General features: G+C 43.7%; 7 protein-coding genes and 2 long non-coding RNA genes across 10 annotated transcripts; 6 read left to right on the top strand and 3 right to left on the bottom strand.

Annotated features, from left to right (window-relative positions):
* Nucleotides 1-1,037: 1,037 nt before the first annotated feature.
* LOC306919915 (cysteine desulfurase-like) lies at nt 1,038-4,076 on the bottom strand (the record flags this gene model as incomplete). Its single annotated transcript, XM_079496473.1, has 2 exons — nt 1,038-2,307; nt 3,787-4,076. The coding sequence occupies 2 exons, from the start codon at nt 4,074-4,076 to the stop codon at nt 1,038-1,040; spliced, it is 1,560 nt and encodes a 519-aa protein (XP_079352599.1).
* Nucleotides 4,077-5,738: 1,662 nt separating this feature from the next.
* LOC306923454 (phosphofurin acidic cluster sorting protein 2-like) lies at nt 5,739-8,417 on the top strand (the record flags this gene model as incomplete). The annotated part of the gene is made up of 1 exon (XM_079501555.1): nt 5,739-8,417. The coding sequence occupies one exon, from the start codon at nt 5,739-5,741 to the stop codon at nt 8,415-8,417; it is 2,679 nt and encodes an 892-aa protein (XP_079357681.1).
* Nucleotides 8,418-11,305: 2,888 nt separating this feature from the next.
* LOC306919922 (LYR motif-containing protein 4B-like) lies at nt 11,306-11,575 on the bottom strand (the record flags this gene model as incomplete). The annotated part of the gene is made up of 1 exon (XM_079496486.1): nt 11,306-11,575. One exon carries the CDS (start codon nt 11,573-11,575, stop codon nt 11,306-11,308), a length of 270 nt encoding a protein of 89 aa, XP_079352612.1.
* A 1,535-nt stretch (nt 11,576-13,110) lies between these two features.
* Nucleotides 13,111-16,590, top strand: LOC306919929 (protein strawberry notch homolog 2-like; the record flags this gene model as incomplete). The annotated part of the gene is made up of 1 exon (XM_079496497.1): nt 13,111-16,590. One exon carries the CDS (start codon nt 13,111-13,113, stop codon nt 16,588-16,590), a length of 3,480 nt encoding a protein of 1,159 aa, XP_079352623.1.
* Nucleotides 16,591-25,402: 8,812 nt separating this feature from the next.
* LOC306925389 lies at nt 25,403-28,039 on the top strand. The gene is made up of 2 exons (XR_013790243.1): nt 25,403-25,512; nt 26,268-28,039. It is a non-coding gene; the product is annotated as an uncharacterized lncRNA (long non-coding RNA).
* Nucleotides 28,040-35,267: 7,228 nt separating this feature from the next.
* LOC306925359 (ETS-related transcription factor Elf-2-like) lies at nt 35,268-49,034 on the top strand. The gene is made up of 9 exons (XM_079504143.1): nt 35,268-35,617; nt 37,830-37,913; nt 38,542-38,782; nt 40,586-40,693; nt 42,558-42,674; nt 42,951-43,034; nt 44,598-44,790; nt 46,565-46,792; nt 47,356-49,034. The coding sequence occupies exons 2-9, from the start codon at nt 37,839-37,841 to the stop codon at nt 48,083-48,085; spliced, it is 1,776 nt and encodes a 591-aa protein (XP_079360269.1). The 5' UTR covers nt 35,268-35,617; nt 37,830-37,838; the 3' UTR covers nt 48,086-49,034.
* Nucleotides 49,035-62,718: 13,684 nt separating this feature from the next.
* LOC306925377 (nocturnin-like) lies at nt 62,719-89,626 on the top strand. 2 transcript variants are annotated; one of them, XM_079504165.1, is made up of 4 exons: nt 62,719-63,258; nt 85,308-85,643; nt 86,025-86,356; nt 87,017-89,626. In XM_079504165.1, the coding sequence occupies exons 1-4, from the start codon at nt 63,015-63,017 to the stop codon at nt 87,575-87,577; spliced, it is 1,473 nt and encodes a 490-aa protein (XP_079360291.1). In that variant the 5' UTR covers nt 62,719-63,014; the 3' UTR covers nt 87,578-89,626. The 2 variants fall into 2 exon arrangements, with proteins under 2 accessions (XP_079360291.1, XP_079360292.1); XM_079504166.1 differs by lacking the exon at nt 62,719-63,258 and adding an exon at nt 82,499-82,624.
* On the bottom strand, nt 68,030-68,863 carry LOC306925394. The gene is made up of 3 exons (XR_013790244.1): nt 68,745-68,863; nt 68,592-68,657; nt 68,030-68,499 (listed from the first exon to the last, which is right to left on the bottom strand). It is a non-coding gene; the product is annotated as an uncharacterized lncRNA (long non-coding RNA).
* Nucleotides 89,627-133,500: 43,874 nt separating the features above from the next.
* Nucleotides 133,501-135,342, top strand: LOC306919939 (kelch domain-containing protein 3-like; the record flags this gene model as incomplete). Its single annotated transcript, XM_079496509.1, has 2 exons — nt 133,501-134,468; nt 135,336-135,342. The coding sequence occupies 2 exons, from the start codon at nt 133,501-133,503 to the stop codon at nt 135,340-135,342; spliced, it is 975 nt and encodes a 324-aa protein (XP_079352635.1).
* Nucleotides 135,343-144,179: the final 8,837 nt, after the last annotated feature.

Genomic DNA, 144,179 nt, shown 5'->3' on the forward strand with positions numbered 1-144,179 from the left:
GTAATATGCAATATTCACGAACCTAGTGATATGTTACATATTTGATTAATTCAACACTAAGAACCTTTACAAATTGGTGGTAGAAATGTGCATGTTCTCATGTTATAATGCACTTTGTGAACTCAACGATATTAAATCTAGTAAACAAATTAACATGTACATGCAAAGTAACAGTCATGTAAGGATTAGTCTAATCAGTGTGATTGATAGGCGAGAGGAGAGTTTTTACCACTATCGTTTTTACTTTAAAGAGATCTCCATGATTTACTTGTTTTCCAGCACCAGACAGCATGAGCTTGGGATATGCCGTATCAGGGTCCAGAGTTACATCCATTGCATAGCCTATTGCTGGATTCTCCTCAGCTCAGCATCATACAGCTTCTCCATCTTTTTACTAAGCGGCTTCTCCAGCTGAGCCACAACTGTCCTCGCAGTCCCCACATGTAGAGACAGATGGACATTGACCTTTGTCCTTGGTGGGTGGCGGTTTGGATGTGACGTCCTGGAGGAGGTGGTGGTGGTCTTTGGTGTGGAAGAGCTGCTTCAGCTCAGAGCTTCACCAAAAGCTGGATATAGGAGGGGCTAGCACCCCTCAAAAATGTAATCGAGGATCTTGGGATCCAGATGGGACCGGCGTGGCTCCAGTTTCGATCTTGACCTTCATGTGGCCAACATGTGACATCATCATCTACAATGTCAGTTGTCTATGACGCATGACTCCAAATCTGAGCAAGGTTTCAGCCCGATCAGAGCCCTGTTAACTTCCTTCATCAAATTGAAGTTAACTAGACAGGTGTGCTCCTCGGAGCATAGATCTAGTTTGTGCAACTGTTTTTATTTGTGGTGCTCCCTATGGGCAGAAGTGAACACGGTTTGACGTGCACTCTATAGAGGCCCCTCAACATGCGATCACAATTTGGGATATGATTGGATGTTTGCGTTCAGCAGTATTGTAATGAAAAACAAGGCCGGAAGTATAGTACGCAATGCCATCATGTCTCTCCAAGCTGATTAGCTGAGCTGGAAGAGGGCGGAGTCTAGTGCTGCGTCCAGTTGATGCTTTTGATGTCGATTCCTTCTTGGACCATCTCCCACAGAGGACTCATGTCTCTCAGTCTTTGAACCTTTTCAATGCATTTGGCCGCGGTGTAATCCACCTCCTCCTTAGTGGTGAACCTGCCAATACCGAACCTGATAGAGGAGTGCGCCAAGTCCTCATCCGCTCCGATCGCTCTGAGAACGTAAGATGGTTCTAAAGATGCAGACGTGCACGCGCTTCCCGATGACAGGGCCACATCGTTCAGAGCCATCAATAGACTCTCCCCCTCTATGTAGGCAAAGGACAGGTTTATACAGCCAGGGAATCTGTGTTCCGGATCTCCGTTCATGATGACATCGGTGAGTCCAGATGTGATCTTCCTCATCAGACGTTCAGCGAGTGTAGATATTCTGTGATGATCGTACTCCATCTCCTGTATGGCAATCTCACATGCAGCTCCCAGGCCTACAGCCAGAGGGGTGGGGACAGTGCCAGAGCGCAGGCCTCTCTCCTGGCCACCACCACTGTGTAGCGGCTCCAGGCGTACTCTGGGCCTGCGACGCACAAACAGAGCCCCTATGCCTTTAGGACCGTATATCTTGTGTCCGCTGATGGACATGAGGTCGACCTTGCAGTCGTTGACGTCAAGGGGAATTTTCCCTACAGCCTGAGCTGCGTCAGTATGAAAATGCACTCCTTTGCTGCGACATAACTGACCTATGGCCTTGATAGGTTGTTTGACACCTATCTCGTTGTTGACTGTCATCACTGACACCAGAGAGGTGTCTGGACCAATAGAGTCCTCTAGGAGCTGCAGGTCCACTAAGCCACTGGACTGGACTGGCAGATAAGTGACCCTGAATCCTTCTGCCTCCAGAACACGGCAGGAGTCTAGAACACACTTGTGTTCAGTTTGTGTCGTGATCAGGTGGCGCCTCGAAGCCTTGTAGAATCTCGCCACGCCTTTGATCGACAGATTGTTGGCCTCCGTGGCACCGCTGGTGAAGATGATTTCTTTGGGATCCGCCCCTATGAGATCGGCTACCTGCTTCCTCGCTTTCTCCACAGCTCTCTCGCTCTCCCAGCCGTAGGCGTGCGTTCTGGAGTGAGGGTTGCCGTAGTGATTGACCTGGTAGGGCATCATGGCGTCCAGCACCCTGGGGTCCACGGGGGTGGTGGCCTGGAAGTCCATGTAGATAGGTCGAAGGTTGTCTCTCTCCAGTTCACCACTCTTTATGGAGTCTTTGGGCTGCTGGTTTGGTCCATATCTGAGTGGGAGGACAGAGAACCTCCTGATAGACGACAGAAGCATCCTCCCCGGCCGGGACATCAAAACAATAGCAAACGACAACAATAATTCAAGTTCAACACAACACGAGTTCTGCAGAACAAGACAGGTTGTTGATTGTCTAAGTGTTCAGGAGAAAATGTCAGTTCAGCATCAAGCCATGTACTTCCAAACTCTGCTGTCATGTTGATGACATCATATTGATGATGTCATGTTGATGTCAGTCTTGTAAGTGGGATGTCGGAAACTGGGATCATGAATGAATTCACAAAATGTGAAAAACATTCACAATTATTTGAGAAAACAAACTTACTGAGTAATTTGGTAGCTGTCTGTCAACATCTATGTTTCTCCTCAGTGCCAAATCACCAAATTATTCAGTAAGTAAACATGTTTGTTTTCTCACATAATTGTGAAGTTTTTTCACACTTTGTGAGTTTTCATTGTGATACCGCTAAATAGGAACTTGAATTTGTTCTGTCGATCCAAGCTGGAACACAATCAATTGATTGATCATAACATGCCTTGAAAATGATAAATGCACATGGCCACGACAAGAAAATCACTTACTGCATATACAGTTCAGATATACCACAGATATCTAAAGAGTATTTATTGTACTAAATACTCTTTACATATCTGTGGTATATTTGAACTTTAAATGATAAAAACCGACAGCAGTAAATCAATTAAGTGGTAATAATGCACCTACATTATTGGGTGCACGATGCAAGGATTGAGCCGTGCTAGAGCAGTTCTCAAAGTGGTCCTTGAGAGTGTACACCTGTACATGCCCGGAGTCAAACTAACACTGAGGATTTTAGTGTAGACTGCGTCGAGATTGATATAGAGTAGGTCCACCTCCTCTGTCAACTCCTTTCCTAGAATGGACCTGGGGCTGATGACCTTCTCCACTATGTCAGGGGTCTTCAACAGGGGGTCTGGCACCCCTAGGGGGTCATCAGAGTTACTACAGGGGGTCACTAATGAACCACTTGATCCCCAGCATTGCATCCCTATTCTAATGAGAATTTAGCCAAGAATAGCAGAACTACTACTTTTTGGCGAAGAGAGGGACAAAAAGCTGTGTACGGAGTGAATGGTCAAGTTTACTAAGTATTGATGGTTTGAGTGGTTAAATGTCTGAAGATACACGTTGATATGAATCTAACAACACTGATGGCAGTGCTGTCAAACAAGTCTATGAAGCCATCTATGACATCTATGCCATGTTTAATCTGTAACACAGTTGTATACAATGTAGTGGGGGTCCCTACTTCATCTATCTCTTAGATACAGGTTTCTTGGTCTGAAAAACGTTGAAGACCCCTGCTCCAGGTCATGATGCTCCCAGAAAGACTCATCATCATCCTCCTCCTCCTCCCAGCAGTATGACTCCTCCTCCTCAGGATAGGGGTCAAAGGTCAAAAGGTCCTGGTACACAGATGGAGGCTGGTACAAAAGCTCGCCACTGGCCACGGGCCGCTGGGACAAGTCCATTTCCTCGGGAAACAGCACCCGGCAGTTTCCATCCTGGTCCATTTCCTCTTGGAGGTTCTGCACCAGGTTACTGATGAGAACGGAACGACGCAGGTCGGGTTCTGCCCGCTTGTTGTATTGATGCAGCTTGACCAGCGACGTGTGCAGCAGTGACTGTCGCTGGATGTTGTAATAAGATGAAGGGTCATCATCCATCCCCGACAAGTCACGCGTGTCACGGAACATCCATTCAGTGCCTGTGTCATCCATATCGCTCTTTATTAGAACTTGGCTATTAAAGGGAAAGATCAACAATCCTAGTATTTCCGTCTCACTAGTGCAGTACCCATTATCAAGGTTCTTATTGGAGGCCAGTTTATGACAGTCATCTATGACATCGGCACAATGACATCAGACATGTCCATATTTGGGCATGAAGAGACAGACAAAGATTTCTGGAATTCATCACTATACTATACTCGGGAATGATGCAAGTCTGGAAGACTGGAACGATGGCCAAACCATGCATTAATGCATGGTTTGGCTACCAGAGAGGCGGCTGTTCATAGCTACTGTGGAGTAAGTACTGCTGTATGGGGGCAAGACATGGACCCTCTTAGTACAACAGGAAAAAGCCCTGGATGGAGTCTACACAAGAATGCTACGAATGGCACTAGGTGTCACATGGATGGACCACATCAGAAATGTGGACCTCTATGGAGACCTACCTTAACGGGTCACGGACAAAGTCAGAGAGAGAAGGATGAGGCTGCAGGGCACTGCATCAGGCACCCAGAACTTGAGGCAAGTAAATTGACCCTATGGGAGCCAACCCAGGGCGAAGCCAGGAGGGGAAAGGAGCGTACCACCTATGTAGACGTGCTGCGGCGCGACACTTGGCTAACAACACTGCAGAGCTCAAGAACCTGATGTTGGATAGGATATTGTGGATGGCAGCGATCCAGGAATCCCGAGTTGGTGTTGGCTAGAACTCACTCTCGCAGCAACTCAACGCTACCATGCATGGTACCATGGTATGGCTACCAGTTGTCAAAGTACCCGTTCTTTTATATCCATATATGGAGTTACATGTCAGGCATGCCCAAATATGGAGCCTAGACCGATCAAGACGTTATCGGAGTATAGGAGATCAGTCTATGACATCAGTACTATGATGTCATATCGATGACACACCAACTTGGGAGATTTCATGGATCATATAGGGCATAAAAGGGACAAAAGGGACACATACACACACACTCACAAAGTACTATGAAAGGATGAGAGGATTTCACGTTAGATCGCCATGATTACTCAAGATGTTTGAGTGAGCAATCTCATGTACTTCTTCTGACATAATGGTCAACCTGGAGCTCCATATATGATCATGGTTGAAGTGGAGCTCCATATATGATCATGGTTGAAGTGGAGCTCCATATATGATCATGGTTGAAGTGGAGCTCCATAATATGATCATGGTTGAAGTGGAGCTCCATATATGATCATGGTTGAAGTGGAGCTCCATAATATGATCATGGTTGAAGTGGAGCTCCATATATGATCATGGTTGAAGTGGAGCTCCATATATGATCATGGTTGAAGTGGAGCTCCATATATGATCATGGTTGAAGTGGAGCTCCATATATGATCATGGTTGAAGTGGAGCTCCATATATGATCATGGTTGAAGTGGAGCTCCATATATGGAGCCACCTGAATCGTTTGAATCTTACATCATATTGACACAGTTAGATTAGATGACATAAACCATATTTGGGCGCAGCTGTAGTGAGAACTCCATATATGGTTATGTCTTTGTGACATCAGTAGGTTAACACAGGTATCCCGCTAGGCACAGTAAAAAAGGACAAGTGTCATAAAGAGAGGGCTAGCTCCCACACTGACAGTTAGCTCAACTCTTCACAGGCAGTTGATGGCGGCAGCTGCTTTAGATAGACCAGGCATTCGATCCGGGTTCCCGAACCCAAGCAGTGGCGGCAGTGGACCAGCACTGACCACCTTCCCGACAGGAGCGGTCACCGGGGCTGGTGTCCTGGGTTCGAACTCTGGCACGGCGCCCGTGCCTATGAACATCATCGCAACCTGGGAGTTAGACCGATCATCCCCAAGCTGTGTTCCAAGGCTTTGCAGTCTCACGTTGAAGAAACTCATTGTCCTGAAAGAAATGGATAAAGAACTCAACTCCCTGTCTATAGCTGTGAAAATACAGGGTTACAAAAGGCTCCTGAGATCACACGAGTATGTTCTCCCACCTAGTGGCCCAATGGAGACTGATCTGGAGCTTCACCTCTCCTTACAGTATCCCCATTTTCTGAAGAGGGCCAACCGACTCCAGATTATGCTGCAGCGAAGAAAGCGTTACAAGCACCACACCATCCTGGGCTACAAGACTTTGGCTGAAGGAGTCATTGATATGACAGATGTGATGCAACACCCGACAGACAGAGAACACATACTTCATCTATATAGCAAGGTGAAGGAGCCGCCAGTGCGTGTGGCGGAGATAACTGTGTACTCTCTGTCCAGCCAACCCATCGACCATGAGGACAGTAGTGGCCGGGCCAGACGCAAGACCAAAACCTCAGACCGCTCCCCTTACATGACCTGTTCAGAGGAAGATGATGACAGTTATTTGTCAGAGCAGGAAGCCAGTGATCTCTATGACGATTTGGTCAGGAAGCTGAAGAAAAAGGTGAGGAGGAAAATGAGCCGTACCTCTCCTATGACCAGGCACCCAAACTTCAAGCAGAAGTTTGTGGCTTTGCTGAAGAAGTTCAAGGTAACTGACGGGGTCCTGGACTTGGACCCAGTAAACCAGACTCAGGAAGTGGAGGAGGACCTGGATTTGCTGTATCACAGCTTGGAGGCATACAACCAGAGTGATAGTGGATCAGAGATGGAGGACAATGAGAGTATCATCAGCATGCCCAGGCCACAACTCAAGCCGTTTTTTGAAGGGATGTCCCACTCCAGCTCCCATACAGAGATTGGACGCGTACACAGCCAAAAGATCCAAGAAAGACAACTGTCCTTCCCTGGTGGAGGATTTCTGGCTGTTGACAAATTTAAAGTGCAAGGGGACAATTATCAATGTGACAGAGTTGAAGACACGCCTGCCATGGAGACAGAGATGGATGATGTTGGTACAGAGCCCGAGGAGGTGAGAAGCAGCTGGGATGTCATTACCGAACTGGCCGACACCACAGTGGGCACACTCAAGACAGAGTCCCAAATGTTACCCAGCAAAGTGGAGAACAAGTGTCAGCGATGGCCCAACAGCACATCCAGCATCTGCGTGGACAGCGGGTGCTCTTCAGACTCCAGAGCACTGGCTCCCAGGATGTCTGTATACGACCAGCTGAATCAGATACTCATCTCTGATGAGTGCTTGCCAGAGAGCATCATCCTCGTCAACACCATGGAATGGCAAGGACGGTATGTAGCGGAGGTGCTCCATGAACAGGAACAGCCCATCGTATCCACCTGCTCTGCTGCCGATGTGCAGGCTGCTTTCAATACTATTTTCACCCGCATCCAGAGATTCTGTAACTGCCATGTGGAGGCCCTGCCCACCATCAAGGTGGCGGTGGTGGGGGACCAGAGCTACCTGAGCACCATCCTGAGGTTTTTCGTGGAGCAGCTGGCCAACAAAACGCCCGACTGGCTCAACTACATCGTCTTCCTGGTCATCCCCATAGGTTCAAACCCCTTGGCTAAGTATATAGCCTCATTTGACAGCAGATTCAACAGCATCTTCATGGACACAGCATGGAGGGAGCTGTTCCGTAGGATGGAACGGCCCACCTCAGTTTGCATCGATGTAGCAGGACGAGTTGTTGAGTATCTGGCTGGTGCTAACGTGTCCCACCAGTTCCCCATCTCAGAAGCCATGCTCACCTACAAACAGAAGAATGTTGACTCCTGTCAGGAATTTGTGCCATTTGTGGATGTTGTAAAGGTTGGTATTGTGGAGCACAGCCTCTCGACCTCAGTGGACCCGGACGATGCCATGGGGGGTAGTAACACTGGCATTCTGTCGTCACAGACTCCCCCGTTGGCTGGCCTGTATGGTAAAGAGATAGGGAGTCCACTTTCTCAGTCCCCTTCTATCTCCACAGGCCTCTCTGGAGCAGGTTGTCCATGCACCGGTGGTGAGGTGATGGGGCTCCAGGTGGACTACTGGACATGGCAGGGCCCAGAGAAGAAGAAGGATGGAGAGAAGAGAGATGTGCGGAAAAACACCCTGAAAGGAAACTTCTGCTCTCTCCAAGTCAGCAGACTGCCCTACGGCGGCACCGGCTGTGGCGAACTCCCCCCTCCTCCCAGTATGGCTATGACTGTGGTCACCAAGAACAAGAAAGTGATTTTCCTCAGCAAGAAGCTCAAGGAGAAAGAGATGGACACTAAGAGCCAAGTGATCGATGGTATTAGCAGGTTAGTCTGCACAGCCAAGCATCAGCACACCATGCTGAAAGTGATTATCGACGGAGTCGAGTGGAACAATGTCAAGTTTTTCCAGATAGCCGCCCAGTGGCCAACGCACGTCAAGCATTTCCCTGTGGGAGTCTTCGGTTACACTAAACCCATGTGACCATATCCACTGACCACCCCTGCACTCATAACGGGCATACAGAGAAAGAGCGGTAACCCAACTCCCTGGGCCTACTAGAGAAACCTTACTCCCTCCAGCGGGTCCTTGATGGAGTTCCAGGGGGTCCCCAACTGGATTCCCTATTTTGAAAGTTACTGCACTGCTGCCTCAAATGTGTGTTTTTTTTACCCTGACCATTTTGCCACATTTTGGTCAAGGTGTTTTATAATTTTGTATAGTTTTCTTGTTATGGACAATGGATAAGCATGATGCTGATGTGTATTGTGTAGTGGTGCCTGTGTGTGAGACCATTTGCCACTGTTTTTTTCAACCCCATATTTCCCTACAATCATACTGTGTACTGTGTACTAACCTAGTCGTAACAATAACAATCTTGAATCGTGGTTGTTTTGACTACCACGACCATCACATTTTTGCAACAATTACATGTGCCTACAAAGACAAATGGTGTTGTTATAGGACACGCTCAAAACAGAAAAGTTGCAACTGGCCTTCTGCATTTGGGGAAAGTGTTAATTGTTTCACAACTAGGCCACAAAAACAGTGATGTATAGGCCTATGCAGTAGCCTAGTTACTATAGTAAGATATTACTTACAAATGATATTTTGCTGTATTTCTGAATATCGTTAACCATTCATTTTCAATTTGGCATTATATTAGAATTAAATTATAGGCCTGTGAAAGTGTTCAAAGGAATTATTACTTCAAACTTGTTTATCCTGCTGTAGCCTGTATGTATGCCTCTCCTGGTTGGATGAACTTAAGTTGGTACCCAACCTGAACATGAACTTTCTGCTTACTAAATAGCTGTATATAGAAACCGGGGGACCCCTGTTACTGAACACTCAATGATTACTACCAGAATAGCCTATAGAGCTATTTAACACTTATTTAAATAAATAAGTAGCCAGAATTAATACACAAATAAATGAACCACTTGCCTGCGCATGCATGTTCAACTGTATTTCTATTGGCAGCCCATTGAAAACAGATTATCTGCCACCATTGTTTGGTGGCACTGAGAACAACAAGTGAATGTTCATTTTATCAGGTGAGTATTTGGACATAATATGCCCATTTAACACAATTACTGCATTATAAATCATAATAATAAGTTATGTTCCCTGCCGGTGTTTACACTAACCATTGAAGAATCACGGCGTCTTAATTGTACCTCCATTTCATGAAAATCCAGCTGAAAATAGTCCCATCGTTTGTTACAGAGTCAAAGAATAATTCACCTGAGCGATGCGGAGAAACAACACAGAGCAGAGCAAGATGGATGTGGCTATATGAAACCTATTTCTGCCTATTTTCCTCCATTTTCCATAATTTGACCACCTGCAGTGGGTTCAGCCAAAACATGAGAGCTACAGTGTGAGGAGAACATAGGCCCAATCTACTGCAGTGCCACCACTTTAGCCAGCTGAGCATGAGGTAATATAACCAGAGTCCACTACTGTAATGGAATGAGGAGTTTAACACACTTCCAAATGGTGTACATTGATTAAGTCACATGAGCATATGATTTTCATTTCTGAACTTTAGCCAACAACAAGTATTTCTTCTTAAAGCAGATTTCAAAGAGCCTCTTGTTATATGATTAGAAAACTGGTTTTATTGATGGCCTCCTATAAACAGCTTTTGTCCCCACACGTCTCATGATTTGCGTTGCCATTGACAACGAAAGGGGAATTCAAGTCAAATGTCCGCTAAATCTTGTCCCCACAGGTCTCAAGATTTACCATTGACAATGAACTGATAAATTAGGTGAAATGTCCGCTAAATATGACGTAAATTAAACATCAAAACATTAAACGCCATTGACATTGAAGGGAAAATGTACGTCACATGTAAACGAGCAAATCGGCTAACCAATCACAGGCAACAGGCATTCTGATTGGCCAGTACAATGATAAGGGCGCCCCTCACTTCACACGGGTGTGATTTTTTCTAAGTCTATTTACAGGAAGTAGATGGACTAAATTAGAAGTACATGACACACCAGAGCATTCTGTGAGCGGTGCTAGCCCCTCCTATGCACAGCTTTGTGTGTGTCTGTAGCACGGAATGTGATGATTTGATTGGCCGATGTATGATGATAAGAAGAGCACCCCTCACTTAACACACGTGTGATTCTTGAGGGGCGCTAGCCTAGCCCCTCCTATAAACAGCTTTTGTCCCCACACGTCTCAAGATTTGCCATTGACAATGAAAGGGGAATTCAGGTCAAATGTCCGCTAAATCATGGCCTCACACGTTCAAGATTTGCCATTGACAATGAACGGACAAATTAGGTCAAATGTCTGCTAAATATGACGTAAATTAAACATACAAACATTTAATGCCATTGACATTGAAGGTAAATTTTAAACTGCAACAGGCATTGTGATTGGCCAGTATGAGATGATGCATGATGATAAGAGCGCCCCTCACTTCACACAAGTGATTTTTAAGGGGCACTAGCCCTTTCTATAAACAGTTTTTGTCCCCACACGTCTCAAGATTTGCCATTGACCACGGTAAGATAATTCCAGTCAAATGTCCGCTAAATTTTGTCCCCGCCCGTCTCACGTTTTGCCATTGACGATGAACGGAGAAATTACGTCAGAAAAAAAAAAGTAAACGAGAAAATCAGCTAACCAATCACAGGCAACAGGCATTCTGATTGGCCAGTATGAGATGATACATGATGATGTATGATGATAAGAGCACCCCTCACTTCACAAGAGTGTGATTTTTATTTTCCTTTTGGGAAGAGGGCACTTCATGCTGTCCAGAGAGCAAAAGGGCCGGTGATCTAGCACCACCCCGTGGCTATCTGTGCACGTGCCCACCGTCCTGCCTCTCTCCTCCTTGTCATCTCTCAACAACTTTCCTTCCTCTCCATGATGGTCCTCTGAGTGGAGAACATCTTACCTATGGACACCTGTCTCTGTATGAGGGCCAGTGTCTTGTATCCGTCCTCCATCAGTTTCTGGACAGTTTGATAATCCTCGACTGTCCGTTTGGCTTGAAACGCATCACGCACCCTCCTCAAAGCATAGGTCCTGTAGTTGTATGAGGGGAATCTCCTGCTCTCTCTGAGCAACATCCTGTACAGAGACAGAACCTGTGTTCTTGTGGATGATGGCATTTTGATTAACTTGTCTGTCGTGAACAACAAGCGTCTTGTGCACGCTGCCACAGGCCAGGGAACTCAATATCCAAATACTGTTACGGTATCCTCCAGAATATAACCTCAGAGCATCACCCCTCCAGGCTGTGGGATCAGAGTAGGTCCAGTGTTGTTCTTCATGACTCTAGACTGGCCTCTAAGTACTGATGTCACATTGATAATGTCATATCGATGACATCAGTCTTTCCCAAATATAGAGTTCAAACCCACAAGCAGAGATATGCTCTCCACTGAGGCTATAGCCGTCTGTCCGTCTGTCTGAGTGTCGGCCGGTGTGTCCAGAGCTAATCTCTCAAACTGCTGGATTGATCAGTGCCACGTAACATGCCCATATATGAAGTTGTTTGGGCCATTACGTTTGTATAATTGGAAGTAGCTAATTTCTATTCAGAACCAGCTTTGAAAGTTCAACAAAAAAATCAGTAGGGGGTTATTTACCTCTCTTTGATTCAAGTAATATGATAGAGCACTAAGGCTGTCTTTTGTGTGTGTGTTTGTGTGTGTGTGTGTGTGTGTGTGTGTGTGTGTGTGTGTGTGTGTGTGTGTGTGTGTGTGTGTGTGTGTGTGTGTGTGTGTGTGTGTGTGTGTGTGTGTGTGTGTGTGTGTGTGTGTGTGTATATAGGCTACTGTGAAATGGGTTCTGATAGCGATTGTATCCCGGCAACAATAGGTCGGCCGGGTACCGGTTCTACACAGGATTTATTAATTTTCACTGTTGGATCTCCATTTAAAGGAGTATAAAAGTCAGTATTACGTTACTAAGCTGTCTGAATATTTCTTTCCTATAGCCTCTGTTTGTATTTCCATACTTGGAGAATGTGCTGTATTTGAGACATGAGAAACTGGAGGCAAGGAGTCTCAGTCGCACAAGTGACTTCACAGCCATATTTGGAGACGTTGACAGAGTGGTGACGTTGACAATGCATCTCTACCAATCACAATGTGAGTTCGGAACTGACATCCCCACCTCAATATAAATGCTCGCACAATAGGTTGAACCTATAGTAGTTAGCAATCAGGAGATAATTTCAACCCTGATTGTTTTCTCAACATGCAGTCAAAGCTTCCTTTCAAACAATAGAGAGGAGATTAATATGAATATTTGTCTAACATTGTGTGGGTTTGAGAGTATAATCCTGGATTAAGAATATCAGTAAAATATCATGGAGAGAATGTGCAATAATTGCATGTACGCTTTGTCTAATGTTTGTGTAGCCTTCCCTCAGCATGCTACATGCAGCGGTGTACCAATGTACTGGCAATACATCCCTAGCAGCAGTGTTCCCGCCCAGACCTTCTGCAGTATAGATAGCATGGCCACTGCGCCAACCTTCTGGGACGTAAACAGAACACCAGCACAGAGCCTACTACAGCTGAATGATAGCAGGAGGTTTCAGGATTTAGCAAGGCTTAAAGATGTATCTTCCATTAACAGCACCCCGCTTCTAGCAGGATTCCATGCTCAGAGAACAAAGTTGCCACCCACATATACTATGCAATCTGGAAACCAGCATCAATACCACTGGAACAGCAGCAGCACTCAGTACTCGCGATTCCCCTTCAACAACCCACCCCAGGAGGTTGACAGCCTGGCCATGATGCCCAACCACTGGGACATAAGCAGTACCACTAACAGCCCAGCACAGAGCCAGCTAGAGCTTTGTGGCAGAAGCTTTCAGAGCAACAAAGATGAAAAGATAGAAAGCAGCCCAACCCCGGCACCCACAGAGAAGGAGGAGGAAGAGGATGCAGAGATGGAGGAGACGGAGCAGCTGGGACATGTAGAAATCTATACTGACTACAAACCTTCCAAATCCACCATAGGAATCGCCCATCCGGACATAGTGGTAGAGACCAACACACTATCCAGTGTCCCTCCACCGGACATCACCTACAACCTCTCCATACCAGAATCCATCATCAACAGTGGCCAGTTGTCAGCACTGCAGCTCGAGTCCATCATCTATGCCTGCCAACAGCACAAGATGATCCTCCTCAACAACCAGAGAGCAGGCTTCCTAATCGGAGATGGTGCAGGGGTGGGGAAGGGACGCACCATTGCCGGAATAATACTGAATAACTACCTGAAGGGAAGGAAGAAGACATTATGGTTCAGTGTATCCAATGATCTGAAATTCGATGCGGAAAGAGATCTCAAAGACATAGATGCATCCAATATTCCTGTTTATGCCTTAAGCAAGATTAAGTATGGAGACATAGTTGCCTCAGAAGGAGTCCTGTTTGTGACCTATGCTGCTTTGATTGGAGAGAGCCATGCAGGAGGGCAGTACCGGACCAGGATCAAACAAATCCTGGATTGGTGCACGGCAGATTTTGATGGAGTCATTGTTTTTGATGAATGCCACAAAGCAAAAAATGCCTGGATGAAGAGTATTTGTAAGGCCAAGATGGCCAAGGCTGTGCTAGACCTACAGAACAAGCTGCCACAGGCTAGAGTGGTCTATGCCAGTGCCACAGGTGCCTCTGAGCCAAAGAACATGATCTATATGAGCCGACTAGGGATCTGGGGAGATGGCACACCCTTTAAAACTTTTGATGACTTCCTGCACGCCATTGAGAAGAGGGGTGTCGGTGCAATGGAGATTGTTGCCATGGATATGAAAGTGAGTGGCATGTACATCGCCAGGCAGTTGAGCTTCTCAGGTGTGTCATTTCATGTCAAGGAGATCAGCCTGGACGATGACTTTAAACTTGTCTACAACAAATCTTGTCAACTGTGGGTGGAGGCTCTGCAGGTGTTCACGTGCGCAGCAGACGAGCTGCATCTGACTAACAAGAGGCATATGTGGGCACATTTCTGGGGGTCCCACCAGCGATTCTTCAAATACCTTTGCATCGCAGCCAAGGTCGACTATCTGGTGGAACTGGCCCAGAAAGAGCTGGAGGCTGGGAAGTGCATAGTCATTGGACTGCAGTCCACAGGGGAGGCCCGCACCAGACAAGTCCTGAATGAGAATGGCCACGTCGACAGATTTGTTTCACTTGCAGAGGGTGTTTTCCGAGCCCTGGTCATGAATCATTTTCCCTCTGAGAAAATGAGGGCAGGACATAAGAGAAAACATAAGTCACAGGGCGGCCAGCCCAAGCAAGCTAAGTACACAGAGGACAGAGGTGGTGTCATCTTCAGAAACTACGACAGCAGTGACTGGGACAGTATGGACATGGACTCCGGCTCCTCACCAGACTCCCTGCTAAGCCACGACGATGTCATGTTCAATATCCACTCTAACTGCAAAACAGCCAGGATAGAGGAAATGAAGCAGGGCCTTCTCAACAAGATATTCGAACTGGGAAAATACCTCCCTCTCAACACGCTGGACGAGCTCATTGATAAGTTTGGAGGACCAGATAAAGTCTCAGAGATGACGAGCCGTAAGGGTCGTGTGGTGCGGCAGCCAGATGGCAGCATACACTATGAGTCGCGGGCCGAGCAGGGCCAAAACATCGAATACATCAACATCAAGGAAAAAGACCGCTTTATGAGCGGAGAGAAGTTGGTGGCCATCATCTCTGAGGCAGCCAGCTCTGGTATCTCCCTGCAGGCAGATAAGAGGGTGAAGAACCAGAGGCGCAGGGTCCACATGACCTTGGAGCTGCCCTGGAGTGCAGACCGAGCCATACAGCAGTTTGGTCGCACACATCGGTCCAATCAGGTAATGGCCCCGGAGTACGTCTTCCTTATCTCTGAACTGGCTGGGGAGAGACGCTTTGCCTCCATCGTGGCCAAGAGATTAGAAAGCCTGGGTGCATTGACCCATGGGGATAGAAGAGCCACTGAGTCCAGCAACCTAGTTAACTACAACTTTGTAAACAAGTATGGTACCAAGGCTCTGGATACAACAATCAAAGCAATCCTGGGTCACATAGAGAACAAGGTACACATGCCGAAAGGCTACCCCGAGGATGAGGCCAAGTTCTTCAGTGCCATGAAGAGTGGTCTGGTGGATGTAGGCATCTTTTGTATCAAACGCTGCAACATCAATAAGTTCTTGAACCGGATACTGGGCCTGGAAGTAAACAAGCAGAACTATCTCTTCCAGTACTTTTATGATAACTTTGACTACCTAATTGAGAAGGAAAAGAAGGAGGGCAATTTTGACATGGGAATCCTAGACCTTGCCCCTGGTAATAATGAGATCTATGAGGAGAAACAGGAGACTTTCCTGACAACAGGATATGCTCAGGACGGACAGGTTGTTTTGTACAAGATTAGCGTGGATAGAGGTATGCCATGGGAACAGGCCTGTGAAAAGGCAAAGAATGTCAGCTGCACTGATGAGGGATTCTACTTATCTCACAAGCTACGAGGTACACAACCATGTGTACTGCTAGCAAAGCAGAGCCCAGGTCAAGGTAAGTATTGTGTGGTGTACAAGCCCAACATTGGCAAGCAGGTCCTCCCTGAGAGCCTAGACAGCCTGCTGCAACGTTATCACAAGGTGACTCCAGACCAGGCAAAGGCAAGCTGGGAGAACCAGTTCACCTTCTCCTTCAAGAAGTGCAGCCATGCCAACTGGAATGGGAGATGCAAGAAGATTGAACAGGGACAACACTGTATGCACGGCATGCGCATCCGTCAGTACCACGTGCTGTGCGGCACTCTGCTGCATGTGTGGAATCGTGTGGCTGACGTGGTCTCCGGCATCAACAGCTCCAGCATCCTGCAGATAGTTCGCCTCAAAACCAGACAGCATAACAAGCAGGTTGGCATTACAATTCCGGGGAACTGCATAGCCCAGGTGCGTGAGAAGCTTGTGGCAATGGACAAAGAGGTGCGTAAGAGACGCAAGTTGAAGGAGCGCCAGGCTCTGTGGGGTGACTTTGTGAGGAGGGGAACAAACATACTCATAAACCAACTAAATGGAAATAGTGGCACTCAAATAAAAGGTGAAAGACTGGCTCAGACTGCTCTGAAGAAGGCTCTGCCGGAACGCTTCAGCGTTCGCAAATAAACATGAGAAATTGCATCTGAGCCAGTCTTGCATCTCTCATTTTGGAGTGCCACTTTTTCCATTTAGTTGGTTTACGAGTTAAGATTATATGTATATTATATATATATATTATGTATATTGGGATGCGAGAGATTAAAATAAAACACTGGTTTCAAGTGTCTGTGGCCTAATGCATATCAAACCGGGGTGTCTTTGAAATGAAAGAGGTTGAGAATCACGAGGGACATGAATATGTACAATAATAATATGATTGTACATCTAAAGGCCTATTCATAGTCTGGATTTTCGGTGGTGAGGTGACCACCGCTCCGGTGGTGAGCTGACCACCGGAGCTGAAATAACGTTGACCGGTGGTGAGTAAAAACAGAGAGAAGGGCTGGAGCGGTGGTGGTGGTTTGCTCTTCACCGCGGCTCGTGAAGTCATGTTGTAGTTCGGTGGTCACCTAACCACCGACAATCCAGACTATGAATAGGCCTTAAATGTTCTTGTTGATCTTCAGTGACCTCTGACACTCGGTTCTGATGTCTAACATAGATCCAAGATGAAATTGACCAGGATGGGAAATGTTTATTTATTTTAAACATTGGTGCCAACTCATACTTCAAGATAATTTTGAGCGTTCCTAGCCACCCAACACTTTTCTATTTGTGTAGCACATAGTCTATTAGTCTATTTCAGCACGGTTACTGTGGTTGCTGTGTCTATAGTTACTGTGTCATTACCTCATCTCCTTGTCTATATTAACCCCTGCATCAAACGCACCGCTCACTTCACACTGGGTGTGATCTTTTTATTGTGGCATGACTCTGTTGGGAGGGTCTAGCCTACTATAAGAGAGTCTGTCTCTGTCTGTGTGTATGTATTTGTTTTTCGTGAGCTAATCTCAGAAACTTTTTTTTTTCAAAAGCGATTTTCTTTCCCCGACTCAAAACGATTATCAATTCAAAATCATTCTCGATTCAATACATAGGATTTCAGCACAATCTACTCCAGTCTTCTGGCATGAAAGCAGAGTACATTTAGTAAAAAGCTTTTATATTGTAAAGGTTATATAAACGGAATGATGTAAACACACAAAGGTGAATCCAAGACAACATTCAAAACGTTTTAACTTCTGACTGAGTCTGACACTCGTTTACGTTTTCTCACTCAGTTACCAGAATACATTCAAGTAAAAACTTGAAATAAATACATTAAATGTATTTATTTTACAGCAGTTTTTACCAAATTTTGGTAGGCTTAGGCTAGCTGGTAGTAAAAATGCACACATGTACGGTATGCAGAAACCCATAATGTATTACATAGACCTGTATAACTCAATCACTTGTTTTAGTGCACAGAGACTAGAGACACACACTAAGGCCCAGGCTACACGTATATGGATCTTTTGCAAAACGCACATTTCTTTGTGCGTTTGGGCCTTTCAGCCACACGCAAACGGCGTTTTCGGCCACTCAAACGGAGGTTTTTGGAAACGGATAAATAAGTGAAGATTTTCGAAAATATCCGGATCAGTGGAGCTGTGTAGTCATGCGAAACGGAGCTTTTGAGAAACGATGATGTCACCGCTTATTAGCGCATATCATTTTTACTATAATTAGGTGTGAAATGCAGCTTGTGCCTGCATGGAAACTACACAGATATCTATTCAATTGTTCATGTTTATATATCACTGTTAACAACTTATATATGTTGCATGATTGCATCAACTGCAGCGAGCAAAGGCTCTGCTCTGCTGCGTCCAATAATAAATATATCAGCCTACTAGTCCAGTTCAGACTGGTGATTTCATTTGTATTGGTGCCGAGTGGGAAGCACAACCGATTGTTTTAATTCAAAGTGGTATATATTCTGTTAAATGTTTATCGTCATTCCGTATCTACAAGCTCCAAGTGTTGCGTCCACATGCAGCGCGTTGTGAGCTTGCAGATCGTCGGTGCCCCACTCACCATGAATCCAAGCAGAGGTCCTCACAAGTATAGGTAAAACACTGCCAGTCCTCAGCGCAATGGCCCGTTGCGCAAAGAAGTTGAGATTTTACTCGTGCTATATTCAGATAATCTTCAACCGATTGTTATAATTCGAAGTGGTATATATTCCGTGAAGTTTATATTTTCATTGGGTGTACAAGTCATGTTTTTAATATGCCTTTATCAAATGATATAGAGAGATGGTAGGGTAGTGCCCAAGCCCTTATAGCCATGCAGCCTATATGATCTGTGGTGAGCTTGCTATAGGCCTACACTAATTTCTAGCGATGAAAAACGCGCATCGTCGCGTTTTGGCATTTCTAGCGATGAAAAACGCGCATCGCCGCGTTTTGGCATTTCTAGCGATGAAAAACGCGCATCGTCGCGTTTTGGCATTTCTAGCGATGAAAAACGCGCATCGTCGCGTTTTGGCATTTCTAGCGATGAAAAACGCGCATCGTCGCGTTTTGGCATTTCTAGCGATGAAAAACGCGCATCGTCGCGTTTTGGCATTTCTAGCGTTGAAAAACGCGCATCGTCGCGTTTTGGCATTTCTAGCGATGAAAAACGCGCATCGACGCGTTTTGGCATTTCTAGCGATGAAAAACGCGCATCGTCGCGTTTTGGCATTTCTAGCGATGAAAACGCGCATCGTCGCGTTTTGGCATTTCTAGCGATGAAAAACGCGCATCGTCGCGTTTTGGCATTTCTAGCGATGAAAAACGCGCATCGTCGCGTTTTGGCATTTCTAGCGATGAAAAACGCGCATCGTCGCGTTTTGGCATTTCTAGCGATGAAAAACACGCATCGTCGCGTTTTGGCATTTCTAGCGATGAAAAACGCGCATCGTCGCGTTTTGGCCTTTCTAGCGATGAAAAACGCACATCGTCGCGTTTTGGCATTTCTAGCGATGAAAAACGCGCATCGTCGCGTTTTGGCATTTCTAGCGATGAAAAACGCGCATCGTCGCGTTTTGGCATTTCTAGCGATGAAAAACGCGCATCGTCGCGTTTTGGCATTTCTAGCGATGAAAAACGCGCATCGACGCGTTTTGGCATTTCTAGCGATGAAAAACGTGCATCGACGCGTTTTGGCATTTCTAGCAATGAAAAACGGCATCGTCGCGTTTTGGCATTTCTAGCGATGAAAAACGCGCATCGTCGCGTTTTGGCATTTCTAGCGATGAAAAACGCGCATCGACGCGTTTTGGCATTTCTAGCGATGAAAAACGCGCATTGTCGCGTTTTGGCATTTCTAGCGATGAAAAACGCGCATCGTCGCGTTTTGGCAATTCTAGCGATGAAAAACGCGCATCGTCGCGTTTTGGCAATTCTAGCGATGAAAAACGCGCATCGTCGCGTTTTGGCATTTCTAGCGATGAAAAACGCGCATCGTCGCGTTTTGGCATTTCTAGCGATGAAAAACGCACATCGTCGCGTTTTGGCATTTCTAGCGATGAAAAACGCACATCGACGCGTTTTGGCATTTCTAGCGATGAAAAACGCATATCGACGCGGTTTGGCATTTCTAGCGATGAAAAACGCGCATCGTCGCGTTTTGGCATTTCTAGCGATGAAAAACGCGCATCGTCGCGTTTTGGCATTTCTAGCCATGAAAAACGCGCATCGACGCGTTTTGGCATTTCTAGCGATGAAAAACGCGCATCGTCGCGTTTTGGCATTTCTAGCGATGAAAAACGCGCATCGTCGCGTTTTGGCAATTCTAGCGATGAAAAACGCACATCGACGCGTTTTGGCATTTCTAGCGATGAAAAACGTGCATCGTCGCGTTTTGGCATTTCTAGCGATGAAAAACGCGCATCGTCGCGTTTTGGCATTTCTAGCGATGAAAAACGCGCATCGTCGCGTTTTGGCATTTCTAGCGATGAAAAACGCGCATCGTCGCGTTTTGGCATTTCTAGCGATGAAAAACGCGCATCGTCGCGTTTTGGCATTTATAGCGATGAAAAACCCAGGCCAAATGCCATTGCGCAGTAGCCTACACCACAAGTCTATGCGTGGTGTGTGCATAGCCGCATGTGAAACTTTATCGTGCTGTATTTTGCTCTCCATTTCATGGTCATGGTCATGCGAGGAGAGAGAGAGAGAGGGTGCAGAGAGAGAGAGAGAGAGAGAGAGAGAGAGGTGTGAATGGAATCGCATCGTGCGTGTGGCGTGCATATATGGCACATCTCTCTCATGTTTAGGTAATTAAGGGCGCACCATTGACTGCATGTGACATGCCTACATGCTGACAATGTGCGCGTGAACTTGTATTAGCCTACATTATAACGTGACATTTATTATACAGCTCGAAAATATAGCCACTCTACAAGCTCACAACTGGTTGTGGACACTTCTATAGGTCTGACTCTGCTATTATTTTCTGTGCAGGCCTTGCCAAGTCGCCAGAGCAATGGTAAAGTGTCTATCATTTTTAAATTATATGGAGAGAAAAGTCGAGAGTCGGGATCTGGAGTTTCACGCACATAGTGTGACATGCTGACAGACAATGAAAGAAACATGTTCCACTTCCACTCACAATTTAGGTGGCTTTTAAAATGCGGTACTTATTCCTTCATTAAAAAATATGATTGGCAGTTGACCAGGATCTCCTCACTGGTCAACAAAAACACCTTGAAGACCTTAACAGGAGCCCTTGTACAAGGTTTCTTTGACTATGCATGCACCTCCTGGTACCACAGCACCTCAAAGGCCCTTAAAACTAGGCTCCAGACTTCCCAAAACAAACTGGTCAGGCTCCTACTTGGCCTCGCCCCCCGAACCCACCTCACCCCTGCCCACTTCGACAGGCTGGAATGGCTTAGGGTCGACGACAGAGTACAGCATCTTGCAATGGGTCTGGTCCACAAGATTCGATACACCACCAAGATACCCATGTACCTGTCTAGAAACTTCCTTAATGTTAACGAAGTCCACACCCACAACACCAGAGGGAGTGCAACGAACCATGTACAACCCAGATTCGGCACAAACAAGGGACTAAATTATTTTCGCTCCTATGCCACCAAAATGTGGAACGCCCTACCAACAGTTATTAAGACATGTGAATCCATTGACTCCTTCAAAACCGCTCTCAAAGGGCACCTACGGATGGCTGCAATTCTAAACTGGCCCCCGTAAAATCTGAATCCCACCCCACCGCCCCCCCCCCCCTTTTCCCCTCAACGTATATGTTTATTTTCCCTTTTTACCTCCATTATGATGAATTCCTGTTTTGTTCTTTGTCTATATAGAAGTGTCTATTTGTACGTCTCTAAATGTTTTGATGAATTGAACATGGTGGACCCTGTTGGAAACAAGTGTAATGCTTAATTGGGTCGTCCACTCACAGTTAACAGCCTTTGTATTGAGTTTGTGCTCGAAATGTACTGTAATTCTGCAAACTGTTAATAAATATTTCAATCAATCAATCAATACAACTATATGGATCTTTTGCAAAACGCAATTTTTGTTGTGCATTTGGGCCTTTCAGCCACACGCAAACAGCGTTTTTCGGCCACTCAAACGGAGGTTTTTGGAAACGGATAAATAAGTGAAGATTTCCCAAAATATCCGGATCAGTAGATCTGTGTATAGTCATGCAAAACTGCCATCACCGCTCATTAGCGCATATCATTTTTACTATAATTAGGTGAGAAGTGCAGCTTGCGCCTGCATGGAAACACAGATATCTATCCGATTGTTCATGTTTTTAAGTGGTGCAACCACTTCCTTAAGTGACTATGTGTGTGGATGGGTGGCTGGCTGGGTGGGTGGGTGCGTCTGAGCACGAAAACAGCATGGTTGTTTTTCACCACCTGTGCGCAACCTAACACACACACAAACACACGCAGTATATATGGTGATTTTGGGTGTGCCAGTACAGTACAGTACAGTACTGTACAGCAGTACAGTACAGTACAGTACAGTACAGTACAGTACAGTACAGTATTTGCCTGTCTACTTCCTGATTGGTTAGTCATTGCGACCAATTTTTTCGACCAATGACAAAGCTTCTAGGAATATCTTTGAATGCAGATTGCGGCCCCTAGATGTGTCACAGAGACACCATTTTTTTGGGAGCGTTCTACCCATTGATAGCTGTCTGAATACCAAAAAAAAAACATTATTGCTTATAGCAGTGTGAATGACTCAATGTAATGCACAATCTATGTAAAGCTATATAAAGAACGAAAACACATCGCATGGATGCAACTGGGACGTATCCTCAGTGATGTATCCCAAGGTCATCAGGGTTTCGGGTCTCGCGAACATCATACCCCTCACTCGGGTGACCTAGCCGGGGTCCCAGTAGCTACCGTCGATCAGACCCACTAGGGAAAGACAGGGCCGCACTATCCGTTGGAACCACTACTTTGCCGGGACTGAGAGGTACAATTCTGGCCTGGAGGGACTAGGCTCTGTGGGTTGCCTCCTGTCCGGGACCCTCCTACGTCTCACCAGGTCCACTCCTGCTCTCACCAGGAGTACCGCGAGGACCTGTGCGTTGCACCAGACTCCCAGCACCAGACACTTCATTCAGGAGTGGTGGATTCTTGAGCCGCAATGGTTCTGCAGGCTCCACCGCTGGGAAACGGTAGTACTGCAGGCTCCACTTGCGGCTCGAATGGCCCTCCTATATATAAATCTTTATAAATGCACCATTTCCCATAGTCCTGATGAGGGGAGGAGGAGTCTTGCTTCCTGAAAGAACAGATTGGCCCAATTCCAATTGCTGCAGCCCTCAGCTGTAAGTGCTTGAGGGTGAGAGCGAGGCTGCAAGGGCTCCAATGAAAGGAATGGGACAGTACTTTCAAGATGAATCTGTCATTCATGACACTTAAATCACTTTTAAAACTCTTACTGTCCTATACTAGGCAACACCGAAAAGGTGTAGGCTGCCGCTGAAGCAGAAATCATATTTCCAGAGCTTAGTTCGACAAAAATAATAATATACATCAGCAGATTTTAGCATGAGACAAACCAAGAATATAGAAATATGCCCATGATATGCATATTTTCGGTATAAGTAGGCAAAAAAAAAACAATGTTTATGTAGGCTACCTATGTTTTCATGTCCATCTCTGCTTGGCCTATTAATACATTCATTGTTGATCAATAATAAATGTCTATTTAGTCTAGTCTATTTTAGTATTTAAGCAGAATTTGTATTATTAATTGTATAAATACATACTTCAATATAAGTAGCCTATATATTATTCATTATTAATTGTATTTCCATATAATTTGACTTACTGTAGCTCATTTCTCATCATGTTTCTGACAGTTTCTCTTATTTTTGAGTGGTGCAAACCACTCCAACAACTGGCTTTGTACCCGTGTACCCGTGTACCCGTGTACCCGTGTTTGTTCGTACCAAAAAAATGATCATGGTTGCTATGGTTAGCAACCAAAAAAACGAGCATGGTTGCTATGGTTAGTATGTGACGTCACTGACATCACAGATATCACGTCAGAGTGAATCAATCTCTATATAATCAATCTTTATAGTTATTCCTCAACAGATGTTAGGCATAGTGGCAAAAGATCAGATTGGAGATATTTCACTTTAGAAGACGATATGGAAAAATCAAAAGACCCTGAATTATATAGATACCTTGGGACCAGTCGAAATTTAGAAAAGGGGGCCCTGGAGGAAAATAGGGGAGGGCCATGTCTTTTTAATTTTAGTCAGAGGGAGGGTGAGCTAATTTTTTTTCGAGTCCAAGGGAGGGTGATCCAATTTTGATAATAAAATAGTCCGGGTTTTATATATATATATCTAATACTACAGCTTTTCTGAATTAAAGTACAACTTTGGTCAACGATACCCCTCTGTTGCTTTCACTTGGTTCTTCCCAACAGGACCGGTTTTCATTGTTCCCCCCGTGTCAATCATTGTGCTTGGCCTATCCAAGTGTGTAAGTACACACTACAACCCCTACTTTTCAATAGTTTCCATAGCTTGCTGTGTTAGGCGTTAGACTGTCCGCGTTGGCCGTGAGTTCAAACCTCACAGTGGACAGTTTTTTTTCGCGATTTTTGCGGTCACTTTATTTTCTCACATATTAAAAACGCTAGCAGATTAAAGTTAGGAATAAATAATACTCAGGTAAATGTGATATTAATTAATAGGGGAGGGTGATTCCTTTTTGTTTAATCACCTGGGGAGGGGACTGGATTTTTATTTTCATTCACAGGGAGGGTGATGGTATTTTATATCAGGACACATACATTTCCTCCAGGGGTACCCCTATTTAAATTTCGACCGGTCCCAGGGACATGTAGAGGAATAGATACAAATACCTTATATCATTTGTTTGGGTTGAGAGTTAAAGCCGAATTGAAAAAGTACTCAGCAACTACACAATAAATGTGTAGTTGCACCACTCAGTTCACACAGGTGTGATTTTTTATTAAATATATAGCCTATCTTCCATTCCGTCTTCCTTTGAGAACAGTGAGAAAGGAAGCACTATTGTTTGTTGACAACAGCTCACAATGCGTCGCAATGCAACACATTGTGAGCTTGTGGATCAGCTATTTTCAAATGGCCAAAATGTAGGCCTATAGCCTATAGTAAGTAGCCTATTGAAGTGGTTTACTATATGTTTTGTAATAATTGAAATCTACAATGTAGCCTAACTAGTAAAACGTTTTCAAATAATTGTAGTGGATCGAGTAAAAGTACAATATTTGACTTGAATTGTATACAAGTACAGTAGCCTACTTGAGTATATGTACTCAAGTAGTATATGTACTTTCCACCACTGATGATGATGAAACCTAAATGAAACACACCCGCAATTAACGTGATTCCTTTCAGCTGTGTTCACTAGTCAAAAACGCTAGCTTTGCACAGGTTTGGCACATGTCAACAGCCACCCTGCGAACCCACACAGAGTGATTTATTTATTTTATTTTGAAACTTAATTGCACCACAGTCGAGGTAAGAAGAAAATGTATTAATTCAATCAAATGTCAGATTCTTGTTAAAATATCAATACTGCAATGTAGAAATAGTTCAAGAATAAACTGGTTAAAAATGTACTTGAGTAAAACTACATTATAGTAGGCCTATTGGTATCAAAATACACGTACTTATGCAGAAACCCCCATTTCACAAGTTTTCAAATGTATACATCTTTTGAAAATGGCAAATCTACAAGCTCACAGTGAGCTATCTTCCATTTTCAAATGGCCAAAATGTATAGGGCATGGTTATGTCAGAGAAAAAGGGGGGATCCGGGCACTCTGGAGTTAAAAAAAAGGGAAATGCTATTAAACCAACATGATTTGCTCTATAACGGTCCATCGATTTATATCAGTTTCATCCCCTTTGATCAAGGAGCACTTTTTTTTTAACCATTAACTTTATTGACTTGTACATCTCTGAGCACCTGGTTGTTTAATGTTTTCAATTTGTAGTGGAGTAAAACTACAATATTTGTATCTGAGGTGGCGTAGAAGTAAACTGTTGGTACTGAAAATTGGAAATGCCCAGTAAAGTTAAAAAAAGAGAAAAATAACTTTGTACTTAAGTACAGTATTGAGTTGGCTGCCTGCTTTTGCTATACACTAAATGTCTATGCGAGTTTGTAGATTTTCACTGACTGACCCTGGAATGGTGATGCTGAATGTATCTTGAACTGAAATGGCTTTAAGATTCATATCGTTTGTCTTTTCTTTTTTTTCCCTATCCAGATATGGCAGCTGCCAGTTTTCTTCTTACCGGTGAGCACTTGGTCTGTGCGATCTGTCTGGATGTGGTCACCGAACCAGTCACCACACCATGTGGCCACAACTTCTGCAAGGCGTGTATTCAACACTACTGGGACACCAGGGTCATTTACCAGTGTCCTCTGTGTAATGCAAGGTTTCCAACCAGACCTCAAATGCAAGTCAATACTGTCTTGTCAGAGTTGGCTATAGGACATCACAAGTGGGCTCAAATTCTAGAAAACCAATCTGCTCATGACATTCTTTGTGGCATCTGTTCTGCGAGGAAGGACATGGCTGTTGTGTCTTGTCTAGTATGCCTAACTTCTTTCTGTGAGACGCACCTGGAGCCTCACCTGAGAGTTGCAGGCCTCAGGGGCCACACTTTATCTGTGCCTCTATCAGGTCTTGAAGACAGGTTGTGCAAGAACCATCACAGGCACATTGACCTCTATTGTAAGACTGACCAGGCATTTATTTGTTGTGGTTGCATGACAACGGACCACAAAAATCACCACATTGTACGACTTGAGACGGAATACGAATCCAAACGTGCAGAAGTCCAGAGTGCGATAACTGCACGATCACACAGGCTCCGTGAGCTCAAACTCTTCACTAAGAGGGCACGAGTCTTCAATGAGCAGCTGATCCGCTCCCGGCCAGATCTAGTTGCGGTGATTTGGGACCGGCGTAGAACGGCAGAGCAGCAAGCGGAAGGTTTCATTACAGAACTGACCATGGAAATCTCTGAGCTCGACAAGAAACGTGATGACCTGGAGCATCACCATTGCCTTGATGAACACCATCGCCTTGTCGATCACCATCGCCTTGTCCTGTTGCTGTCAAGCCTGCCCGCTCTGCTGAACAAGGACCTGAAGAACACTGTAGTTGACTTTCAAACTGCCTGATACCAACTGCGTTAGGAGATGTGCAACTCTTCTGGATCAGGAAGTCACGCTGCAGCGGCTGAAGGCTTGTGCTGTGGATGTGACCCTTGACCCAGACACTGCACACTGTGACCTCATCGTGTCCCCCGATGGGAAAGCAGTGATGCTTGGCGCAACACCTCAAGATGTCCCTGATGCTAGAAAGCGATTTAAACATCATGCAGTGTTGTCAAAGGAAGGGTTCAGATCAGGGAAGTTTTACTTTGAGGTCCAGGTAAAGGGGAAGACTAGTTGGGCTGTAGGAGTGGCGAGTGCATCTCTTAACAGAAAGTATCCTGTCAGCATGTCTGTTAAGAATGAATGCTGGGTCATTGTGCTGGATGCTGGCCAGTATCGTGCATATGGTTCAGTGTCTTCTGCGTTCAATCTGTTGGTGAAGGAGAAACCACAGGCAGTGGGGGTCTTTGTAGACCATGACGCGGGACAGGTCTCTTTCCATAACGTGGCTGCAAAAGATCTGATCTACGTGTTCTCTGGCCTGAGATTTAATGGTAGAGTACTGCATCCATACCTGTGCACTCGATCTGACCGCTCTCCATCTGATCTCAAGCCGCTCACCATCACTTCTCAAAGTCTCCCAAATTGACTCCAGTCAATACCACCTAAGGCATTTCCCCTTTACACCAAAATGCGGACTGTCAAGTCTGACCTTGTGTACTGTGAGTTTCAATGTGATTGTAGCTATCAAAGATCTGTGGTATGTTTTATATATAATATATGGGTGTTTATACTTTTAAAAAGGTTTCTATTGAGTTTTAAAGTTTTCTTAATTTTGAATTTGTTTTAATAAAAGCTTTTATTTGAAGAAAACATTGATTTGTCCTTATTGAAACCACTACAGCTTACTGGGGGTTGTCTTATTTACCTACAGAGTGTGGTCATTGTGACACATTCCAGCAGAGGGCATCTATTGTATGTTTCATTTGTTAATGTGTACAAGTAGCTACATAAGATTTAAGCCTCATACACTACGAACATGCACTATGGCAGTCAGGGATGCTGCAAATGGGGACTAGAAATGTTTTGTCTACACTTGTTTCCAGGGGGACACAGTGACAAGTAGTAGGCTATCACATTCATCTTAACCACTTAATCCATTTTTACCATCTTCTATATTTATACAGCTGCTATATATATATTGTTTTTTAGATCAACTTCCTGATTCCACCCAAGAAATATTGCAATATATTTAATCAGTGAAATCAACTTGACTACAAAGTAGTTAATGGCTTGCACTGCGTATACTAGGCTACTGTGGGACAGTGGCACGATTTCAAAAACACAACTCTATACAACATGCAGTACATATACACTGAAATTAACAATGCTCTTCTTTCATAGCATAATATCAATCACAGTCAACAAGGTTTAACATGGTGATGACAGGTAGTTTTAGGCACTTAAAGGGGCATTCCACTCATTTTCAACATTTTACTATGTCATTAATGTACCTTAGAGCTGTTGTGTGGAAATAATAAAGTTCCCCCATTCTGTGTTTCCTAGAACTAGAGGTCTGAAATCATTAACATGGTGAAACACATCTTGATGTCATCAAATACATACAAATAATCAAGAATCATACGTAAGCTAAGAACCTAGGAGTGGAATATCTATATAATGAAACGAATGGGTATACACTACCATAGAGTGCTATTTCTACATCAAATGCTATCTAAGTTACATAAGTTGAGCCCTTAATTTGCATGTGCATGTAAGGTCAGACATAGACTATAGGACAAGTGCTATTAGTCCGTGAGCCAGGGGGGTTGGTCTGTACCATCTGGCTGAATAAGGCTCATAGTGATTTTTGTGAAGGTATACATGTCTAGAGTTAGAAAATATGTGATAGCATTGCACCCGTGGTAGCTTTATGAGTGCTATCATGAATTTTATTTTATAACACTAGGCGAAAATTGCATGGATCAATATGGGAAAAATAGTAATACACCCCCCAAAAATGATAGAAAAGGTTTTTCCAATTGGTTCTGGTACCTCTAGGCATGCTTAAGAATATACTGAAAATATAGGAAAATATATGTTCTGGAAAGGCGTCATTTTCAAGATGGCGTCCAAATGGAGCCAGGAGCTTAAAATGGCTATAACATCATTATTTGGGGGTTTAGGACTAAAGGAATGTGGCTGAATCAGTGAAAGTGATCAGTTAATTATAGGGATGTGCCGATGAGACATTTTGGCCGATATCGATATCCGATATAATTAATTGCTGTTATGGCCGATAACCAATATTACCAATGTCGATCTCATTCTGTATTGAAAGATTATAATTTTGTCTATTCTGAAAAATACATGTAACAGGGTGTCTGCACTGCAGGCTTAGGCAAGTCACATCTAACTTAAATACCTTTATAATATTGTGAGCTTGTAGATCTGTTCAAACTGTTACTTTGGGCTTGTTTATCTGTAAAGACAGACCGATTCATTAATTTCATTATTTTCATTTTTTTATTTATTCCAAACATGTTAAAATATAAATGAGAAAAGACAAAGGAAATAAACGTCCAAAAATAATAATAATAATGATCTTTCATAATCCTTAACTTATGTTTATGTTCGAAAGTCAGGCAGATACTGGCACTGAGGAGGATATTGGAAGGGGTATGGGAGCGCAACCTGTCAGTGGTGATCACATTCATTGACTTCCAAAAGGCTTTCAACACCATCCACCGGGGGAAACTCATGAGTATTCTATGTGCCTACGGAGTTCCAGAAAAGTTGGTCCAGATGATAGAGTCAAGCTACAGCCAGACTCGAGCCAAGGTCCAAAGTTCGGCCTCAAGCTCAATACCAAGAAAACAAAGGTAATGACAGTCAACACAGAGGACAAAGCCACTGCAGACAGGACGGTGCTCGAGCGAGTCGAGGACTTCAAGTACCTCGGGGCCTGGACTGCCTCAACTGAAAAGGATCTGAAGGTTCGGAGAGCACTTGCCTGGAAAGCCTTGCACGGGATGAGGAGAGTGTGGAAATCAGACATAGGAGAAGACCTTAAGAGGCGGCTGTTCATAGATACTGTCGAGACATGGACCCTCACAGTACAACAGGAAAAATCCCTGGATGGAGTCTACACAAGAATGCTACGAATGGCACTAGGTGTCACATCAGAAATGTGGACCTCTTCTATGGGGACCTACCACGGGTCACGGACAAAGTCAGAGAGAGAAGGATGAGGCTGGCAGGGCACTGCGTCAGGTACCCAGAACTTGAGGCAAGTAAATTGACTATGGGAGCCAAACCCAGGGCAAAGCCAAGGGGGGGAAAGAAGCGTACCACCTATGTAGACGTGCTGCGGTGCGACAGCTTGGCTAACAACACTGCAGAGCTCAATAACCTGATGTTGGATAGGACATTGTGGAGGGCAGCGATCCAGGAATCCCGAGTTGGTGTTGGCTAGACCTCACTCTCGCAGTTACTATGTTCGAAAAAGGAGTAGGGAAAAGTTTATTGAAAAACGTAATCGGTCTGATTAATCAAACCGATGCCGATTAATCTAAAAACAACTTAAATCGTCCGATACCGATGTGTTTGCCGATTAATCTCCCATCACTAGTTAATTATGTATTGCCAAATCCAAAATGGTGTCCATACCACACCCAAAGTGATGTTCTATTGTACTGCATTATGTAAAAACATTACAATTACAAAATGAACAGAATAACTGTCACATAAAATCAATTTCTTATAAGTAGGTCAATCTTATGTGCTAAAGGTCAGGTCAATGTCTGTCTCATAAGCAGGTGTGTCCAAGCATGCAGCAGATACAGTATGGTCACTGGTTGACATGCACAGTATTCACCTTACCATTGATATGCAGCTGTTTGTTGTTGTAACCTACAGCAGGGGTATTCAACTAGATTGAACTGTAGAATGATGGTGTGTGGGGGGCCGCACAGCGTGCACGCTTTACTGAAAATGTGGGGGTTCTCAAAATGCATTTGTGCTCAAACACAAAGATGTATACATTTTTGCACAGTAATGAGCAGGATAATATGACTATACAGCTATATGTTACCATAGAATAGATGTAGACCTATTTGACAGTGCATAAACATAATTGCCTTGACATTAACGACCTTCAATGGGACAGTCCTGTGCAACCTCATATCCATGTGCAAAGGCAAGATCAGAGCACAAAATACTTTGCTGGCAGGGAACTTCCCAGACTACCCTGATGTGCTGGGTGAGTTGGGTGTCACAATGTAACAATCTGTTGCTGCTGTTGTACCACGACAGTTGTACTCATATACAAGTGGAATGTGGCAGACCACCAAGCTCAATTTGAAAGTTCAGGTGATGTCACACAATTTGGATGGGAGATCCACATTTTGCTAAGGGTGACCTGACACCTGATGAGATGTTGAAGCTACAAATGAGAAGTGATGTTGATAATAAAGAGACGATGAGGTAGATCAGGATTATTATTAGATATTGCTGCCAATCAGGAGGGCTAGGGGGATGTGGTGGGTTGATTTTATGTTCCTGATTATGAGTTGAAGCTTACAGATATTGAATGTAGTTGCAAAAGATAAATATTATCATATTTTCTTATGCTATTATTACAAATGTATAAGTATAAGTTGTTATAGAAATAGAAATAGTTGTTTCTGTTTCATTGACCAGACCTTTAACATGTGAGATTGACCTGATATAAAGGCCTTTTTTGATTATGCCAATTACCAAAGTTTGGGCAACCAAGCTAAAATTGTCCCCAAATACAAATCAACAACAAAAACGTAATATGAAACAGCATTATTAGGTTTGGTATTGAACAGATAGAAGTGTCAAATGGACTAAAAGGTGATGTAATGGTGAACGGAAAGTTATCTTATGCATTACTTACACTGTACACTTACACTATATTTAGTTTATTGAATTTCATAAAACATTTCATTAGAATTTATGTTCTAAGATGGTTTTAAATATTTACAGTTATTTACAGAGGGAACCTTTGTGCTGCATCTTTCATGAAAACAGAAGTACGTCTCATGTAATATATAGTCCCTATATGTTGTCTCTCCTGTAATAGATAACATTTCTAGATGTGCTAATTTTAACAACTTTTCAGAGAAATATATAGTCTGAGCTGTATCCCAACCATTCTTCAAAGATATATGATCAATAATAGGAGAGAACCATCAGTTTGAAGTAGAATGCTCCATTCGGATTTTGAAAATTGAGTTTTGGCATGTGGTTATAAATGGAGTGATAACACACAGAAAGCTACCACAGATGCAATGCTATCACATTTTTCCTAGCACTAGGGATGTATACCTTCCCAAAAATCACTATGAGACTTATTCACCCCATCGGTACAGATGACCCCAGATTTGGGGTCCTGGCTCACGGCCTATATGGCAAGTGCTACGGGTTAAGATGGATTCTGAAGAGGTGGGTTTTCAGACTGTCTTCCATTTGGTTAGATTTGTACACTATATCTAACTGTCAAACACAATGGAATCTGCAATCTAACCTCACCGATTTCTAACAAACCTGTCATTGGAGACATGGTTACAAAGAGAAGTATATTGTAATAATTATTGTTTTAGTAAGTAAGTACATTTTATTTATAAAGCACCTTTCAAAACAAAGTTACAAAGTGCTGTACAGTGAACAATATAAAACAAGTTAAAACAAGGCACACAGGAGCAATAACGCAACAAGAAATACAAGCAAACACATTGACAACATTGAAAAAGGTCAGATAAAACAAATTACAATACAAAATGTATCCTAATCTTGATTTTATATTGAGTTTTTTGAGTGCTCGGATCTCCCCTCTTTCTTGTGGTACATTATTTAACCTGGAACCTTAATTGCTCTGTGTGTGTGTGTGTGTGTGTGTGTGTGTGTGTGTGTGTGTGTGTGTGTGTGTGTGTGTGTGTGTGTGTGTGTGTGTGTGTGTGTGTGTGTGTGTGTGTGCGCGTGTGGTACAATTTACAATTACAATTTAGGCATTTAGCAGACACTCTTAAGCGATTTACAGTAGAAAGAACAAATAACATGTAATAGGCCTACATCAAATACATAGCAAATATTCATCATGAATCATACGTAAGCTTAAGAACCTAACAGTGGGATATCTATCTAATGAAACTATAACTAATACTATAACTCTATACACTATAGAGTGCTATGTCTACATAAAGTGCTATTTAAGTTACATAAGTTGAGCCTATGCATATATGAGAAGCTCAGTCAGTACTGTATGTGTACTGTATGTGAGACCTGTGCAAGGCAGAGAGTGTGTGCAGTGCTGTATGTGAGACCTATGCAGAGAAGAGACTGCTGGGGCTGAGCAGCTCTGGCCCGATGGGCAGCATGGTTCTTCTCTCGCTGACCCAGTGCAGGTATCCTTGTGCCATGTCAGCCATGCCGATGGCTCTCGCAGAGCAGTACATGAACCTATAGCCATTCCTGACAGAGAAGGGTAGCTATGATTACTGTGGTTTGTTTCATTCGACATTTAGCTACAATTACCAGACATTTTTGAGCTGTGGCACATCAACGTCTCCAAAGAACAGATTTGTGTGTCCCCCATGTCTGCTTGAGTAGGCATACGGCAATACCCTGGGTGACCTGAAGTGTCACTGTTGCGCAGCCTAACACACACACACACACACACACACACGCACGCATGCACACACACACACACACACACACACACACACACACACACACACACACACACACACACACACACACACACACACACACACACACACACACACACACACACACACCCCCCAAAAGCTGGACATAGGAGGGTATTGCCCCTCAAAAACCCAACACAAATCAAAATCACACCTGTGTGAAGTGATGTGACGACTTTAATATTAGTTGTTGTAAGATGACAAGAGCGCCCCTCTTTTCACACGGGTGTGATTTCTAATGTAATGGGTCCCGGGACCCAGGGGTGGTCTTTTAGATGGGTCCCAGAGACATTGTATGAGTCCTACTTCAACGATGTTAGAGTACAGTATTGCATCCCAGGACCGCCGGAGGGTGACATGATTGCCTTATCATACATCATCTCATTCCGGCCAATCACAATTTGCGTCCTCACTGTTTGTCTCAATGTTTGTATTTACACAAACACTCAAAACTGACCATTCATTGTGAATGGCATTCAATGTTTGTGTTAGGACAAATGTTTGTGTTCCAAATCAAACTGGTCAGGCTCCTACTTGGCCTCACCCCCCAAACCCACCTCACCCCTGCCCACTTTGACAGGCTGGAATGGCTTAGGGTCTGGTCCACAAGATTCGATACACCACCAAAGATACCCATGTACCTGTCTAGATACTTCCTTAATGTTAACGAAGTCCACACCCACAACACCAGAGGGAGTGCAACGAACCATGTACAACCCAGATTCGGCACAAACAAGGGTCTAAATTATTTTCGCTCCCATGCCACCAAAATGTGGAACGCCCTACCAACAGTCATTAAGACATGCGAATCCCTTGACTCCTTCAAAACCGCTCTCAAAGGGCACCTACGGATGGCTGCAATTCGAAACTGGCCCCCATAAAATCTGATCCCCCCCACCGCCCCCCCTTTTTTCCCTCGCTGTATATGTTTCTTTTCCCTTTTTACCTCCATTATGATGAATTCCTGTTCTGTTTTGTCTATATAGAAGTGTCTATTTGTAAGTCTCTAAATGTTTTGATGAATTGAACATGTAAACAAGTGTAATGCTTAATTGGGTCGTCCACTCACAGTTAACAGCCTTTGTATTGAGTTTGTGCTTGAAATGTACTGTAATTCTGCAAACTGTTAATAAATATTTCAATCAATCAATCAATCAAACCCTCAAAGCTCTCTGAGTGAGTGGTGCAACAGCGCCCCCTGTTGGTACCCTAAACATACGGACATTGCTGGTTATAGGAGTGTTTGCACCACTCAAAAATAACAAAATACAAAGCAAAAACTATCAATAAGACATTGATATTTCATCATATTTGTTTGTCAATGCCAAATTCCCAAATGTTGCCGCTCGTTTGTGTCGGGCGGGGGGAGGGCTGACATGACGTCACGTCATGACGTCATGCTGTAGCGTAGCGGGCTGTGTCTGTGGCGCCGCCGGAAAGCAACGGGACAGCCTGGAAAACAACAAACACTTCAACTACTAGACCTATACCGAAAACACTCACCGTCGGCGCGTGAAAACTTCTTTCGTGTTTACGGTTTTTCCTGGCCTGCAAACAAACACCCTGTGTTTACATTCAGACTTGTTTGCAGGCGCGCCGCCGCTGGCCTCGGCTGTGGGCTAACGTTAGTTAGCATCGTTAGCTCTGTGGTGCTAGGCCCCTGCGGCTAACGGGTTAGCCTCACATAGACAGACACCCTACAACAGAAAAACAAAGCAAGGTAAGCGGGGGAGCTACGGCTCATAATAAGGAGAATAAGTGCGATAAGGAGTAGTTAACGTAGCACAAGTTGAAACGAACAAAACGCAGATGGTTTCATGTTCATTCTGCTGTCGTCAGATAGGTCTTAATGCTGTCTGTCAGTTAGCGTGATGCTAGCTGCTGTTCGCTTTCTGCGACGGGATGTGTAAATAAAGTGTCTTGAGGTTACTGGGTATAACGGGCGTCCATTAACATTAATAAAATGACATTAACGGCAGTCGTGAACAGCTTTAATCAGGCGGGGGCAGCTTATTGGTGCAGGCTGTGAGTTAGCGAGTTGCTAACATGCTAAGTGCCATCTATCCTAAACTATAACTGTAGGCTCCGTGCGGATCAGCAAGATTGACAGTATGTGATGTGGTTGATTACAATTTATTGTACAAGCATCAGTGTACTGCCACAATAACTACTATACATAAACGCGTATAAGAGGCTGGTGTGATGAAGTCGTGATTATGCGCAGCGTGATTGTCGTGTTTGTGTTTTCATATTTGTCATTGTTATGAGCAGAGAAGTGTCATCATCGTCATATCATACACGGGCGGAGAGTGCCTAAGTACATTTCATTTACTCAATAGTGTGATCTTCAGTTCAGTTTCTACTTTCTAGGTGCTTTTACTTTAATTGAGCATTTTTCATGTTCAATACTTATACTCCACTACATCTCAGAGGCTGTCCTTTTTGCTCCGCTACAGTTATCTAGCAGCTTTAGTTAACTCATTACTTTGCAAAATGCAGATTTAGATGATTGATTAATACAAACCATATTAAATGCTCAAGCAGTATTTTATACTTGTGGCTATTTGTAAATTGCTGATCTACAAGACCACCAAGGCACCCAATGTGTGCTTGTTCTGTAGATCAGCTATTTTCGAAAACGTTTTGCAAATATTGGAAACTACATTTACTGTGGCACTTTTATGTGTGTTTCGATGTGTTTCGATGCCACTACTTTTGTACTTGTCTGCAATCTAGGGACACCACTCACAGTGCAGGGGACCTCATAGCCACAAGTTACAACACCAGATTTTATTTGATTGAATCTAGAGTTGCAACACCATTGACAACCCATACACCCAAAGCAAACAAGTCGTATCTGATTATATTAAACAATGTTCGATTCACCAACATTGCAGCTGTACGGAAAGTTAGAATTATCCTCTTTCTTTTCTTTTATCCTATTTCTATCGGCAAAGTGTTTGTTTCATAATAATCTATTGTAGACATGTTATGAACTACTTTCTGTCAAAAAAATGTGCAGGTGATTGTTTTTCTTTCTTTTTCTCAAAAGTGTTTGAGTTTGGAAGCGCTATTTTTCATTAACGCAACCTCCTGCTGCCTCTGGCCGCAATTTGCAACACTAGATTTTTTATAATGGGATGAATCTAGAGTTGGAAATGCAATACCCTCCATTGACAGCCCATTGATCCAAATCAAATTTCCCATCTGCTTGTATTAAACAACGTTAAACTCACCAAAATTTCAGCTGTAGGGCAAGCTTGACTTATCCTACGTTGAATAGAAAGAAGAGAAGTGCTGCCATGGTCCTTGCGGTTGTGAACTGTAAACAGGTGCTCGTTGGCGAGGGTTCGATAATGAGAATGCAAAAAGGGGTCCAAGGCATTGTGCTACAGTCTACAAAAGCTAAAGGTCTGTCTTTTTAATGCTCTAGCCTCTTTGCCATGCCACTTTAAATAAAGGCTTTTGTACTAGACTTTAGCAGAGTGCCTTGGACCCCTTTTTTGCATTCTCTTGAATTATCCTCTTTCAAAAGCGTTTGTTTCATAAAGATCCACCATGTTATGAGCTACTTTCTGTCAAGAAATTCTGTGCAGGTGATTATTTTTGTGTTGGAGTTTGGAAGCGCTCGTCGAAGTCACTGAACGCTGAACGGCCCTCCATACTACCCGTTTCAAATTTGCACATAGTGCAGGAGGCAGCAGCACAACCTGTTAATACAAATGAGTGCTTCCAAACGCCAATACCTAATGGGGTGTGCACGCTTATCCGACACACCAATGGTCTGACATGCAGAAATCACTGTGACCCGTTGCTTCGACATGCGTTGCTCCATGCTTGCGGTTAGGGTTAGGTTAGGTATCATGAACCCCAAATATATATATTTAACTTTTCACATTCTAATCTGAATGTTGTGTTTTTGTTGTTGACAGGAATGAGTGATGACCTCTGTGGTTGTGTCAGACAGTGGAGGGAACATTGTGGAGTATGTTACAGTGATGGAGGAGCACCAACAGGTAGATGCAACGCTTCTACATCCCTCTCTGTGTTCTGGTGTTTTCCACAATCTAACATATACATGTACTATTTACTGTTTAGGCATTTAGCAGATGCTCATAGCCAAGAGCGACTTACAAAGTTCAAGATCAACAGACATAGATGGTCATACGTAAATACAGTGCAAAGAAAATCCTTTAGTGCTTAAAGTATCTAGCTAAATGAACTAGGATACCAGGTAAACATGAAACCTAGCATGTCTAAACTGCCCCAGTCAACCTTTTTATATAACTCTTAACCGGCACTGGAAGAAGAGGGAAAGAAAGCTTCAGACATTATAACGTATGACGTTTTGTGTGCCGGTGCTCACCCACCCCTGTGCCAATGTTGGCACCCGTGCCTAGGTTTGCCTACCTTTGGTCTATACAACATCAGCCAGTACCGAATCCTGCATTCACTTTGTCCCTCTCTCTTCTTATATTATTAACAGTTAACACTGTTAATTATACCACACACAAGTGCTATTTGCTATTTGTAGTAATCAATTTAAATGCGCTTTTGCTAAAATGCACATAATCCCTCTTTGTAAATTAAGGCTCTGACATTGTGATATGTAATGTGTGTTTGTGTGTTGTCAATTGTCATCAGTGTGAGAGTGATGAGATTGAGACGGTGATCGTGGAGGCGGGCGACGATGAAGTGGTGCTTCAGGAGGAGGAGGAGGAGGAAGAGGAGGAGGAGGAGTGTCCAGCTGTCATTGTAGAGGAGGTGCCCAGCGCCCATGTGGAGCAGTGCTACGCCGCCCAGGTCCTGGTGTATGATGACGAAACCTACCTGATGCAGGACGTAGGAGACGAACAGGAGGTGGTCACCGAGGTGGTGGAGACCGGTGAGTGTGTTGGATCTGGTTAACCGTATGCCCGCCAGGATTAATTAATCTATATCGCGCATTGCCAAGGGTTTATCACGCGCAACTCTTATTTTGAAGAGCCAAATATCCGTAACCGGATGTTACGATGACAAAATGCTGTGTGTGGTGTCTTGAGCGGTTGTTGTTCTCCCAGTCGTTGGTGAAAAAACCTGACCGCGAGTATCACCGCGTCTGCTGCCGGGCCGTTGAAAAACCTTGTTTTCACCAGAAACGACATTCATTGTGCCGATTTGGAGATACAGGCCATTGAAAGCAGCACATAGAGTGCATGTGGATGCAAAATGGCCGCGGCCACTGTCCCACTTTGACTGTTATGCTAACGAGCGGCAGCTAACGATTCTAGTTTGGGGTTCCGACCTGATGACTACAAACCAGTGACTACAACAACATGACGTAACATATCATCCGCTCCCGACCGGATCACACAGCGATTTCGTAACAGAGACCAGGCTTTCCTCCGAGGTTGAAAGCCTGGTGGACGCGAGGTTACCGGCCCACAGGTTGAGAATCACTGCTATAGAGGAAGCTAATGAGGAGGAGGAGCCACAGGGAACAGGCTGCCACTGTAAACGAGTGGTGTAACTGACAGTACAGCATTGTTGTGCATGTTAACAAAGCTTATCTTTGCGCAAAGACCCGCCCGGCAGCATTGTTTAATGAAATTTATTTGTGCGTGTATACGTATTTTTGTTGACAAAGTTGTAAATGTCAACAGTACGTATATCCATAACATAAGCAAGCGGCACGCTAGCGGACAATACACTAGTTCTGTCTTTCAATCATTTTATTATTATTAGTTTACCTGATCATCTTCTTACACTATAGTTTAAGCTTGTCACATGAAACTATACCGTCATATGCATACATCTGCGCTAATTATCGAAACATTAGAAAGTAGCCGGCGTATCTGTGTATCAGATTGTGAAAATATAATAATAATAAAATGATTGAAAGACAGAACTAGTGTATTGTCTGCTAGCGTGCTGCTATACTGTTGACTTTTACAACTTTGTCATGAGTAATTCAGCAAAAAAAAACGTAACACACACAAATACTACATTGCATTAAACAGTGCTGTCTTTGCGCAACCGCTCCGGAATTTAGATATAGGCGTTTACAAAGGACGTTTTATTTTTTGTCCACTGTCCACTTTTTGTAACTGTAGTGCAGAGGGAAGCTGTCAGAACCTTCCCTAAAACATCCGGGACAACCCTCCACACGTCCCAGTCCCAGCCTCTTCTCTCTCCTGACTCAAACTGTGGAGCAAACTCACCAATGCAGTTTAAACTGTAGATTCACTCACAATTGCTTTGCTGTAATCTGAAGACTTCTCTCCACCTTCGCCTGTAGCACTTGACCTAGCCTTGACGACCATGCTGGTTTATGCAATGGTTAAATTGTAATTTAGATATGTTAGGTTCACCTGCCTGGTATCCTATACTATAGATATTTAAAAAATAATCAATGTAGACTGTACAGATTATTGTCTAGGTTTATATTGGTTTTTACAAGTCGCTAATAGACCACCTTCAGGCAGTACCACTTGTCAACCAGTAGTTGTCCTTCCAGACCTCAGGATTGAGACCAATTACAACCACCGCTTAAACAACTTACATATAGTGTAGCTTTAATTGAACAAATCAGTGTACACTTACACTACAGTTAACCAAGGATGAATTAAGCCTGAGGATTTCTCTGGTGTATGTATGTGCTGCAGCTCTTTTCATCTTCCTGGCTCTTGTGTTTTTGTTTTGATGACAGTGGAGATGTCGGGTCATGACTTGGTGTGTTTTAACAAAACCTTTGAGGCAGCAGAGGCTCTCCTGCACATGGAGTCCCCCGGAAGCCTGCATAATGAACGCAACACCGGTACGTCCAATGTTTGTTGTGCTTTTACGTTACTTTAGGCTGACCTTTAGTCTGACCTGTTAACCCTTGAACTACTGTCGACGGATTTGACGGATTTAATTGATAAATCCAAACCTTCCGTTGACGGAATTGATGTATGTAGCAAAATGTAGCAACTTTTGGCTAACGGCCGATGTAATCTTCCTAAAACCGGCCGAAATCCGTGCGTGCACGGTCGATCACGCACGCGCGTGATCGCGCATGCATCGCTGCGTAAAATGCGATATTTTGGGCTTGATTAGAGCTTAATTTGACGTAGTTATGAAAAATACGATGATAGCTGATAGTGCTGCACAGTAGCAAAGATACTACCGGCTATTTTGATCGCAAACCGGAAGTGGTTTTAGAATCGGCCTCAGGCCTAAATGGGATATATATATACTGTATATTATATATATAATATACCGGTATAGCAACATATAGGTTTATCTGAAAACTGATTTCGAAGGCATTTGTAGATTCGGCCTCAGGTCTTACAGGAGAAAACCACCCATTTTCAACATTTTACTATGTCATTAATATACCTTAGAGCTGTTGTGTGGAAATAACAAAAAGGTCCCCCCGATTCTGTGTTTCCTAGAACTGTAAGTATGAAAAAATCATTAACATGGTGAAACGCATCTTGATGACATCATCAAGATGTGTTTCACCATGTTAATGATTTTTTTCAGATCTCTAGTTCTAGGAAACACAGAATCGGGGGGACTTTTTATTATTTCCACACAACAGCTCTAAGGTATATTAATGACATAGTAAAATGTTGAAAATGAGTGGAATGCCCCTTTAATGGGTCAATTGGATTCCCCATCAAAAAAGTGAAAACAGGTCGGGAGGGACTGAGCAAGGCGCTGCCTAGCAACGGCCGTTTCCAAAAATGGATTTTAGCGCTCCCGTTTTATATAAATAAACAAGAATTGATGACAGTCATAATTATCAGCAGCGTTATTATATCTGCATTGTGCTATGGAATGTAAATCTATCTGTATTTGTGTGTGTGTGTGGAAACAACAGGATCTGTCCAGGTCACTAACTCTGAGAGTGTAGCCTACTACAAAAACTCTGAAACCATTTGGTTGTATTTGTACACTCTCAGGTAGCCCATTCTCCAAACCATCAAGGTCCATCATATATCGCACCTCACGCACAGCTGTCGGTTGTAGTGTTGACATTGGCTTGGCAGGTGTAAAGAAGTCCTGCGCTGCTCCGTGCTTGGTTCCGGTTTGGTTAGGGTTTGAGGTAGGTAGTAGCCGGCGCTGTAAAACAAGCGTCCCATCAGCGCCCATCGAAACCGAGGCTCTGCGTAAAAGGTAGTCCCGGTTGCCTAACTTGCTGGCTGCAATGGTATCCCATTGGCTGAGAGGTCGGCTAGAGGCAAAAAGTGTGGTTGCCTAGAGACGAGGCATCCAATCAGGACGATACGGTCAGTACGGCAGCCAATGAGAAACACAGGTCGCTACTACAGCAAGTGGGCGTGAAAGCCCCGGCGAGAGAGAATTGACCAGCTCTGCTTGCACAGCAGCTGGTAAAAAGACCTTAAGACGTCCCCACGCGTACCAGGCAGTTTTATTTGATAAGACGTGTGGACACGTCCTGGGCATCACGTGTGTATTGTAAAACATTTTATGTTATGTCAAACAGAAAAACTGTCCATATCACACAAACATTTCTCTCTATGAGGACCCCCTGTTGAAGACTTCTGGTATAGGTTTTCAGTCGTTAAAATGCATTATATAAAATGCTCCTTGTTTTCTTTTTTAGAAAAAGCTGATTAAATGTTGTGCCTGTTAGTCCAGTGTAAGATCTGATGATGATGTTGTGTGTCCAGTGGAAGACGTGATGATGGAGACGGTGGTGGAGGTGTCTACAGAGTGTGGACCTATCGAAGAAGACTCCTTTCCCATTCCCCCTGAATGTGAACCTGCTGCCAAGAAGAAGAGAGCAGGTCAGTGGCCATGTCACCTAGGACTCAAAATATATCCAAACTTTAGAACCAAATTAGACATTTAGAACCAAATGACCCACTTAATCTGTTACTACCGAGACGGGTAGTTTTTCTTTTTAATTTCTTCTACATCAACAAAATTACACAAAACAAATTCTTTCTATAATCAACTACATCAAATATTTTTGTTGTACACTGATGGTCTACAAATGTAGTGAAAATAGCAGGACTGGAACTCTGCATCTTAGAAAGGTGTGTGTGTGTGTGTGTGTACAGGTGGACGTAAACCCAAGACACATCAGCCTGCAGCCAATGGATCATTTGAATTGGGGATAAAGAAGAGACCAAGAGAGGGGAAAGGTACATTCGTTGCTCACAATATCATTTATTTTTTATTTTTCCCACAAATGTTTATTTTCATTTATTTATTTATTTCATTCTCCCCCTCACAGTAGCTGCATTGACACATAGTTGTGTGATGGTACTTCCATGTTCCATTCATGTCAAACTGGGTGCTGCTGTTGTGCATGTCGGCTCACTGGAAAGACCCTGCTACACCAAATAAATCATAGCCTTACCATCCCTGTTGTGGACATAAAGCAGGATTTCTCTTACACAAGTGTGGAACATGTAGAATTGTACAGTATGGAAGATTAGGTAAGGGATAATATCTGGCTAGGTGGTCATTGTCGGGCGATAATTCACCGACAGGGAGTTTAACCACCGAGGCGAAGCCGAGGTGGTTACACTCCCTGAAGGCTTATTACATGGCTAACTAACATAAATTAATACATTGACCCAAAACACAACAAAACAAGTATTCCATGAGTTCGCGCTGGCTGCGTCTGCAGCACTGTCGGAAAACAAGGAAGTGAGTTGATCAAATATAATCCATTTTCGGGTCCTGCTTCGTCTATTTCTCGCTCAAATGTTTTCAAAAACATTTTTAAGAGCAATGTTTAGCTGTAAATGACATTGTGTGTCACTAGTGTGTGTGTTTACATGGCTGTCATGTTGGAAACAGCAGTAAATCAAGCGGGGCGCAGCCGCGCAGCTGGTGCTCAGAGGGTTTGATTAGGCAGCGGTCTGTTATACAGCGGAGCGGTCATTATCGACACATAATTCACCGCTGAATTAAGCGATTGACCAATCAGAATCAAGCATTCAACCAAGCCATGTAATAAACTTTAATAATATCCAGGTCTGGATAAGTATGAAAATATCAAAAGAAAAGGGTGCATGGAAAAGTATTTGTTTCCAGATTATTGCTCCTTTTAGTTTTTCTAAATGAGAGAGAAGAAGAGAAGAGAAAAAAAAAATCAGAATTTCTAAGAATAAATTAAATATACAACCAGTGTTTTCATGGTGTTTGGAGCAGGCAGCCAGTGTCTGCAGACAGCCCAACATTCAACTCTACTAATTTGCAGAAGAGGGGCTCAAGTATAGACCCTGGGGGACCCCCGGTCAATGAAGTATATGGGGTTTAAATGGTTAATTGGCAACCTATTTGTATCATTACCCGGTATGTCTGCTGTGGGAAAAGGTTGTGCCTATTCCCTTATCCATGCACTCAGACACACATGTGTTGTCACTGCTGACCCCTACTGGTTGGTCTAATGATACCTGCCAATGAGGAGCTTCACTGTCAAACACCCTGTTTTCACCACAAACTTTAGCTGTTGAAAAATACAAGCTTGTAGACGTACTGTATGTAATTGGCCACCGACCCCATCTGAAAATATGTTCGGCGGCCAATTACATATCATTTTCGGGGTACTTGACATGAAATAGTTTGAGAATCACTGATGATATAGAAACATACTAGGTTTTTCAGAAAACTGGGAACTTCGTGAAGACATTTGTAGAATCTGGTCTCGGGTGTCAATGGGTTAAGTTGTTGTGAATGTGTCGTCCTTCCTTCAGGAAACACCACCTACCTTTGGGAGTTCTTGTTGGAGCTGCTCCAGGACAAGAACACGTGTCCACGCTACATCAAGTGGATGCAGAGGGAGAAGGGTATCTTCAAGCTGGTGGACTCCAAGGCTGTGTCCAAACTGTGGGGCAAACACAAGAACAAGCCCGACATGAACTATGAGACCATGGGCCGAGCACTCAGGTGAGAGCCGCAAGGGTTGCTTGCAACTAGGATTGGGAACCTGATACAACATTGAGGAACCAGAGTTTGTGGGGGTCCGTGGGTAAAGCGGGGGTTCGCTGCGTGAGGGTCCGTGGGTACATCGGGGGTCTCCGCGGAGGTCGGCGCGGGGGTCCACAGACCAGAATCCCTTGGTTCCATCACATTAGGAACTGTTTCCGGGACGAGTTTCATCACACTGTCAGAGCTGGTATGTGGACTTCAAGTCTCGTCTGCTATACAATTACAATACTGGTGGTTCTCAAACTTTTTTTATTTCAAGGACCATAACTCTGATGGTGACCCATTTGGTTCCTCTCATAGTTACAGACCTGCAAAGGCCAGTTTGGAACCGCCTATAGGCATCATTAAAGGGAGTAATCGAACCATTACCATAATCGTCTCGCTAATATTTACCGGAAAGCATGGCTCCCGATCGCTAGGCAACGCTCCGCTCTGTGTGTTTTGCCTCCACAATACTGGGGCCGCTGATCTTCATAGCCATTTTTCTTCTGAAGAAATAGACGATGATCACATTAGCTATAGCCGATTCTCGCTAACTGTTTTTGGGGCGACCGGAAACGGCCGAGTATTACAAGAGAAATGGAGTGCTGTCTATGGTGGTGGTAGTCGACAACATGTCAGTAAAAAGGAACATCACAGGTGCAGCATGGTGACTGGGCATATCATGTCTGTTTTTAGTTTTTTCCAAGAATTATGTTATAGCAAATTCAACATAAACAAGGCGGAACCAGGGCGGAACAAGGCGGAAAGAGTCTGCTGGTTAGTCAGTCAGGGACCAATCAGAAGTCTGACAAAGGGTGAATTTTTCTATTAAGATTGCAGTCGCTCAGGGGTAGAGTGGCTGGATTTGAACCGTGAGGTTCCCAGTTCGATCTCAGGCTCCCCCAGAGTTAGTGTCGAAGTGTCCTTGAGAAAGACTGACTCTGAACCCCTAATTGCTCCCGATGTGCAGGTTTATGCCTTGCATGGTTTCCTCCGCCATCGGTGTATGAAGCGATATGTAAAGCGCTTTGGCTAAAATCGCTATATAAATGCACCATTTACCATCGCCCCATTCATATTTGAATCGATTATTCACCACAGATCCTAGAATAAATGAGGGCAGAGATAGAGGTACCTTAAAGCTCCTATAGGGACATTTTCGGGGGGAGAAATGCTTGACATTGACAGACATAATAGTTAAGTTGATCAGAGATGATTTTTCAAGAATTGAAACCACATTCAGGGACATGATATGAAGGGACTTTAAGGTGTGTGTGTGTGTGTGTGTGTGTGTGTGTGTGTGTGTGTGTGTGTGTGTGTGTGTGTGTGTGTGTGTGTGTGTGTGTGTGTGTGTGTGTGTGTGTGTGTGTGTGTGTGTGTGTGTGTGTGTGTGTGTGTGTGTGTGTGTGTGTGTGTGTGTGTGTGTGTGTGTGTGTGTGTGTGTGTGTGTGTGTGTGTGTGTGTGTACTTGGTCAAATGTTCCCACAAGTATAGTACATTTTGAGAATTAGATGGTTTTAAAAGATGTTTTCGGGTTGTAGCTTTCAATTATGGTGACGTTTGAATCTTTTTGTAACCAGCCCTTGGAAAGGAATCTTCTACACCGAAGTTTCAGACTAATATCTACGCAGTGGTATTTTTGGCTTTAGGCTTTAAAAAAAAAAGAAGAAAAATGCCATTCATAACAGCACCATCCTAAAATGTTTGTCCTCGGAAGTATGGTAATACAAACGTGTGTGTGTGTGTGCAGGTATTACTATCAGCGGGGCATCCTGGCCAAAGTGGAAGGGCAACGACTGGCCTACCAGTTCAAAGAAATGCCCAAGAACATCCGCATCATTGACGAGGACGACGAGGTGGAGGTGGACATGGAGGAGGGTGACGGGCCGTCAGACCATCAGCAGCATGCTGTCATGGTCTCCCAGCCTCAGCAGACCAGCTACGTCACTGTCATCCCATCCAACACCGGTGGCACCAGGTGCATCTCCAACACCCTCACTTCATTCAGCTGTAGAGCAGTGGTTCTCCACCTTTTCTGGACCGCGGCCCACATCTTGATTAATTTGATTAGCTGCAGCTGTGTTGCTTACATCACATGTACCATATGAGCGGCTTTATGCAGCCTGCTGTGTTTTTACCCTGCTGTAATATTTTTAAACCTGAACTGGAAAAAAAGTATGAAATTAGCCTATGGTTTTATCCCACTTTCAGGGGTTAAAGCAATATTGGTGTGTAACATTGATGTTAAGCCCAAACTATACCAATGGGTCGAGACGCAACAAAACGGTTTTAGCATTCATCCCATCTGACATGTTGTACGTCGACGCAAGTTGACCCAAGTGATTACATTGGCTCAATGCAATGGTTGCTTGCAACTACATGCGTCTACATACTTGCAACCGCTTGGTTGCAGGGAGCAACCCATTGGTGTGGTTTGGGCTTTAGACGTATCTAAATGTTTTGTTACTGAGAGAGCCTGAATGAAATGGTTGAATTGGACGCCAGCGAGCTCAATGTGATGATGTGTGATTTGTGTTGCAGGACCATCCGTGCCATGCCCATGGTCATGACCAACTCTCTGGGTCAGGTGACTTTAAACTCTGCTCCCATTTTCACCACCACCTCGATGTCCAGCGGCACCTCCAGTGCCACCCCGCCCAAGCTGGTGATCCAGGCGATGCCCACCATGCTACCGCATGGCTCCAAGATGGGCGACAAGATCACCATCATCACCATCCCGGCCAACCAGCTGGCCTCGCTAATGGCGGCCAACCCCGCCCAGCTAACCCAACTCATCCAGGCCAAAGCCCTCTCCACGCAGCTTGCGCAGGCCAGCGCCAAACCTACCATGGCCACGTTCCAGGTTCCAGTGGGCAGAATGGCCCACCAGCTAATCCTGGCCAAACCGGCGGCTGTGGCTCAGCCGCTGCCGCAGCTCTCTGTCCAGGTAGCTGGGGGCCAGCTCCAGCCCGCTCCGTCCCCAGCCAAAGCGGCCGCAACAGCCTCTGTAGCCCCCGCTGCAGACCCTGATCCGACCCCCCAGGCTCCCTCCACCTCCAGCAGTAGCGCCACGCTGACACAATCAGAGCCAGGGACGATAGCCCCCAGCCCAGCAGTGCCCAGCTCCCCAAAACCACAGCCCCAGGTCACAGCAGAGGACTCCAAGGACCCCCAGTCCACCACAGCAGAGGACTCCAAGGACCCCTCCCAGTCCACCATAGCAGAGGACTCCAAGGACTCCAAGTCCAGCACAGATGCCCCGGCGTGTTGAGAGGCCAGCCCTGCGGCTAGGGGACTGTGGGCATTTAGAAACTGCCCCCCCCATCCCAGCCTATAGGACGACTTGTGTGGGACCTTTTCTTTCTTTAAAAACAAAAGAGGAGCAGAGCTTCTCTGTGATTGGATTGGACGAGCCCTGACGCCGCCCTCTACCTTTGACCGGACGTTTCTCTCTCCAGTGAGAGGCTGTCATTGTGAAACTGTACTGACGCATTTCGGTAAAGCCCAATTTATACTTAGGCCAGGTCTGAACGAGCTCACAACGAGTCGCATCCATGGTGAGTTGTGAGCTTGTAGGTCGCCTATTTTCGGAGCGCGACCATCGTGCGCGAACAATAAACGAGGCTTTAGTTGCACGTGCGACACAACGGGCAACCAAGTATAAACCAAGGCTTAACACCTCAAACTGGATAAAAGGGACTGTCTTGTACTTATGTATAAATACACTTTCACAGCTCATGTTACGCAAAAGAGATAGGCGGCCTTAGATTGTAAATTAAGAAATTCCTTCTTTTTGTAATCATGAATGAAATAAAAGCTTGGTAACATTTTGTTGTAACAAAAATTCAAGAAAAAAAACAAAACAAAAAACTAACATTTTTATACTCAGCAGGTATCTATCAGTGCAACAGCAGTCTTTAACCATTGCTTTGTTTCCTCCCCTCTGTCTCCAGTATCTCACTCTATGGTTTGTCTAAACGTAAACCTTTCTCTCAAACACTTCACATCGTTGAATTATTTTGTATTTCTTTTTTGCCGTTCATAAAAGGGAGCAAAAGGATGTCTCCATGGAGAAAAGAAAATGAAAAAACTAAAAGAAAAAATAACTAGATAGTGTACTCGACATTTGAAGTATAATATGCTATTTTTCTTGTACTATCAATTCAAAGTGTATTGAAGTAGATTTTACTGAAATATGTATTATAAAAAAGACATGTCAATTGAAAATGTCTGACGTGCTTTTTGTGGTGTAAAGCATAATTATTCTACAGAACAAATTTCATGTAGAGATGGATTCACCCAAACGCATTGTTTGCTTACAGATGACGGGATAAACGAATATTGGCAAGTTTCCAACTTTAGCCTTTACAACCTACGTTAACTAGTGATGGGAGATTTATCTGCAAACACATCGGTATCGGCCAATTCTAGTTTTTTGATTAATCGGCATAGGTCCGATTTAATCAATCTAACCGATTGTCTTTACAGATAAACAAGCCCAAAGTAACAGCTTGAACAGATCTACAATCTCAATTAAATATAAGGTATTAAAGTTAAATCTGACTTGCCTAAGCCTTCAGTGCAGATACCCTATTTTTTTTTCTTCAGAATGGACAAGTATATTTTTTTAATACAGAATGAGATCATAACATCTGTAATATCGGTTAGCGGCCATAACAGCAATGTATTATATCGATATCGGCCAAAATCTCATCGGTACATCCCTAACGTACAACATACAACCGGGAAAGCATCTGCATATTTTTATTTTATTTTAACAGCTTTTTATTTTATTTTATACTGTTCAAAAATAGCAGATATACAAGCTCATGATGTGTCACTTCGAGCTGTGCCATGAGCTGCCATTTTAGAGGAAATTGATCATGTAATATTCTGAGAAATGGTCATTCATTTCCAGTACAGAGGTGACGGAGGACCGAACAGATCAAGGCCACTAATTGGGTCACATGATCTATTCTGATGGCTCTAGCCAAAACGACGTTGAGCAGAGGAATAGTTTTATATATCCACTTTCAGCCTGGCATCCCTATTTTGGGCATGACATTATATTGGCAAACATTTGTCAAAAATAGCAGATCGATAACCTCACAAAGTGACACGTGAGTTTGTAGATGGGGTATTTTTTTGCAAGGGCATAAGTATGAAATAGGGCTTATGTGGTTAACGTAAGCTCCTTATAGATTCAGCATACAAGATGTCCCAGCATAACAGCATCTCTGTACTAATGAAAGAGCAGATATTCAAAGAAGATCCACATTGCGTCTGTCATTTATAGATGGCATACAGTATGTCTACTGTAGTGGTAATTCAAGACAAAGGCCTATTCTGTCATTAAGTTATCTAGTCAACACAATTTCTGTCAATGAAAATATTACTTAAAATTACTATTATAAATATTTACTTTCCTTATGGAAATGAATGTGATTATTATGCCATATGACGCCACGGCTACAAGGCCCTTTACTTTAGTCAACACAAAGCACTAATGTCTGTCGGGTCTTGTATGTCCAAAACTGTTACTTTTAAGGATTCAAATTGGATAAATAGGACCCAAATGGACCCTTATTGGTGTATAAAATGGACATTTATGCACTTGCGTTACATTAACACTTAAAACACCCCCAAAATAATCATATTGAACAATTAACCCCCACTCTGACGAGCACTTGGAATTGTAGGAGTTAAGGCATAACATTTATTTTGACTAATTTCCACAGATAAATGTTGTGAAAATAGGAGATCTACAAGATCTGCATTGTGACCTTGTAGATCAGCTATGTTCACAATTTGTGCCTATTTCCTATATTTGAGAATTTGTTGATTACTTTATATACAATACTGGTCCTTTTCACTATTGTATACTTCGGCCAATCAAAAATTGCAACTATACAAGCTCGATCATAGCGATATCGTGTCACTTTGTGCTGCTTGATCTTTTTGAAAAATCTTCAGCATTTTGTTCAGAACGGACGTATTCCCTGGCCATCATCTCATGAGTATAGGAAAGTATTTGATTTATTGAGGGGAAGTCAAGGCTCTATGACTATGTATAATCTAAAAATGTTATGTTATTGTAAGGTAAGGATATTATTTGTAGGCATACTATCATTGAAAATCTTCAGCATTTTGTTCAGAACGGACGTATTCCCTGGCCATCATCTCATGAGTATAGGAAAGTATTTGATTTATTGAGGGGAAGTCAAGGCTCTATGACTATGTATAATCTAAAAATGTTATGTTATTGTAAGGTAATGATATTATTTGTAGGCATACTATCATTGAATTATTGTTCTAATGCTTTTGAAACTGCTGTTCATGTACAACAGTAGGCTGCTTATTTATCCACATCTTTAAATCGGCATCATTTTTCCTTCTGTTAGAATTCAGGACTACCTCTTTCCCAGAGCTATTGCTCTGCTCTTTCCCCTTTTTCGCAGTTAAGTGAGCCTGGGACCGAGGCTACTCTTTCCCAGACCTTTCTACCCGATGGGTGTGGTTATATGCCTAAATCTAACCCTAAGTTATTACTATAGTCTAGAATGACACAGTGGCGTTCTGTTGGTCTTCCATGACCATGATGCACGTAACGACAGGTTATCCTGAATCTAGTTGATTCTCCGAGGAAGAGACTACCGGTACAGCACCTTTTCAAAAAATTTGAATATTGTGTAAAAGTTCATTTTCTTCCCAAATATAATTCAAAAAGTGAAACTTTCATTCATTCTCAATTAATTGTGCATAGTGAAGTATTTAAAACCTTTTTTTCGAACTGGCAACCTTGCGGTTACCATCCGGCCACTCTACCCCTGAGCTACCGCCGCACGAGGTAAAGTGCTGAATAACATATGCATCTGCCTCGAATGCTGAAGCTGTGATTGTCATACTTTTCAGAGGTCCCCTCCCTGAGTGGTCTGGCCCTCCAACGTTCTCAGGCCAACCAGAGGTCCCCTCCCTGCGTGGTCTTGCCCTCCAACGTTCTCAGGCCAACCAGAGGTCCCCTCCCTGCGTGGTCTGGCCCTCCAACGTTCTCAGGCCAACCAGAGGTCCCCTCCCTGCGTGGTCTGGCCCTCCAACGTTCTCAGGCCAACCAGAGGTCCCCTCCCTGCGTGGTCTGGCCCTCCAACGTTCTCAGGCCAACCAGAGGTCCCCTCCCTGCGTGGTCTGGCCCTCCAACGTTCTCAGGCCAACCAGAGGTCCCCTCCCTGCGTGGTCTGGCCCTCCAACGTTCTCAGGCCAACCAGAGGTCCCCTCCCTGCGTGGTCTGGCCCTCCAACGTTCTCAGCTAGGCATCACATTTTTTCCAGGTGGATTTGTTCCAGGCACAAGCTTGATTAGTGCATGCTGTGCCTGTGAATGAATCTTTCAGTGGCTGGCAGGCAGCAGCTAGCATTTTTCTTTCACCTTGTATTTAAAGTATCTCTGAATGACTACAGCTCTTTGGCCATGCAGTAACACCTCACATCTAGAATACAACTTTGCCTGTGCGGCACGGTGGCACAGTTGGTAGTACTGTCGCCTCACAGCTAGAAGGTCCTGGGTTCGATTCCCACTGGGGACGCTGTGGGTGCTGGGGGCGTGTTCTCTCCTCCACATCATCAGTGCCCATACCCGAGGCGGGCTTGGCAAAAGGGCCTTTCTGTGTGGAGTTTGCATGTTCTCCCCGTGTCCCCTAGGGTAGGTACCCTCACATGTTCTCCCCGTGTCCCCTAGGGTAGGTACCCTCACATGTTCTCCCCGTGTCCCCTAGGGTAGGTACCCTCACATGACCTCCCCCGGGTCCCCTAGGGTAGGTACCCTCACATGTTCTCCCCGTGTCCTCTAGGGTAGGTACCCTCACATGTTCTCCCCGTGTCCTCTAGGGTAGGTACCCTCACATGTTCTCCCCGTGTCCCCCTAGGGTGGATACTTACCCTCACATGTTCTCCCCGTGTGTACTTGTACCATGTATAGAAGGAATGTTGTTAGTCTTATGCAACCCTGTCGTCAATGTTGGCTGGAAACCTGGTTTGTATTTTTTTTTTTAAACCCTTCAAAATCTTTCAAACAACACAACTGTGAAACTTCCTGGGGACGGAGAACTTTAAGCCCTGTGATATGAAACGAGTCAAATGAAGTTGACCTCACATCTAGCAATTTAACATATTATACTTGACAAAAGCATGGTTTTCGTTCTCTCCTGACCATACACATAAACCAGTGTTGTTTTTGGCAGCAAATTTCTATTTAGAGTCATAGTCTCTTGAATAGTTTTCACTTAGTTTTAGTCACCTGGGATGTTTTAGTGTTAGTCTAGTTTTAGTTGACTAAATGTCATAAGATTTTAGTCGACTAAATCGACAAAAAAAAAGAAGAAAACAGTCGTAATGACTGTTTTCTTTTTCACTTGCTGAAAATAGCCGATCTACAAGCCCACAACGCGTCGTGGGCTTGTAGATCGGCTATTTTCAGCATGCAACTAATTGTAAAATGACTTATAGTGGTTCTCTTGTCCACTATAGTCCCTTACTAACATTTTAGTCTATTTTTTATTTGTTGACGAAATTGTCAGTATATTTAGTCTTAGTTTTAGTCATCAAGCATGGCTTATAGTTTTCATTTAGTTTCCATTTAGTTTTCGTCAGTGAAAAAAGGTAGTCGACGAACATTTTTCGTCTTGGTTTTAGTCGACAAAAACAACACTGACTAGGGATCTTGATAACTTGATAACCAATACCTGAACAAATCAGATAACAAGCTTATTGAGTACCCGTTATCAATAAGCTTTGGGCTTATCAAGCCTGATATCGAGCATATAGCGGTCCATGACGTCATGTTTAAACAATCAAGATAAGAGGCGATCAATAAATAAATGTAATCATCCCCACAGGCCCACACATGTCGGTCTAAAAGTGTATTGATACCTGCCAACCAGCGCTGCCCAGGGAAAATAAACAAAATTACGCTTTTAAAGTGACGGTACACATATTAACCAGTTAACAGTTTGTTTAATATTATTTTATTGGTAAAAAGGTCAGTTGCCTTCCGTCTGTTAGAAAAGTACTGTATTTGAAGGCCCTAGTAAAAGATATATAATGCTCGATAGTGGGCTCGATAAGAACACGGCTCGATAAGCCTGATCGATAAGGTGCTCGTTATCAATAAAAATTAACGAGCTCCATCTCTAACACTGACATAAACAAAGCAGTTCAAAATTGTTATCACACCTTGTTCTGACCTTAGAGTATAATATTAATAGACGGCACCCGGAGGAAACCCTGAATGGACATTGTGGCCGAATTTGGTATTGCAGCGCTGGGCCAAACACATGAACGCACTGGTCCGTTGACTATCATTAATGCGCACGTTCATGATGACACGTGAACGCTGAACGCGTGCAATGATAGTCAACGGCACAGTGCGTTCATGAGTTTGGCCCAATCCATCCCAGAATGCACTCTGTTCCTACCCGGAAGGAGGAGTGAAATCGCCTCATGCGCTTTTGAGCAACTTAATGCAAGTGGATGGGAGGAGAAATCCGGTGCCGTCTGATGGAAATAAAATCCATACTTATATGAATATTGTAATAGTTTTAAAAGACTAAATAAATACATTCAATAACCCAGTAGGGAGACCCAAAAGCCGTGCTGTCTTTACCTTAAAAATGAGTGAGTAGCCCTTTAAATCTTGAATGAGCCACGGTACCATAAAAAATAATTTGGACGCAGATGAATAAAGTTCTGAGAGGAGTTTAAGGTTTTAACTGTAATTTGTAGTAGGTAATAAAGTCAATTTACAGAGGAAAATGTACTACATGGTTCAGATAATAGTATTTACATCATATAATTTAAACTATTCAATTGTTCCAATGGATCCGAACTGAACGTCACACTCCCAAAGAACCTCAGACACGGCTGAAGGAGCTGTATGACAAATGGATGAACCCCAGACAGATATCCAAGGAGGAGATTGGGGACGCCATTGTCAAGGAGCAGTTCTTACGCATCCTCAACCCAGAGCTGAGGATGTGGATCAAAGAGCGTGACCCAGATACGTCACGAGCAGCAGCTGAGCTGGCAGAGACCTTTATTGCAGCCCGGAGGTCCTCCTGTTGACCTCAGGGTACTGCAACATTCCAGAAGGGCTGGTTCTCCTTAGGTTCCTGATATCCAGAGGGCGGAGTCTTCATCGGACCACGCATCTACAACACCACTGTGCTGGAAAGAATATGGTGGCCGATTTCCTGTCCCATAAAGGGAGGTGAGGGACAGGTCTTAAAGGGGGGGATGTGTGGTAAAGACAGACTGACTTTCCCACTTATGTCTTTGTACCCCCAGTATTGTATGTTTCAGTACAATCACCTTATGCATTACAAATGATGGACAAACTCAGTTGAAATATATATTTATTGATTTAAAGAAAAAGCTCATGGCTCACAAACTTACTCCCTGTTTTTGGGTTGATGATCCAAAACAGTCACAGCTGATTCCGGGGATCCTTTTATAGGCTGGTGGAGGGACCTAATTGGGACTTACCACTTATGGGGGTGTGTGGGTGTGTATTTGTATCTTTATATTATGAATTATGAATGAAGAGTTGTTTGCTAAAAACATGATTATAGTTACCTTGTGGATCATGATGTCTGTAAGGTTTGGGAAATGTTTTCTATGTTTATTTTGGCTAGAGAGGTTGGTGAAACTATAGTCTTCAACCAGAGCTCAAGACTGTTGGTTTGACCCAACAATTGAAAGGCCCAGATTGTGGGTGGGGAAGGGATTCCAGTTTCAGGTAGTAGAGGGAATAGAAGGGCACAATGCTGGATAGCTCTGCCCTTATAGTGAACAGTCAGTAGCACTGACTAGCTAGACGGGTTCGGCTTTAAACTTAGGCTTGATTAGAGGTCTGTAAGTTTTTTGTTTCCTTTTTCGTGAACTACCTTTCTTGTGAAACCCTATTCGGAAGAATGATTTTTGAACATTATTTTTGAACAGCTTGCAAAAGAAGAATAAAACTACATTTTCTAAATCTCTGGAGTGTCATTTCTGTTCACCTAGCCCTCATCCAAACGGACTCATTTACATATGGGTAAATGCGTCAGATTTGTTGATATAAAGTTCATTGGATGGAGATGATTCATATCCGTAATATCCCACGGTGGCGCTGGTTGTCGATCGCTCATTGGACCAGCACATGGATGATGAGACGTAGAATTCATCTCCTCTGTCCTGCACATTGATGTTGCCTCAAGCCGGGAGAGCGTGGACACTGGTGTTGCCAGGCAACCTGTTGATAACTTTCCCTGCACTGTGAACTTCCGACAGAGAGAAACGCTCCTTCTCACTAGGCCCCAAGGCCACACTAATATCGAAGCAGCTGCATGTAAACTAAAATCAAAACAGCACACTACAGTATGGTGAATTTTGTGGCTACAGGCAGACAGTATGGAGACTTCCATAAGAGGGACAGATGAAAACATATTTTGGCCATAAACATGGATGACATGACATTTATGATGATAATAAGAACAACCCGGAGTAAACAGGCAGTAGGCTAAGAGTAAAATGATGATATGGGAGATGACAAAATATGACCTATATGGAACACGGTCTGGGCCCAAAGTTCTATCTGTGTTGACCAACAGAATATGATGGAGTGGCCAACTTGACATGACGTGTAAACAACATATCAGAATGTATCTAACACCGTCTCTATTCATATATACTCTAAGGTTCTGACCATAGACTGTAGGTTCTGACCCATGGGAGACGAGATGCTTCAAAGCAAGGCCTGTTGTAAATGATGCAAAAAAAAATATATATATATATATATATATATATATATAAATATATATATATAGAGCCGCTTTTTAGGTTGTGCGAACGGTGCCGCGCCTGCGAGGCCTCGCGCTAGACGGCATTTTTTATTCTTTGAAATGGAACACGGTATTTAATTACATATTTCCATTTTGCACCAATATTATACTGCCATGTCTTAATAAGTTAATACAGTGTTGCTTTTTACAAATAAAATAAGCAAATTAAGAAGGTTGATCTGATCAACTAACTGATACTGATCTAACTTTGTGATCAACTTGATCACAAGTTGATCCAAACTATCATTTAGCTGGGGGGGCCCCTGGAACTGCCTCAAGGACCCCTGGGGGTCACCGGACCCCACTTTGGGAACCACTGCTCTAGCTCACGTGAAAGCATTGTGTTTTTAGGACTTCACCAGGTCAACGGGTCCTCTCAACCTGTGTTGTGTTTTTGAGTGGTGTAAACCACTCCTACAACTGGCTTTGTTAGTGCAGAAAAAATGAGCATGGTTGCTATGCTCACCCTGTTCACCCGGGTGTGATTTAATTACGTCAGACATGGTTTTTGAGTGGTGTAAACCACTCCTACAACTGGCTTTGTTAGTCTGTGCAGAAAAAATGAGCATGGTTGCTATGTTCACCCTGTTCACCCGGGTGTGATTTCATTACGTCAGACATGATTTCATTACGTCAGACAGGCTATATAAGACCTTACACCACTCAGTTCACACGGGTGTGATTTTTAGGACTACACCAGGTCAACGGGTCCTCTCAACCTGTGCTGGCCAGACTGGGAGGCGAGGCGATCCTTCCGTGTCACGTTGACCCTCCGGTCGACATGGAGAGTTGTTCAATGTTTTGGACCAGAGCTGACCTGGAGCCACCATACGTTTGCCTTCTCCAAGACGGACGTACCTTGAGTCTACCTGTACACCCGTCGTACAAACAGAGGACGTCCCTGTTCCATGACAAGCTGTCTCGTGGTGACTTCTCAATGAGGCTGACCGGGGTGAGCTTCTCGGACGAAGGGACCTACCGCTGTCTCGTTCCACGCGTGGGCAACAGTACGATCCAGCTCCTTGTTGGTAAGATTGAATGTTCATAATCATGACCAGTGTTGGGCTTGTCATTAACCCATTTTGGGGCGGGAACCCCTTTTGGTGGTTTAGGCATTATGTTATACTTTAGCTATTGAAAAATAGCAGATCTACAAGCGCGTAGCGCGGCACCGAGTGCCGAGCTACGAGCTTGTATGTCTGCTATTTTTGAAAAATCGTGAAAATGTGACCCAAATGTTTGAATATATATATTCTTTCAGAGCAAACGTTTTTAACTCAAATCTTTGCTTCAACTCATGTTGATTAGGTGATGTAATGGTGATGTAAAACAAACACAAACATTAACAATAAAGAGACAATATGACGTAATGAGTTACATTATGACGTACATTTTCCCTTCATTGTCAATGACGTTCACAAAACAAACATGGAACTAAAGACAAACATTAAACCTAAAAAAATATTTGAATTAAGTGGAACCACTGAATATAACTTTAACTGTTCAACTTGACTGACCTACGTGTCTCTCCACAGACCAAGAGGTGACGTACCTTCCACCACGAGGCAGAGGCATCCGTGTGGAACTGCAACCAGACATCCGCTCTGTTCCTGACGCCGTCACCTTCATCCTGTGGACGCACACACCCGATGTAACCTACTAAACCGTACATCTCCTGATCATGTCAGAGGCCCTCTATGACGCTGAACCCCCCACCCTGACAAGCACTTTGAATTGTAGGAGTTATGGCATAACATTTAGTTTGACTCTGTTCCACAGTACTGTGTAATTATTATTTAATTTTAATGATTTAATCACTGTCATCTGGGGCCCCCCACAATCATGTGGGGACCCCCTGGGGTTCCCGATCCACAGGTTGAGAACCAATGTGACTGACCTAATGCATATCAAACTTCTTCCCTTTAATTTCTTTGAAATTAAAACGATTGGGAACTAGAAAAAGTGCGGCACAGGTCTCCACCAGGCCAGGTCAGGTTGTGGCCTCCTGGTGGCACTATTACAAAAAACATCGCATGGATGCACCCGGGACTTATCCTCAGTGATGTATCCCAAGGTCATCGGGGTTTCGGGTCTCTCGAACATCATACTCCTCACTCAGGTGACCCAGTCGGGGTGATCAAGTCCCGACTTACGTCCCAGTAGCTACCCTCAATCAGTCCCACTAGGGAAAAACCAGGGCCACACAATCCGTTGGAACTACTCAAGAACTACTCTGCCAGGGCTGGGAGGTACGCTTCTGGCGCATGTAAGGACTAGGCTCTGTGGGTTGACTCATGTCCGGGCCCCTCCTACGTCTCACCAGGTCCACTCCTGCTCACCAGGCCCAGGACCTGTGCGTTGCACCAGAGTCCCAGCACCAGACACTTCCGCAGACTGTTAGAACAGGCCAATGTGAAAAGGGTGCCATTTCTTCTTATGCCTTGGATGGCAATTGGATGATTTGAGCCATTTTGTTCCAAAAATGTGTTTTGCAAAAATCCACCTGTTGGTGGCGCTATAACAGGCCAATGTGAAAAGGGTGGGATATATTCCTCAGCCTAGTAGGAAAGTCTGTGAAAGATTTCACGTAAATTGCACGCTGCGTTCATGAGTTGAGGCTTTTTGTTTAAAACGGGCCAATCCTGCAAACTTTGAAAGCCAATGTTAGCCAATTAGGATGGAATATGAAATATCGGACAGATCCGTCTTGAACACATGACTGTTATAATGTGTATATAATGTGTTTTCAAACGTCGGCCTCCTGGTGGCAGGCCGTTCTGGAAAATTTGGGGCATAGGTTCATCCAGGGAGTGTGTGTGTGCAAAATTTGGCATCGATCGGGTTAATGGTGCCGGAGATTAGCTGTACACAGACGGATGAACACGCACGCGCACACACGCACACACACGGATGGAGTGCAAAACATACTCTCCCCATGCATTCAGCCTGGTGGAAACAATCACTGTTAGAATAGTTGAACTGCAGCACCCTCTGGTGGAACATCTGAGTAGCCAGAGAATTCTAACGAAAGGAAAAGTGTATGATGCTGATTTAAAGATGTGGATAAAGTTTTAAACAGCCTACTGTTGTACACGAACAGCAGTTTCAAAAGCAATAATTCAATGATAGTAGGCCTAAAAATATCCTTACAATAACCATGTATAACATTTACATTATACATAGAGACTCGACTTCCCCTCAATAAATCAGTTACTTTCAAACAATAGTGGCTGAATATTATGTATTGTATTTTGTCTCCCTGCTCTTATTCTTTTGAGACATTTAGATCGTGTCAAAGGTCACGTCTGTCTCACCTATATAGACACAGGAGGGATGTCACACGAATTTTGACCTGATGGTCAAATGTGTTTTTTCAGTATAAAAGTCCAACTCGTCCAATGTCGTTCATGGCGGTATACGACCATAAATGATGGTCGTCCGAAGTAGTCCTTGGCAGAGAAGTAACATGGCTAGTGCATGCTGTAATTAAATCAATTTATTCAACCACACCAATGTCACGCCTACACGTATAACCACTCCTGATGAGAAGTGCGTTGCCGTAATCAAGACTATATGGATATTTGGGGGATCTTGGTCTGAACGGTTTGGGAACCAAATAGGTCGTTCATATTTTGACCCTGTCTCTCAGAATGGATGACTTTAACATTGTGTTGTTTTTTTATCATCACTGTCGGGCAGAAACCTCAAATCTCCATATTTTTACTTTTTCATTTTTTGGGGGACAAATGAATGCACTACTTGATCATACCTACAGTGTCACACAAAAACAGCAAAAGTAGTAGATCCACAAGCTATGCGCGAAGCGACACGTTTCGAGCTTGAAGATCTGCTACTTTTGCTGTTTTTGAATTGGAATCGTGAGAAGTGACAGTTTTGGACATACAAGGTTTCCACCTGACAGAGACGATTATGATTGGTGTCAGGAACTGTCAGCCTTTCTGCTCAAGCAGGACTTCTTGGAATGTGTTCCTCCAAAGAGCACCTGTTGAGTGAACCACACTGGATCCATCCACGCAGCGCTTCATTCTCTTCTTGAAATTGGTGTACGTACGCCTCACTGATTACCATGCCTTTTTATCTCTAAAAACAGAAATTGTTTTCATATTGAGTAAATCCTGAATTCCTTTTTGAAGTTACGAGTGACTTGTGGTCTTTTGGCCTCTCTGGTGGCTCCAAATTTCTCTGTGTTTATTATTATCTTTGTGTTGTGTTTTTCTTCGCATGTGACGTGTGTCGTGACTCTCTGTGTGCCAATGTTGTTTTAAAACAAAAACAACATGAAACTTGTTTGAAGTCACACAGCCTTGATAACCAGTGGTGGAAAGTAACTAAGTACATTTACTCAAGTACTGTTCTTTTAATTTTTAGGTGCTTTTACTTCACTTAAATATGTCCATTTCACTTTAAACATATAGGATCTGAGGCAAATAATACTTTCCACAATGCATCCACAATGCATCACAACGCAGCTGTGAGCTTGTAAACCCAGTATTTCTGAAAAATCTTGAAACATTTACTTTGGTATTTAAATTATATTTTGATGCCAATACTTTTGTACTTTTACTCAAATAAAAGTTTGAATGCAAGCCTTTTAATTACTACGAGTTCTTAAACATTGTGGTATGCTATTTTTACTTAAGTGAAAATATCAGAGTACTTCTTCCACCCCTGCCTTGCCATGGAAGGTCAATGGATGATTAACAGTTGAACTAAGTTGTGGCGAAGCTTCATCAGGTTATGTAAGGGGATTAGACTACTGGAGGGATAACATGCTGCTGCTACTTTGGATTTATCTGCAGTCCGGAGTCAAAGCCTAATTTAGCTCCCGGAGAGTGCCAATTAAACGAAATATAACCATATAAGGGTCAATTTGGTTTAATTTGCAGATGTTGCACTCTCCCTACACATTAACAAGTTAACTATCCGTATTGTGCCGAATAAGACGAGTCTGATTATAAGGTCTTCCTACCGCATTCTTCTATTCAAAGGTGATTTTGGCTTTGAACGCCTATATGATATTTGGTCTGAGTATATACTCTAATTACTTTCAAGGGGTATTCACATTTTGGCTTTAATGCTTGGTCTTTTATGAGCTATCGAAATTACAGTCATTTGGTTAATAATAATATACAAAGTTATGTATCACAGGGCTTGACATTAAAGCTTGTCCGCTTGTCCGGGACAAGTATTAAATCTTCCTGGACAAGTGCATTCAATTTGTACTTGTCCGTTGGACAAGTGACTCTTGGTTTAGCTTTTTCTGTGACGCTCCTACCAGCCAACAATATTGTCTGGCATTATACATGTGTGGCTTTCCTAATCGTCACCTTTCCAATAGTGTTAATAGCCCTAGAATGTCTGTAATCTTACATAGGGCCTACATTTCATGTATTCCAAATACCAAATACATATATATCATATATATATATCAGTCCTATCAGAGCAGTTAGCAGACTGACCACGTCAGCATTTAAACTTTTACGCCAAAACAAGCTTTGTTTTCACACACAAACCTATTTGTTTCTCTAGCTGTGACATAACTTCAAAGAAAAAAACATGATGCGTGTGTGTGCGTGCATGCGGGTGCGTGTGTGTGCGTGTTCTTGTTTTCTTTGCGCGCGTGTGCGTGTGTACTGTACGTCTGCGCCATGTACCCATAGGGCCCAGCAGACGCTCATTAGCAGATTTTCTGAGTAAAACACGCCCCTTCTAGGTGTCGTCTGAGGAATGAACCATCTAGGCATAATGGTAGGGGAGGCGGGCAGCATGATATACAGTAGTAGAAGCTGCCGTTTAAAAATAAATAAATAAATACAATAAAGTACAACAATTAAATATACAAAGCAATTCGCCTGTGATGACATGGCCATTTTCCTTGTATTATTAGTATTGTTGTTGTTGTTGTTGTTGTCCTATCAGTGGTTGACTTGTCAGAAAAAATCCCAAGGCACACTGACTGCAGTGGAGTGGACCAGTCGATTTTCAGAACACCCCTCCGTTGATGAAAGCTTTTCCATGAGTCACTAGACATGAAACCCTCACTGACGGTGATGTAACATCATGCCGGCCGGTCACTTTTGTTACCAGCTTATTCGAAACTTGTATCAAACACATGAGAATGTTCCTCATGATGAACAAACACATGACACACATCTGTCGCCTGTCGTGAGGAAAGAAGGAAGTGAACGTGTCGCGGTTGTCACACAAAGACAGAAAAGCTACAAGACAAGTTCCTACTAGCAGGAGGTTGTCATTCACCGCCACCGGTACTTTCCTCAATTCCTCTCTCAGTGCGGCGGGGCGGGACGGTATGCATCCGGCCCGACGCTGCTCGGCTCTAGCGGCACTGTGTGTCTCCTCCTCGTCCCGCCGAGGACCGAACGCCGCCAGGCGGGTGTGTTGTTCCTCCTCGTCCCTGTCCGGACCGCGGCACGGCCATCAGCAGCACCACGGTGAGACCGCCGGAGAGGAGGGTACCCACACCGAGACCATTAAGACGCAGGTGGTGAAGACCCCCATCACGACCAGACCAGGACCAGGACCTGCTGGAGCTGGTGAGTCAACGGTTCTGAACTTCTGGCAAGCGTGGCATACGATCTAAAGTAAACGCTGTAAGGGAATATGAGCTTATTTGGATGTTAGGGAAATAAGTACATGATTGATGTCACTCACATCATGGTTCTCTCAACGTTGGGTTCGCGGACCACACCAGCGGTCCAAATCCCAAATAGGCCATTACGGCCGGGTTAGCTCTGGTCCATAGCTCCAATGCGAAATGCAACGCATTGGAGCTATGGGCCGTCCCCAAATTATTTAAATGGATGGTCACAGAGTCAGACCCCCATTTGATTGGATTGTTGGGCACAGTGGATTGTATTGTTATCTCAGTCTTCTCTGGGGACTGGAACTGAGAAGGCTGAGATGATAGTTATTGATATGATTCATTGATTGATATATGGTTGTCTAAATAATCGTATGGAGATGGCAGTGGACATAATGATCATTATAGATAGTCATTCTGATAGGCTACAGTAAATTCTATTTGTTGTATTAAAATGTCAGTGAGAATCCCCACTATGAGAAACACTGCTCTAGACCTGTGATTCATTCACAAAACGTGTGACACACATCACACATACTGCATACAATACAACAACTAATATATCTTTAGACAGATATATGAGCTGAGCAGCTGACACCCATGCCATGTCTGTGGTTATGTGTGCACCTCTTTTCATCCTTGCCTTGTCACTGTTGGCTGGAAGCCTTGTCACTGTTGGCTGGAAACCTTGTATGTCCAAAACTGTTATCATGGAAACCAGACAAATCTGCCACAGGAAAAAAAAATCCCTGGGGAGATTGTTCTGGCACAGTGGCGCTCAGTTTCAATTACATTTCCCAGAGTTGTGGGTGACAAATCGGAGCCCACTATTCAAAGTGAGAATTTTTTTTGCTGTGATGTTGGAATCTGTAACCTCCCCTTGGAAATAAAACCTCCACACAAGTTCCAGACTAATATCTACGCAGCAAGGATATTAGTCTGGCCATGCCAGGCTGACTTACTGTATTAGGAGGAAATGGAAACAAGTTGGTTTGCAATCATGGACCCACCTTTCATTATTTAGTCACAAGCTCTTGTTAATACTTTTCATTGGTTAATTATTTACAATACCCACAGACATGCTTAACCACTTTCAACCTGGCATCCCTATTCTGGGCACATCATTAGGAGAGCATACCCTGTACCTTTGACTGTACTACTGATGGTACGTTGGTACTAAAGTATTCAATCAATGAATCAATAAAAAAAGAAATATAGTGAAAATGCAAGTAGCCAGTTTACAAGCTCACAATGCTATTGCCCTATGATACTGTCATACATCAAAGTATGAAATAACCAGGGCATTTATTAATTAACCCATTTAGACCTGGTGTAACCTATACGTTGTTTTACCTTAAATGCAGGCTGCGCCCTCTGTGTATTTCTGTATTTTAATTTTAAGATTTTCAGAATACCTTAGGTTAGGAGGCGTTTTTAGAATCGGCCTCAAGAAGAAGAAGAAAGAAAACATACAATGTGTGAATCTGTATTTTTGTATGTGCCTTTGCCTGGGTGTCTCTCTGAGTGTGTGTAACCATGTGTTTGTGTACACAATGTGCTGAACATACCCCCTCCCGTTCTACCATCTTCCCTGGGAGGCCCCCTCTAGATTCCTCCCCTACACAGAGGGGGACATTTCCCCATATCCCACATATACTGTATGCTGCCATTCCAGGACGCAACCTTACTTTGCCTCCCCGATATCACACACAATTAGCCCTTCGCTAAGTCCCTCCCCAACCCGTCCTTGTCCAATAGGCACGTTAGCAAAGTTACTAAGAGAGGAGACATGTCAAGCTTTCCTTCTCACCCATTCAGATGCATGTTAAAATGACGGGATTTATCCATATAAATAATCGATCATTTCAGTAGCAAGAGCTTCAAAATGTCTTCTAAATCTAGTCAACTAGGCATGCAGTAGGTTATGCACTGGTGCATGAAATTATTTCAATCAACTAGAAATACGAGGAAGTTTTAGAGGGAAAACAGTATCCAACTCAATCAACTTACGTGCACGGTAAGACTACGGTTATTGTTATTTTTGCCATAACCTGGGTGGCTCAGTCGTGTAACTTTCCCAACGTTAAGCTGTGTATGTGTTCAACAACACAGCCATTCAAAATAATACTGACAGCTATGAGGTGACGAAAGCTTGCCATCCTTAGCAATGGTTGCTAAACTATTTGGATTGGCATTGGACAATCGCTTTTGGGGTGGTGTTTAGTGAAGGGCTAGTTGCCGACTATTTTTACAACCTACCCCATTCTGGCATCCATTATCATTAGACTCCCAATCCACACCGTCGTGGGATCGTACCCCACTGCCGCCACTGCCGCCACTAGGAAGCAAATACACGGGTTCATGTACTTTTTATTTGCATTGTAATCCCCATATGGGGATTTTAAATTGCCTCATATAAGAACTGTGAAAAATAAACAAATCATCCAAGCCCATATGGATATGAAGAATCAACTGACTGAGAGAAAACGCTAATGTTACTGCTGCTGAATTGGTTAAACTTTCGCTAGAAACAGACTGTATCATATATGAAAACGAAACGATACAGAGACACCTCCCTGACAATAACGCCAAGACAGCTTGTTAATCTTTGGACCTTTTTTTTTTTTTACGATAAAGTATAGTTTTAGACCAGACCGCGACGGAGGGGTGCCGTCTGAAGCTAACTTGAGCCACGAGAGACACCACCGAGCATGCGAGTTGCCGTGGCGAACGTTGCAACCCCCCCCCCCCTGTATACATGGCCTACTTTTTATGAACACACCATGCTATTGGTGCAACAGTTATTCATTGATTATTAAAAAAATCACACTCATCTCTGATCATACATCACATTCCGTGCTGCTCAGCCAATCAAATCATCACATTCCGTGCTACCATTTATCAATTATATATATGTAAAATGGATATTTTACATTGCAAATCTGTTCTAAAACATTTAAGTTAAATGTTGAGTCTGTCGACCATAGAGTGTTACCTTCACAGCAGGGGTCTTTTCAGAGCTCCTGTTGCTGTCATTTCAACAACTGTTTCTGTTGTTATTATAGATACTAGTCTATTTCTGATGCACTGTTCTCTTTTTGGCTGATCCAGCAATACCATTGATGTCCATAATGTAACAAGCCTGCATGACTTAGTATGGACTCGTTTTAACCTAACACGAAGCCCGCCAGAACCGTAGAAACCGTAGATAAGCTCTAGTCTGGCCGCACGCCAAGACCGTAGGCTACGTGAAAAATGTCTTTATATTCTTTAATCCATGTTTTGATACGATCGAGTCGATAGCCGTCTCCCGTTAGCATCCCAGTGTAAAGTGTGACACTGGCCGGCGCCATTTTAAGATGCGCACGCATCCACTTGCACTCTATGTGCTGCTTCGAATGGCCTGTATCCCCAAATCGGCGCAATGAATGTCGTTTCTGGTCAAAACAAGGTTTTTCAACTGCCCACAGCTGGCGCTGTGATACTCGCGGTCAGGTTCTTTCTGCACCCAGCGAGAGAACAACAACCGGTCAAGACACCACACACCCCATTTCGTCTTCAAAATAAGGGTTGAAAGGGGGAAAACCTTGGCAATGCGCGATAAATAAATACATTAATCCTGGCGGGGGATGGGTTTTAACTAGTCAGCATTTTCCTACTGTGACTTAGTACAGCCTGTAACTGCCTCTTTATATTTATCTCCTTTTAGGGAGAGCGTGTGTATTAAAGGGGTCCCAGGTGACACTTGGAGGGGCTTGAGCCCAGGGGGGCCATTTGGCTCCTGTGAGGACCAGCACACCAGTCTGTTCTGTTTTGATCATGATCTTTAAATACAACTTTGTCAATCCATCATCTTTGGAAGATTATCTTTTCCATTACAGATACACATTTTGTTGATTATAAAGAAAATGCAGTTTTTGCATTTATTTGATGTATTGTACAGTGTATAAAAAATGCAAACATGTAACACATGCATAGTAAGTGTACACTGTACAGAGGACAGTAAAAGCATGTGAGGGGATACAGTAAGTAGAGGTGATAAGAAAGATGCTGAGCTCACAACAATCATCCCAATAGCTTGAACATTGTGTTCAGGAATAGGATCATATGCGTCCTGTTCTATGTATGACAGTGGTTCTCTAAAAGTCACTTCAATGTCATCTGGGGACCCCTACAAAATCATGTGGAACACCCCCTGGGGGTCCAGACTCACAGGCTGAGAACCACTGTTCTACAGCATAACCTGACAACACAACTAGGCCAAAACAACAACTTAGGTACAGTGTAGAGAGCTCAGCTACAGCCAGTGTGTACTTGGCCTTCTGTATTACTCTCAACCGCCTTGTAAATTAAGGCATGGACCACAGATTATCAATGATTATTCTCTGAAACCCTAGCCTGGATCCAGCCCATAGACCCCGGTGCCTGCCCACTACCTGAGTGCACTTCACGCAGCTTCAGGATGATAATCAGGCTACTGAAACCCAGAAAATAATCACTTGCCATCCCTATTTTGGGCTGGCCATTAAAGTGCTATAAGCAAAATTATTGTAGTAACTGGAACAAATAGCCTGACTACGCCACCTCCCGCTTTGATGAGGGGGACAGGAGGAACCCCTAAAAGATGTACACCTTATCTAGTATAACTGACCAACTTCCCCTTTAACAGGAACAATTTAAGTACAAGAGGCATTTGTGGAAAACATATAAACACTTTATTCACAGTATCACAGTATATATTAAAACGTTAGGGCAATCTGTAAGTAAGGCAAGATAATAATAAAATGACAAGTGTTTAGCTCTCATAAAGAAGGGCGGGTCGGCCCGTGCACACAGTAAACTAACTCAATAAAATGGGGAAAGAAAGGGGACAGGCCTAGCACCAAACTAATTCAAATCAATCAAACAATAAAATCAATACAAAACATGCAGTGCAGGGGGTTAACAAATACACACCAATAAAAACCCAAAGGTCCCACAGTGCAGTCCCAAAGGAGGAGAAAGTGTCGTGTGCAGCAGGGCGGACCCGGCCTTTAACAGGTTTACACTGTAACAGAAAATAGAGAAAACAATTAACACATGCCAAAGGAAAGCAAACCAAACCTACAGTGCCCTAACTATAAACTAAATACAAAATTCAAATAAACAAACAAAAGGGTAAAATAACAGTGGAAAACAGTGGCTGGACTGGTCCCTTTAAGGAAACATAAAAACACATTAGTGCCAGCCCTAGTAGTACACAAACACTGTATTCAAATCATTAAAAGAACAAACAATAAAACCTACTTTGATTTGCAGTGAATTAACAGTGCAATCAATGTGAGGGCAAGGGGGACATCAACATCATCACAGCTACAAGAGAAGACAGTGAAGTGATTAGAAAGCTACATTTAAATACACAAATACATGCAGTGCATAGAAATATATGTACTGTTTTACCAGTCTCTCAGTCTGAGCACAGCAGCAGGTCACTTCACTTGTGTACGATGAATGTCAGTTGAAGACTGAAATACAAATAAATACATTTAAATAAGGTCAAATAAAACAATATCGATACAGACTAAAATGTTAAAACAATGGCCAAACGCGGCATGTGCCGCAACAAACAGCTTTGGCCTACCATGCTTCCTCCATGAGAAGGAACACCAGTTTCTGCAGCAGAGTCAAAATGGCTCTCTACTAGGAGGAACAAGGCTTTTGTACTTCCTGCTGGTCATGTGACTAGGTCACATGAATGGTGCAGTAGGTGCACCATTTACCTTGATTCCCACATTATGTTTTGCTGTTACGCTCCCAAAAATGTTTTGTCTCTGTGACACATCTAGGGGCCACAATCTGCATTCAAAGATGTTCTTAGAAGCTTTGTAATTGGTCGGGGGGAAAACCCGGTCGAAATGACAGGAAGTAGCCAGGAAAATGACAAAGCTACTAGGAAGATCTTTGAATGCAGATTGTGGCCCCTAGATGTGTCACAGAGGGAGAAAAATGGGAGCGTTTTACCCATTGCTGGCTGTCTGAATACCAAAAAAAAGGTCACTAACATGTTGACATAATATTGCTTATAGCAGCTTTAAAGGCAACAATTAGAAAATAGCTGAATTGTCGATTAATTGTTAACTGTTACATTTAATTGAATAATTTCTTAACAGTGATTAATTAATAACTATTAACATCCCTAGTGTGCATGTGTGCGTGTGCATGTCTGTGGTTAAGAGACTTTCTGCACACCAGTTGTCTTTAATCATCCCTAGTTTTCCCTAGTAACTAACTCTTGGTGCCAGGATTGTCCCATTGAAATGTGTCACTTTGTGCTGCAACATTTAAAGTGATCTGGAGCACGCCTTCAACAGCTGCGGGATTAAATAATCGTGAGCTCCATCTCTCTGCCTAGTTTTCACTAACCTTTGAAGTACCACTGTGCCGACATCATCGTTCCGTTTCATGATAATCCGCCTTAAAATGGTGTAATCGCTTGTTGTAGTGTTGAAAAATAATCCAAAGTCATCAACAACACACAGCGGAGTAGGGACGCGCCCGCACCAAACCACACATTGGAATGTATTGGGCCTCAATTTCCCAGAACCCTTTGCATGCCAGTGCGACAGATGTTTTTCCCATGATGTCATCCAAACGCGTCACCTATCCCATTCTGTCTGATGGAAACCCCGTAAGTCTTAAAACATATTAAAAACCGTGAATTAAACAATGAAAACGTAACTTGTGTAACTCGTTATAGGCCTATCTCACAGCCCCCTTTCAACGCCCACTTCCGGTAGATAGTGGTGTCATTTAACATTAGGCATTTACACTTTTTTTCTCTGGAGAATCGAAGTACATTTCCTAATATTAAAATGTCAAAGACCGATAATAATATGAAGAAAACACAATGGTATAACAACTCAAATAAGTAGAATAAACCTTACCTTTACAAAACGGTAGTTTGTGGCTTGTGAAAATACCTCTTTTAACATGGAAGCCTATGGACCGCAAAAAAAATAACACCACTAGCTCCAAAAGGGGGCGTGGAAAAGGGGCGAGGAAATGCTGTGAGATAAGCCTATTGGGAGGAAAGCTGTTCTACATCAAGTAACTCGTGTTGAATGGGGGGAAAATGTTAAAAGTACAATGAGGTTAGATTATGTCCTTTCTTATCAACCGGGGAAACTCATTTTACTCAAGTCAGTACAGTACAGAGTAACTCATTGGTGAGGACAACTTTAGTTTTTTTCAACCAAGGTTCATGTTTTAGGTTATTAGAGAATGTAAAAGGTGAGTGAGTTTTTTTTTTCATTTGCTGCTTTCTTTCGTTTTTAGAGATTTTTTTTTACAGGGGGGCGGGGGCATTCAAACATCCTATATTACAATTGAAAACATGTGCCCAAAAGCACGCACAGGAACAAAAGGCACCAGCTACTACGTCACTGACACGCTGCAACACGCTGCAACACACACTGCAACAACACACTAACACGACACAGCCTTACCCTCCGCGTCGTTGGTTCCCTATCTCCTCATGTCGCGCCGCACGGCCACACTCGACACCAGCCGCGTAACAATTGTCATCGCACTGCCACTACAGCCGGCTCCCGTCCACACTCGCAAACAATATCAATATCAATAATAAACACAAACAGCCACAAGCACCGACACCCCCGCCTAATTTGTTGCCACGTCTATGAAAACAAGCACCGAAAAAATGCCATTCAACACGCTACTTACACACACTACCACTCGCTTACAATACGCGGACCTGGCAACACTACATTCTCTCTCCCATTTGCTCAGAGCCCACCACGTGACCCACACAGGGAGGGAGACGATTGCGTGATGCTTCTATGTACAGGATTCTATAGGTCACCACTTTTGGTGTGACACACATACGGCTTCTGTTTACTAATATGCGTTGTCAACACGTGCTGAGTTGACAAACATTGACCGATTTCGGAGAACACTGATACTTTCTCCTTTACTACTTAGGCTGTGGAAGTATTCACACTAGGCAACTTTTGCATTTATTGGCATTGCCAATTTGGGGAGAAAAGGAGGACGAGGAGGTGATCAAGCTCCACAACACCACATTGGTAGGTAGCCTCAAGGCTGCATTTATTTGCCTTCTTTTTCCTCTCGAGGCTGCATGGGATGATGTGAACCCCTCCAGCAGGCTAGGGAGCACCGCTCCGGTTAGCGGAAAATGACCGCGGGGTGCGGGTTGCCAGGTTTTTTTATAAGTAAAGTATTTACATTCAATTAAAAACACATATATATATAATACATTTTAACTTACGTCATATTTAGCGGCATTTCGACCCAATTTCTCTGTTCTTTGTCAATGGCAAATATTGAGACGTGTGGGGACTAAAGCTGTATATAGGAGGGCCCTCAAACACATTATTTCATAACTTTTCATCGTGCTCCTAAAAAAAAATGTGGCATTGCCAATTTGGGGAGAAAAGGAGGACGAGGAGGTGATCAAGCTCCACAACACCACATTGGGAGGTAGCCTCAAGGCTGCATTTATTTGCCTTCTTTTTCCTCTCGAGGCTGCATGGGATGATGTGAACCCCTCCAGCAGGCTAGGGAGCACCGCTCCGGTTAGCGGAAAATGACCGCGGGGTGCGGGTTGCCAGGTTTTTTTATAAGTAAAGTATTTACATTCAATTAAAAAAACATATATATATAATACATTTTAATTTACGTCATATTTAGCGGCATTTCGACCTAATTTCTCTGTTCTTTGTCAATGGCAAATATTGAGACCTGTGGGGACTAAAGCTGTATATAGGAGGGCCCTCAAACACATTATTTCATAACTTTTCATCGTGCTCCTAAAAACAATAGGGTGCTACTAGCCGCAATTACATACACAGTTAAAATAATAAGAAATTTGCGCCAACGACTGCGTCGACACCTGGCGTGGAACAAACGGGACGAACCGAGGCGCATATATGGATAACAACACTACACGCGCGCTGCAACACAAAACAGCTGCATACAACGCGTGTCACTGTGCACTTCTGTATCTGTGGACTTCTGTATCGCAACGCGGGCCAACGCAACTCTGGGATGAGCGGGCCGAAGGCCCGCGAAATTCTAGTTTCTTTACAACATTTTATGGTGATTTTTTTTTATTTTATTATTTACTAAAATCCTACTAGACCCCAGGAAATTACATCTGGCCACAAAAGATCACGGGACCTACTGGTGTAGAGGTAGCAGTACTAACTGGGGGCTCCCATACTGTGTGTTGTCAGTTTGTCACCTCCTCCTTCACACCAGTAGTTCCCGTGATCTTTTGTGGCCAGATGGGGTCTAGTAGGACTATAGTAAATAATAGAATAATAAATCAACATGAAATGTTGAATGCCCATGTTCGAATGCCCCCGCCCCCTGTCAAAAATAGTTAAAATCGTACTAAAGAAAGCAGCAAATGAAAAAAAAACCCACTCAACTTTTACTTTCTCTAATGACGACCTAAAACATGAACCTTGGTTGAAAAAAAACAAAGTTGTCCTTTAAAAAACGTTTTGTCCCAACCCGACCCTTTGATGTGGTTTGGGCTTTAGACTACAGGGGTTAAAAAGTGGTTAAAATGTTTGTCACAGTCCCTCACACACACAACTTTTGGCTTGGTGACAAAGAAAACAGCCCCTATCATGATATGGGTTATGGTTCAGCTGTTAATTCCCATTGTTATGGTGTCATGCACTGAAAATAGCTGATGTGTCGTGTTGTGAACTGGTCGATATCCTATGCTGGCAATTGTTTGTTTGTAATTTTTTTGGAAAATGTTTGAAAGATGTAGAAATGTTTGACCTATAATCAGATGCCTGGATTAAGGACGCCAGGTTGCAACAAGTGGTTCAAGGCAGGTCTTTTCCTTTGGGTTGTTGTGGTAGTTGCAAGCTGTTATCTAATTTGGTGAAACAGGGTGAGAGGTAATATAAGGAGTTCTTCATTGGCCTCTGTGATGTAATGGGATTGCTTAGTAAGGTTGTGATGTAATGGGATTGCTTAGTAAGGTTGTGTTATAACAGATCACTGCCAGTCAGCCAGCCAATCTCTGTCTCTGCCAAGGACCCCCAACATTATATACATGTATTTGGCCACGGAACCCCATCACAAAATAAATATATTTTTGTTCCAGGAGCAAAGATTTAAGTAAAAAATGTTCAAAGATTTGCAAAGATATAATAAAAGAAAAAAAGCTCATAGCGTGGACGGACTATGAGCTTTTACATCTGCTATTTTTGAATAGCCAACAAACGCTAAAATCTAAAATCACACAGATTGCATGTGTTAAAATAACTCTGGCATCAAAACACGCAAGCATGCATGCATGCTTGCAAGCATGCATGCATACATTAAGTGTATAATTTATAATAATAATAATTATTATAATTATAATAGAACTTTATGTATATTGCACTTTACATTTGACCAAATCTCAAAGTTCTACAATATATCTAATAAGCAGAAACAAAAACATTAATACATGAGGGCGTAAAGCCTAAATGTAAAACCAGTGTAGCAAAAAAATACTAAAACAAAAAAAGGCATTGTTAAAAAGGTAGTACAGTAGGTCTTAATCCTCTCTTAAAAATAGAGGTGCTCCGATTTGGAGTGAAAATCGGCCGATCGATCGGAGCACCTCTATTTAGGAGGGCATTCCACAGTCGGGAGGCCGAGCAGAAGGCCCGGTTGCCCATGGTACGTAGAATTAACATGTCTGTCTCTCTCTCTCTCTCTCTCGCGCTCTCTCTCTCCTGCTATCTGTCTCTCTCTCTCTCACTTTTCAGCATGATCACAGGTTTAAAAAGACAGAGGTGCCATTAAAACACTGAATTATTTTGCTGATCACAAATATAAAACTTCAAATCTAAAATGCAATAGCCTATCTAAAAATCCAAATAATGTAAAACACAATCAAATCTAAAATCCACTATCATTTAAAAGTCCACACACAACCCTCTGGTTAAATAAAGTTACAAAACAAAACAGTGCCATCGGAAGCAGCAACCAAACCACAGTGCAGTGACTGTCACAGGGTCATGCACCCACTGAAGGCCTGCTGCCAGTGCTGTATTTTCCATATTGAGGAAAAACAAAAGCAGTCCAGTAATATTTCACCACGTGGCGCTTGGCTTGACCTAATTTAATCAATTTAATAACTTCAACTCAATTGAATACATCCCTTCACATCTGTAATTTGTCCAGTTGTCATGTGATCACCACACTGGAGAAAATGCAGATAAGATTACAAGAGCATTGTGTGACATTTCAGGAGCTAAGTTTAGATCATTGGACCTCCAAAAGTGGGGTTCCCCTCAGAATTGGGTTGTGAGTCGTGACAACTTCTCACAAGGTTGTGTAGATGGAACAACTCACACGTGATTGATATTATATGATGGATGTGGATGTGTAAATGTAAAACCCAATTATCTCCACATTCCTTAAAATGGGATCTACTGAGGTATAATATCCATTATTTTAGTGAATACATTTTCTTTACATGGTTGAAAGATAATGGAGGTAAATTCTGCTATAGGGTTATCTTTGTGATTATTATAATCAAATCCTTTTTTGAATATCAATGGACATCAGTGAATCAACACAAACAAACTCTTGACTCAGCAATAGATTGTAATCGACTGAAATCGATTCGTCTCATTTGTCACACAAAACAACAAATCTACAAGCTCACTACGTACAACACATTGTTTGCATGTACTGTAGATCGGCTATTGGAAATGTATTATCTGATTAAAATTGATTAGGTTGCACCACTAATCGCCTATTACCATTGAAGAACTTAATACATTGTTCAGCCCCATGTAACCTGCATGATATACTGGATAAGTGTGTGTTGAACCTTTGTTGTTTGGGGCTGATAAGCGAGTGAGTGAGCAAGGTGAGTTCAAAATGCTCAACCTAAAGTGACTCACCCAACCAGTTACATTTCAAGTCCCAACATTGTGACACACTGACACTGTTTGTTACTCTTGTCTTGTGCAACATTTGTGTTTTATGAGAACCGCAGTACTACACACCGTAACATGTATTCTGTTGATTATTTTGTGTGTGTGTGTGTGTGTGTGTGTGTGTGTGTGTGTGTGTGTGTGTGTGTGTGTGTGTGTGTGTGTGGCGTGTGCGTGTGCGTGTGCGTGTGCGTGTGCGTGTGCGTGTGCGTGTGCGTGTGCGTGTGCGTGTGTGCGCGTGTGCGCGTGTGCGCGTGTGCGCGTGCGTGTGCGTGTGCGCGCGTGCGTGCGTGCGTGCCAGCCAGCCAGCCAGCCACAGGGGTGCATGACACACCAATACAAACATTACTACAGTGTGTGTGGCATGAGGACACACAATGTTGATGTCAGACAGAAACCTTGTATCTCCACATTTCAACTTTTTATATAAGCTGTTGTAGTATACTGGTTAAGTATAAGGTGTTGCGAAAAGACAACCAAAAGTATTTACAAGAGCTTGTGACTAAAAAGAAACACATTGGGTTTATTGGAACACGGGTTCTTAGGCAACACTTGCTTTGCATCCATGTCTATAATGCATTATAAACTAGGGATCGACAGATTATCGCAACGGACGATTATCGGCGGCGATATGACCGATAGCGGAAATCGGGGGCAAAAAACAACTTTGGCAGATTTTTCCTCTCTGAGGCCTCTGAGGCATAAATTAGTTAGTTAGTGGGAGCTAATTATAATGTTGCATTTGATAGAACAAAACATTTGAGGGTATAGTATTTTGTTCATTCTTTTTTAATTTTCAGTTCAATTTATTAGAAATGCTGTTAAATAGGAGCTCCCTGCACTTGTAAGTATTTTTTTCCCTCTAAGTAGTAAGTAGGGCAGGAGATAGGGCAGGAGCCTATCTCCTGTTTCTGTAGCGTGAGGCAGCTTGATAAAAGTACACCCATGGACATGACGCTAGTATGTGGCAGGGACTTACCCCCAATCTAACCCTTTTATCCCCGAGTTGATAAATATTCTTAATTTCTTAAAATTCTTAAAATTTAAAGAACACTGTTTTGTGTTACTGTAAAATTTGACAAAAAAATAATAATTTATATTATTGAATATCGTTTTTTAATAGCGGCTATTGGTCTCTTTGATCACTACTAATCGGTATCGACCATGAAAAACCCATATTGGTCGATCCCTTTTTTAAACAAACCTATAATGCATTATAATCTGCTTATAACACTATTTCGTGTTTCATAGCAATTTAGTAAAGCGTTGTACAGTATAATGACTTAAAAGGTCAAGTATTACTTCAAAATTGCTGGATGCTCACAGAAAAAGTCAGTGAGTGAGCAGTAATTATGAAGTATTATATTACTGGACCTTATGAGAGGCTTTTCTTTTCAATTTCCTGAAAATGATCAGTTTAGGTTTAGGACATACAAGGTTTCCACCCGACCGCGATGATATATTGCTTCCATGTGACTTGAGGCCTTGCATTCCGTGCAGACCAGATGCCCTGGACAGCGCACAGTCAAGATTGCCATAATTCAGTTAGTGCGTGCGTGCGTGTGTGCGTGCGTGCGTGCGCGAAGAACAGTGACTCTCACAGGAACAACTCAGTGTGTGCTATTGTGGTCACTCTCGCTGACTGGTCTATTCAAGAGCGTTCTTGAATAGACGCGTGTGTACACACACACACACACACACACACACACACACAGCGAGTGACTGGCCCATACTGGGAGCTGTTCAGTCCAGTCCGATGGTCGGCAGTCATTCCAATCTTCCAGCAAGATCGGACTGGAGGAAGACTAGAGCCAGATGACGAGAAACTGAGACAGTGAGGATAGAGAGAGAGAGAGAGAGAGAGAGAATGGAGTGATGACGGGATAGGGACTGAACGTGAAGGAGAGAAAGGGAGGGAGAAAAGGAGAGATGTGAACAGAGGTGAAGAACAGAAGAACGATAGGTGGATATATTATATTGTGTGCTCTCTCCCCAACTGCCTGCTCATGTGAGTATCATCTTGTGTTTGTACTGTGTAGCTCACGTCTGGCTTAAGGCTAATGGGTGACTTATACTTAGCTGCGCGCCTGTGTCGCACGCCGAAATTAGCTGATCTACAAGGTCGCAATGGGTTGTAGAACGACACGTTGTGAGCTTGTAGATCGTCCGTTTTCGGAGTGTGACACATGCCAAACATTTGCCTTCTCTCTCTCTCTCTCTCTCTCTCTCTCTCTCTCTCTCTCCACACACCGTCTGTCTGTGTCTCTCTCTCTCTCTCCCTCCTTCAACTAAGAATATAAGAATAAATCAGGCGTTATTTACACTTTGTCGCAGGCCAACAAAAATTGACAGGTTTTCAACTGAAGGAAGTGGCATACAACATTTTGTACAGATTATGCCAAGACATACTTTGGAAATGTACAACGCACAACTCATGAATCAGCAAAATTTCAATGGACTATTGGGGTTCAAGATGTGATTATTTGTTACCATTGTTGTCTTTAATGGCAAATCTAAAACCCTAAGGGGAGACCATGACATTTTTGATCAAGTTTGAGAACTATTGTCATATAGACTTTCAAGTAAGTAAGAAGAACTGGGAAGCTTCCGTGTAGGACAAATTGCACATGCCGTTCAACTCAGAAATCTTGGGCAAATGGTCTGAACTTTCCCAGAGCTGCGACGTCTGTTTTATGGTTAAAAGTTATAGGCTTAAAATTAGGACAGTATTAGGTTAGTGGTTAGTTCAGGTTCAAGCATTGGGGGGGGGGGGGGGGTGTGTGTGTGTGTGTGTGTGTGTGTGTGTGTGTGTGTGTGCGCATTAGGCATTTAGAGTGTGTGTGTTAGCATTAGGCATTTAGAGTGTGTGTGTTAGCATTAGGAATTGTGTGTGTGTCTCACTGTCGCAGACAGTGTGTCCATTCCATCCGCGCCTATAGAGACACACAGGGACTACAAATTTCACGCCCCCAAATGAGACAGCGGCCCCACTTCTGGTCCGTTAGAACGGTGAACCTTAGGCCAGCCCATAGAAGTCCATTGAAATTCAACTGTAGTTAGCCTACTTTTAAAGTAATACGAAATGAACTGAAGACCGTATTGATTTGAATAAAAATATGTTTCCAAATGTATGAAGTGTCTTTGTTAACATATATTGTTGTTTTCTCAATAGAGAATGTATTTCACATTTTATTTACCACTTGAATGAGTTACCCATAATGTTAACAGAGCAGAGGGGAGACGGCAGGCAGAGAACCTGTCGCTTTTAAGGGACGTCACTGCCTTTACGAGGCTACGAGCTCCGACTTTGAAGAGTGGAATTCTCAATAATACATCCCGGTCCCGACTGACTTTGTATATATATATATATATAGTATATATGCTTTACCTACCGCGGAGCTCCGACGGTGTGTTTTACCGTTGTCAACTTGTTGTATAATTAACTTGGCTGAATAGTTGGGAAAATAACCCAGCTAAATTGAGGAGTGACATATCCTGACATAAAACGAAACACAATAAATATATCTGGGTATTGAAAACCTCAAGGGATGCGACCGTGACTATATACCTTGACTTGAGATTTACTATGCTAGCACTTTTCACAAACTGATGATTATAGTTCATTGTGGGTTGTATATTGAGATGGCAGGTATGTGACATTGAAAAGGACAAATCAAACATATGGGACACTTTATTAGAACACAAAAAAAATCGCTAGAGCCTCAGTAATGAACCAGTGAAATCAGTGGCGTATCCAGGAATTACGTTTTGGCCAGGCAAGATATGTTAATTTTCGTCTCCCCGTGCACAATCGTTGCACTAAAGGTTTTCAAAGAGATATACCTGCCAGTAGTATACAAAGGCTGAAAGGCATGCATTTACATTCCAATGGGTGATTGAGGGTCACGCTCTGCCGCAACGGCCAATCAGCTGTCCATTTTAATAGTTCTCAGGTCTTGTTTTTGTCCTTTTTTTTTCATTGTATGGATTTTGGCCAGGCCAGAAATGGATTTGGACAGGCGGACGCCTGCCCTCGCCTTATTGTAGATACGCCTCCGAGTGAAATTAGGGTATTTTATGATGCTTCTCATAGGGATTGTATTGACAGCTGCAGTACACCGTTCTAACGGACCTGAAGTGGGGCCGCTGTCTCTTTTGGGGGCGTGACATTTGTAGTCCCCGTGTGTCTATTCTACGTCTGAGCATAGACATGGTAACGCCCCGCCTGCCTCTGATTGGCCTACTGACACCGCCGGCCTTACCAGACTTAAATTTCCTCCGAGGTGGATAGCTATATGCTGGATAGTCTGCCGCGAGGTTACTCGTGGCAGGAAAATAAATAAATAATACAAGTACAATCCTTATATACAATTGAAAACATGTCCCCAAAAGCACGCACAGGAACAAAAGGCACCAGCTACTACGTCACTGACACGCTGCAACACGCTGCAACACACACTGCAACAACACACTAACACGACACAGTCTTACCCTCCGCGTCGATCCACGGCTATCTCCTCATGTCGCGCCGCACGCCCACAGTCAACAACACCCGCGTAAAAACTGTCATTGCACTGCCACTACAGCCGCCTCCCGTCCACACTCACAAACAACATCAATATCAATAATAAACACAAACACGCCACAAGCACCGACACCCCCGCCTAATTTGTTGCCAGGTCTATGAAAACAAGCCCAGAAAAAATGCCATTCAACACGCTACTTACAACTCGCTTACAATTCGCGGACCTGGCAACACTGCATCCTGTTTTCCCATTGGCTACGGTTGCTACAACACGCATTTGCACTGCATCTTGGGAGCAACACAGCTTAATGTAGGGGTCACCGATTGCTGTGCTACATCCCCCTCATGTCCTCACCACCCCGTTCGGCTACACCACACACACTCACCTACACAATTCTCCACATGCAACACAGGGCCCTTATTGGCTAGCCCCCTCACATGGCGATCCCCACGCAACAAAACACAGCCAGCCACACACACACACACCCACCCACACACACACACACAACGCCCACGTTCGGAAATATCGCACTGAGCGCACTGTGCAAACCTGGCGTGGTACAAGCGGGACAAACCGACGCGCAAATATCGACACGAACAACAACAACAACACTACACGCACACGCGCGCGCTGCAACAACACACAGCTACGTCCAGTGTGTGTGTGTGTGTGTGTGTGTGTGTGTGTGTGCGTGCGCGGGGGGGAATTTGGATCGCCTCGCGATGCAGCGAAAATGCCACTACACTACACAGGGCTCGACAGTGCGACTAGGTACTCGCATTTGCGCCTTACAACATCACCGTGCGAGTTGTAACATTCACTTTGTACCACCGGTGCGACTACACAATCCGAACTTTAAAGCTACAACTTGCGCAGTTTACATCCACAAGAATGTGTCACTCTCTCGGTTCTGCACCGCTGCTGGAGAAGTATAGCACTGTCGCAGGCAGCGCCACTAATCCCCCCCCCCCCCCCCCCACACACCCCAGAGACGGAGGAGAGAGAAGAGAGCGAGAGAGACAGAGAGCACACACGTGAGTCCTGCAAATTATATTGACCCAATATTAATTTGTACAACCTAGCAAAGCATAAGATATCATGCTTTGGAGAATAGGCTGGTCTCTCTTTTTACAAGACATAAGCCATTGCATACAGCTTCTCAACCCTTTTAAATTTCAAGGACCCCCATAACTCTGAGAGTAAAACCAAATGGACCCATAAGAGTCCCATTTGATTCCATTTGTACAGTATCACAGTTAAACGTTATAACAGAGTCCATTTGGTTCCATTTGTACACTCTCAGAGTTACAGACCTGTAGGGTCCACTTGGTTCCATTTGTACACTCTCAGAGTTACAGACCTATAATGGGTCCATTTGGAACCCCCTCAAGGAACCATGAGGGTCCCTGGATCACACCTTTGACAGCCACTGCTTTAAATCTATACATAACTAATATAGAGCATATTTGATCCATTTATTGTTATGGATAAGAACAACAACACTACACGCGCGCGCGCGCGCACGCGCTGCAACACAAAACAGCTGCATACAATGCGTGTCACTGTGGACTTCTGTATCTGTGGACTTCTGTATCGCAACGCGGGGCAACGCAACTCTGGGATGAGCGGGCCGAAGGCCCGCGAAATTCTAGTATAATACAAGAGAATGACAGCTTGGCACGCGCAACAGTAACTTTTAGTTTTGTAGAAGAGGCAAACTAATATATATTGTTTATGCCGTTTATTTTACATGTACAGTGTAAACTTGAAACATTATTGTACTGTAAAAAGGTATCTTTTCCCTTGATCTTTATCTTTTTTTAGTATAATAGTATTAGTTTAATATAATTAGATTAATACACGATAATCAACACTAACATTTTAATTTAGAACACACCCAAATCAAATCATACAAATACGTGTTCAATCAATCATTCAATCAAAGCAAACGGCATAAACAATATTAGTTTGCCTCTTCTACAAAAATAATTTACAAGTTACTGTTGCGCGTGCCGCGCAGTCATTCTCTTGTACTTCTATTATTTCCCACCACGGAGTAACCTTGCGTCTCGGTCTGGTGAGACCATTGGGGCAAGACGGGCAGTGTCGGTAGGCCAATCAGAGGCATGCGGGACGTTACCATGTCTATGCTCGGACGTAGAATAGATATACGCATTCCATCCTCATCTCTTCCACCCACTTCCTGGTCTTGAAGCATCCTCAGTCGGTGGTTCACAAACTTTTCCATGTCAAGGAAGACCCCCATACAAGATTTGTGTATATTCAAACATCTTAAAAAACAATTCCAGATTTTTTTTGAAAATAGCTAATGCATCCCTGATGGTCCCTGCCTGGCCCCCACTTATATAACCCCTGCATTAGACCATACACCGGCACCCATAAGGGTTAATTTGGTTCCATTTGTACACTAAGCATTACAGCCCCAGAAGGGCCCATTTGGTTCCTAATCCTAACCATTCCTATCCATAATTTATCTGGAACCCCCTCAAGGCCCCCCGGGGGTCCCAAGACCCCACTTTGAGAACCACCTGCTCTACATGTCTGAAAGACGAGCTTACCACGCAGGCCCTCAAATGAGTCACACTGTGACACGCTGGAAATGTCAACAGAGAGAGAGAGGGGGGGGGGGGGGGGGGGAGAGATTGGGGCAGTGAGATGTGGGAGGGAGACAGGCTGAGTCAGAGGGTGGGAAGAGCTATGAAATGAAATAGAACACATTAAGGAGGAAGCAGAAGGTGGTTTACTTAGTCATCAGACCTCACAGCTTTTTAACGCTTCACTGATATGGAGGCCACAGGTAAGAAACCTGCGGTCTTTAAGAGATCTTTGGGCAATATATTACATTCTGCATGATTAATAGATAATGCTTTAATGGACCGAGTGAAAAATACATCCGATACCATGCCATTCTGTCCTTTTAATAAACACTCATCTAGAGTAACGGCAACAGGAGAAGGTTATATTTCTTTCTTTCCTTCCTCTCCATTTTTCACTAAGCGAGCTAAACACTGCAACTTAAGAAACGTAAAATGTTTCTTTTTTGAGCTTTCATGCTGTGATTAATTTCAATTGATATGCATTTGAAATAGAATTATATTCCTGCTAAAAGATGAACTGTGCTGAAATGACACTTGAATTACTGAATTTGAACTCATACATGTTTGGTTTTAGTTTGTATTTCTATTTTGAAATACATAATTGTCGTGAACTGCTTTGCATGACGTTGTGCTCAGTTCTTTGGGGTTTCATGCTTATCAGACTTGTTGTACCTTGCTGGCACCCCCCACCTCAGCCTAGTCATAACATAATGCCTTGATTGACTAATGAAATATCACGTTGTAAATGGTGTATTTATATAGCAATTAGCACGGCGCAACGCTTTGTCGGGAGCGACAGGTGATTTCCTCATTTTGGACCTTTTGTTGTGTTGGATCTGCGTGTGCATCCCGAGAATATAAATATACAAGTGTCATTGCCAAATTAACCAGTCAAATAAGGGAAAAGAGGCCACGTGATAAGAACCAAACAGGATCTTTTCTTTCCATGTCATAAGAAAATGGCTACAATCAACAGCAGTGTATGAGTCATTGAGTCGATTTGTTTCAGCCTGTATGATTCAGTTTAGTCTCTCAGACACTACAAGTACAGTAGATGTAGCAATAGTAGTACGTATTATTAATAATAATCGATTACATTTATTAGTTAGATTAACCAGTTAACTAAGAATATGCTGTTGTCTATGGTCTGTGCCATATACCATGCAGACCTGGCACATACCGCTGTCTGCAAGCTGATATAGTTATGTGAACTTAAGTACAATGTTGCATACACGCACGCACGCACACACGCACGCACGCACGCACGCACGCACACACGCACACGCACACAGTCTAGAACCAGTAAGACGCCTGAGGGCGAGAAGCGACCTCACCCCCATCCACCTGGGTGACAGCAGACTGCTGGGCGAGCGCTGATGCTTTGGCATGGGGGGTCAGATTAACATATGGAATTAATTCTGTACTGGCCATATATGGAGCGTGTCTTGAGTGTACAGGGTTTGATGAGGTCGGATCAACATATGGAATGTCAGAGCAGGTCACCTTCATTTTCAGTTGAAATGGACAGGTATCAGTCAAAAGTGAGACATCGAAGAGGAAGGATTGATGGGGAGGATCAACCTATGTAATGTCGGAACAGGTCAGCTCCATATATGGAGATCTAAGGGTTTGAGGTTTGAGGTCAGATGTAGGTAGAGTTGCTGGCCAATATTGATGACATCAGGGATCTCCATACTGTACATCAGGCATCTCCATCCCTGATGATGTCATGTTGGTTGGGGTGACCAACCAACCAACCAAACAACACACTGACGGGAAATGCACGATTCCATAGTAAATGCGACCTGTGGTCGCAAAGGTTACGTTAAGGAATAAGGTTAGGCATAGACATGTCTTTACTTGCGTGTGTCGTCATCATAATACCCGGAAGTCATGCGGGAACGCCTACTGAGTACTGGCAAAAAACTACTTTTTGGCCTTGACAGCCGATATATCCAAACAGAAAAGTCTGATTGCATTAAACAACATTAAACTCACTTTGTCAGCCGATTTGCCACTCGATTTGGCACTTACTTTATGCATGTGCATACCCTCTATAAGGTTAGGTATACAAGTGTTGTGAAATTCTAGATCAATCAGCTATTGATGAGGCAAATAGGTGGTCTAGGTCAGGGGTTCTCAACCCGTGGGTTGCGACCCCTCGGGGGGTCGCCAAATTATTTTGGGGGGTCCCCAGATAATTAAAAAAAAAAAAAATCAACTGAATGGCTGGAAAATGGAAATGAAGAGTTTACATATAGTACACATAGTACATGCATACACCTTTCCTAGTGATTATATCTGGTATTTATTTATGGTGTATTGTCTCTATTATTAAGGTTATTATAGCAGTCAATTTATATTGGGGGTGGGCGGGGCGGGGCGAGGGTCCCGAGACGTTGCCAAAGCATTTTCGGGGGTCCCCGGCCAAAAACGTTGAGAACCCCTGGTCTAGGTGGTGATGGTTATGCTTTTTGTAACATGATATCGTGGGTCGAAGTACAATAACACTCATTTGGTATTACGGCATAGTTCTGCCAAGATATATATATATATATATATATATATAACCATAATAACAATATAATAATAATATTTTTTTCTCCAATATGCATGGCTTTACTGAGGTTAGGTTAGGAATAAAGTTAGGTTTAGGTATAGTTTTACAGGTTACGTTTAGGAATACCTCGTGGCGACTGCTCCGAGGTTGCTGGATTTGACCCAGGGCGAGCGTGTTTTGGGGAGTGTTCTTTTAGGCTTATTCCAAACTCATTTCAATGGGATTTAATATCCATCTCTCTCTCTCTCTCTCTCTCTCTCTCTCTCTCTCTCTCTCTCTCTCTCTCTCTCTCTCTCTCTCTCTCTCTCTCTCTCTCTCTCCAGTGTGTCCGATGGGCAGCAGCAGTAGCAGCAGCAGCAGGCTGTTTGGTACGCTGGCCCATCAGTCACTAAGCAGCCCCCCGCTGGACCAGCCCCAACACCTGTACCCCGCACCCGAGCAGGAGGGCCCGGACGCGGACCCCGACGGCCTGGCGGGCCAGGCCGACCCGGACCAGCTGCTGAGGGAGTGTGAGCAGGCCCTCCAGAAGCGGCCCGCCCGCCCGCACAGGGACCTGGTCTACCCCGGTGGCGGTGGCGCTGCGGGCCAGGCCCACAGGCACAATGACCACGACCCCGGACCCTCCATACGGGTGCTGCAGTGGAACATACTGGCTCAAGGTACGGTAATGTTTTCACTCATAGACCAGGGGTTCCCAAAGTTGGGGTCGTGTGGGACAGCACCCCAAAGTCTTTCTGGTACTTCATTATTAAAGAAAATCCACACCTGAATAAAATTCAACAAAATGAGTGAAATACAATGCAAAAATGACTGCAAATACATTTTCACCATAATTGTGTCTCATCTTCAGAAATTGCAGAAAGTTCCCTCCAGTATATACAGGGTATATGTCTGTCGGGTGGAAACCTCACATGTCCAAAACTGTTACTTTAATTCAAAAACAGCAGCTCAGTCTTAAAGGGTTATTCTTGTGGGATTGGTACCCATTAAATCATGCATCGTAAGACCTATTCTGACTCTCTCGCTCTGTCTCTGTGAAGCTCTGGGCGAGGGTAAGGACGGTTTCGTGCGCTGCCCGCTGGACGCGCTCAACTGGCAGGAGAGGAAGTACCTGATCCTGGAGGAGATCCTGACGTACCGTCCGGACGTGGTGTGCCTCCAGGAGGTGGACCACTACTTTGACACCTTCCAGCCGGTGCTGTCCAGCCTGGGCTACCACGGCAGCTTCATGGCCAAGCCCTGGTCGCCATGCCTGGACGTGGCGCGCAACAACGGCCCCGACGGCTGCGCCCTCTTTTACCGCCGCTCACGCTTCACGCTGCTCGCCACCGCTCACCTGCGCCTGGCCGCCATGATGCTGCCCACCAACCAGGTACAGTATCTATAGGCATGGGACGATAATAGTTATCATTTATAGTGATAAAAAACTTGCACAATGATGCACTGATTTTAAATTGTTGGGAAATTGTCCTTGTGTCATACACCATTTTTCTTTTGTCGATCTGCATTTCTGGTACCACTCTTCTTATCGTGTCTACAAGACAGTTACAACACTTGGCTAGATGTGGTTCAGCCACAGCTGAACACATTGCTGTCCCTTCTCATTAAACTCTTCCAAGTCCGATGCTGTGCAGGGATGGTACCACTTAAAACCCTCAATATTTAGTAAAACGGACCTGCAAAGAGCGTAGTTGGTTCGTTCTTTTTCACTATTTTTGGCCAATAAAGTGGTTAATAAAAGTGCTGTTTTAAGAATATGATGTACATTTTCCTTTTTATATGCATTGCTGTATTGCAAACTAGACAAATAGCCTCAAGTGAGCTTGTACTGTAGATCGCTTGGCTGTTTTAACTATTTTGGAAATACAGTAGGGCTCCAGCGGTTAATTAATTCATTTTTTTTTTTAAAGATTGAGTCAGAACAATGTGGTATTCTCCCTTTCTACAAATGTCGTGGAGTCAACCGTACAAAGCACAACTACAAAAAGTGACTTAAGTAAACATGCTTTTGTGTCTGTCCCACACCGACCAGGTGGCCATCGTCCAGACTCTGCGCTGCCGGGTGACGCAGCGGCAGCTGTGCGTGGCGGTGACGCACCTGAAGGCGCGCAGCGGCTGGGAGCGGCTGCGGAGCGCGCAGGGTGCCGACCTCCTGCAGAACCTGCGCAGTATCACGTCGCAGGCGGCGGCCGTCACCGCCCGCAGCGGAAGCGCCGGCGGCCCCGGTGCCGTGGGCCCCAGTGGAGTCCCCCTCATCGTCTGCGGCGACTTCAACGCCGAGCCATCGGAGGACGTCTACCGCCGCTTCAGCTCCTCCCCCCTGGGCCTGGAGTCGGCCTATAAGCTGCTGAGCGCCGACGGACAGACGGAGCCCGCCTACACCACCTGGAAGATCCGTCCTTCCGGGGAGAGCTGCAGCACCTTGGACTACATCTGGTATACCCAGAATGCTTTGCGGGTGGACACGCTGCTGGACCTGCCCAGCGAGGAGGACATCGGACCGGACCGCCTGCCGTCCTACCACTACCCCTCCGACCACATATCACTGCTGTGTGACATCAGTTTCACACAGCCCTCCCATAGGCTGATGTAGACCAGCGGCTTGTGACATCACATTCACACAGCCCTCCCATAGACTGATGTAGACTGACCAATAAGAAAGAGTGGCCTCAGCTGCCATTTCTGTTGCTGCCTGTGGGTTTAGGAGTGAATTATTCATCTTTTTTTTTTACTTTCTCTTAACCACTTAAACCTGACGTGGACCTGACTTCACTCTGAACTTGGATCGCTTTTTAATGATGGAGTGCTGTGATCCCCCCCAAAAAAACATGATCATCAGGTACTATGATTATACTAGGAGGACGTTTTTTTTTCTTCAAAATATTGTACAGAATGTGTTAAAATTGTGTTTTATGTTGCCAGTTCATTACGTAGACCTGGTTTTCACCTTGGCACCATGCACCCACCTGAACTTAAGCCTCGCTCACAGCTGCTTTCAGCTTTCAGAAAGAAAACATATATATACACAGGGAAGACATTTTAATGTTATAACCACACCTGGGGGTTTAACTCCATAGACACATACAAAACAGAGTACAAAATACAAAAATCACGGCACTCCATCTTTAACGTCTGCAACAAATCTCTCAAACCAAAAATCTACAAGCTCATAACGCTTGTAGATCGGCTAATCTGTTCCTCCCAGAATGTGGAAGCTGGGGTTTAAGTGGTTTAATTCATGTGAGGCCTTTTTGAATACTGTAGATGAGGGGGCGTGAGTTGAGATTATTAAACAATAGAGATCTGATGCAGTTATTTATTTCTGACTTTTAACTTTTTTATATACTGTACTGTACATGAGGTTTTTTAAGCACTTAATCCACAGTATTCCATTAGGAGTTTCGTTTCATTGCATTTACCTTAGAAACACATCATGGTTCAGCAGAGATGACCGGTGGTGGTAGTACCGTAGTAAAAGTATAGATACTCCTGGTCAAATATTACGCAACTACAAGTGAATGTTGCTCTGACAAATGTTTACTTGAGTTAAAATATGTGTGTACGAAAGAAAAAAATACCTTGAGTATTCATAGGTAAAAATTACAATGTGCATTTTCTTTATCAATGCATTGCTTTACTGAAGTTTAGACATTGTCACACAAAACAAATCTAAAACATTTTAGAAATGTCTGAAATAGCAAAAGTAGCCGATCTACAAGCTCACAACACGTTGCGCTGTGGTGCGTTGTGAGCTTGTAGATCTGATAACACTATATTTGTTTCCCTTGCTAGAAATGTAGTGTACAAAGTACAAATACTCAAAGTACAGACACTCAATACATTTACGTAAGTACAGTACTCAAATAAATGTGCTTCATTACCTTCCACCTCTGCCAGTGGTCATGTATTTAACACTTTAACACCGGGAAAGCATCTGTGTCAATTTGGATATTAGCGTTTGCTATTCAAAAATAGCAGAAACACAAGCTCACAGGCAGCATGTCACTTTGTGCCACGGAGCGAGCTTGTACATCTGCTATTTTTGCTATTCTTTTGTAGAATCTCGTCTCAGGTCTTAATGGGTTTAAACTACAGACTGACCCCACATGGTGTGTAGCGTCCAAGATCAGGTACAGCATGGGGACATTTAATCAGTGGTCGAAGTTCTGGTCCTTTCATGGATGCCTTGAGAGATTAAGATCACACTGTACTGTAGGTTGACCATATTGTCAAAAACCCAAAGCGGGACCCATAGTCACTAAAATCATTTAGTGTTTAAATATTTTTAAAACATATTCCAGATTTTCTTTTTGTTTGAAAATGGCATATCTAAGGCTCACGCGTTGTGAACTTGTAGATCGGCTATTTTCAATAGTCAAAGTTAATTAAAGTGGTCACACTGATTTTGTTGCTACTGTATATTAACATGTATTTTCTGGCGACACCCTGAACCCCCTCAAGGACGCCTGGGGGTTCCCAGACCCCTCTTTGAGATAACCGATTGTTTGATATTGAATAGTGGTGTTGATCTCATTCCTCATAGATTGTCTATTGCAGTGATATTGCCATTGAGCGCTGTGGAAAATGTACATATTTAATGAATCTGTTAATTTAAATAAATCCTTTGAAGACATTTCTCTGACTGTTGTTTTGCTGTGTTTTTTTTGTCTTGTCATTGTCCCATCTGAACAAATAACAGGATTAGCATCTGGGTACCTAAATAAGAAATTAATATCACATTAAGGCTTAAGGGTCATTAATATAGACTGCATTTATATAGCAGTTTTTGCAACCCTTTAAAGCGCTTTACGATGTCAAACACTGTCTAAAAGGATATCACCAAAAACAGTCCTTGCGGTCTTGTTTCCAACATAAAGAAATACATATATCATCACAAATGGGGATGCACTGAATCTTCGGCACCGAAACTATTCGGCCGAATAGTGGCAAAAATATATATTCTGTGTTTGTTTCCTGGAAACTGGAAAAAAAATAATTATATATTATATTCGGTTTTCGGCCAATTAACTGTTTCCTATATTCGGTATTCGGTTTCGGCAAAATAATTTCTCATTCGGTGATCACTAATGATAAATATCACTATTACCCCTTTTCCACTGATTGGTTCCCAATGGGAACCGGTTCAGTTATTTTTGATTCTTAGTCCATGAGCCAGAGCTCCAAAATTGCAACGTTAATTATGAGTTGAGTGTAAAACCATACATATATTAAATTGTTATCACCATGAAACTTCCCCAGTTTATTACTTGCATGAAGACAATGATTTATTGTATTACACATTGTTAATGTTTAAATATGCAAATTAGGCATTATATAGGAAAATATGCAACAAATGTAAAATATGAAAAAGCTACTACTGTGGAAGGGTTATCATATTAATTTACTTATTTGATCCTATAAACAATTTAATATAGGTATAGTTTTGCCCACTCAAGTCATGATTCACGTTCCAATTTTGGACCAAAATCCAAAAATAACTGACCAACCGGTGGAAAAGGGTGTCTAAGTAGAAAAAGAAGGGGGGTCTAATATTTTAAGACATTTTACACTATGAGTATTTTTTTTGGTACTTTAAGTGTCGCCTGAACAACCATAACAACAACAACAATATTATAAAGAAAAATAGCTCGATCCTGCATCATAGGCTGAATTTCATCAGACCGGGTCTGGTCATGGCTATTTAGTGCCCTCTACTGACTAAACTGGTGTACTGCTGTAGTAAGGATGGATTGGACAGTGTAATTTGCCAAAAATATCTGATCTACAAGTGAGCAAAGTTACAACTGATGAGTTTAGATCGGTTTAGATCAGTTATTTTTTGGCAAGTAACACCCTTGTGCGTGTGCGTGCACATGTGAAACAATTTTCAAAGTGTCTACCTCGGTGTACCTGATACATCTGAAGAATGTGCAATCAACAATGCAAAATGTAGCAACTTTGAGACATAGTCTTACATAGTACATATAGTAAATATATGTAGTTTACTGTAGGCTACCTTTGATTATACGATATTCTGGTTTGTTACATTCTTTTGTTTACTACTTTTAATGTAGGCCTATCCATAATGTATTATCTACGTGTAGAGAATAATTACATTAAACAAACATTGAATGGAATGAGTGGTAGGCGGCGCCTACTCGCTCTACTGGAACCTGACAATGCCTTAAAAAAAAGAATATTTTTGCATTGGAATCCCCGAGTGGAACCGATTCAAACAAAATGCGACCTGAGAACCCATTGGCAAAAATAAAGGAAAAACAGCGCACTCTTTTTCCTTTGAATTTGACGACTGAACTGTGAACATGCCTCAACTGGCTCTTTAAATCCTCCTTGTTTGGGCACGCCCCCCCCCCCCTCCCCCCAGACCCCAACCCTCCCATGCCACCTGCGCGCGTCTGCAGAGTGCTAGCACCGTGATATTTGGGAGTAAGAGTAAAATGAACAACTTATAATGTACGGTAAGTAACATCACATGGAAGTTGACTAGCGTAGCGTTGCCAGTGTTGTTAGGGAGTTTAAATTGCTAAAATACATGAGTGACACAGGTGCAAGAGAAGTTAATTATCTTTAAGACAAAAACACAACAACAACTGCGTCTGGAGTTTTCCAGCTGAAAACAAAACGTTTTCCGAGGCTACTTTCCAGCTTATTTGTGTGTGTGTGTGTGTGTGTGTGTGTGTGTGTGTGTGTGTGTGTGTGTGTGTGTGTGTGTGAGAGACTGTGTGTGTGTGTGTGTGTGTGTGTGTGTGTGTGTGTGTGTGTGTGTGTGTGTGTGTGTGTGTGTGTGTGTGTGTGTGTGTGACTGTGTGTGTGTGTGTGTGTGTGTGTGTGTGTGTGTTGTGTTGTAACATTTGGACTGAGAATTCAGGATTCTTTTTTTTTGTGGGGGTGGGGCACAGGGAACAGGTCTCCACCAGGCCAGGTCAGGTTGTTTGTGGCCTCCTGGTGGCGCTATAATAGGCCAATGTGAAAAGGGTGCCATTTCTTCTTATGCCTTGGATGGCAATTGGATGATTTGAGCCATTTTGTTCCAAAAATGTGTTTTGCAAAAATCCACCTGTTGGTGGCGCTATAACAGGCCAATGTGAAAAGGGTGGGATATATTCCTCAGCCTAGTAGGAAAGTCTGTGAAAGATTTCACGTAAATTGCATGCTGCGTTCATGATTTGAGGCTTTTTGTTCAAAACGGGCCAATCCTGCAAACTTTGAAAGCCAATGTTAGCCAATTAGGATGGAATATGAAATATCGGACAGATCCGTCTTGAAGACATGACTATTATATATATATATATATATATATATATATATAGAGAGAGAGAGAGAGAGAGAGAGAGAGAGAGAGATACTGTGTAACGATTTGCAGGATTTTTGGACAGAATCTGGAAGAGTAATATCAAAAAATGTGTTTTACAAAAGTCGGACTCCTGGTGGTGCTATAACAGGCCGTTCTGGAAAATGTGTTGGCATACAGGGTGTGTGTGTGCAAAATTTGGCGTCGACCGGGTTAACGGTGCCGGAGATTAGCTGGTAACGGACAGGCACGCACACACGCGGACGGATGTACACACACACACATGGACGGACGCACACCTACCGCCTTTAAACCAGGGTATTAAAAACAGTTTGGAAATGCACTCGTCCTCCTTGTGCAGAAACAGGAAACAGACACCATTCGTTGCCATGGTTACCCATCATGCCATTGTGTTACCTGTTATTTTGTTTGTACAGTTATATTGCATTGCATCGTGTATATGTTTGTGTGACATGTGGATTTCATTTATAATTATGGACATTTAAAAGGAATTACAGTGTGACTGTCAAAAAGGACATTTCATATACATACATGGTGTTCATACATGTATCATTGTGTTAAAAGGTGATTTGTTTGTCTGGTGTCATTTATAGTTTTTCACGGTGGGGTAAATCAAGAGCCCTTGTGAACATCAGTTGGAGCGTTGTCTATTCTGCATCAGATGAAGATTGTTTAGGAGCAGCTTATCATTTATTTGTGGGGGTACAATTTATATATATACACTGTACAAGGCTATGTATGTTGTGTGTTGTTTTTTTCTGCTGTTAACCACAATGTGCCGTATGGTGGTCAGTGTGACGACAGCTGGTGTAAAACTGCTATACAGCGAAATAAAATATTTCATATCAGCCCAAAAAGCTTATAAAATGATGAAAACAAAAACTTACGGCATTTTTATTCTAGTTTTTATTTATTTCAGATAACTACAATAACCTTGCCTACTCCACAGGTATGACCCCAGGCAGCAACAGAGAGGAGTTGGATATGCTGTCAGGATCCTGAATGCTAGGTGAAGCCTGTTCTACAGAAGTCCCTGGCCACTGTGCATCACAAGGGAAAGGGAGGAAAGTGCTGGCGAGCTAGCCAGATATATGGAGGTTGGAGATGACTGGAGACACCGCTGGAGGGCTCGTCCAAGCCTGGGTTCCAAGGTTTGACCCTGGCCATCGCTTACACAACTGATGGAGTCAAACATAGAAGACGGCTCAAGGTAGGAACCTTTTTTTCTTTGCTGCTGCTGCTGTTTGTGTTGTAGGGTGGGTGTATGCGAATGTGATTCCAGCTGCTGCTCTACTGCCATTTGGGAACCCAATGACTGGGTGGCAGTGAAACATGTCCACTTTGTCCAGTGACAGTTGCCAGTGTTTCTGGATCTGCACTTGAAGACTAATGTGAATCTGCTGTGTGTCTTTCGTGTTGTTTCTACTGTAGAAGGTATAGTGAGTTGTGACATGGTACAGTATGTGGATGTGGCTCTCGGTCACTTGAATACGTCTTTGTGTGAGTTTGCCATTTCCTGTCAAATTCAAGCTAGGTTTGTTTGACACCTAACATGACAGCGATTGGAATTTGTGCTGCAGTGTTGTAAATCTAATATGTATGTATCAGTATGTTTGTTGTTGTTGTTGTAGGTTGGTGAGTTGTGACAGGGTGGCTGTATTGGTTCCTATGATTGGCTTGGTAACAACACCTCTGCCTATGACCTGTTTTACCCTGGTAGGCTGCTCCCTATCTGAGCCTTCACTATCACTGGCCGCGGTTACATGCAGGCTGATCATTCCGAATAAATACTTCCGAATAAAATACATCCGAAGTAAAACAAATTGCTGCGAGTTTACATGGGAAATGGTCATTCTGAATGAGCGTTTACAAGGAGATGTGATATAACACATGATACATGTTAATTCCCGTGAAACTACGCCATCTGTTGGACACATAAAATATAGGCAGTTCATTCATTATGTGACTGTCTGAACAATAGGCTACAAACATTACAGACGAAAGACGATACTTTGAAATCCCATCATTTCATTCTGCAGTAGCTTTGAGGCTGCTGGTTGGATAGGGGCGGGCATTATGTTTACCCTTGTATCAAGGGTCGCTCGTTATTTTTGAGAGAGAGAGAGAGAGAGAGAGAGAGAGAGAGCACACACACACACAACACATCGTGTCCCATCTGTGGTCTTGTACATCGCATAAAGCATATAATGCATAGCTTATCTGCACAATACACCATCGCCGCATCATTATGGCATAAAGTAGGCTACCAATTGGGTGTTTAATACTAGAATGATTGCAGCTGCTCATCAATGCAATTAAACTGCAAAGCCGTTATGTTTCATGACGTTTTGGTTGCAACTTGGAATAGGCAAGTTATAGCCTATAAAAGTTTAAAGGGATAGGATGGACATTATAGCGATAATAGCGTATTCTTGGGACTGTGTGTGTGCGTGCGTGCGTGCGTGCGTGCGTGCGTGCGTGCGTGCGTGCGTGCGTGCGTGCGTGTGTGTGTGTGTGTGTGTGCGTGCGTGCGTGCGTGTGTGAGAGAGAGAGATTACTGAACAGCGGACTGACGGCATTTTTTCCTCTCCTCCGTCGTTCTGTGAGTCCCCCGATGCACTTAGCCTACAGTAGCATGAAGCATCCAGATTCCATATAGGCTGGCTATATAACCTATAGGCCTATCAAACATGTTTGAAAATTATCAGAGTGATCATCAACTCGGGACGGTTGGATCTTTGAACACTCACAGATCAGGGGGATCATCACCACTGCTGCTGCAGCCTGCTCCACGTTTTTTTTTGTGGATTTCGTGCATTTGCAAAATGCACGAAATAACGCGCTCTATGTGCAAACTCCTCGGCGCGCCTTGGATATGAGCGCCTTGGAGTTGGAGCGCCTTGGAAATGAGCATGCTCAGAAAGACCAGAATGAACTTACATCTGAAGCAGTGTATACATGAGTCCAATTTTCTTTCAATCGCATTGAACATCGGAATAATCCGGCCAGTGACATCGGAATGGTTTTTAAATCGCATCGAGCATTTTCATTCGGATTTAAGTTTTTGTAGGTGTTTACATGACAACGTTTAATAGGATTTAACTTCTATTCGGAATTAAGAGGGGTTGAAAGACCTCATGTAAACGTACCCACTGTCACTACTTTGAGTTCCCTTTTTGTCAATTGTAGGAATGATGATGATGCAAACAACACTTGGGTTGGTTATGGTTTCATGTAGCTCTAGGAGGTTCAATGCATCTAGTAGTTTTAAGCTGTGTAAAAATAAATAAAATGCACAAACGCACCAAAAAAAGAAACAATGAGAATTGCAAAACATTTTTGAATAGTTAAAATGGCCAATCTACAAGCTCACAACGTGTCAATGTAGATTGGCTAGTTGAACTATTCAAACATGTTTTTCAAAATAGTAAAAACAAAAGGCAAATAAGTTTAGGGATAAGGGGTTTAGCAGTGACGAAAATGGAGCCCTAAGTCTTCACCATAGAGTAATAAAAGGATAGAGGCCGAACTTGAGCGACACCCCCACCCCGCTGCTATTCATTTCAGTGGAAGTTGCTCAGTGGCGTTTGAAGCACCTGGAAGAACGGTCTTCATGGCCGAAGTGGTGATGAGCCAACCAGATTTATCTGAAACAAGGCTATAACCAACCAGGGCCCAGTATGCAAAAATAGGGCGGGACATTGCAGAACAAATCGAATGCTGAGAGGGACAAGACTAATATCCACACAGTGATATTAGTATCGCTACGCGAGGCTATAGATGTCCACCTCGCCTCCCTCTCATCTCTCTCCCCAATACTCCCATAGATGTCCACCCCTCTCCTCTCTCTCCCCAATACTCCCATAGATGTCCACCACTCTCCTCCCTCTCCTCTCTCTCCCCAATACTATAGATGTCCACCACTCTCTCCTCCCTCTCTCCCCAATACTCCCATAGATGTCCACCACTCTCTCCTCCCTCTCTCCCCAATACTCCCATAGATGTCCACCACTCTCTCCTCCCTCTCCCCTCTCTCCCCAATACTATAGATGTCCACCACTCTCTCCTCCCTCTCCCCTCTCTCCCCAATACTATAGATGTCCACCACTCTCTCCTCCCTCTCCCGTCTCTCCTCAATACTCCCATAGATGTCCACCACTCTCTCCTCTTTCTCCTCTCTCTCCCCAATACTATAGATGTCCACCACTCTCTCCTCCCTCTCCCCTCTCTCCCCAATACTATAGATGTCCACCACTCTCTCCTCCCTCTCCCCTCTCTCCCCAATACTATAGATGTCCACCACTCTCTCCTCCCTCTCCTCTCTCTCCCCAATACTATAGATGTCCACCACTCTCTCCTCCCTCTCCCCTCTCTCCCCAATACTATAGATGACCACCACTCTCTCCTCCCTCTCCTCTCTCTCCTCAATATTCCCATAGATGTCCACCACTCTCTCCTCCCTCTCCTCTCTCCTCAATACTCCCATAGATGTCCACCACTCTCTCCTCCCTCTCCCCTCTCTCCTCAATACTCCCATAGATGTCCACCACTCTCTCCTCCCTCTCCCCTCTCTCCTCAATACTCCTATAGATGTCCACCACTTTCTCCTCCCTCTCCCCTCTCTCCCCAATACTATAGATGTCCACCACTCTCTCCTCCCTCTCCTCTCTCTCCCCAATACTATAGATGTCCACCACTCTCTCCTCTCTCTCCTCTCTCTCCCCAATACTATAGATGTCCACCACTCTCTCCTCCCTCTCCCCTCTCTCCCCAATACTATAGATGTCCACCACTCTCTCCTCCCTCTCCTGTCTCTCCTCAATACTCCCATAGATGTCCACCACTCTCTCCTCTTTCTCCTCTCTCTCCCCAATACTATAGATGTCCACCACTCTCTCCTCCCTCTCCCCTCTCTCCCCAATACTATAGATGTCCACCACTCTCTCCTCCCTCTCCCCTCTCTCCCCAATACTATAGATGTCCACCACTCTCTCCTCCCTCTCCTCTCTCTCCCCAATACTATAGATGTCCACCACTCTCTCCTCCCTCTCCCCTCTCTCCCCAATACTATAGATGTCCACCACTCTCTCCTCCCTCTCCTCTCTCTCCTCAATACTCCCATAGATGTCCACCACTCTCTCCTCCCTCTCCTCTCTCCTCAATACTCCCATAGATGTCCACCACTCTCTCCTCCCTCTCCCCTCTCTCCCCAATACTATAGATGTCCACCACTCTCTCCTCCCTCTCCCCTCTATCCTCAATACTCCCATAGATGTCCACCACTCTCTCCTCCCTCTCCCCTCTCCCCTCTCTCCTAAATACTCCCATAGATGTCCACCACTCTCTCCTCCCTCTCCCCTCTCTCCTCAATACTCCCATAGATGTCCACCACTCTCTCCTCCCTCTCCCCTCTCTCCTCAATACTCCTATAGATGTCCACCACTCTCTCCTCCCTCTCCCCTCTCTCCCCAATACTATAGATGTCCACCACTCTCTCCTCCCTCTCCTCTCTCTCCCCAATACTATAGATGTCCACCACTCTCTCCTCTCTCTCCTCTCTCTCCCCAATACTATAGATGTCCACCACTCTCTCCTCCCTCTCCCCTCTCTCCCCAATACTATAGATGTCCACCACTCTCTCCTCCCTCTCCTCTCTCTCCCCAATACTATAGATGTCCACCACTCTCTCCTCCCTCTCCCCTCTCTCCTCAATACTCCCATAGATGTCCACCACTCTCTCCTCCCTCTCCTCTCTCTCCCCAATACTATAGATGTCCACCACTCTCTCCTCCCTCTCCCCTCTCTCCTCAATACTCCCATAGATGTCCACCACTCTCTCCTCCCTCTCCTCTCTCTCCCCAATACTATAGATGTCCACCACTCTCTCCTCCCTCTCCCCTCTCTCGTCAATACTCCCATAGATGTCCACCACTCTCTCCTCCCTCTCCCCTCTCTCCCCAATACTATAGATGTCCACCACTCTCTCCTCCCTCTCCCCTCTCTCCCCAATACTATAGATGTCCACCACTCTCTCCTCCCTCTCCCCTCTCTCCCCAATACTATAGATGTCCACCACTCTCTCCTCCCTCTCCTCTCTCTCCCCAATACTATAGATGTCCACCACTCTCTCCTCTCTCTCCTCTCTCTCCCCAATACTATAGATGTCCACCACTCTCTCCTCCCTCTCCCCTCTCTCCCCAATACTATAGATGTCCACCACTATCTCCTCCCTCTCCTCTCTCTCCCCAATACTATAGATGTCCACCACTCTCTCCTCCCTGTCCCCTCTCTCCTCAATACTCCCATAGATGTCCACCACTCTCCCCTCCCTCTCCCCTCTCTCCCCAATACTATAGATGTCCACCACTCTCTCCTCCCTCTCCCCTCTCTCCCCAATACTATAGATGTCCACCACTCTCTCCTCCCTCTCCCCTCTCTCCCCAATACTATAGATGTCCACCACTCTCTCCTCCCTCTCCCCTCTCTCCCCAATACTATAGATGTCCACCACTCTCTCCTCCCTCTCCTCTCTCTCCCCCCAATACTATAGATGTCCACCACTCTCTCCTCCCTCTCCCCTCTCTCCCCAATACTATAGATGTCCACCACTCTCTCCTCCCTCTCCCCTCTCTCCCCAATACTATAGATGTCCACCACTCTCTCCTCCCTCTCCTCTCTCTCCCCAATACTATAGATGTCCACCACTCTCTCCTCCCTCTCCCCTCTCTCCCCAATACTATAGATGTCCACCACTCTCTCCTCCCTCTCCCCTCTCTCCTCAATACTCCCATAGATGTCCACCACTCTCTCCTCCCTCTCCCCTCTCTCACCAATACTATAGATGTCCACCACTCTCTCCTCCCTCTCCCCTCTCTCCTCAATACTCCCATATATGTCCACCACTCTCTCCTCCCTGTCCCCTCTCCTAAATACCTGCGTAGATTGTCAACGTTGTGTCTCCCCCTCCTCTCTCCTCTCCTCCAACTGTCCACTGTCCTCTTTCTCCATCTCTCTGTCTCACCTTCTTTGTCAAGTCTGACATGGCATGAATATCTGTAGACATATTGAAAATAGTAGGTTTTATACTCCTCTCACAGACAAAGTCTGTGAGACTCCTCTCACAGACTTTGTCTGTCTGTGGCTGGCCACACAATCCTGTATTTAAAGGAAGACGAAGATGGAAACCTACACACACACACACACACACACACACACACACACACACACACACACACACACACACACACACACACACACACACACACACACACACACACACACACACACACACACACACACACACACACACAGTCAACAGGAAGCTAGCTGGGTAGAGTTCCTGGACAGCATATGACGGCAGATCTCTCATTGGCTTAAAAGGAACCCTGGCTAATCAGACAAATATGCCTTAAAACATTATACTTGCCCTCTACAACTAAAATAAAAAAATAAAAACACCTTAATTATTGTATTTCTTTCATAAATAGAGAATCTTTCACTCAATAGGAGCTGCTCCTGTCGCAAGTTGATGATGTCATATGGCCATATGGTCTAGCCCTATGGAATGTATGGAATGCATGTAAAAACAACTTAATACTTCCTATGGTTAATATGAGCATCAAAGCAATATTTTAAACATTTTTTATTAGCACGTGCATTCCATATATTCATAGAGTATATAAAAGGATAGAGACTGAACTGGCGCGAAGCTCCGCCCCCCCAGCTATTCATGTCAGTGGAAGTTGCTCAGTGGCGTTTTGAAGCACCCGGAAGACTGCTGGAAGTCCCTCCTCCGGACGTAGGGAGTGATGGTCCTACATGTTAAAGCCCAGCTGCACGGGGTTTCCCGGTCATGAATACACAGGTCCGCCTGTAGTCCCTCCTCCTACCACTGGGGCCCAGAGCTTCAACGTTGAATAGCCTCACTGGCCCCTTGCATATATTCCATAGGATCATGGACCACATGGACATATGACATCATCAACTTGCGACAGGAGCAGTTCCTATTGAGTGAAATATTCTCTATTTATGAAAGAAATAAAATAGTTATGGTGTTTTTATTTTTTTATTTTAGTTGTAGAGGGCAAGTATAATGTTTCATGGCATATTTGTCTTATTAGCCAGGGTTCCTTTTAACAAACTCTGAGCAGCATTCTGGCTTGTCAAACAGTATATCTGATTTGATAGTTGACATGTTTTCCGGTTGAAAATATTCCACTTTTGTCATGCAACACTACAAGTTAGATTTCAGGCTGAATAGTTTTATATAGGAGTAGGATCACAAGGGGTTATTTCATCATAGCTACCATCCGTACATAATTTGAAGTAGAACTCGCAAACGGTGCACTGCACCATTCTCCACGTGTTCCTTCCTTTTAAGGGTTCCTTAGGTTACCCAATCAACTCATTGAACAAACGTTATATTTTATTGGAAATGTCAATAGAACTATTCATACATAGAGTAAATCTAAGATAATTTATGCATTTGACATGAATAAAATCTACTCACTACGGACAACTAAAGTAATAAGGTGTTACATGTATTATTGTAGTTTTAGAGTGTAACACAGATTGTTCAGAATCATCACAGATTTACAGGTAAAGCAGTGGGTGAAATCTTGTTTTATTCTGTGAGACGAGAGAGGACAAATGTAGAGTGAGAGCAGAAGAGAAAAGAGAAAAACGCAGGATAGAAGCAGGTTTAAAAAGGATGTATACATATATAAAGATAGTGTATGTCCATCCATCCAACCATCTTCAACCGCTTATCTGTAGTCGGGTTGCGGGGGCAACGGCTCCACCAGAGTGTTCCAGACTGAAAAATCTGTGATATACACACTCCATCTCATTCTCACACTGCAATCCTATAGTATTATACCCAGTCCTGATGGTGGCGGTAACGTCACCATTATGCCGATTTTGACCAAATAGAGCGAATCTGGCGATGTCACTTCCGGTTTAAGGAACAACAACATCCGGAACTAGCTTTTGACTTTTGCAGCACTATCAGATGTCCGGAATGCTAAGCGATCATTGTTTATTTTAATAACTAAGTCAAATGAAGCTCTAATCAAGCCCAAAATATCGCATTTTACGCAGCGATGCATGCGCGATCACACGCGTGATCACACGCGTGCGTGATTTCGGCCGGTTTTAGGTAGATTACATCGGCCGTTAGCCAAACAAGCTAAAAGTTGCTACATTTTGTTATATTAAGCTCCCGATTACAGGGGATTAAACGATTACGTCAATTACGTCAGTGGCCATAAGGGATTTATTGATTCATTACGTCAATTACGGCACTGGCCATAAGCCGGTTAAGGGGCTGTTCTCATGCAATAGGAAAAAAATAAATATATATATATATATTTATATATATTTCACATGTAATGAGGGAATGTGGCCGTAATAAGTCGACTGTGGGCATGAGGATGAAGGGATAAGCTGTAGGTACACAGAGAGCTTATGTACAGGTGGTGTGTTGGTGCTGATAGCAGAGTCTTTGTGGGTCTAGGGTGGAAAGGTTATGGCTTGTCCTTCTATTGACATAAATGCTTATGAACTGTGACATGGCTGGCTATTCCTAATGCCTTTTTTATCCCCCATTTCACATGTTTCTGCTGAAGAAGCAGGTGTGTGTGTGTGTGTGTGTGTGTGTGTGTGTGTGTGTGTGTGTGTGTGTGTGTGTGTGTGTGTGTGTGTGTGTGTGTGTGTGTGTGTGTGTGTGTGTGTGTGTGTGTGTGTGTGTGTGTGTGTGTGTGTGTGTGCACGTGCGTGTGCGTGTGCATCCTGCCTGTGTGTGTGTGCTTGCTTGTGTGTATCTGTGTGTGCCTGTTGAGTAGTATTTCTGGGCTATTACCCACAGCAGTTCATCTAGGGTTCATAAATGGGGTAGAAGTGTGGATGTAAATCGCGGGCGTCCAGGCATACGCAGCTAGAGGTCGGACTTGAGTGCCGACATTAACTGAGACGGATTGCTTGCTGCCCCGCTGACCTTATCACCTCATGGGAATCCTACACTGTGAAATCTGTGTTCATTCGACTCTTGAGGGTGTACAAATGTAACCAAATGGACCCGGCAGGGTCTATTTGGTTACTTTTGTACACCCTCGGCATTTGATGAAACATATTTGGGGCACTGGAAAAATAATTTTCTTTTGACAAGATGCCATGTGAATCAATAGAGCAGTGTTTCCCAACCTTTTTTGTCCCAGGGCACACTTTTCATAGCCTAAAAATCTCAGGGCACACCTAGATATACTGTGTATAGGCCTATCTATATACATATATACATATGTGTATGTATGTGTATATAATATATACAGTATATATATATATATATATATATATATTCATCATTCAATATTTTGAACTAAAGTTCATGGTTCCAAAAAATGTTAGTTCTTTTTCGTTCTTTCTTTTTTGAATTATTATTATTATTATTACCACAGTACCACAGCCCATAGCCATATAGAACCTCAGACTTTATTGAATAAAACAACTTTGGGGGATTTAATAATAAAAAAATAATTCCTTTAAAAAAAATACATTTTGGAGAAAAAATAGCTCATATGCAATGTGAAATGCCACCTAATTCTTAATCCTTTTCCTTGTCTTTATTATGGGCCAACTTGTGAAAGCTGCATGCTTTTATTGTGAAGGGTTTCAGTTCTCACAGCCTGCATATTTCCACGTGCTGAAAATAGCTGATCGACAAGCTCACAACACGTTGCGTCCGCAACGCGTTGTGAGCTTGTAAATCAGCCATTTTCAGCATGGAACGCGTGTACGACGAAGAATAAATCAGGCATCACTGCGCTTCTGTGGAGGGAGGGAGATATATTGTGTTGGCCGAACGAGGCGATCATGTATGGACACTTGGACAGTTGGACAGCTATTTTTCGTGGCACATTATGTTTAATCACAACAACGTCACGTTTACTTTACCTCCTCAGTGTTTGGGTCGGGACATGTAGGACTGTATGTAGACTGCTGTCTACGTGCATATGCGCGAAATGTAGCGTCTTCTGAATGCATCTCTTTTGCATTAACATTTCAATGGCCGAGGGTCGTTAGAGTCTATTGTTCCGTCGTTATCGCATGTCTATGGTTAGACGTGTGACAACAACAACGATGCAACAATAGGAAGCCTGCAGCCCAGTAGCTATAATATTGCTTTCGGGGGAGGGTTAGTGTTATTTTCGGTCAAATCAGGCGGCACACCTGGACACATCAAACGGCACAGTAAAGTGCCGCGGCACACAGGTTGGGAAACACTGCAATAGAGCATAGCAGCGGCAGCCATTCTGTGGTTCCACACATAGAAAGCCCGTAACGTTTTCCCATAGAGATTTCCAAATAATTGTATTAATTATTTTAAAACTGGAACATACTGAACATCCTGCACAGGATTATTGTAGCAGATGGAAGCAGATTTAAGATGTACGGTAGATTATATTACCATGAAATAATAGGATTGTAGCTTCAAATATATGAATGCATTGGACATTCCCTGACGGATGAAATAGCATGGGGGCCTCTTTGCTTGTTGATGTGAATTTGATTGATTGATTGAAATATTTATTAACAGTTTGCAGAATTACAGTACATTTCAAGCACAAACTCAATACAAAGACTGTTAACTGTGAGTGGACGACCCAATTAAGCATTACACTTGTTTACAAGAGGGTCCACCATGTTCAATTCATCAAAACATTTAGAGACGTACAAATAGACACTTCTATATAGTCAAAGAACAGAACAGGAATTCATCAAAGGTCAACCAGAGAACTCAAAGGTCAACCAGATAACTCGTTTCTTGGGCAGGATATCCCCTTATGTCAACAGCAGTGCTATGAGGACCTTGGCCGGTGCCCTCATCCAGTGCCACTTTGACTATGCTTGTACTTCATGGTACAGAGGTATCTCCAAGCTATTGAAAACAAAGCTACAGACCTCCCAAAACAAGCTTGTGAGGTTACTACTAAAATTGAACCCCAGGTCTCATCTTACCTCTGCCCACTTTAGTAGCCTGGGATGGCTAAGAGTGGAGGAGAGAGTATCTCAGCTCTCATTGTGTCTGGTCTTCAAGATCCTAGATGCCTCTGTTCCTAAGTACCTGCTGGGCTACCTGCCCAGAGTGAGGGATGCTCACAGGTACTCAACCAGAAGAAGTCCATATGATCTAGTTCCCCCCAGTTTCAGGACACTCAAGGGAAAAAAAGCTTTTTACTACGCAGCCACTACTCTGTGGAATGCACTCCCTCCAGCCCTGAAATCCCTAAATTCTATTGCAAGATTTAGGAAAGACCTGAAATCATGGCTCCATCTACACACTAACTGGTCATAGTTAGCTTCCGACCCTGGATAGCCCATCTCCCATGCTCTGGACTATTCTCTCAGGGTACCTCTTGTCCTATGTATATAGCTCCCAGCCTTATATATAAGGATTATTTATTATTTGTTCCATGGTTGTTTTGTTTGTACAGTATGTTTGTGTATAGTTTCATGTTACAAAGTGGACCACAATGGAAACAAGCAAAGGCTTTTTTGTGTCTAAGTCCATTTGGCGTTTTTTTAAATTATGTCATTTTCTGTAATTTTCTTAAACTGCCAATAAAGTATTCTAAAGTATTCTATCATAGAGGTCAAAATCACACCCGTGTGAACTGAGTGGTGTAAGGTCTTATATAGACTGATCAGCTGTGGTCTGACGTAATGTCTGACGTAATGAAATCACACCCGGGTGAACTGGGTGACCGTAGCAACCATGCTCATTTTTTACGAACAGACAGACAGACAGACAGACACGTAAACTAACAAAGCCAGTCGTAGGAGTGGTTTACACCACTCAAAAAGGGTAAAGAAACATATACAGTGAGGGGGGGGGGGGATTCAGATTTGTACGGGAGCCAGTTTCGAATTGCAGCCGTCCGTAGGTGCCCTTTGAGAGCGGTTTTGAAGGAGTCAATTAGCTGTATCCTGCAGGGACAGGCATTACAATGTTGTTTTTAAAAGATTTGTAGGCAGTTGCTGCTCTATTTGCTTATGACTCAAAGGCAAAGCAACACACAACACTGACAAACTGAGACAAAATGAAACGTTCTGCCATATTTCTCTTCTGCCACTAGATGGCCCTCACGCTCCACATCTGAAAACTGCCTTTCCCCTCTCCAACCCCAGCAGAGCTCATGGAAGCTGTGCTGAATAGCATTGAGTCATCTTCAAAAGCCACAGTGAAACTGAACGTGTCTTCATGTAGATAATGAGAGGTCCCTGTCTTGTTTTGTTTTTAAAATCTAACATGTAATCTTCCCTCCATCACTAGGCCACAGGTGAGCGTTTCATCTTTGTTGGGTGAAATCCTTATGAGGTTTTCTCTTTGGCAGGAAATGTGATTATATTAGGCCTATAATAAATCATCTTTATTTGTATTCTGCTTCAAAAAATAAAAGCTAAAACAAACAAAACATCAAATGAGCAAAACACCAAAGACTTCACAAGACCAGAAGATAAAAAGAATAGAGGGTACACAAATTAAAATATTAATAATACATTATACAAATAAAATATATATATTATAAGATAATTGGATAAAATGCATGACATTGAACCCTGAAGTGTATAAAAACAGCGTTATGAGCAGAGATTTAAAAGATGATGGTGGTTGTGCTGGTGTAAGCTCCCCAGGCAGGTGGTTGCACTGCCTGGGGAGCCTGTAGGTGGAATATAGTGCTGAATGTGAGCTCTGTGCTGCATGTAGAGCAGACAGCTGATGTTGTGCAGGGGAATAGCAGAGGTTGAGGGGCTAATGTTAATATGCGACCGGGGAAATTAGCCTATTGCTTTTTCATACACTGAAATAACTAAATAAACTACAGTAGGCCTATAGGAAGTCAGGAAAAGTGATTTTTTTTAAATAAAAAACAGCCTCAGCCCTCTATGGAAATTACTAGGGGAGATATATTGAAATTGCCACCGTAATGAGTTTTTGTTAACCCAACTAGAATAGCATTAACCACTTGGAACAGTCTAGAGTTCCTATTTTGGGGGCAACATGTCGTCACATGGCACGTTGTGAGCTTGTACATCAGCAAAGTACTAGCAGGGGTCGACAATATAACTGGCCACCATAATACAAAAGTACTGGCCTGTTCGGGCCAGTGAAAACAAAAACATGAATTAACCTCTAATAGTTTTACATTATTTCCCTGTAGTAGGCCTACTGAGTTTTGTAATGACTTCAGTTAAATCGTCTCGGTAATTACCGCTAACATAGGCAGCGTTTCGTAACTGATCCTGATATCATTTGGATCAAAGACAGCCGTCTGCTCCGCTGTCTCTCTAAAAAAAAAAACAGCGCCCAACAGTCTGTCTCGAGAGACTACTCTGCACATGATTTTTTACTTTCTACTTGCATGCTTGAAACATTTCCTTTCCCAGTTGAAAACGATGTTTTTGTTTAAGTCACAGGAATCGACTACAGTAAACAATCAAGTTATGTAAATACTAGCATTTTATTTTAACAATAAGAACATTAGAGGTAGCTCTCTTCACAGTTGTTCTTCCATTCGGAGGACACCCGTCATTACTGGAGGTGCCACTTTCACACAGCCCATGGGCTTACTATCGGCATGAGATGAGTGTTGAATGACATTAAACAACAACGACGTTCTGAAAACACTAATTAATAAGCCAACCAGTGATGGTATTGTTGACACTTGGCAGGCAGGCAATGTACAGCATATTGATGTGTTGTGTGCTAGTTCTGCGAGATTTACTTTACGGTACAACGGTGTCGTGTGGCGAAAACAAACGATCCACAAGCTCATGGCGCATCGCATCCCAAGCGTTGTGAATCATGCCACATTCCATGCCACACAGCATCGCCGCATAGTGTTGCTCGGGCCGAGCCAAGTCAAGACATCTTAACTTTTTTGGCGACACGCGAGGCGGGTTGGGTCGGGTTATGGCGTCGTCATGATACCATGTTTAGATTGTTTACTGATTGACTGAACTATTATTGTTTATTTTATTTTCTTCATTATATGTACAACAATGTGCAGAACTAGTCCCAATAACATTTTGCTCTGTGTTAATCATTTTTCTGCGTGTTAATCTGTATAAGTCAGTAACAAATAAAGCTTCTTGAATATGCAGCACACTTCTAAAGTTGTATTGTAATTCACTGCAGAAGGATGTATGTTTTGTTATTGAAAACTGAACATTCTCACAATAGGTAGGCTAATCCTCATTCCTTTTTACACATTTTAGTCACTTATGCTTGAATGAGATTGATTAGGACATACTGTAACATGCTACAGCACTTTATAAATAAAAATAATAGTTAATATGGGATAGAAGTTTTTGATAAATCTAAATGCATCGAGCTGCATCGTAGATTCAAATTTGCTTTATAGAAACGTAGTCTAGGTGTAGTGAAAATGAACTCATTTACACATGATATATGCAGAAGTGAGTTTTGCTTGTATATTTTAAAGCTGCTATAAGCAATAATATATCCAAACAGCCAGCAAAGGGTAAAACGATCTTAAAAAATGTTAGTCTCTGTGACACATCTAGGGGCCACAATCTGCATTCAAAGATTTTCCTTGAAGCTTTGTCATTGGTCGATTTGCCTGTCTACTTACTGATTGGTTAGTCATTTCGACCGGGTTTTTTTCGACCAATAACAAGGCTTCTAGAAACATTTTTTAATGCAGATTGTGGCCCCTAGATGTGTCACAGAGACTAAATGTTTTTGGAGCATTTTACTCATTGCTGGCTGTCTGAATCCCAAAAAATAACATTTTGACATATTGTTGCTTATAGCAGCTTTAAGGTTAATCGGGTTAATCGCTTTATTATGCTGATCAATACCTGCCGAATGTCCTGGGCCAGTGGTTATAATTGTGGGGCCAGTTTCCCTTATTGTCTACCCCTGACTAGCAAAGTACTAGACCCCGATCAACTAGCCTATGTATAGGCTACCTATCTGGTTTGGCTTTTGAATTGAGTGGTTGATCATTAGTATCAAGGTATACTTAAATAAAGTATCATGGTACTCAGTCAGACTTAATGATTTTGGAAAAAGGTGTACCCCAAGGTTCATCCCTGGGGACACTGCTGTTCTCCATTTTTACAATATGTCATATGCAATTATATGAATTCCCCTACACGTCACCATGTAACCTAAGGCATACTGAGCATCCTTCCTTGTCTTGCCTGTCTGCATGGATGTATTTGTTGTATTGTTTGTGTATTGTCTGCCTCGTTCATTTGTGCTAAGAGCCCCTTGAAAATGAGATGAAGGGGGAGATGAAGGGGTTTAACCAGCTGGTATTATATTAACATGAGCTTGTGACTAAAAAGTCACACCCGTGTGAAGTGCGGGGCGCTCTTATCATCTTACAACATCGAGGACAAAACAAACATGGACAAAACAAACTTAATTAAATGAAATTGTTAATGGCATTTAATGTTTGTGTTAGTGACAAAACAAACATTAAACCTATAGGAATAATAACTACATTGGATCCAGTGGAACACATGTTTGAGGGGTGCTAACCCCTCCTATATCCAGCTTTTGGTGTGTGTTGTCCTATACACAAAATACACATTAAATTCTCATTGACAATGAATAGAGAATTTGCATTCATAGTGTCTGAGCAAATAGACATAGTGTCTATTTTATGTCATGATTATGTACGATGATAAGAGCACCCCTCACTTCACACACGTGTGATTTGTATTACATTTTGTCTGTTGAGCCACCAGACATCCCCATTCGTTTTTGGATATTTCTTTCATTTATATTCTGGAGCGCCATCTCTGCAATTAAAGCAACACTGCGATGAGTCATATTTGATGTTTGGAATCACTTTGAATCTTGTTCAGATAAGCACCCCCCCCCCACACACACACACACACACACACACACACCCCTTATCACTGTTCTCCTCACAGTCTTACAGAAAAACCTGGCACTGCAGAGAAAGCGCCTGGATCGCTGCACTTTTCTGCGACTCACTGATCCTCTTCATTCTCCAAAATTAGATAACGGCCTCGCTAACATGAAAACAGCCTGGAAAAGTTCCTGCCCTGTGGCTGTCTTCCTTTTCTTTTCTTTTTTTTCTTTCTTTTTTTTGTGGCAGAACAGAGAGAGGGCATAGTGTGCCACCCGGTCCGGTCCACAACACTCCCAGTCAGATCGATTCCTCCTCCAACACCACCACCACTGCCGGCAACCCGTGTTGCTATCGATCGGCGAAGAGGTGTTGATGGACCGGAGGCACTGCCTGAGGGAGCGGAAGGAGAGAGAGAGACCCTGCCCTTTCCTCTCTCCTTGAAAGTAGAAGGTGGCCCTGCCATCAGGATGGGGGGGGTGCGATCATGCGGCCCCCAGGGGCCCATTCCCGGCTTACACTATTGGAAATGTACAGAAAGAATACATCATTTTTATGATGTGGAGTGGAGGTATCATTACATGAAGGGCAGGTGTCTGTATTTCAATCTGTCCTCTATACCTCTTTACTGTTGAAGCAGCCCCACCTAACCCCTGTTCCCCGCCAACAGAGTGTCTGGACTGACACTTAACTCAATCTGCACCGAGATCGTCTTTTGACGCCTTCTGGTCCAAGCACCCACATCGGCGAGCTCGCCTTGTCACGCTTTTTTAATATCAATTGATTACGGTTCACAACTGTGTTCTGTACGCACTCGTAACACCCTGGTTGCGGTGTGATAAAAAAAGAAAAGAAAAATAATAATAATCGTAATATAATCGTAATATCTCAGATTCTTCTTTTTGGACGAAAACAAGCTTGACCTCGGGAGCCGTCGCTCCCAAAGCAAAGCTAGCGAAATAATGCTACCAGTTTGTGTCTTGTTTTCATTGTGGGATGCAGGTTTTGCCAGATTCTGTGAGTGAAACAACCATCTATGAAAACAAGCCCAAAATAAAAATACCAGTTTCACCACTTGAGCCCTATTACATCAGCTATTTTCAAAAAGACTACTTCAGAAACGAGCCCAAACTAAAGCAACGAGCAACTATGATTTTTTAAGCTATTTTACAGGAAAACTTGCAGAAAGTCGCTTATAATAAGCAGAACTGGCAACTGCAAACCAGCGCTGCAGGCTACATTGCATGGGCAAAAATAATATTTCATCGGCCGACTGGTTTGTGCTGATTAAAATGTCTGTTTCAATCTGACAGTTTTAAATATTCTTTGACTAGTCTGATCAAGACCATTTGGTGGGGAAGGACCTTTAGAGAAGGATGAACACACAGCTTTTCAAACTAGAGGCCACCCGGTGGTTGAAAAGGAGAGGGGGGGAAGATGGATAGATGGATGGATAGATTAACAAACTTTCAACCTGCCATCCTTATTTTGGGCATGTCATTAATATATTCTAAATTGTGAAAATAGCACCTAACATCTAACTAGCATCTAACTCACCATGTCGGGGAGCCACAGCCATACTCTATGGCTATTTCCAGGTCCTTGACATGGTACTGTGTGTGTGTGTGTGTGTGTGTGTGTGTGTGTGTGTGTGTGTGTGTGTGTGTGTGTGTGTGTGTGTGTGTGTGTGTGTGTGTGTGTGTGTGTGTGTGTGTGTGTGTGTGTGTGTGTGTGTGTGTGTGTGTGTGTGTGTGTGTGTGTGTGTGTGTGTGCGTGCGTGCGTGCGTGCGTGCGTGCGTGCGTGCGTGCGTGCGTGCGTGCGTGCGTGCGTGCGTGCGTGCGTGCGTGCGTGCGTGCGTGCGTGCGTGCGTGCGTGCGTGCGTGCGTGCGTGCGTGCGTGCGTGCGTGCGTGCGTGCGTGCGTGCGTGCGTGCGTGCGTGCGTGCGTGCGTGCGTGCGTGCGTGCGTGCGTGCGTGCGTGCGTGCGTGCGTGCGTGCGTGCGTGCGTGCGTGCGTGCGTGCGTGCGTGCGTGCGTGCGTGCGTGCGTGCGTGCGTGCGTGCGTGCGTGCGTGCGTGCGTGCGTGCGTGCGTGCGTGCGTGCGTGCGTGCGTGCGTGCGTGCGCTTCCCCCAGACAAAGCCAGTCATCGTGGTCTCATCCTTGTAAAGTTGTTTTTTTTTGTTTTTGTTTTTTCAAAAGGTTTTCGATGTTTTCCGCTTGACATCTACAGGCGAAAGGTTGAACTCCTTAAAAGCCTGGGATGTGGTCACCCCCCCCCCCCCCCCCAACCCAACCCCCTCAGCCGGCCCCCGCACGCACAAAATTGATCTGTCCCCTTCTCCATGGCACATCCCAGGTGTGCATGCAAGCCATCGACTCTCCTCCTTTACATTACTCTTGGTGTCACTCTCTCTCTCTCTCAGCCTCTCTCTTACGCTTTTTCTAGTGGTGGAAAGTAACTAAATACAGTACTTTGTATGTACAATTTTGTGGTACTTTTACTTTACTTAAGTATCTCCATGAACTTCAGTCTGAGGTACTACTGAGGTTACGTTGTACATTTACATTATTAAAATTACTGATTCATCCCTATTTTACACTTTCTATTCGAGAAAAAAAAATCGAGAAAAGAAGAAGAAAATTACTTCTAAAGCTGCATCAACAAGCTCACAATGCATCGCAAGCTAGATCAGCTATTTTCAATAAGGTTTCACGCATTTGGAAAATATTCTTACCCTGGTACTTTGATGTCAACAATGCTTTTGTATACTTGAGTGCTTCTTCCACACTGCTTTCTCTCTCTGTGTGTCTCTGTCTCTCTCTCTCTGTGGCCGTGGCCTGTGCTTTCTCTCGCCACAGAAGGCTAAGAGTACCACAGGGAAAAAGGAGAAGTTCCAATCAATGTGTGGAGTGGATTAGCTTTGAAGCCACCACGTTCCCCGTACGGCGCACATCCTCCGTTCCCTGTGCGTCAAGTGGCACCGAGGGCAACAAGCTGTCACACATTGTCAAGTCAAAGTCAGAGGACTAATAGCTTCTCTACCTGTGTGTGCGTGTGTGTGTGCGTGAGTGTGTGCGTGGAAGGTCAATGCAATCACAGAGGGTTGTGTTGCTGTTTAACTCTTTGCTCTCTCTACAGAATAATACTCCTATAGGGGTTTGGCCTTCAGATCCGTTTATTGGTGAATTTTACACAGAGTGGAAAAAAAAGCATACACACACACACACACACACACACACACACACACACACACACACACACACACACACACACACACACACACACACACACACACACACACGCACAGAAGGTAAGACAAAATGAGAATACAGGATAGAGTTGTGAAGGTGAGCACTGAGCAGGTCAACTTCAACTTCAAAGTACTTTATTTTTCCTTTCGGAAACTTATTTTGTGCAGTGGTTAAAAAGACAACAAAAAATCACAATACATTGATACACAGATGCTATAAAACTATAAATGCTACTTTTAAAAAATAGTACTTAAAAGCATAATATATTGAAATTCATATGGAGCAATGAGCAATCCTATACGTGCTATAGGTGATGATAATATGATATGCAACCTATGTGTTCTTCACTATAGTCCATCAGGTTTGAAGGGGGGTGAGTCTGATGTTGGATAGTCCAGCGGGGGGCAGATTCAGCCTATAGGCATTCAGCAGTCTGATGGAGGTATGCACAAAGCTAGCTGGGCCCCTTTTGGTGAGTTTTTAGGCTCTGTATCGACGGCCTGTGGGCATTAGTTCGTAGTGGGTGTGGAGGGTGTGTGACATGTGTTGTCCTCAACCATTTGAGAGACCTTCTTTATTGTCCGTTTCCTGTGGATACTGCTGAGTGGCTCCTGGTTCCTCCCAATGATCCTAACAACCCTGTTAAGAAGATTCCAGTTGATGGCATGCATCACACTAGGGATGTTGAAAAAAGTTGAAAATCGACTCGATTTTCGACTCATGCCTTCCGCGACTCAAAAACGTATGAGTCGAAAAATCGTTTTTATTTTATTTTTAATTTGTTTTGCGCCTGTCAGCGCCGCACCTCACATGCATGCCCTGGCTGCAGTTAGAGCGCCATCGTCCAAGGGTGTGGGGTGAAGGGGAAGGGTATCTTAGCAACACTGAATGCTCTGTCCCATTGGTCGTGTGCTCGTATCATGAGCCAATGGCTGCAGCTCTGAGCCCCCAGACCCCAGGTTCGCAATTCGCATCTCATTGCTCACGCTCAAAGACAGGTCCGCTCTGTTCTGATCTGTGAGCGCTCTTCTCTTCTCGTGAAGAAAGCAGGACAGCGTTGTCAAATAAATCCCGCCGTCATTCATACTGTATTTATTCCCCGACCCGACATTAAAATACGGAACAACGTGCGTCCCGTATCAGTTCATTACGGGACTTGTGACAGGCTGCTGCAGACACTTGAGTTGGGACTAGCTGATAGCATAGCAGCCGATAGCGCCGCTGCTCCTTCAGTGTCGTTGTTTACAAAATAAAGTTTATTTTTTATTATTGGGCTTTGATCATTGATGCAAATTCTAAACATATGGATGCAGCTGCAGAAGTTGTGTTGCTTAAAGGAATGCATAGTTGCGTTCTCCTCAACTGCTGCGCAGCAACAACAAAAATAAAAAAATAAAAAATAATGGAAAATAAATAGGAAAAAAAGTCGATCGACTCGTCGATTTGCGGCCTCGATTTATCGATTGGCCAAATATGAGTCGTTTGGCATCCCTACATCACACCTAAACATGATGTGATGTTGAAGGTCATTATTGATTCTACAAGGACTTGTAGAAAGTCACGGTAAACCCAGGAAATAAAGTGGCCTGTTTGTTTTAACCATGGCCACTCTGCTATTCTCCATCATCAGGTGCATTCTGATTGAACACACAGCAGCAATTAATTGGTTGGTTTAATAACTTAATTCATTTCACTCTCAAATGAACCCTTTAAGCTTGATACAGTCATACGACAAATATAGCCCTTCTGCAAGCTCCCAATAGCGACGTGAGCTTATAAATCTTTCATTTTCGCTGCATAATACCACCAGCATACGTAAAATTAAAGTCCAAAAATGTAGCTTTTTGTTTGGTTAATATGTTTTGAAACTTACCTGTGAAAAGTCTGCGAGAAATGCTGCAGTCTACTTTATATCCTCAGAGCATTAACTCATTTACCACCGACACCCCCATCTGGTGTCTGAAAAGTGTACTCCAGCAGCGCCAACCAGTCGTTTAATACGGCAAGACTCTTAGTTTGAAAGCCGTTTCACTCAGAAACCGAGACCCAGGATGTGAATTATCGCTATGTAATGGTTGCCGTGATTGTTATTTAAATCACCCAAAACATACATTTTGTAACCAGGGATCATATCGTTTAGAGAAATGAGGCGCAAATCAAGCTTGTTTTGAGGCAAAACGGAAGAATCCAAGATATTACGATTCTAAAAACTACGTTCCCATAGTCGGCATAAGCCAGCGTAATTTCGTTTTTTTTCATCGCACCGGAACCAGCATGTTACGAGCGAGTACAGAACACAGTTGTGAACCGTAATCAATTGATATTAAAAAGGCGTCAAAAGGCGAACTGTGCGCAGAGGGCGTTTGGACCAGGAGGCGTCAAAAGGCGATCTCTTCGCCGAGTGAGATAACGTACGCACACACACACAGTCCCTGCTGACGGGTGCCGTCCCCACTCCCCAGCCCATAGGAGTACGTGTAGTGACAAAGCCTCAAATCATGAACGCAGCGTGCAATATACGTGAAATCTTCCATGCACTTTCCTACTAGGCTGAGGAATATTATCCCACCCTTTTCACATTGGCCTGTTATAGCGCCACTAGTCTCGCGTAGCCAGACAACTATTCCACAATCTCCGAATGCTATAGAGTCTGGACCTACAGCCCCCACGAGCTGAGTAACATAATGCTATAGAGTCTGGACCTACAGCCCCCATGAGCTGAGTAACATAATGCTATAGAGTCTGGACCTACAGCCCCCATGAGCTGAGTAACATAATGCTATAGAGTCTGGACCTACAGCCCCCATGAGCTGAGTAACAGAATGCTATAGAGTCTGGACCTACAGCCCCCACGAGCTGAGTAAAGGAAGCTGCCATTTCCGTTCACGAAAATATATTTTAAAATATCTTTAGAGCTTATTTCCTTTTCTGCTAAGCAACAAGCTATATATGCTTAGATGTTTTCTATTTATATTAGGATAAATGTGCACGACTGTAAAGACTAAACGGAAGTGGCGAGGAGGCTCCACTTCCGCTTTATAGTTTACTCATGATAGCTCTTCCGTTGGCCCAGACTGTATGATGAAGCATTTGGAAATTGCGGAGGCAACAGTCTAGTAACGCAAGACTATAGTGCCACCAACAGGTGGATTTTTGCAAAACACATTTTTGGAACAAAATGCCTCAAATCATCCAATTGCCATCGAAGGCGTAAGAAGAAATGGCACCCTTTTAACATTGGCCTATTATAGCACCACCAGGAGGCCACAACCTGACCTGCCCTGGTGGAGACCTGTGCCCCAAGGGGCACATTATCTAGTTTCTCTGTGTGTTTGTGTGTAGCTATACAGTACATACAGTAAAGAATGAAGTATGCACGCAGACTTGCACGCCATTTTGCGAGGCTCACCCATCAGTCAACGTGATTCACATTCTGTCGGAACGAGCATGTGGTGATCTGATCTCCCTACTCAGAAGTTTTATACACTTTGCGTTTGAAGGTGAAAAATCCTTGATGAGTTTGCCTGCACTTCCCCAGACGTGGCTCGCGGCTACAAATGCATCAAGAGGATCGACGGTGCGCTCTCATGTTTGCTCTTTCCAATCTTACACTCCCTGCCTTGCTGTCTGCCTTCCCGCCCCTGCATCGCTCCTCTTATCTCTCCCTCCCTCCCTCACAAGCAGTCTTCCCTCTCTCTCTCCCCCTCTCTCGTGTTCATTCCTTTCATCAAGTCAGCTCGTCAAGTCTCTTTAATTTATCAGCTGCTTTAAAAGGCATAGCCACATTCTTTCCTCAAAAGTTGAGGTTATGTCAGTTCTCCCTCTGAAAAAAGGTTTTGTCCTGAATGTTACACAAGTTTCCACTTTTCAAGTTTAAGAGAAGAGGTTCTCTCTCTCTCTCTCTCTCTCTCTCTCTCTCTCTCTCTCTCTCTCTCTCTCTCTCTCTCTCTCTCTCGCTCTCTCTCGCGCGCGCGCTCTACGGTCATATCTTCCCTAGTCACTTTGCACATTTCCTTCTCCTGCTGAGTTTTTGTAGTGGAGAGACAGGACAGAAGGGACGACATGATGCCATGTGACACAGGTGATCAAAGTACTCTTTTCTGGTCCATGCTTTTACTGCGTCACCCAGCAGATGGCTGCCGAGATGCTTTGAAGATGAGCACACAGGGGGGACTGGTAGGGGCTCTGACTGGGGTCGAGCTGGCCATTCGCCATGTCGGTGATCCAGGAATAACGAGTAGAATGTGACTTGAACTCATGCCCCTTCTCGTCTGTGTAGCTGTGGAGTGAATCTTCTGCAAATGCAACACCTCCTTATGAATTAAATATGTAAAAGAAGCAAGATGTGTTCTCCTCTTATTGGATTTGCTTGTCATCTCTTTTATGCAAAAGTGCGTCACGGGGCAAAGCAGTCCAGGCCACCGCCTTCCGGCCCATTAAATTTGATTGTCGCCGCGCTTACATGACATTTATTAAAATCTCTCTGGTTGGCTCGGCATCTGTGTGCGTTAACGCTGTTATTTCTAGGGAGGGGTGGGCACCAAGCTTACCGATTACAGCGGATTGCAGGGCTGGCGTTGGGGCCTTGTAATAAGGACTTAATGAAATATGAGCCTTCAAACTTACTCTTGTTTAAATGGCCTTCAGAGGGTTCTGTGTGTGTGTGTCTGTGTGTGTACATGTCGCTTTTTCTGCTGCTTCTTCCTCCCCTCTACAAGCCTTTGCATAAGGGGCCGTTTATCAAACCAGAGAGAGAGAGAGAGAGAGAGAGGAGAGAAGAGAGAGAAGAGAGGAGAGAGGAGAGAGGAGAGAGAGAGAGAGAGAGAGAGAGAGAGAGAGAGAGAGAGAGAGAGAGAGAGAGAGAGAGAGAGAGAGAGAGAGAGAGAGAGAGAGAGAGAGAGAGAGAGAGAGAGAGAGAGAGAGAGAGAGAGAGAGAGAGAGAGAGAGAGAGAGAGAGAGAGAAAAACAGCTCGGGGGGGATTCGGTGGGTTAGGTGTGGGGGATTGCTGGGGTTGGATGTTTGCAAAAAAAAGTAAGAAAGATGGATCGCACCGCGCGAGTGGAGAAAGTTTCACTCCCGCAAGTTCATTATCGCTCCCCGAGTCTCTCTAATGGTGTCGGGCTGAATCGTGGTGCGGTGGCAGCATCTGCTTCAGCGTTGGCGGCCATGAGTGTGCGGTGGCGGTGGGTGTCTACCGTCTAGGACTCCGCACCATGGAACCCGGGCTTCTGGCAGACATGGAGCCAGCTGCTGCATGCAGCCTTGGCGGTCGCGCGTCTGCTGTACGCTGGAACCGGGGCTCTTGCCAGACAATGAGCCAAAGACACAGGAAAGTTAAAACCCAGAACGCAACGGAACGCAAACATCCCTGAGGTGACTTTACAGTAATGGGTTTCCAACAGGCACCTCGTCCCGCCCTTCATCCCTTGTCCTCTCTACGCGCATCAACCTTGGCGACACAGGCGACCTGCCCTTGATTGATTGATTGATTGGATCAGGATTCCATAACCACTAAAACCCTCAAATCTTGAGAAAACTTGAGAAAACTTGAGAAAACTTGAGAAAACGCAAAACTACAAGAAAACTTGAGAAAACTCAAAACTACAAGAAAACTTGTACTGTACTTGGTCACAAAGATTTGGCGCTGCCCTGAAGTTTGTCTGAGGACCCATTAGGGGTCCCGAACCTTAAAACTCAAATTTCAAAGAGCAGTTGTTACCTATATTGTATCGACATAACCAGTTAAGCGGTCCAAGGTCTGAAAAGCTACGTATGTGAGGTTTGCTTTTTGTATGACAAATAGAGAAAATACTTCTACCAGCCACTTTGTCCCCTCTCTCCTCTGTGTTGGTAGCATGTCGACCTTGGCGACGCAGGCGAGCCGCCCTTGACTGGAGTTGTGTGTGTGTTGTCGGTGCGCTGCTTGTTTGTTCTGCCGTGCAACGCCGCGTGCACACTCTGAATAACAGAAGATTGGCCTGTCATTTGCCATGCCTCTGAGTTATAAGTGGGGTTCCAAAGGCTTCAGCAGAGCCATTCTTTCTGTCTCTTTCTCTCTCTCTCCGTCTCTCTCTCTCTGCTTGGTACTTTAGTCCCCCTCCCCCCTTTTAGTTTAGATGTCAGCTTTTCTTTCCATCCCTCCCTCCCTCCTTCATTCCGTTTCTCTTCTCCTTCATATTCCCATCTCTCTGTCTCTCTCTCTCTCTCTCTCTCAGCTACCCCCCCCCCCCCCCCCCCCCCCTCCCATTGGCTCTGTCTCTACAGGGGAGTTCAGAGAGGAACAGCAGCTGGGAATGTGGCCAATGTTACCTACTGTGAGGCAGAGTGGATGCTCGCTCACACACACACACACACACACACACACACACACACACACACACACACACACTCACACTCACACTCACACTCACACTCACACACTATACATGCAAGCACACAACAGCCACCCACATACTTGCAGTACACAGCCACAGAGCCATATCCAGATGTGCGCTCATGCATGAGTTTAGGCCTATACCTTTCCACACATTCACACAATGTTATGCATGCATACTGTACCATCGCACCTGCCTACACATACACACAAATACACACACATGCACGCACGCATGCACAAAAGTAGTTCCAAGGTTCAACTAGAAAAGGATCGCTGCAAGCAGCGATAAGGCCGGACCAAGCAGGAAGGCAATAAGAATAATATGCACAAGAAAAAGACCATGGAATTGTGACAGGGTCGGTTTTTATAGTGGGGGGCAGGTACAGGTTCTTGAAGACTCATACACAGAGTTGGCGGTGCCCAGATTTGAACCCATGACCTTGTGTTGCAAAGGCAAGAGCTATACCTACCGAGCTAACAAGCAAAATCATTCAGTGTTTTTGTAGCAATTTGCACAAGGATAACTAATGATAAAGGTGGGTAAAGTAAATTAATTGACTGCATATAAACCAGAAAATGTACCAGATTCAGACGAGGAGCTCAATGAGTGAGTGAAAACCAATGAAATGAGTCGGAAACAGGGATTAAAGGTTAACTGAAAAATTATTATTAAACTTCACAGAAAATAAACAGCTTTGAACATTCATGAAAAACAAACAAATGGGGCCCACTTTAAGTTGTTGAATTGAAAAGTCCCCGTTCAGTTCCTATTCAGTTCAGGGAAAGCAGTCTCTTTCTCCAATTTGGAGAACCAGATTACCACATTTGTGGGTGAAGGGGGGGGTTCAGAGTTCCGGGTCGGCTCGCCAGGTCTGGGTACCATCCGGTACCAGAACCATCCATGCAAGGGAATCCTTTCAGGACACAAAAAACCTGAACTGAAAGGCCAGGTGTCCAAATCAGTCTTTGTTTCAAAATCACTGTTGTACAACATCAAATAATCTATCAATTCATGAGTAAAGAACCTGATTTGATCAGGATCAAGTTCTTTATACATGTTTCTCACTAAACAAATCAGTTTCTAGCATTGTTACGGCCCTTTAAAACGAGAAGTTTGCCATGCATGGCTCTCTTTCTCGTGACGAGTCTGGATTAACGCAAGCTCAGGTCTGATCAGCCTGTAGCTGGCCACCTTGGGGAGGGTGTATAGTGTTAGGGCCGAAACATCCCAAGATCCAAGGATACACTACTGATGATGCGTATCCAGCTCCCACCATTCACCACCACTCATCACCAGGACGACAGGATGACACCAAGACATTCTGCCATTCATCACGACGACACTCTTAGGTATGTGCTTGCACAAAGGAATTTACATCTTATCCTGTGTTTGATAAACTGAGTACCTGGACACTGAGTCCAGTGACTGCTGAGAAAGATCAGCTGACGACAGGGGAAAGTCCTTGTGGCGGCATGGAGAGACATGTGGAATCACCCGCTATAGCTACGAAAAGACGACAAAAGAGAACACCCCTAGAGTCTGCGAGAGCGGGGGCGGAAGATGACTCATCGGCTGACATCATGGTAACGACTGGACCGGAAACGACTACGAGTAACGAGAGCACAGCGCAAGAGAGTGCCACAGCAGTTGCCGCAGCTGCAGCCACAACAGCGGGCCACAAGCAGCAGATATGTCCCTGTGGCTGGACGAAGGTTACATCATATTTGGGGTTGAGAATTCACCAGGGAAAGAAGAAGTGTTTGACAGAAGAGAGACAGAGGCCTCGCATTGATTACTTTCTACGAAAGCAATCAAATCAGTCGAATGAAGTACAGCAACCGGACGCAAACCATAGCTTGCAGTACATCAATACCACTGTCGTGGAGGAAGCAAACACAGAGTTGATGACAACAGCGGTAGAACCGACCCAACCTTCTAGACCTGCAGTCGAGAGGCGACTAGCAGGGCATAAACTACATGTGAAGTGGCCCGGTGCTGTGGATAAGAAGCTGTGGGAAACTATCAATACTGACCTGACCCTGTCTCTCGAGCAACTTCGAGGGACAGTGGAAAAGAAGTTGGAGAGAATGGGGGACATCATCTATCAATATGGGTCAGAACGCTTTGGAGTGCAAGAAAGGTCAGGTGGGAGAAAGGTTCCAACCGCACCCGTTTCCAGGAGGCAGCAGGAGATCAAGCGCCTGGTCTTAGAAATGAGACAACTAAGGAAACAGTGGAAAAAAGCCTCTGGAGTGGAAAGGGAAGGCATAAATGCGCTCCAGGTCGACATTAAAACTCGACTGGCATCCCTCCGCAGAGCAGAGAACCTACGGAAACGTAGAAGGAAGAAAGAACATACTAGAACACGGTTCTATAAAGATCCCTTCAAGTTCCTAAAAAGTATCTTCACCAAGGAAAAAAGTGGAGCTCTAAAAACAACAAAGGCTGATCTGGAGGCTCACCTGAAAGCAACACACTCTGACCCAAAGCGATATGAACATCTGTCCATTCCTTCAGATATCCCACCAATTGATCCCCCTGAACATCACATTCCGATTGGCCCCCCAACATGGAAAGAGGTGGAAAACACAGTGCGTCGAGCAAGAACAGCATCAGCCCCGGGGCCAAACGGAGTCCCATACAAGGTGTATAAGAACGCACCAGATGTCCTGAGGTTTCTCTGGAGGCTTATGAGAACAGCATGGCAGAAGAAAATAATACCTAAAGTGTGGCGTAGGGCAGGTGGAGTCCTCATCCCAAAGGAGAAGGATGCAGTGAACATCAGCCAATTCCGTCCAATCTCCCTACTAAACGTTGAGGGCAAAATCTTCTTTAGTGTCATCGCACAGAGGATGGGCGAGTATCTGCGAAGAAACGAGTACATCGACACATCTGTACAGAAGGCAGGAATATCAGGATTCTCCGGATGTTCAGAACATTCCAGCATGATCTGGCACCAGATCCAAACGGCAAAGGTGGAGAGAAGGGACCTCCATGTAGTCTTTCTGGACCTTGCCAATGCCTTTGGCTCAGTGCCCCATGAACTCTTGTGGTCTGCCTTTGAATTCTTCCACATACCAGACACCATCACAGCCCTGGTTAAATCCTACTTCCAGGACGTGCAGTTCTGCTTCAACACCACTGACTTTACCACCTCTTGGCAGTGCCTAGAAGTAGGCATCATGGCAGGATGCACTATCTCACCCCTGGCATTCACGATGGCAATGGAGGTCATCATTCGAGCCTCAAAGTGGGTTGTAGGTGGACAGCGGGTTGACTCTGGTCTGCGCCTCCCTCCGCTCAGAGCTTACATGGATGACATTACAACGTTGACCACCACCGTTCCATGCACCAGGAGGCTGCTCAGAAAGCTGGAAGAGAACATCAGTTGGGCCCGTATGAAGATCAAACCATCCAAGTCACGAAGCATCTCAATCGTGAAGGGAGTGCTCTCTGACCTGAAATTCTTCATCGGAGAAGACCCAATCCCAACAGTGTCTGAGCAGCCTGTAAAAAGCCTTGGCAGGTGGTATGATGCAAGCCTGAAGGACAAAGACCAGGTACAACAATTGCGTAAGGACATCAGCAGTGGCCTACTGTCCATTGACAACACCCAACTGCCTGGAAAGCTAAAGGCCTGGTGCTTGCAGTTTGGACTCCTACCCCGGATGTTGTGGCCCCTCGCAGTTTATGAGGTACCAATCTCAACTGTGGAGAAGTTTGAAAGAACAGTCACACGATGGAGTTCCACGATGCCTTACCACCATAGGCCTCTACGGAGATAGCATCCTCAAGCTGCCCCTCACCAGTCTCACAGAGGAGTTCAAGTGTGCAAAAACAAGACTCCAGATGACACTGAATGAATCTAGAGACACAGTGGTGAGCAAAAATGCACCAAGCTTAGCAACTGGGCGCAAATGGAGACCAGCCAAAGCAGTGGAGGAAGCAACAGCAGCCCTCAAACATGCTGACATTGTGGGCTATGTCCAGCAAGGAAGAGGAGGCCTTGGGCTAACAGCCCACCCCCCAGCCTGGAGTAAGGCCACAGCACCAGAACGGCGGAAAATGGTGGTGGAGGAAGTACGCCACCAGGAGGAGGCTGCACGGTGGGCCAAGGCAGTCTCTCTTGGCAAACAGGGACAGTGGACAAGATGGGACAGTGTGGAGAGGAGGAAGATCAGCTGGAAGGACATGTGGGCCATGGAAGCGAGGCAGTTGAGCTTTTCCATCAGAGCTACATACGATGTCCTTCCAACACCAGTTAACCTTCACCAGTGGTTTGGTGAAGACCCGGCGTGTGCCCTATGTTCCACGCCAGCCACCCTCAGGCACATTCTCTCAGGGTGCAAAACCAGTCTCACCCAAGGACGTTATACATGGCGTCACAACCAAGTCCTAAAGGTCCTTGCATCCACCCTGGAGGACAAACGAGCTGCCACCAACTCCCTACCACCACCAGCATCCAACCAACAACGGGCAACTACCTTTGTCCGGGAGGGGGCTAAGGTGACCAGGAGCTGCTCCACACCATCTGAGCGAGGCCAGCTACGCTTAGCCAGTGACTGGAAGATTCTGGCTGATATTGGCCGACAGCTGGTTTTTCCACGAGAGATTACTACAACCACCCTGAGGCCTGACCTGGTGCTCTGGTCCCCTTCTCTAAAAAAGGTGTACATCATCGAACTCACAGTACCCTGGGAGGACGCAGTGGATGAGGCTTATGAGCGAAAACACCTCCGTTATGCCGAGCTCGCTGCTGAAGCACAACACCGCGGCTGGAACGCTGAGGTCCGCCCAGTAGAGGTGGGAAGCAGAGGGTTTGTGGCAAGATCTACCACCAGACTGTTTGCAGACCTGGGAGTCAGAGGCCAGAACCAGCGCTCAGCCATCAAAGCTTTATCGGAGGCAGCCGAAAGAAGCAGCCAGTGGCTTTTTATGAGGAGGAAAGACCCCTGCTGGGCACCGAAGTAGCAAGCCAGGAGGTATGCGGTCAGCTTTGGCTTGACTCAGGGAATAGGACGCCCCTGCCATGCATAGTCCCACGAGAAGTTTGCCATGCATGGCTCTCTTTCTCGTGACGAGTCTGGATTAACGCAAGCTCAGGTCTGATCAGCCTGTAGCTGGCCACCTTGGGGAGGGTGTATAGTGTTAGGGCCGAAACATCCCAAGATCCAAGGATACACTACTGATGATGCGTATCCAGCTCCCACCATTCACCACCACTCATCACCAGGACGACAGGATGACACCAAGACATTCTGCCATTCATCACGACGACACTCTTAGGTATGTGCTTGCACAAAGGAATTTACATCTTATCCTGTGTTTGATAAACCGGCTCAACCAAGGGCTAACATAAAAGGACACAAAGTCAGATCAAAAGTTTACAAAGATATTACACATTTATTTAAAATCCTGCATTGCAAAACAGGGACTGATGGACAAGAATACAGTACTTACGACCAGCCCATCTGAAACTTAACTAATAACAGCAACAAAAAGGGAACACAACTGTTCAGTTTGGGTGTTTGGGAGACAATGAGCTGCTGGCCACAAGTCCTCTTATATAGCCTGCAACTAATTAAGAACAGCTGACTAAGGGTGTGGCTCAGGTGATTGACAGGTGAGGCACTTTAGACCAGCAGAGGTCAGCAAAGCCACAGGCACTACAACAGAACAAAGTAAAGACAGAATTTCACAAAACGGCAATTTTCATTGGCTCATAAAACCTTCATTTTTTCACTTACAAAAACGTACTATACTTTCCCATGTCCGTATAGGTCCAAAGTTCACGTGTAGAAGTTTTCGTGCATTTTGATCAACGATCCTGGGAGGAGATGCATTTTAATTGATTTTCATATAATTCAAAATGGCGGGTGATCTAGAGGTCAGAGGTCAAAAGTAACAGCACGGAACTTGTTCGGCATGAGGAGACGCATATGCGTGTCGAGGTTTCATTGCCGACGGTCAAACGGTTCATGAGCTATGCCTGGTCAAAGTTTGCATTTTCAATATAGCGCCACCCTTTGGCCAATGGTTGTGGGCTTCGCATCCTCACCGTTTGGCATGGACCTCTACCATATCTCCAAATTTCGCGAAAACCGACTGCACGGTTCAGCCAGAACTGCTATTTTGGCGGAAGAAAATAAATAGCAATTTCAAAAAAGAACTGCTTGGTCCTTTAATAAGGATGCAGTAATAGTTACAAGTTTCAATAAAGTAGTTGCATGGTGCAATGAAGTTGTTACACGGTGCAGTGAAGTATCTACACGTTGCAGTAATGTAGTTACACTTTGCAGTAAAGCAGTAGCATGGTGCACTTGGTGCAGTAAAGTACTGTGGTTACACAGTGCAGTAAAGCAGTAGCATGGTGCAGTAAAGTACTGTGGTTACACAGTGCAGTAAAGCAGTAGCATGGTGCAGTAAAGTACTGTGGTTACACAGTGCAGTAAAGCAGTAGCATGGTGCAGTAATGCATTTACACTGTGCAGTAAAGTCACATTGCAGTGAAGTAGTTACAATTAGGTGATTGTAACTTTGGTGAATTTGGAATATAGGGTTCAAGTGCATAATAGGCTCGGATGCTAAATGCCTAAATTGTAAATTGGATGCAACAATCCAATATTGTTTTTGGATTTATTAGGTGAGTTTTGGTCATGATGATGACCAACCTTGTGGAACCTTGTGGTTCCTGTGTGGATCTCTGACATCATGTTAGTGATGACATTAGTCTTGACCAAATATGGTGAGACATCTGAGCTTTGCATGTTTGGATTTTTAACGAGGTATCGCGGTGTAGGCTAATGACAATAAAGGCGCATGCAACGATGATGTCAGTCATCTCCAAATTCAGGTGGGGTTTCAACCCGATCAAAACTTCTTAGCCATACTGTGTAACTTGTTCAATTAAGATTCATAATAATTATTCTAATCTTTAAACTTTCTTATCTTTCACTGGCAGACAGACAGACATGCGTACTATACTTTCCCATGTCCGTATAGGTCCAAAGTTCACGTGTAGAAGTTTTCGTGCATTTTGATCAACGATCCTGGGAGGAGATGCATTTTAATTGATTTTCATATAATTCAAAATGGCGGGTGATCTAGAGGTCAGAGGTCAAAAGTAACAGCACGGAACTTGTTCGGCATGAGGAGACGCATATGCGTGTCGAGGTTTCATTGCCGACGGTCAAACGGTTCATGAGCTATGCCTGGTCAAAGTTTGCATTTTCAATATAGCGCCACCCTTTGGCCAATGGTTGTGGGCTTCGCATCCTCACCGTTTGGCATGGACCTCTACCATATCTCCAAATTTCGCGAAAACCGACTGCACGGTTCAGCCAGAACTGCTATTTTGGCGGAAGAAAATAAATAGCAATTTCAAAAAAGAACTGCTTGGTCCTTTAATAAGGATGCAGTAATAGTTACAAGTTTCAATAAAGTAGTTGCATGGTGCAATGAAGTTGTTACACGGTGCAGTGAAGTATCTACACGTTGCAGTAATGTAGTTACACTTTGCAGTAAAGCAGTAGCATGGTGCACTTGGTGCAGTAAAGTACTGTGGTTACACAGTGCAGTAAAGCAGTAGCATGGTGCAGTAAAGTACTGTGGTTACACAGTGCAGTAAAGCAGTAGCATGGTGCAGTAAAGTACTGTGGTTACACAGTGCAGTAAAGCAGTAGCATGGTGCAGTAATGCATTTACACTGTGCAGTAAAGTCACATTGCAGTGAAGTAGTTACAATTAGGTGATTGTAACTTTGGTGAATTTGGAATATAGGGTTCAAGTGCATAATAGGCTCGGATGCTAAATGCCTAAATTGTAAATTGGATGCAACAATCCAATATTGTTTTTGGATTTATTAGGTGAGTTTTGGTCATGATGATGACCAACCTTGTGGAACCTTGTGGTTCCTGTGTGGATCTCTGACATCATGTTAGTGATGACATTAGTCTTGACCAAATATGGTGAGACATCTGAGCTTTGCATGTTTGGATTTTTAACGAGGTATCGCGGTGTAGGCTAATGACAATAAAGGCGCATGCAACGATGATGTCAGTCATCTCCAAATTCAGGTGGGGTTTCAACCCGATCAAAACTTCTTAGCCATACTGTGTAACTTGTTCAATTAGGATTCATAATAATTATTCTAATCTTTAAACTTTCTTATCTTTCACTGGCAGACAGACAGACATGCTGAATGTAGACCACTTTTTCTCAGCGTAGAGTCCCTGGACCACCAGTGACAGGTGACAGGTTTGTAACTCTGACAGTGTACAAATGGAACCCCGGGCCCTTACACTCTCTGATTCAATTAAACACTGAGGGTTTTACAGTATAGATTGGCTCCAATGGGTCCCCAAGACTCCCATGAATTAATGAATGTACCAAATGGGTCCGTATAGCCTGATGCATAAACTGGGTTGAGAATCAATGCTCTTTGACACCTATAGCCTCCTTCAGAGCCAAAGTGTAAAAATGAGAATGCATGTTTTAGCTTGCAGTGCCGTAATAACTCTCTCTCTCGTACACACACACACACACACACACACACACACACACACACACACACACACACACACACACCGTTTATACAGAGAGACCATCTACACACACTCACATTCACTCACGCTGACACCCAGGGTGCCTGTCTCGCATTCTCCCGCGGTTCTTTGTCTCGCCACGGTCGTCTGTTGGCGCGTAGCGGCGCCGTGTTTGATAAAGCAGCGTTCATTAGACAGCCTGCTGCCAACGACACCGGCAGAGAGGAATGACACGGAGGAAGCCGTCACACAGAGCCTTATGGGAAAAGGATGGGAAATATCTATTCATATAATTCAATCTGATCGTACGACGAGCGGATGCTCCGCCGGGCGTGCGGTTGATATGCAGTGGAGGAGGCAATTTAGCATGAACGCACACACGCACACGCCGTCATTACTATACTTGTGAGGACATCAGAATTACATTTTATTGAATTTAACTTTTAAAACATTGCCATTTTGTATCCTTTTGGGGGCCATTCTTACCCTATTTTCGGTGTGCGACAGCGGTGCACAACTAAGCAAAATGCAGAACTCCAACCCTAAACTCTAAACCCAACCTCATGCCTATTTCTAACCCTAACTAATTGTTCTACTCTGCTACGGCCCAGAGCATCCTATGTGGTTCTCAAAGTGGGGGCCACCCAGGGACCTTGAGGGGGTTCCAGGGGGCCATGGTTTTTGTATCGAATCCAGTAGTTGTTTTAATTGTTGTGCTGCTGTTAGCATTTAGCACACAAGCACAGGTGCCGCTTGCAGATCTCACCAAATTTGCTTTTCAGTGCTTTGTACCTGTATGCATGGATTTAAGGTCATTTGGATTCCATGGAAGCATGTTGCACAGCGAAAATAGCCTATATCTACAAGCTCTCTATGCAACGCATTGAGACCTTGTAGATTGGCTATTTGCTATTTGGTTATTATTGATTAGAGCATTTCAAATCGGCAAATATGTTGTTCACAAGCATTCCATAAAACCCTATTTCATAAAAGCAAAGGTTAAAAGCCTTAATTTGTGATTTCTTCACCTGGTTGGCAAATATGTACTGTAGAACAACAGGAACAATATTACTAAAAGATCAACATTTTTATCATATTGTGTTAATTGTTTAGGAAACAGCAAAAGTATGGGGGGCTCCTTTCGTGAGACTTTTGTGTATGACAAAATTAACCTTCTTGATTCTTGATTCTTGCAAGACTAACTAATAACATCCTGAACCTTTACTTTTGTGAGGACCAAACATTGTCCTCACAATTACACATTCTCTGAAAACAACTCTGGCACAGGTGTCTGAAGTGTGTATTTCCTCCTCTCGTTATCTGAAGCCTAACTTTCCATTCCATTTGACTCAGTCAGTTCATTAAGGAAAAGAGTGTGTGCCCGCCCTAATGAGGCCTTGTTAACGAGGGAGAGAAAATTACCTCCTCCAGCACCATGCTTATTTGGGAGAGGAGAGTGAGAGAGAGGGCAAACCAAAAAGGGTGAACAAAAAAAATATATATATATATATATATATATATATATATATATATATATACACACACATGCATTTGCACGAACACACACCCATGCAATGCACGCACATGCACACAGGCTGGTATTATAGTTTTCACATCTAAAATGATCCCTAAATTCCCTAAACGCGACATCAAAATATATAGTATGAGATGGTACCTTCCAGCATCGCTGTATCTTCATATTAACAACTGATAGCAGTCAGTACTGATGTTTATACATTGTGCTTCACCTGTATCAGGCGCGCAGCTACGGGTGGGCCTGGGTGGGCCGCGGCCCACCCATATAGAGAGCTGGACCACCCATCGATAAAAATAAAAATAAAAAATAATATAAATACATAATACGTTTTCTTTCTTTCTTTCAGTAAATATGTTTTTGTTGTGTTTTTTACATGATCATCTTGCTTAATATGAATACACAGGCTGTCGGTTCTTTTTCACTAATGTGCCTAGACTAGCCTTTTTAAGACCCAGGTTTTTGGCCTAGACTATAGTCTATAGGATGCGATCATGCGAGTTGTTACGTCCACTTCCTGAGACTGCTGCTGCAGAGCCATGTGGAGATGTTTACTTTTTGTTTCATTATTTTTTCTCGTTCCGGGGCCGTAGCACGCCGAAATCTGATAAACTAAAAATAGACTAGGTCGCGGACGCGGTGACAATACTGTGGATTATGCTTTTCTAAATCTTCCGAAGTTCCGACGCCTCAGCAACAAGTTATTTGGAATGGATTGGAAGCTTGTTTTGTGATTTTTCCACGTTGATGCTTTAGTTTCAAACAAAGGCTATTTATTTCTGCAGCTTGAAGAGATACGTTAGAGTGTGTGTGTGTGTGTGTGTCGTGTGTGTGTGTGTGACGGGGTCGGTAAACACTAAACGCCACAACTACGAGAGAGAGAGAGAGAGAGAGATGGGGAGGGAGAGAGGGAAGGGGGAGAGAGAGAGAGGGAGAAAAAGAGAGAGAGAGATTTCTTACTTAGTGACACTTGAGTCTGCATTTTCGCCACTCCTCCGACAGGCGTGCATGCATGTGTGTGTGTGTGTTTGTGAGTGTGAGACAGACGTATTTGAAGCGTTCCAGCGCGTCTGTCTGTCTTGTTAATGTTAACTAAAGCCGGTAAAAATAAGAACTGCCTGGCTGTCACTCTGGGGGCAATATAACCCGAAATATAACCGAAATACGCCAAATAAATAAATAAATAACCGATTATATAGAATCGCATTTCTGGCTGCGCCTCTGACCTGTATTCAACCTTTTCTGGATCAGGGCCCACTTTTCGACAACTTAAATTCGTATTAAGTAGTCAGATGGGTCGACAAAAATACCATGGCATTTGTTTATATCAATGTTATCTTCTTCTTATCCTTTCGGTTTTTCCCTTCAGGGGTCGCCACAGCGAATCATCTGCCTCCATTTCACCCTGTGCTCTGCCTGCTCTTCTCTCACACCAACTAACTTCATGTCCTCTTTCACTACATCCATACATCTTCTCTTTGGTCTTCCTCTAGGCCTTCTGCCTGGCAGTTCTAACTTCATCATCCTCCTACCGATATACTCCCTATCCCTCCTCTGTACATGTCCAAACCATCTCAATCTGGCCTCTCTGGCTTTAACTCCGAAACATTGGGCATGCTCTGTCCCTCTGATGTACTTGTTCCTGATCCTATCCATCCTTGTTACTCCCAGAGAGAACCTCAACATTTTAGTCTCTGCTACCTCCAGCTCTGCTTCCTGTCTTTTCCTCAGTGCAACTGTCTCTAAACCATACAACATGGCTGGTCTTACCACCGTCTTGTGTAGTGTTTTGCCAATTATTTGGGGGTCACTTGTAGTATCCTCACCGCCCACCAGTGGGCCCAGGAACACAGGTTGAGAATCACTGTTCTAAATCAAGTCACACCTGGATGTTGTCAAAGCCAGTGTTTCTCAAACATTTTAATTGCAAGGACCCCCATTTTGATACAGCTTTGATCTCTTGTTTTACTATCATATTCGTAGGTGTCCTCAATTTACGAGCCCACTCAGTCAATCTTCTCTGAGTTACAGACCCATCACATTTGAAAATGGCAAAAAGTTAATCTACGAAAGGAACAATTGTGTACTTATGATGCACTAATTCACACTGTTGCTGTTTAACAACAATAGCATGTACTGTTTCAATCTCTCGTTATGTTCGCATCAAGGCACAGTAGTCCACACGAACAATGAGTGAAAACAAGATAAATTTATGCATCAAAAAACAAACTGTAGAGAGGCATTGTGTTGGGTGCAAATGTGATAGATTGTTTTAATAGTTTTTTTTTCTCCTCCCAGATAGCACATGCTGCTCGCAGAAAATGAGTTTTCTCCAGGGAGAGTTCGCATAACCGCCACCGGCACAGACAATCTCACATTACTCTCAACTCTTGACTCAACTTCACATAGTTAAACCCAGAGAGAGAGAGAGAGAGAGACAAACTTTGAGGAAATAAGCAAAATATTTTCGACCCCACGCCCCCACCTTTCACACACATTCAAAAAGTTCTGTGTGAATGTGCCAAAACGCTAAAATATGCATAACACCTGCTGAACTTGTCACATAGTGTGAGAGAGAAATAAGACTGCTTGAAACAGCCGTTGCCTGCACCTACGTATTGAATTGGCCAATTTGAATAATTAAAAGCTACTAAGATCATTTGCAGTATATCGTTGCTGTCGGGTAGAAACCTTGAATCTCAATTGTCATCATTTTCATGTTCTTTATAAATTAATGCCCTATCTTATGTCGTGCAAACTAAAGTAGCGAAATAACAAGCTCAGCTGAGCTCACAACATGTCGCATTGTGAAGTGTTGTGACCTTGCTATCTGTGGGCTTTATAACTATTGAACCAATTGTTTTAACAATAATTTGTTTCTAAATATCTACATTGGATCTACTGGAACACAGCTTCTTATTTTGACATCTCCTGAAAACGAACAGTTTTGGACGTACAAGGTTTCTGCCCAATAGCAACAATTATGCTAATATATCCTTCTGCTTTGGCACAATTGGCAGTGCATGGAATTGCATGTGCCAAGTAGCTAAAGTGTTCTTTGAATTGAACCGAGGAAGAGAAAGGGGTGAACAGAATGAGATGAAGAGCTCACGCTGGAAATCTCACTGAAAGTAAGACGGGAGGGGAGCACATGCTCAGCCAGGTGCAGTGTGCTGCATACACTGTCACACAATGTCATGTCTTTTTGTGTGCCATGAAAGGTGTGTCTTCACAGGAGAATAATGTTCTTTCAAGTGTCTCCAGGTGGTATCTTTTTGTATTATTTATTCATTTCCCTGGTTCTCAACGTTGGGTTCGAAGACCACCAGCGGTCCAAACACTGAGGGTGTTGCATTTGTTCAGTCTCAGAGTTGGAGACAAACTTAATGTCACCAGTTTTGTCGAAGGAGGCAGCATTTGTTGTGCCTGTGTGTGTGTATTAATTCCTCCACGGCATTTGTAGTTCAATTATAATTCTTAAAGGGAATCTACTAAATTGACTACCATTATTTAAGGGCACCAATTAGCTCCAGACGATTCTTGAAATCATGTTCAGCCACTGAAAGACCAGTTATAATTGGATTGTTCTGTGGGACAAAAATGCTGTACCACCACAAAAATGACTTTATGAAAGGCTTTGTCCAAGGAGCTGCAATGTTTAAGAAAATGGATTTATTTTGAAAAGGAAACTAATTCTAAAGTTCCTTGTAGTTCCTTTCTAAAGGTCCTTTATAAAGGAGCACAAAGCCTGTGTGCACACCGGTGTAATGAATGCATGTGGTTAACCACTTAAACCACTTTCTGTTTTCTGTATTGTGGGGAAATTAAATCTTTTCCTGAAAATAACCATATTATATGGATGTCAAAAGGTTAAAGTCCGGACTAAAATAATATATGCTTTTTGGATATGTGTGTAATAACAACTAATAACAGAATAATGGAGAAAAAAAACCAAAAGAAAAACACCTTCGTCTTCAATAGTTTTGGGCTCCACTCTCAATGCTGTGAGCTGCTGGGGGAACTCTGGGGACAGGGGAGATTCTGCAAATAGACCACATGGCCAGTCATTTGGGATCAAAAAGGCCTATATGTTATTTTAGTCCGGACTTGTATTTTAATGTAAATGTAAAAATCACACCCGTGTGAAGTGAGGGGCGCTCTTATCATCGTACATCAGCATCGGTTGCCGACTTCTTACTGACAGTTGAGAGTTGAAAGCCTCATATATATATATATATATATATATATATATATATATGAGTATATATGAGGCTTTCAACTCTCAACTGTGGCGAAGACCCCTGCTGAAGTAGGTCTGTTGAAGAGCCCTGCTGTAGTAGGTCTGTTGATTTCCAGAGTTTGCCGCATTGATCAATTTGCCATATTAGGGAGAACAGGCATCTGCTTCCCGGATTGGCTTCTAAGATTGGTCGCCCCAAACCAACCAATGGACTTATTGGATCCCCTAAGCTTCACATGGTGTTTGTGCCGCTGCACCAATATAGCGGCACGCACACTACTATTTCAAGTGTTTTTACAACCAGACTTGAGAATAATCCGTTTATTAGTGGGAATGTTGCGCTGGACGGTGCAGCTGTCTGGAGGACCGGAGAGATTCAACCACGCTGCTGTAGCAGTGGACGACAAGGTGTACTCCTTCGGAGGATACTGTAACCTGTGCGGCAGGGATCAGATAGACGTGCACGTCTTCAACACGGTGTCCTTGAGATGGACAAAGTTGCCCCCCGCAACAACCGGACGAGGAGAGGTGCCCCCCATGTGTTGCTGGCACACAGCCGCACTGATAGACGATGTCATCTACGTCTGGGGTGGTGTTGTGAATTTTGAGATAGCGGAGGTTGGCAACTGGGCGACCATCTGGGGGGACAAGTGCAACATGCTCTATGCGTTTGACGTCAACATCCACGGGTGGTTCAAGCCCACGGTTGCTGGGGTCCCTCCAGAGGCGAGGTACGGCCACTCGGCCTGCGCCTTGGGGAAGTTCATGTACATCTATGGAGGATACAACCGGCTGTGTAGATACTATAATGACATCCACATTTTAGACACCAAAGCAATGGTATGGTCTTTGGTTAACACCAGAGGCTCAGCGCCGCCTGCTTCATCACGTCACTCTGCCACTATCATCGGGACAAAGATGTTTGTGTTTGGGGGCCGAGGGGAGCAGTTAGAATACAACAACATCAGCGTGTTTGACACAGAGACCAACTTCTGGCTTCACACACCTTCTTTTACACAGCTTCTTCCGGAGGGACGCAGCTCACATTCTGCTTTTGCCTACAACGGAGAGCTGTACATATTCGGTGGCCACAACTTCCGCCTTCTCCTGGTCTTCAGTGACCTGTGGAAGTTCAGTCTGGAGACCTTTTCCTGGAAGAAGGTCGAGCCCAGGGCGAACGGCCCGTCTAGGATGACTAACATGTGTTGTTGCATGGTGGGAGATCATATCATCTTCTTTGGAGGATACCGATACACACCGGATGAGCTGTACATCTTGGATCTAAGTCCTAGTCTGAAGACGTTATGCAAGCTAGCAGTTATTCAGTACGGTCTGGAGCAGTCTGGACTCCCACACAGCATCAGTTGGGAAATGGCAGCCATGAGAACAGAAATACCCTCCAGGAACTAAGCAGCAACGGCACCAAGGCAGACATGACTGTAAAGAAAGAAGAGCAGTATAACAGAAACATCAACACCCTGTTGATCTGCATCAGGAGTGAATGCAGAACCAAATAGGGGATTTTTTGGAAGTTTGGACAACGGAACAGATCAGTGATTCTTGACCAATTTCATTTCAAGGACCCCCCAGTTTGATATCCACAGACCCGTAGACTATAATATCCTCGGTGTTCATTTAACTCTGAGTGTAGAAATGGAATCAAATGGACTCTTGTGGTTCCTTTTGTACACTGATTTACAAACCTGTTGAAGTGTCCATTTGGGACCCCTGGTGGCCCCCGAACCTGACCTTGAGAAACAGTGGAATAGACATGGAAATGAGGAAACCTATGTTAGTAAAGACGGACTTTGAACTATGGCAGGTGAACAGTTCTGCAAAGTTTGAGAACTTTGTGTTTTTCTTCGTTCCCACTGCATTGGAAACGTTTCCATAGCCTTTTTTTTGTTCCCTTCAAGGCCTATCTGTATCTAATCATGTACTTCTCTATCATTATGTCATTTAATTGAAGCACAACGCCACCACCTTTCAATAAGTGAATGCCACAGACGAAAAACAGTCTAAGTCCACACTATTTATCCATAATGTATAAATGATGGATAAGGGGTCAGGACAACGAGGCCTTTTCGTGGAGGGGTCAGAATTAAATTTGGACTTAGACTGTTTTTCGTCTGTGGTATTAGTGTCTCTGACCCCTCGTGCCTTATCAGTTACTGACTGATCCAGAATTCCTTGACACTGGCTTAAGCCGCCCCGCTTCCTATAGTTGAGTGCCGTGTCACACAGAAAATAGCAGGTGCGCAAGCTCACAATTTGTTGAATATGACAGGTGCTGAGAGTGTTATGGTTTGTTTATTTTATTTGACATGGATATCACAATTACATTGGACACACATAGCACAAGTTATAATTGTTAAACACCTGTCCACAGGAGGCTTTTCTAAATACTTAAAACTTAAAACAAATAACATAAACACAAATCAAGAACAAGGACATAAATGATGACTTCACCCATTTTCAACCTATCTTCATATAATTGTTCCATACTTCCATGGTAATATGTAATGAGTAATCCTCACTTTGTCTCAGAGGCAGGCTGTGGACAGTTAGAAACATGCAGTGTCATCATCGATGTGGAATCCAAGCTAATAAAAACTACAGGCTTTCTATTCCTGGAAAATTAGAATGCAATAATGGAAGCCATTGTTCCCGTTTTCTGTTTTCTGTATGGCGACAGCCTTCTGAAACAGACTACTGAGTAGAACAAATGTTACCATATTATCTTTATCTATCATTATGTATCATATTATCCGATTCGACCATGGAACATTGGGGACAGCTGTAAGACCTGGTATGCATTTGTGTGTAGTAGAGGATTCTTATATACAGTATGCTTGTGTGTGTACTAAATCACTATAGTAAAGCCTGTCAAGGTCCTAGCCTTGATCTGTCTGCTGACCTCTAGTCTGTCATTCCTGCAGAGATGCATACATAGAGCTGCATCACACTACAAAACAAGCTAGAAAAGTGTGTGTGTGTGTGTGTGTGTGTGTGCGTGTGTGTGTGTGTGGGGGGGGGGGGGGGGGGGGGGGGCTCCCCAGCGTGGGAACTCCCCAGCGTGGGAACTCCCCAGCCTTGTATAGCACGTATTGCTGATTTAAAAAATCATATAGGTTTCAGAAAAATAAATAAAATACAAATTCAGGGATGCATGACGTTGCGGGCTAGAGGAAAGTAATAGAGGGTATGCGCGTGACATCATCATCATACCCGGAAGTTATGCGGGAATGCCTACTGAGTGACAAAAAACGACTTTCTGGCCTTGACAACATACTGTACATCCAAACAGAAAAGTCCTATTTGATTGAATTAAATGACTTTAAACAACATTAAATTCACTTTGTCACTCACTTTGTCACTCGATTTGCCACTCGTATTTCACTTTATGCATGTGCCTGTGTCACATTGTAACTATCATGAGCGACATGCACAGACGGGAAATGGGCTGGTTTGGGAACACGTATATTCTTTCTACGTCCGAGCATAGACATGGTAACGCCCCGCCTGCCTCTGATTGGCCTACCGACACTGCCCGTCTTGCCTGTCCTCCGAGATGCAAGGCTACTCCGTGGTGGGAAATAGTACAAGAGAATGGTAACACGCGACAGTGATTTGTAACTTTAATTTTTGTAGAAGAGGCAAACTAATATTGTTTGTGCCATTTGCTTTGAAGTTTGATTGAATAATTGATTGAACACGTAGGCCTATGTACTTGTACTATGATTTGATTTGGCTGTGTTCTAAATTAAAGTGTTAGTGTTGATTATCGTGCATCGTGTATCTAAACTAACACTAAACTAATACTATTATACTAATAAAGATCAAGGGAAAATACACTTTTTTGAGTGGTGTAAACCACTCCTACAACTGGCTTTGTTAGTTTACGTGTCTGTCTGTCTGTCTGTTCGTACCAAAAAATGAGCATGGTTGCTATGGTCACCCAGTTCACACGGGTGTGATTTCATTACGTCAGACATTACGTCAGACCACAGCTGATCAGTCTATATAAGACCTTACACCACTCAGTTCACACGGGTGTGATTTTTTACAGTACAATAATGTTTAAAAGTTTACACATGTATACAAATAAGCAGGCCAAAGGCATAAACAATATTAGTTTACCTCTTCTACAAAAATAAAAGTTGCTGTCGCGCGTTCCAAGCTGTCATTCTCTTGTAGCTATATTATATATCGTACTTGTATTATTTATTTATTTCACACCACGGAGTAACATCGCGCAGCAGACTATCCAGCATGTATCTTCCACCTCGGAGACACCGGCTGTGTCGGTAGGCCAATCAGAGGCAGGCGGGGCGTTACCATGTCTATGCTCGGACGTAGAAAGAATATACGCTTTGGGAACCTCCAACATCAAAATGTGTCCTTGATGCAGGCACATTTTGCATCACTCATACAGTAACTAGATTATGAGTGATGTACTTTATTTTAACGAGAAGCGTATGGTAGTCATCTGCTTTTGAACTGAACACTGTCCTTCAGAAGGCTTATTAAAACAGTTTGTTCTTTAATGGCAAAGTATAACAAAGTTGTTTACTAAGCGAAAGAAGCTTTGCCGGGCTGCCAGAGGAAACCGGGCCAGCATGAGGATCATGTGTCTTTGGGGCCTGAGTGAAACGGAGCCCCCCTGGCCCTGTGAAGATAAGTCAGCCTGCTGTGGTGTGTGTACAGCCCACACAGCCCGGTTTCCCCCTCACAGTCTCACTGAACCTGATCCGTCAGGACTCTCTAAATAATGGCGAGCGGCAGGGTTTTCAGACACAAAAGTTGCAAGCTCGCCCACACTGTCCCTCCATGTTTTCTGAGGTGGTTCCAGGGCCCCGCGGTGAATCGCTGCATGCCGTTGCATCCTCAGATGAGATGGGGTATTTTTTTCCCTTTCTATCTCTCTCCCACACACGCCAAGGGGCGAGCAACTTGATCCTGACATTGAGGATGCTTGTTCTGGGGCAGCAGTTTTTGAGCTCCACAACCCCGCAACCCCCTCCCCCGAACCATCAAATATCACGACTCTTTAACACAAAGTATGCCAAGAATGTGGGACCTTGTTCTTCTCTCCACAACCCGCCTTTGCCAAGTCTTTCTTTAATCTCATTTAATCGAGTAATTAAAAATAATAATAATAATAATAAAAAAGAAATATATATATATATATATATATATTTTTTTTTATTATTATTATTTTTATTTATTTTTGCTTTTACTCACATAGACACTATGACAGCCTACATACATATCCGACATGCACACACGCTTATCACTCCTGTTTCTGCTCAAAATGAGACAAAAGTGTTTGGGAGGTTATAATTCCATTCCAGGGTCTTCAAGTTATGACGATTTTAATGATCGTATACAGTATCATTAATATAAAAATATAAATGTTAAAGATAAGTCATGGTACTGTTTATTTTATACCTGGAAAAGTTTGTTTTCATTTTGACACCGATACATATATATTCCATTACTTCCATTGATCCCAGCAGGAACACAATTGATCAATTGATTGATTGATGGATTGATTATGCAATGGCAGATGGGTGGTCCTCAAACACTTTTCAAGATGGTTGTGCACCACTGACCTAGGGTGCCACAATTTAACTATGTTTTTTACTGTGATGTCATGTTGTCATGCATGTCTGGCACAAATCTGTTGAGCGAGAGCACTACCACACTCCCATGTACTGTACTTCCACTATAAACTGAGAATATTCATCTAATCAATATCTAATCATTTATCACCAAAACGAACTTACAGTTGATTTAGATTGTTTTCCCGGTGTGTGTTCTTATAGGATAACAGGAACAAGAAGAATGTAGAAGCAATGCTTGTCAGCGGGTGATAGGGCTGGGCGATATGACGATATATATCGTATAGACGATAGAAAATGTCTATCGTGAAAAATGTTCTCTATCGTTTATATCGTCGTATTTTACGTCACAGCGCCCAGCCACGCTGTGCTGTTTTTTCACAACAAACATGAAGGGAGATGATGGCTGACGAGATTCAGAGCGGAGTAACACTAAAGTAACTGGCCATTCACTTTTATATATGCAGGTTTCATGTTGGGTCAAATTGATAAACTGCGTGAGCCACGCATGTTTTACACAGTTGCACAATTGAGCTTGTCCGTCGGGTGCAAACTTCTTCTACGTCTTTCCTCTTACCTGTCATGTTTTATTGTTCCAAATAAATGATTCCAATTGAAAAGTCCTTAATTCAGCAACAGCTTCCAACAACAACAACAACACAAGACGCTAACTTAAGTTGTGATCATCATCAACAAAAAAAAAGGAAAAGAAAAACATCCACTCCCATACGCACAGCTGGGCATGGAGAGTTAACGACGCGGTCGCGTTGTCTCTCACTCTATCGCCTGTAGTCAATTAAACATCGTTAAGCTTCCCAACGTCTTTAACAAACTACACTACAACTACAACAGAACCTATACAGAGCTTAAAATGAACTGAAACAACTGTGGCAGTGAGTGACATGAGGTATTTCTTTTTTCCTTAAGACAATTGAATGCTAGACACAGGCCTGTACTTCTGTGTCTGAATGGGAAAGTCTTATTTCTTTATTTTTGCTTTTTAATTGTCATAATAATAATAATAACTATTATATGAATATAATACTGATGCCCTGCCCATGCACAGACAGGCCTAAAGCAAGTACAAAAAGAATACAAAATAATAATAATAATAATAATAACTATTATTATTATTATTATTATTATTATTATTTTATTTTGTATTATTTTTGTACTTGCTTTAGGCCTGTCTGTGCATGGGCAGGGCATCAGTATTATATTCATATAATTAGACTGGATATTGTGATTTTACATATTGTAATTGGCATAAGTTTGATATTGGCATAAGTGTTCTTTTCCTGTTTTTTTTAGTGGTGCAACCACTATGACAGCTATGTGTGTCCCTGTATCCGAGCACGGAAATAGCATAATTATTGTCACCACCAAGTGTCACTTGGTACGGTACGGTACGGTACGGTACAGTACAGTACAGTACAGTACAGTACAGTACAGTACAGTACAGTACAGTACAGTATATTGCTTGCTCTGGGTGGATCTTTGTTGGTTGTAAAGTGTCTTGAGACAACTTGTTGTGATTTGACACTTTAATAAAATTGAATTGAAAAATTGAATTGAGTACAGTACAGTACAGCCCAAGTACAGTACAGTAAAGTACTCAGCCTGAACAAAAATCTATTTTTTAGATTAAAAAATCGGTATCGTAAAAAATATGCTATATCGTGAGTATATCGTTATCGTGATAAAAAAAATTCTATATCGTGATATGAGATTTTGTCATATCGCCCAGCCCTAGCGGGTGACCAATCGTTCAAACACTATTTCCAAAGGCCAATAGTTCCAAACACTACTGTATAGTTCCAATTATTATAGTTCCAGGGGTTGACACTATAAGGTCTCAGAGACAACTGCCTCTGATGTTCTACGTGCCCAAAGGTCATGGCCACTTGCCCGAAAAGAAAATTGTCCATTATGAAATGATAGGTAAAATTTGATAACAGATTCCATTCCGCCATTAGAGGTGGTATTGTGCGGCCAATGCCAGTGAAATGCGCGAAAAACCAAAGAAGAAGAAGACCCCCTTGGCCCACCAGGAAGTGATGCAATCGTGCTCTGTAGTCAGCGTCTCTCAAGACAACATAGACAGATCGTGGGAGGAGGATTATTATCAGCACGATCTTTTATTAAAGTTTTATAAGCTTCTAAACATCCTAGTTTTTCCCATTTTGAGCAGAGAAACAAAGAATTATTAAAAATAAATGAGAAAAAACAAGGCCCCCTCACGTATTAGGACAATATCAGTCACCAAAAAAAGGTTGGGTGTTTGATGTTACAATGGATTTGTATATAGGAAGGGGGCGGGGTAGCTAATATGAATACTGAATCAAGTAACTTAAAAAACTGTCTGGGGTGTTCATATAAGCCTGAGTAGATGATGAAATGACCAAAATGTTTTTTTTAAAGTGAAACTTATTACTTCAAACAAAGTACTACTACTACTACTACTACTACTACTTATTCCTACTACTACTACTACTCCCTGCCAAAAGTAACTAGTTACTTATTACTTTACTTAATACTTGTTTTTCTCACCCCTAGTAATTGCATAATTTGCGCACTATACCCCATTTATAACATTGCTGCGTGCCGGTGTTGTGCACAGAATATAGTAGATCTTCTAATTTTTACATTAGGACTAATGTTAAAACTGGCAAATAAATTGTAAAAAACGGCATTCATAAAATCACTGTCCTAAAAATTGTACTTACAAGTATAGCTGTGTGTGTGTGTGTGTGTGTGTGTGTGTGTGTGTGTGTGTGTGTGTGTGTGTGTGCGTGTGCGTGCGTGCGTGTGCGCGTGTGCGTGCGTGTGTGTGTGTGTGCATGCGTGTGTTTTCTCCCTGCACCGGTGTGCAGTGATTTAACAGGCTGTGAGTGTAAAGAACCATCTCCTCCCCTTTTAGCCCCCATTACACCCCCTCCCCACACCCCCGCAAGCCTTTCATCCACTCCTCTCAACTTTCTCTCTCTCTCATTTTCTCAGTCCTCTATTTTGTTTCCTCCACTGCCTTATTTCTCTCTCCACCATCCTCTCTCTCTCTCTCTGTCTGTCTCTCTCTCTCTTGTTCACATTTTCTCGCTTGCCTATCTCGCCTCGCATTCTAGCCTCTTCTCTTTTTTTCCGGCACCATCATCTGTCTTTTCTTCTGTGCTGCCTTCATAAGATTTTCTACTTTCTAGTGATGCCGGCCGAATGCCATTCCAGAGGCTATCCTTGAGTACAGAGAGATCCTTGGCAATGGAAAGAGAGAGAGAGAGAGAGAGAGAGAGAGAGAGATGCAGCTGCCACTAGGATTCCACAGATATTCAAGATTATTATGTTACTGCCGAATGCCGATTATATAAGTATAAAGGGTAAAGAGTCAAATTCTTGGGTTTCAGCTTCTTGACACTGCAGCAACAAGAAAAATATAGCGGAAAAACTGGCAATGAAATAACAACAGCAATAGCAGTAAAATCGTAAAAAAATTGCAATACAATAACAATTGCACAGGGCACATTTGTTTAGTTGCAGGACTGTGTGTGTGTGTGTGTGTGTGTGTGTGTGTGTGTGTGTGTGTGTGTGTGTGTGTGTGTGTGTGTGTGTGTGTGTGTGTGTGTGTGTGTGTGTGTGTGTGTGTGTATATATTGCTCATTCAGCAAGACACTTGACTCCTAACTGCTCTGCACACAGTATGGAAACAGAAATTCCCACCGCGGGATCGGACGGGTCTACTTCACAGAGAGAGATCGTTTGCATGTTTGTGCATAACAGGCACAGACAGGGAACAGGCCGTTACTGTCCGTTGTCCAACATACTCCTATTGGAAAGCAGCCGTTCGGGAGCCATGCTGCTCTGAGCCTTGTGGTTGCGGTGCGGCTTGGCAGCAGCAGCTGAAAGCGTCTGCGGTTGGTATGGCTGGGATGTGTGGTAATCCTGCCGTCTGCGGTAATATATCATGGATGGAGGGACGCTCACGTCCACAGATGCCCTGGTGTGAGGAAGTACTCCCATTTGTTTTTATTTTATATTTAGCTTTACCCATTAAGACCTGAGGCTGATTCTACACAATGCTTTCTAAATCATAAGTTCTGACACTGTCAAAAGTAATGTAAAAAAGAAATTAGCAGTTGACATGGTTGTCAACATTCAAGTACCCCCAGTTTGGGTTGAGAATCACTGCAATCAAATATTATTCATATCACCCTTCCCTCTCCTGGTGTATACGCTACCTTTTCAGTGCCTAGGTATTGCCATGCTACAGTGAAATCCATGAATTCTGTTTTTTAGTGTCTCCAAGATGTCATACTTTTGCACACAGACACTTTAGCACCAGGGTATTTCAAGGGATAAATAGCATTTAGAAGGACTCTGCCACTGCATTAGGGTCATAAATGCAGTGCGCTTTTGTGTGAAATTAAATCATAATCTGTACTTTTTGTCTATGATCGAGGTAGATTGACAAGCGTTAAGTGGTCAGATGTGGGCTGCGTACATTTTTTGAGCATGTTTATTTTAATGCTTGGATAAAATGGTAGTATAACCCACTATTCCTATTAATTGGTATTACAATTATTTTTTTCCACACAATGTTTTTATATTAATGTTATATATTATCATTCAAATCTTAGTGTTTCGCCAATTATTTTGGGGGCCCACACCAATAGGCCCCGCCCCACAGGTTGAGAACCACTGTTCTGTAGTATGTAGTGTGTATAATATCACCGCCAGCAGCTCCACAGACACTGGAGCTACAGCTTCAATAAGAACACTTTTAACTGATTTTTTTTCCTCCTTTTCACTTTTCCAACTCTTCTCCCAGAGGAGAGTATTGCAAAACACTCTCTAAATATATCTTTAAGAATCTCTTATGACTTTTCCCTCAGTTTGAGTTCTTATATCGCATCCAGATGCCGGCTATAATCCAATGAAACTGGCTGACTGGGAGGCACATTCTACAATATTTGGTAGAATATTAGTTTGTGTTGTTTAGCAGGGATGGTTTTAGGTGCATAGAAAGCAGACAGACATACAATTAGAGTTTGACTCATTGTGATTGCTGTGACACTTGGATTTCATCACTGTTGGGCAGTAACCTATCTCCATTTTCTTTTTTTTTGGCGAAATGTAGTAAAAATGTCATCAAGGATTGACAATGTCCTGTGAGCTTGCGGATCTGTTATTTTTGAAAATAAATTAATAAATTAGCCCCCCCCCCAAAAAAAAAAACAAAAAAAAACAAAAACAAAAAAGTAATAAAAACACAACAAAAGAACAATCTTATATAAACAATTGATGTGGATACACGGTCAGGTGTGTGGGCGTCATGCATACAGCATCAGGATTTGATTTGCCTGGCTTTGTGTGACCTAGTGTTCGGATCAGTCAGTG

The sequence above is a fragment of the Electrona antarctica genome, assembly GCF_951216825.1.
Source record: "Electrona antarctica genome assembly, chromosome: 1".
In the NCBI taxonomy this organism is placed as follows: Eukaryota; Metazoa; Chordata; class Actinopteri; order Myctophiformes; family Myctophidae; genus Electrona; species Electrona antarctica.

Excerpts from the sequence above, each read along its gene's own strand:
- LOC306925359 (XM_079504143.1), top strand. The coding sequence starts at position 37,839 with ATGACCTCTGTGGTTGTGTCAGACAGTGGAGGGAACATTGTGGAGTAT. Across the intron at positions 37,914-38,541 it reads TGATGGAGGAGCACCAACAG|TGTGAGAGTGATGAGATTGA; the intron begins GTAGATGCAACG and ends AATTGTCATCAG. Across the intron at positions 40,694-42,557 it reads GCATAATGAACGCAACACCG|TGGAAGACGTGATGATGGAG; the intron begins GTACGTCCAATG and ends TTGTGTGTCCAG.
- LOC306925377 (XM_079504165.1), top strand. The coding sequence starts at position 63,015 with ATGCATCCGGCCCGACGCTGCTCGGCTCTAGCGGCACTGTGTGTCTCC. Across the intron at positions 63,259-85,307 it reads ACCAGGACCTGCTGGAGCTG|TGTGTCCGATGGGCAGCAGC; the intron begins GTGAGTCAACGG and ends CTCTCTCTCCAG. Across the intron at positions 85,644-86,024 it reads GTGGAACATACTGGCTCAAG|CTCTGGGCGAGGGTAAGGAC; the intron begins GTACGGTAATGT and ends GTCTCTGTGAAG.